This window comes from Lutra lutra, chromosome 15 (genome assembly GCF_902655055.1).
Source record: "Lutra lutra chromosome 15, mLutLut1.2, whole genome shotgun sequence".
In the NCBI taxonomy this organism is placed as follows: Eukaryota; Metazoa; Chordata; class Mammalia; order Carnivora; family Mustelidae; genus Lutra; species Lutra lutra.
In genome coordinates, this window is record NC_062292.1 from 68,706,637 (window position 1) to 68,834,934 (window position 128,298).

A 128,298-nucleotide genomic window follows, 5' to 3' on the forward strand; every position below is an offset into this window, starting at 1 on the left:
CATGTGCTGGGTATTGTCAGTCTGCTGGCTGAAACTGGTGCCCTCCAAGTTCCTGCTTCCAGTCTCCAGCCTCACAGGGACCGCGCCCCTGTGCGCCCAGAGCCTGCTGCCTCCTCCCTGCAGGCACCCGGCCCAGAGCAGCCTTCTCTCTCTGTCGCACTGGGCCTTTTCCTTCCTCAGAGATGCCACAGGTAGACCCCTAACCCCACAGAAAACTGCTCGCTTCAAGTTGTCCCCACTAGATCCTTCTCGTCCTTCCAGTTTCAGCTGAAATACTTCCCCATGTCAGAGGCCTTCCCAAATCACCTCATCTACAACACGTGTCTCTCTCCTCTCCCAGGTGGCTCTGCTGTTCTGTGCCCCGGTCAAGTCCTTAACAGCACTTACAAAGCTTGTGCTCATGGGCACACCTGGGTGGCTCAGGCCCGGGTCTCAGGGTTGTGAGATCACAGATCCCTGCTTCCAGCCCAGGCTCAGGGCTCAGCAGGGAACCGGCTTGAGATTCTCTCCCTCTGCCCCTCCCCTCACACACATACAAGAGCACTCTTTCTCTTAAAAAAAGAAAACCTTAGGGCGCCTGGGTGGCTCAGTGGGTTAAAGCCTCTGCCTTCGGCTCAGGTCATGATCCCAGGGTCCTGGGATGGAGCCCCACGTCGGGCTCTCTGCTCAGCGGGGAGCCTGCTTTCCCCTCTCTCTCTGCCTACCTGTGATCTCTCTGCTCTCTTTTCAAATAAATAAATAAAATCTTTAAAAAAGAGAGAAAAGAAAAAGAAAACCTTACAGAAACACCAAGTTTGTGGTTGTATGTTCATTATTTTGGTGCTTGCTTTATTTATTTATTTTCTAAGGTTTCTATCGGTCATCTCTTATTCCCAACTTGGGGCTTGAACTCAGGACCCTGAGATCAAGAGTCGCACGCTCTTGCTACTGAGCCGGCCGGGTGCCAGTGGTGCTTGTCCATTGTCAGTGTCCCCACACTGGAAATCCCTGAGAAGGGTCGAGGCCCTGTCTGTTTTGCTCACCATTGCGTCCTTGGGACCCAGCACAGACTAGGTGTTCAGCAAATACTGGCCAGCAAGCAAATGGCAGCCTGTGTTACAGTGGCTGTGATGCTGTCAGAGGCCTGCCAGAGAATCCCAGCACGTTGTCACAGTGCTCCCCATCCCCTTCCTTCAGGCTCCAGTCCCCACCATAACCCCCTCCTTCCTAGATTCATCTCGGACTACTGCAAAGTACAAAGGAAAGGGGGCCGTATCACCAAAATCTCTATTCAGGCTGATGACAGCATGAATGAATTGGAAACTTATCAGAAAAAAATGGATGACAGAGGGGGTGTGCCAGAAGATGGGGTGGTGAGCCAGCAAGTTGGGGGGAGGGACCCTGTGGGGACAGGGACAGCCCGCTGGGTGTGCCCCTTTTCTTTTCTCTGTCTCCCTTAGATAAGACCAGCAGATCTGTCCTCCTCTCTCCCCCTCTCTCCACAGCCTCTCGCTTTGTAAGCATGTCCAGCCAAGAGAACATACACGCCCAAGAGCTTTGCTCAAGGATCTCTAAGTCCCAAAGGGACTTAGCAAAGTCCATCCTGATCGGGGCTCCAGGAGGTAAGGAAAGGGGAAGCCAAGTGAACAGGGTAGGGAATGAGGGTGGAAATCAGGAGAGGGGTGGGGACACACATGACCAATGTCTGCTGCTGGCCAAGAGGGCCTCGGTGGTGGGGGTGGGGGTCTCTGCTCACTGGAGTGTCCCCTGTGTTCAGTTTTGGGCTCTGGTCCGAGCCTCTTTCTCAGCCTCTGTAGGCGGGGTGGGGCGGGGGCTGCCCTGCAGCCTGGGAGCCATGGGGCACTCCCGTGTTGCCTGGACTCTGGCCCCTGGTCGTGACATTTTAACCAGCATGCAGGACTGCTCCCTCAGCCCGGCGTGCCTCTCGCAGCCCGACAGCGTGCAGCAGACCCCCAGGGACAGGGGCTCAGGGCCATGGAGGGTATGGCTGGGACTGGGGCTCCTCTGGGCAGGGCCGGGCAAGCCACAGGGATCCTAGGACTGGAGAGGCATTGAAGGGACTGGGGAAACTCAGAGTAGGGGGTCGGGAAGCCAGCCAATTGGAAGGAAGAAAACGGGGAGCTTAGGAAAGGGGACAGGGCAAGCATGAGCAGCGGCTCCGGACTAGATAGAGCGAAGGGCTGAGGCTGCGGGAAGCCAGCAGCTGAAGGGCAGGGGGTCAGGGCTGGGAGGGCTCGGAGAGCTGGCTGGTCAAGAACCAGAGCCTAGAGCCGGCCAGGCCTGGATGCGAAGCCCATCTCTCGGATAATGTCTGTGTAGTGCCTGTCTTCTAGGAAGGGCTCTGTGAAACCTGGCATGGACAAAGGGGACTTGGGGTGTGCTGAGGTGAAGGGAGTGGGGTGCGGCAGCGGCCCACACAGCCCTCTTCCACTGCAGGGCCAGCGGGGTACCTGCGGCGGGCCAGCGTGGCCCAGCTGACCCAGGAGCTGGGCACGGCCTTCTTCCAGCGGCAGCAGCTGTCAGCCGCGATGGCAGACACCTTTCTCGAGCACCTTTGCCTGCTGGACATCGACTCGGAGCCCGTGACGGCCCGCAGCACGAGCATCATTGCCACCATCGGTGAGTGCCCCCAGCCCGGAATCAGAGAAACCCTCAGAGACCCCTCGAAGGTTTCTCAAGATGCTTCCCCACCTGCTGTCTCCTCTGAGACCACTCTGTGTTTGACAGAGTCATTCATTCAGCAAATACTGGCGGGGCGTCTGGTAGCCAAGGTTTGGGTCCCTGGGAGCTGATCGGTAATGTAAACAAAGATCCCCGTCCTCGAGGGGCTGACTGTCTAGCTGGGGGAGACAATAAATACCAAACATACTAACTTACAAAGAAAAAGATCGTTTAATATGTGAGAAAGTGGTAGGAACTATGGACACAAGGAACACAGCATTGCAAGGGGCAGCAGAGGCTCGAGGGCAGAAGGCCGTGGCCCCATGTGGGGGTCGGGGAACTGTTGTTCAGAAAATTACATCTGAGCAAAGGCGTGAAGGAGATGAGAGGAGGCCACGCTCAAGGTTGGGGGTTGGGTTCCAGACAAGGAAGCAGCCAGTGCAAGGGCCCCGAGTCAAAGATGCTGGAACCGTTAGAAAACACCTGGGGGAAAGAGTAGCAAAATGAAAACATTGTAGGGGAGGAGATCAGGGCTTACAAGCCATTCTTAGAGTTTGAGTTCAGTTTTCCTCTGGAGAAGTGGGAGAGGGCTGCCAGTGCTGGAAGGAGAGTGACTCGCTCTTCTGCTGTGATGGACTGCCTGGGAAGAGGTTGAGGGCGGCCCTGGGGGCCAGAGCAGGAAGGGCTGCTGTGACATTTCTGGCTCAGACCAGGTGGGGGGGGCAGTGGCAGTGGTCAGACGGGATCAGATTCTGAGAGCATTTGGAAGATGGAGTCGATGGGATTTCCAGATGGTTTGTACATGGGGACGGGGAGCAGAGAGGGGCCCAAGGCTTTCAGCGTGAGGCACTAGAAGGACACCTTATCAACGGAGCAACAAAGATCTTAGTGCAGAGGTTTTGGGGGGAGGAGATCAGGAGCTGGGTTTCGCACATGCAGTTTCAGATGTGATCAGATACACAAGTCTGGGTTTGGGGCAGAGGTCTGAGCTGCAGATATACATGTGGGAGTCATCAGCATGTCGATGGTACTTAAAGCCCTGAGACTAGGTGAGACCACCCCCGAGAGTGAAGGGAAAACGACAGAGAGGAGAATGAGGCAGCTAATGTTGGGGGCGGGGGGGGGGCAGGGCCGAGAAGCGGCGGCCTGTGGGGTGGGAGGAAACGGGAGAGGGGCATGCCCTGCGCGCCACGTGAGGAAGGTGCGGCAAGCGCGGGGTCCGGAGCTGTGGATCCGCCGGCCGGGATGCGCACTGAGAAGCGATCCCTGCATTCAGCCACGGCACAGAGGTTCTGGGCGACCCTGGCAGGAAGAGCGGCAGCAGAGAGGCCCGCGCCGCAGGGAGTGAGAGCCCGGGAGAAGCGGGGAGGAGGGAGGCCCGCAGCTGCGAGCGCGGAGGGTCCTTGCAATGAGTTTTGAGGCAGAGAAGAGCAAAGGATAGGGCTGTGGCTGGAGGGGTCCTGAGGCTCAGAGACTATGTCACGAGGAAGGAGCCGCGGGGTCCGTGCTGATGGCCGTGATCGACAGCAGGGCGCCCGCTGGTGCCACAGGCCGGCGCAGTGCCGACTCCGTCTTCAGCAGCTGAGAAAGGGGCCTCACGCGCGCTGGCTTTGGGCAGGGACTGGAGAGGCGGGTCCGGCGGGCTCCCAGCGGCCCGGCCAGCTCAGCAAAGAGCGCCTCTCCGCCGTGCGTACGGCCTCTCAGCTCTGCGGGCCCAGACGGACCCCAGATGCCCTCACCGGGCACGGTACCTCCTGCGTGCCCCTCACGCGCCGGGGGACTCCCCCTCCGCCGCGGCCACCCGCTGCCAACACGGCCCGCTCAGCCGCGCTCAGGACGCCCGCCCCGGGCACCCCGGACAAGCAGGTGCTGGCTGACCTGTGAGCGGAGGTTGCGTCCGGAGTAAAGGCCGGGCGGCGGGGCGGCCGCGGGCGGGCAGACGGCGGTCTGAGCGGCCTCCCCGCTGCAGGGCCGGCCTCGCACTCGGTGGAGCGCCTCAAGGAAATGATCAAGGCCGGGATGAACATCGCGCGCCTCAACTTCTCGCACGGCTCCCACGAGGTCCGGGGCGGGGCTGGGGGCGGGGCGGGGCTAGGGGAGGGGCGGGGCTAAGCTCGCCAGAGGCGTGGGGTGGTGGGGGTCCTGGCCGCCTTCCGCGGACATCGCTGCCCGCTCGTCCCCAGTACCACGCTCAGTCCATCGCCAACATCCGGGAGGCGGTGGAGAGCTTTGCGACTTCTCCGCTTGGCTACCGGCCGGTGGCCATCGCCCTGGACACCAAGGGACCGGAAATACGCACCGGCGTCCTGCTGGGGGTGAGAGTCGGACCCCGCGCCGCGGGCTCTCCCGGGCGCCCCCCTGCTGTGCGAGGGCGGGGCGGGGCGGGGCGGGGCGGGGCGGGGCGCGGGAGGGTGGGGCAAGAGGCGAGTCTCAAGGCCGCCCTGGCCCCGCCCCTAGGGCCCGGAGGCCGAGGTGGAGCTAGTGAAGGGCTCCCGGGTGCTGGTGACCGTGGACCCGGCGTTCCGGACGCGGGGGGACGCGAACATCGTGTGGGTGGACTACCCCAATATTGTCAAAGTCGTGTCGGTGGGGGGCCGCATCTACATAGACGACGGGCTCATCTCCCTCCAGGTCAAGAAAACCGGTGCGGATGAGCCTTTGCCCCGCCAAGCAGGGACGTGGGCATACTCCCTTCCCTGGGTCCCCGAGCCCGGTAGACCCGCTGCCCTCTCTCCTGGCCAGCACCCTTCCCCTCCCGTCCCCAGAGCTCCTGGGGTCCACACTTGTGAGCTCAACCCTGGGTGGGGCTGGCCTGCCGGGTTTATCTCTTGGACAGACGTCCACCCGGGGCCTGTTCCGTGCGCAGGCCTGGTGGAGGGTGGAGAGACACTAGGACATGGGTTCCTGATCTCCGGGGTCCCAACACCCGGGCTCCCTCTCCGGGACCATGCCCCTGGCTCACCCCTGACCTGAGCGGGCTCTTTCCATGCCTGCAGGCCCAGATGGGCTGGAGACCCAGGTGGAGAGTGGAGGACTCCTGGGCAGCCGGAAGGGTGTGAACTTGCCAGGTGCCGAGGTGGACTTGCCCGGGTTGTCTGAGCAGGATGTTCTGGACCTCCGTTTTGGAGTGCAGCATAACGTGGACATCATCTTTGCCTCCTTTGTGCGGAAAGCCAGTGATGTGGCTGCCATCCGGGCTGCTCTGGGGCCCGAAGGACGCCACATCAAGATCATTAGCAAAATCGAGAACCACGAAGGCGTGAAGAAGTGAGGCTTGGTTTTTGTCCCTAGCAGGCCCTAGCCATCCCCACCACCCTCCTCTTCTCCAGTCTTCCTCTCCCTGGAATCTCCTGGCTCTTCCCCAGCCCTGACTCCCCCAACCGCCCAGGTTTGATGAAATCCTGGAGATGAGCGATGGCATCATGGTGGCACGGGGCGACCTGGGCATCGAGATCCCAGCCGAGAAGGTTTTCCTTGCCCAGAAGATGATGATCGGACGGTGCAACTTGGCGGGCAAGCCGGTCGTCTGCGCCACACAGGTCTGGAGTGAGCCCTCGGGGCCCTGGGCCTTCTTGGGGTGTTGGGGATGCCTGAGGGCGGGTACCCACACCTCAGGTCTAAGTACGTTCTGCTGTCCCATGTTTGATCCTCAAACAACGAAAGAAGTTGGGAAGAGATTCTGTGAGCCCCATTTTCAGATAAGGAACCAGAATCACATACTTTGTGACCATGACCCTCGCTTTCGGGGCCCTCTGAGGGTGGCAGAGAAGTAGCTGGGGCAGGGTCCCAGGTCAGATGGGAGTCATCCAGCTCTGATCCCCCGATGTCGCCCAGATGCTGGAGAGCATGATCACCAAGCCGCGGCCCACCCGGGCAGAGACGAGTGACGTGGCCAACGCTGTGCTGGACGGAGCGGACTGCATCATGCTATCGGGGGAGACCGCCAAGGGCCTATTCCCAGTGGATGCAGTAAAAATGCAGCATGCGGTAGGAGCTCGGTTCCGGGGGGCCAAGCCCCTCCCAGGCCCGGGGCCCCGGCCCTGGCTGACTTCCTGGTGCCTGCAGATAGCTCGGGAGGCAGAGGCTGCTGTGTATCACCGGCAGCTGTTTGAGGAGCTGCGCCGGGCCGCACCCCTGAGCCGCGATCCCACTGAGGTCACCGCCATAGGTGCCGTGGAGGCCGCCTTCAAGTGCTGTGCGGCTGCCATCGTCGTGCTGACTACGACTGGCCGGTGAGATGGACCCTGGCAACACCAAGACACAGCTTTGGGCCAGGGGCAGGCTGGGATGGGCCCCAGGCTTGGGTTTTGTCTTGACGTAGGAGACGAAGAGCATCATTCTGTGGCAAAAGGAGAGGTAGCTGGGGGCCAGGAGAGGCAGATCTTGGAGCAGGGGGACGTGCCCCAGTGAGCTCCAGGGGGCTGGAAGGGCGCCAGGACACTTTAGGACCCTGCTTTTAACCCACAAGCCCTGCAGTGCTGAGATGTTGCAGAAGGGCCCAGAAGGCCTTAGTCCAAGTCTTTGCTCTGAAATCAGCTATGATCCCCTGCAGATCTCCGTTTTCTCATGGGGTTTCAAGGATTAACAAGAGACATTTGTGAGTTAAGTACTAGGTCTAGGTACCTTCTCAGAAGGGTTATATGCTTCTCCAGAAGCTTCTTATTATCTGCTCTGCTCTGTCCTTCATTGTCTTTGATCTGCCTTGTGTGGTGAGGAGGGCAGGCGCTCTTATGCCCATTTTACAGGTGGGAAAAGCAGGGCCCCGAGGACTATGATCGCTCACCCAGGGCTGCACAGCTTGTTTGCGACTCCTGGGGCCCAAAACCCAAACCCGTTTCCTGGTTCCACACCCTTTCCCTGTTCTGAGACCTTCTCCAACCCCTTCAGCTCAGCACAGCTGCTGTCCCGGTACCGACCTCGGGCAGTGGTCATTGCTGTCACCCGCTCTGCCCAGGCTGCCCGGCAGGCCCACCTGTGCCGGGGGGTGTTTCCCTTGCTCTACAGTGACCCTCCGGAGACCATCTGGGCGGATGATGTGGATCGCCGGGTCCAGTTTGGCATTGAAAGTGGTGAGCCGTCTACGTTTCCTTCCCTCTGCCCTCCCTGGCCCTGGACTGGCATCTTCAGTCCCCTGACCTCACCTTCCACACACACTCAAAGGGCCTTGTTTCTCTCCCCTGGTGCCAGAGTCTCTCCGAGAGGTTCACAAAGACACAGAGATGTCCTGGCCTCCGGGGGTCGGTCGGAGGCTGGGGAGGAGGCAGGGGCCAGGGGGCATGTTGGGGAGGGGAGCAGTAGAGGAGAGGTCAGCCTGGCTGCTACCCACACAGGCGGCCAGAGTAAGAGGTGAGAGTCCAAGGGGGACCCGGCCCCCCCACTCCCAGGCTGGAATGAAACTCTGATTTCCCGACTGATCATACCCCACCTCTCCTTCCAACATAGCCACAGAGGTGGACAGCGTGGCTCCTTAGCCGCACAGCCTACGCCAGCCCGGGACACGCCTGCAGCTCTAGCGTCCTGCAGGGGTTGCGGTCCCCACAGCATCACCAGGGCCCCTCGGGGCTGCCCTGGAGGAGGTGGAGGGTGGTGGCCGGTTCTCACAACAGGGCTGGTCTCCGTCCCTCAGTGTCTGACTGTCGCCTTCTCTCTGCGCCCCTGCCAGGAAAGCTCCGCGGCTTCCTGCGCGTGGGGGACCTGGTGATCGTGGTGACAGGCTGGCGACCTGGGTCTGGCTACACCAACATCATGCGAGTTCTGAGCGTACCCTGAGATGCCCCACGAGCCAGCCCCCTCCCCGCACAGACCCCCTGCCCAGGCCACACTTGCTCCCTTCCCCTTCACGCAGGCCCTGGAGGGCTGTGTCCAGAGCAGCACAGGACATCTGGCAGCACCAGCCCCTGTGCCCCACACTCTTAGCTGGGCCCTAAGATGCTCTGATCCCTAATCCTAGCTTAGCTGGTTAATTCGATTCCCCTGGGCTTCCTGTACCCGTAGGGTGTGGGGCGAGGGGCACAGGGCAGTCCCCACAAGATCACTATCGTGCATTCTGATATTCTCTGATGTGGCCCCCATGATGATCTGAGGCCCCCCCCGGGACAGCTCCCCCTTTTCCTCCATTGTGACGGACAGTGACATCGAAGCGCCACCCTTTTGGGGAAGCGAGGCTGGATGAGCGCTGGGGAGCCTGAGAACGGGGAGTGGGGTGGGGGCTCATCTTGTCACTATTTTTACAACCTCTGTGGGGTTTGCAGGCCCCTCCCTGCCCACCTCATGCCTTGCGGTCCCGATGCCCTGCGGCCTTGTCCTGCACCCAGAAACTCCTTCATGCTGTGCTCCCCCACACAAACCAGGAGCCCAAACGAGTAGCTCTATTTTCCTTTTCAACCCAGCTGTTTGGGAGCAATTATAAAACCCCAGGACACTATACTCAAAAGGAAAGATTTAGGGTCCTGGTCCCCATTTGCTGATACTGTAGAATAGGCATGGGACAGAGGAGAGGGGCAAGAGATTTCTCTTGGTACTGGCTAGCCTACCCTTCCCCAGGCTTGGATACCTCGGGTCCTCCCCTCACTCTTGCACCAGCAGTCAACTCAGAAGGGGCTAAAACCCCTAAAAGTAGCAAGAGTCCTCCTCCCCGCTCGCTGGGGTAGCTCTCCTGCCACTCCCTAGGTCGCTCCCTAGGTCGGGAGAGGGCTCAGGATTGCTGCCCGGTGTTGGAGCTGAGCCAGGACCACAAGAGCTGGCATGGGGGCCCTGCTCCTTCCTCTGTCCCTATAAGGAGAAGTGGGGAGGGATGGATACAGGAAGGCTGAATAAAATGAACTAATGATAAATGAAACTAGCAAATGAATAAATACAATTATTATGTGATTGAATAATAATAAACAAGAAAGGAAAGGAGGGAGGAAGCAAAGAAAAAATGCCATCTGGGGATTTCAGCCACTTGCCCTCTGCCTGGGGGGATCCAGGCCAGCACATTAATGAGGGAGGTGCCAACCATCCCTTAGCCTCAAGGGGGACCCCAGTGGGACAGGGGCACAGGGAGGAGGCCCCCCACACCCCGTCTACAAAAAGATAGTTCTAGCCCGGGGGCAGATAATGCAAGGGACTTGACAGGAGAGGTGTTCCCCCTTGGGGGGTAATGAGGGGGAGGGCCCGCACTTGGCAGTGAAGGCAAAGGCCCAGACTGGGGAGCCAAGATGTCTGTTGACAGTAGCAGAGGCACAGGGGGTTGACAGTGCCCAGCTGTGATGGGGACACAGAGGACAAACGCAGCCGACAGCACCTGCAGGGTCACTGGGGGGAAACAGAGACTTGTAGTTGCTTGGCAGTGATGGTGGTGGCAAGGAGTTGTGCTTGGTGAGTTGGGGGCCTGGGCCTGAGCCTGCACCGGCAGGACCATGCCCGGGGAACACCCTCCTCAGAGGCCTTAGAGTCATTGTACTTGGCAGTGAAGACCAATTCTTGAGCATGGCGGACGCTCAGTACACTTGATGAGTGGGTGAATGGGTTAGGAGGACCTCAGACAGGCTGCAGGGGGCCTGAGCTGAGGACAGAGACCATCTCCTTGGTAGCAAAGGGAGATATTTCCACAGGGCCACGTTTTAGGTCTCCTTGGCCTTCCCCAAGAGGCGTCTGCCCTTGTGTATACACCGCTGCCCCCAAGAGCTCATTCAGGGGTTTCACATGTTGGCAGAGAGCTGGGGGCCCCGAGGGGCAGCTGGCTCAGGCACTGATGGCCTGGGGGGCTGGGCTGTCCCTGGAAGCTTGGCCAGGAGCCCTGAGGAGGACAGGCGTTCACTTCCTGAGCCTTTGCGCACAGGAGAGCCGTCCCCGGCTGCTCGTTGAGGCAGAGAGGGTTGGGAGGCTGAGAGTGGGCGGCCCCGAAGTCCTAGTCGCCGTCCACCTCCTCCTGGGGGGGGACCCAGCAAGGACACCTGGGATCGTCCGGCCCGGGACAGGCTGGCATGGAGGGTTCGGGCAGGTGGGACAGGCAGGCGGGAGGTAGAGGCCCACGGACCCCGGGCCAGCAGAGGGCCACCTCGGACAGGCACTAGTGGGGAGGCTGGGGAACCTGCAGAGCGTCGAGCAGAGCGAGCAAGGAGGGCGGCTGGAGAGTCAGGGGAGAGGGGCAGAGGGCCCCGCTGGTGAGTCAGGGCGATGGCCACACTGGAGGTCACTGCGGCTGCCTGCAGGGGTGCGTGCACCAGTGGCTCCCACAGCACCGGCTTCCCGCTGAGCCGGGCTCCTGTGCCTGGGGCTAGGCCCCGAACACCCCGGGCCATGTCCCTGTCGTGTTGCACCAAGTGCTGCTCCATGGTACCCCCGCTGCTCCCTGGACTGGGCTCAGAACGCTTCCGCTGCAGCACGGAGTTCTTCTTGCCTAGACGGGGTCCCAGCGGGAGAAGGAGGAGAGGGAAGGAGTCCAAGGGGAAGGTCGGGTACCGGAGAGCAGGAGGAGAACAAGACGGAGGCAGAGGAGGGCAGCAGGGTGGGGGCGGGGATGGAGAAAGAGGGTCAGGGCCCGGTGTACAAGAGTACACATCAGAGATGGTGCGGGTCAGGGACAGGCACTCGGAGAAGGAGGACTCTCCGCATGGGGACTCCGGGCCGCATCTCCAGGGGCAGGAGACACTGAGTGACAAGGACAGTAAGACACGGTGTTGAAAGTCTCGTGGGGGCATCTGCTGAGAAAGGGTGGGCTGGGGTGTGACGCTGATGCCCTAGAGCCCGGGGCCCTGGGAGGCAGGGGCGCCTTGCCATGGGGTGGGGCGGGGGTACAGCCAGGACCCCGGGGGCAGGCAGACCAGCCTCACCGATGCGGCGCAGCCGATCCATGGCCACGGTCTCGAAGGCCCGCCGCATCATGGGGAACTCCTCCAGCACCGCGTTGAAATGGTCCACGCTGAGCGAGTAGAGGCGGCAGTAGGTGTCTGCCCGGACGCTGGCCGTGCGTCGGCCGCGTGTCAGCAGACAGATCTCTGTCCGAAGTGGGAGAAGACCCTCAGAACCGCCGGCCCCAGATTCCCTCGTGCTCCTCAGGCTCCTCCCCACCCACACCAGGGTCCCTTAAAAACCCCAAGTGTTGTCTTTCTCCACAGGCGCCGTTACAATCCCTCGCACTCTCTCCAGACTGAAGCTGACTAACGGTGGGTCTTTTCGGCTCCCACGCGCCTGGTTTTCCCGCTCCATTTAACTCATACCCACTCCCCTGCTCTGGCCCAAGGGGCAGGCCAGGGGCAGCGGATGAAGTCCAAGGGCAACCGAGGAAAGCAGTGCCCAAGGGCAAAGGGCAACACGACGGGGGCCAGAGGGCAGCAGGTGGTTTGGGGTCCAAGACAGGGCAGAGGCTCAAGCGGCCCTGGGCAGCCTCTGGTGGAACGGCCCCCAGGGCCCTGGCCTGACCCTTGCATGGTGCCGTGGGGGCATACCCCCCGGGAGCTCCCAAACCCAAGCCCCTGGACCAGCAGGGCTTTATTCCTGTCTTTCCTCCATCTCCTAGGGTCCTTGGGTTTCACTGCTTTGGGATTCTACAAGGCCCGCTGGCCCAAAATCGTGAGGCTGGCCACACACCAGACTCCCTTAGGAGGCAAGTTAGAGCCGCGGAGCCCCAGGCCCCGAGACTCTGGGTAAGCGGGCCTGGGGGTTCTGCACACAGCCAGGCAGGGACCCTGATCCAGGGGAGCAATTGCCCTCTGGCTTCTGCTCCAGTCCCCCCATCCTCCCCGAGGCCTGCTGACCCCCAAAGTAGGATCCGTCAGTGAGGCGGGTGTCCCGAGCGCCGCGCGCCAGCACACTGAGCAGCCCATGCTGGATGAAGTACATCTTCCTGCCCACGGAGCCCTCACGCACCACGAGGTCCCCCGGCTGGAAGACCTCAAAGCGCAGCTTGGTGAGCACGGCCGTGACGAAGCTGGGGTCAGCGTGGGCAAACAGCGGCATGTGGGCCACCAAGCCCCGGCACGTGAAGTTGATGATCTCCTGGACAGGGGAGGTGCCTGTCAAGCTGGTGGTGCCCCCTGCCCCGAGGATCCCCCCTTGAGCTCATGCGTTCCCAGAGGCCCCACCCCAGGGGCCATGGTCTGCCAAAGGACAGGGATGCTGCAGTCACCCTGGGACAAGCCCTAAGCTCCTGCCTTCAAAGCTCTCCCATAAGCCCCTGCAGGACCGTCCCCCGAAAACAGAGATCCCTGCGGCCCCTCCCCATAAGACCTTCCAGAAAGACCCTAGTCCCCATAAGCCCCCCACAGTCCTGGCTTCTGATGCGGTCCTCCGCAGGCCCCGCTCCCTGCAGCTGCGCCTATGGACCAGCAGCCCCTAGCACGGAGGGTGCCCCACAGGCCCCGCCCCACCTCCCGAAGCGGCTCGCTCAGCTCCCCCAGGATGCTCTCCTCGTCGAACATCTTCCCCTGGTAGCGGTGCTCGTAGTACTCGTGGATGCGCTGCCGGGTGTCGGCCGGCAGCTTGTGGAAGGACATGTACTGCTCCACCTGCTTGTACTGGAGGGCCAGCCAGAGGCCCGTGGGCGGCGGACACAGAGCCAGGAGCAGGGCAGGCCACGGGTGGGGGGGGGGGCGGATATGTGGAAGGATGACCACAGGCACCGGGCAGATCCGAAGGGGTGAAACACAGAGACACGAGGGCAGACAGCGGGTCATGGGGAAGACACACGGCACAGTCCCAGGAAAACCCAGACGTGGGCAGAGAAAGGTCCAAGGATAGGGACATAGGTCCAAACAAGGAAATAGTTACACACAGGGGCACAAAGGGACACAAGGCAGGGAAGGGACATGGAGATCCAACAGGGGCATGTGTCAGAATCAGCCTCAGGCGGGGCTGTCCCACCTCTGCCGAGCTGCCATGCCCACCCCTTCCTTCTCTTGCCCCTGCTGACCTTCTCCTGGTACTGACGTCGGGAAGAGTCCAGGGACTGGATGAGCGCTGTGGCGTGGCCAATGAACATGGCGTAGCATGTGGCACCCACGATCATGCTGAGCATGGTGAGCCAGACGTCGGGCGTGCCCACAGGCGCCTGCTGCCCGTACCCGATGCACAGCATGTGGCTCATGGCCTTGAACAGGGCGTGGGAATACTGGCGCCCCCACGAGTGGTTCTGGAGGGCAGAGCGTGTCACCCAGCTAGGCACCTCATTCTCCTCCTGCACCCCCTATCCTTCGGTCCTTCCGCCTGCCCCCCCTCTGCTCCACACTTGGCTCTGGGGGCTTCCGGGGCAGACGCGGCCTCTCCGCAGCAGGGGGAGCCCTCCATGGCTGTGCCCCACAACACGAAATCCCCTCCTCTAGGCAGCCCCCCCTTCTCACCTCCCCACCTCCTTTATCGTCTCCCGCCTCCTGACCCTGGTGTTTGGGCAGAAGAGCCCAGAGAAGGCCCAAAGCGACAGAGCTGTGGGAAGTTCTCACCACCATGTGGTTGATGGCGACCCAGCAGTCGGGAGGGAAGTCCTGCAGCATGGGGACCAGGAACTGCAGACAGCCGTCCCAGTGGCACAGCAGCAGCATCATTCCAATGAGGTTGCCAATTCGCACCACGGCACTGGCCAGGTCATAGGTCATGTGAAAGATCTGAGGAGTCCGAGCAGCGGCTGCTGTGGGCAGGCCCCCCGGCCCCGCTGGTCCTCCTCTTCTGCCGAGCCCCAGCCCCCACGAATTTCCTTAAGTGCGACTGTTATTCATGCCTAGAGAGCCTCACAGCCCAACGAAGTCAGCTGTGTTACTACGCTCATCTTATGGATACGGGAAATCGGTGCCAGTCCTATGCCCAGAATCAGTGTCACAGCAGAAACTCAAAAAACTCTACTGCACAATCTGCCCAGGCTGCGCCCTCTGGGAGAGAGAAAGAGGGTGTTTCTCAGCGCAATGCACCCAAGGCGTGCACGCAGGCGTCCACGCTGACAGCACCCTTCCCCCCCTCCCAGAACACTAGCGGAGAACTTGCTGGGCTCCAGGCACTGTGCCAGGAGCTTTACCAGCATTACTGCCTTGAATCCTTACAAACTTCTCATACGTAAGTCTAACATCTTCATTTTATAGAAGAGGAAACCGAGTCTCCTATAGTAAATAGTCAAACGGGGTTAGGATCGCAGGCAACGAGATTGCAGGGCCCACTCTCGGAGCCCCCGAACTCTGCCCCCTTGAAGCTGCAACTCCAGGCCCTTCCTCGGCCTGCTCCCCTCCCAGTTCCTCCTGCCCTGCCAGGGGCCGGCTAACCTGCAGGCCTTCCTCCGCAGCTGTGCTCCACCCTCCTCCCCTCAGGGGCGTGGGGGGCCCACCCCCCGCCCCCACCACCCCCCAAACCCTCCTTGTGCCCCGCGTCTGCCCCACCATCTGTAGAGAGCCCGCCCAGCCGCCTCCCCGCATGAAGTCACCAGGAGCCCCACCCATAGCGCTGTCCCGGTGGAGTACGCGAGCCCCCGCTTCCCACCTCCCCGCCCCACCTCCTCCCACTGGTGGATGTAGCGGATGAGTCGGGAGAGGCGGAGCAGCCGCAGCAGGCTGAGGATCTTGGTGAAGCGAACGATGCGCAGGGCGCGCGCTGTCTTGTAGACCTCGGCGTCCAGTCGCGGCTCCAGCTCCACCACCAGGAAGATGTAGTCCACCGGGATGGACGAGATGAGGTCGACCAGGAACCAGGTGCGCAGGTAGCGCGACCGGATGGCCCGCGGGGCCAGCAGGATTTCAGCGCCCTCCTCAACCACGATGCCCGTGCGGAAGTTGAGCACCAGGTCGAGCAGGAAGAAGGTGTCCGAGAGGACGTTGAAGACGATCCAAGGCGGGGAGTTCTCCTCCTTGAAGAAGGTGATGCCCACAGGCAGCACAATGAGGTTCCCCACCATCAGCAGGAGCATGGTCAGGTCCCAGTAAAACCTAAGGTGGGGGCGGGACGGGGAGTGAGACCGCGAGGTGGCCCCAGCCAGACAGACAGCAGGGAGGCCAGCGCGGCCACCGCTGGGGAACGTGATGACCCTTCACAGCTGGGGGGGCGGAAGGTGGGACCACCATCTGGGAAAACAGTCTGGAATTATCTAATAACCTTGCACATTTGCATTCCCTGCAACCCAGCGGTTCCATTCTAAGTAACTGACACTCCAGGGAAGCATGTGGTCCAGGAGAGACACATGGGGATGTCTGCAGCAGCATGAAATCTGGAATTAATCCGAAATGTTCATCGGTACAAAAATGTGGATAACCAGACTAAACAGCGTGGAGTCATAGACAGTGATATACTCTTGCCCCGGGAGGACCCATAGCCACAGCCCACAGCACCAGTGCACCGCACTGCTCTAGCGCTCAGCGAAAGAGAAAACAAAATGATACATACTGAGGGGTCCCACCTGCACAAACGTCAAACACAGGCAAGACTAAACTGCATTATTTAGAGATTCACAGAAAAGTGGTGAAACTACTAAAAAAAAAAAGTAAGGACATGGATGTCACAGAAATTAGAATAGTAGGTTAGGGCAGGGGTTGTGAGAGCAGTAAGGGAGCTTCTGGGTATGGGCAAGGTAGTCTCTCCTTGTTGGGCGGCTGTTACACGCGGGTGTGTTTTGTGGTTATGTATACATGTGTGTATGTACGTGTGTGTATATGTGCGTGCACACACATGTATTTTGAGTATATATGCAATAGAATATTCCAGCATAAACTGTACCACTATGTAGATGTCCACTGTATCTGTACCTACTGGAAAGGTATCTCTACTGTATATATCCCACTACACACACACAGATCTCTCTAATATGTATAACATATACGTAATGTCTTACTATGTACGTGCTTTATGTCACTATCGTTAAATATTTTTAAAGTTAAAAAAAGATAAAGTAGGGGCGCCTGGGTGGCTCAGTGGGTTAAACCTCTGCCTTCCGCTCAGGTTGTGATCTCAGGGCCCTGGGGTCGAGCCCCGCATCGGGCTCTCTGCTCTGCAGGGAGCCTGCTTCCCCCTCTCTCTCTGCCTGCCTCTCTGCCTGCTTGTGATCTCTCTCTGTCAAATAAATAAATAAAATCTTAAAAAAAAAAAAAGATAAAGTACCCCATGCTAACCCCACAGTGTTGTCGAAAACATACCCCCTGAGACAATGGATAAGACAGTGCTGTACAAGCACTAGCTGATTTTGTGACTCACCCACCTTTTGTTCCCAGATTTCTGAAGAGGTTGCTGCTTTTCCATCTCCAGCTCTCTGCCCATTCCTGGTCTAGGACTTCACGCCCTCCCTGCCCCAACCCTCCTTCCCAACACAGCTGGACCCATGGTTCCTGGTTCTCTGTTGGGATCTGCTCGCCTATGTTCCTGGGTGGGGTGCTCTGTTCTGCTTCCCCTCTGAACTGAGCTTTTTAGGGATGGTCCACCCCACCCCACAGCCCTTCAGACAGGGTTGCACCCAGAGAGGCTCCATAGGAGATCCCGAGGCAGCAAAGCTTAAAGCTCTGCACTCCTTTCCTTCCCTAATCCCTCCATGCCTGCTAGTGCTCTGGCTGAGCCTAGGCAAGGGCACTGGCAGGAGAGGGCCACACGGCTGCGGTGGGATTGTGGAAAGAGGAGGTCAGGAGGAAGCTAGGTGACGCCTTCATTCAGAGATCACTGGACCTTCTAGGGCCCCCATTAGCTATGGTGGTTTTATTTCCATTTTTAAAGATCTATTTACGTATTTGAGAAAGAGAGAGGCAGGGGGAGGGGCAGAGGGAGAGGAAGAGAGAGTCTTAAGCAGACTGAGTGCTTAAGGAGCCTGATGTGGAGCTCGATCTCACAACTCAGATCACGACCTGAGCCGAAACCAAGAGTTGGACGCTTAACTGGGGGCCACCCAGCACCCCAGCTATGGTGGTTTTAATTCCAGGACACACCTAATCACAGCATCAAACCAGGGCCCAGCCCCTTCCGAGTCTGACTACAAAATCAATCTCTTCAGCTTCCGAAAGAAACATGGGGGCTCCGAAATGCAGGCCTCCAGGAAGCCCCTCAGAATGTGTGCTTTCCATCAACAACAAATCCTTGAGCCCCTCCTCCTCCACCCCCTGGGCCACTGGAGAAATCCTGTACTGTGAGCTTGGGGAGGAGAGGAGAGGAGGGCTCGCCCAGCCGTGGAGAATCTTCACAGCCTGACTCACAGGCAGTCACAAGCCTAGCGGGTGATGCAGGAGAGAGGACAGGGAAGAAGCATGATAATAAGGGGGCATATAGCTTCTGGGGTTACATCTGAGGGTGACGTGGAGGAGGGGAGGGAGACCACCGGAGGCTAGAACAGGTGCCCGGGTGAGGTGGGAATAAGGCAGTCAAGAGGGGAGAGGAAGGAACAATGGGAGAAAGAGGAGCATTTAGGGAGAGTGTGTGGTTGTGGACTCGAAGTGCTGTCCAGGTCTCCTACTGTGTTCCCAGGCTCCTGATTCACGCCTCACCCTTCCTGCTCATTCTGCTCCCCACCTTACGTGCTTTGGACACATCCTTGCCTCCTCCAAAAGCTGTCCTTCATTTCCCCCAAGGACAGGACTGCTCTCCTCCCCTAGCGACCTTGATGTAGAGGTACAGCCTGCTGGGGACTATGAAATAGCCCCACCTCCACCGTCCGTCCCTACGTCTCTCTGATAGTCACCTGGGAGGGCGGCGGTGCCCCAGCGCTGCTGCCTCCATCGCTCAGAGTCGCGGCCCTGCCCCGCGGCATCCCGCCTTCAGCACCAGGGACAGCGACAAGAACGGCTGCTGCCCCCCGCCCCCCCCTTCCTCGGGGTAGCCTGTCCTGCTGACCTGTGCCGGTGCTGGGGGTGCAAGGGCGAGGTGGGAGATACGGGAGCTCGGCTTCTCCCTCAGGCTGACCCCGAGCCGTGGAACATGACATAATTTCCCAGATCCCCAGCAGACAGGACTGCAGGAGGCAGTGGTCCCTAACTCCCGTAGATCCTGTGGTCCAGGGGGAGTGCCGGGTTCCCCGGTGTCTGCTCTGGTGTCAGGGCACCGAGGGCCTCCGACTGGGAATCCCTCGCCCAAGAATTCCCAGGCTAGATCGGGGGAAGTGACTCTGTCATCCCACCCCAGGACCCCTGGGCCGGAAATGGAGTGTCCGTGGAGCGGGGGCGGACCCTGCCCCCGTGTCGCGGCCCCTGGGGGTGGGATCTGTGTCCCCCGCCCTCCTTGCCGGGCCCCCAGTACCGGAAGTCGCTGTAGGGGTGGATGATCCAGGCCCCCGCTGACTTGACCCTCTCCTGCTCGATTTCCACTGCTTTGTGGCTGCCAAACACGCGAAGGGAGAACTTGTTGACCGTGGGCTGGAGCAGCGTCCCGAGCTGCCTCCGCTTGGGCTCGGGCCCCGACGCGGGCCCGGAGAGCGGTCCTGAGGCCGCGGCCGCAGGCGCGGGGGCAGCAGAAGGCGCCGCCTCCAGCCCAGGGGTCGCCCGTTCGTCGGCCCCCGTCGTCGGCCGCTGCTCTGCCTCCATGATGCCCGTTGGCTTATAGGCTTGGACTCGTAGACCCGGCCGCGGCCATCCCGGACCCCGGCCCCTCCCGGAGTGCGGGCTCCGAGCTGCCGGCGCGCGGGGCGGAGGGGGTGTGTGCGCCAGAGTCGCCTGCCGGCTGCCGACAGGTTGCGCGGCGCCCCCTGGCGGGAGCCGCCTCCGGAGGGGGCGGGGCCAACGAAGCCCGCCTCCTGGGAAGACTCTGGCGTGGGCGTGGCCTGGCAGGTGGGGGCGCAGCTCTAAGCGCAGGAAGAAGAGGAGGCGGGGAAACGCAAGCCAAAGTCACGGAGGGGGCGTGGCCTAGCGTCGGTGGGGTTTTAGCCAATAAGCGCCAGGGAGGCGGAGTCGCCCGAGTGGCGGGAAAACCGGAAGGTAGTTGAAGGTCCCCGGGCGGGCGAGGAATTGAGGACCAGTGGAAGAGGCGGGAATGGCCGCTCTTACTCACGGACTTCGGGCATTTCACCTTCTTTCTCAACACTCCCCCAGGCATATTCCTTTCTTTCCGTCTCCTCCATCCCCCTCTCCCTAGTGTTTCATTTCCGAGGTCATCGCGCCAGCCTTCACCAAGAGTGACCCTACCCGTCACGGAGTGGACGCTGAGGACACAAAGATGAATACCCGGGTCCCAGCCACAAAGCCCGTCTCGCCCATGCCCGCATACAGACACAAGAGCTAGAAGCTCCTAAACATCTCGAATTCCTCCCCCCGCTTTGATGGCCCACCTGGGAAGCCGGGCCTCCGGTCCTGCTGAAATGCTGTGCTCTGCCTTGCCCCCAGCACTCTGCAAATACTCTTCTGCGGAACATTCCTGTCCAGCTCCTCCTGACGGCTGGCTCCCAGGGCAGCTCTTCTAGGAAACCCAGAAACACGTTGCCAAGTCTCCTTTCCCCAGCCGGGGTCTGGTCTAGGCTTCCTACAGCACGCCCGAAGGCGGCGGCCACGAGGCTTTCTCTCCCATTGCACCCGAGGGCTCTGAAGAACAGGGGTCTTGCACCCGGCACAACGCCAGACCTGCCGGACACCTGCAGGACACGCAGTCAGTGCCTGCTGCGCACACGGACGGTCTGGGAGGGTGTTGGTGGAAGAGGAAGGGACCCTCCAGTCGTCCCGTCAGCCCCCTCATTACGCTTCCTCTCTTATTTTCGGGAACCTTCCCTAAACCACTTCTGGCTAACTCATCTCATGGCCATCTGACTATCCCCCATCCCTGTCCCCTCCGATAAGTCCCGACTTGCACGTAGTCTTACTCGAGCTACGCCAGCTTTCTGTTGTAAGATTGTATTCATTCATTTGACAGAGACACAGCGAGAAAGGGAGCACAAGCAGGGGGAGTGGGAGAGGGGGAAGCAGGCTCCCGGCTGAGCAGGGAGCCGGATGGGGGGCTCGATCACAGGACCCCGGGATCACGACCTGAGCCGAAGGCAGACGCCCAACGACGGGGCCCCCCAGGCGCCCCTCGAGCTAGGCTTTCTTTTCCCTTTGGGACTGTTTCTGCGTCCAGTTTGTGTCAAGGTCTCCTTCTCTTTCCTTTTTTTCCTTTTTCAGTTCAGCTGGTTAACCACTCGCGTACCCTCGTGTGCGACCTGTGAGTTGGGGGCTAAGAGCGGTCGCGGGACTTCCCCTCCCAGCACCTGCTTCTCCGTCCCTCCGTCTCTCATCCTCTCCTCACGGCTGCACCCCGACCCTCACGGGCATACCGCTTGTCCAGGGCAAAAGCCGGGTGCCCCTGTGCTGCGGTTAGGTGGCCCGACGGCTCTGAGGACTGGGTATCTGCAGACTCGGCGGGAGAGTCAGACCTCACACCAAGCCTCAAAAAGTGTGCGGAGCGCCGGCGCCCTTTACACCACAACGTCCGGGTTCCTCTCCAGCCCGCACAGCGCGCGGAGTCAGCCGCACAGGGTCCCGACTAGGGCACGCACCCAGGACGGAGAGGGCAGCCAGGCCCCAGGACCGCCAGCCCGCAGGATCCCCCGCGCCCCGCCCCCGCGCCCCGCCCCCGCGCCCCGCCCCCGCGCCCCGCCCCCGCGCCCCGCCCCCGCGCCCCGCCCCCGCGCCCCGCCCCCGCGCTCCCACGGCCGCGCCCGCCAGCTACGCGAGGACGCGGCGGCGTGCGCGCCGCCCTGGGGGCGGGGCCCGGGGTCACTGGGAGGTGGTGCGTGCGTGCGTGCGTCCGTGCGTGCGTGCGTGCGTGCGTGCGTGCGCGCTCGCGGTGGCGGCGGCGGATCGGAGAGGCCAGAGCGGGAGACCGAGCTGGGATCGGGCCCCGGGCGGGGGCGGTGCGAGCGACGCCGAGCGGACCCTGGGGGCGGGGACGGAGCCGGGGCGGGCGGGACTGGAGCGGAGCCCGGGAACGAGGCGGGAGGTCCCCGGGTCTCGGGTCGGGGGGGTGGAGCCGCACTTCGTCGCCGCGGGGGTGCCGGGACTCCGGCCGCAGTGCCGCCGCCATCACGGACTTCCTGTGGGACAAGCGCACGGGCCTCGCCGCCAGAACGGTGAGCGCGCGGGCTTGCGGGCCGCGGGGCCGCGCGGAAAGATGGCGACCGCGGAGCGGGCGGGGGCAGAGTGGGGTTGGGGGCCCGGCCGCGGGGCGCGGGGAGAGGAGGCGGGGAGAGCCCTGCGGGGCGGCGGAGGTGAGGAGAGGGGAGGTGAGGAGCAAGACCGGCCTGCCCCGAGTGGACCCGGGAGGCCCTGTGGGAGCCCGGGAGGGGCCGGAGTCGGAGGGGGCGACGGGGTGGGGATGGGAGGGGCTCCAGAGACGGAAGGGAGCGCAGCCCCAAAGTTGGACCCAGGCTGGGGGCGCGGGGGACGCCGCTGACGTCCTGGGAGCGCAGGCAGAGTTGGACTCGAGAAGTCGGTCCTGGGTTTTCCGAGTGGGAAAGGAGGGTGGGGGGAGGCGTGGAGATGAGAAAGGTCAAGTGCAGCCGCCTCGGGGTGGGGGGCGGCTGTGAGGAACTTGGGCGCGGTGCGTTGTGCGACGAGACGGTTACGAGGCTGCGCCCCGCCAGGTGGGAGTACCTGGGGAGCCCTGCGCCCGCACCTTCGCTGCAGGCCTAGTTAGACCCGCGCCGGATCCGGTGTCCCCTCCTCGGTGTTCGGTCGGGCAGTAGCGCCCGGAATGAAAGCCAGATGTTGGAGTCATTAAGCCTTTCCACACCTCATGGCCCCCCAAGACTTGCGTCCCTGGGTGTGTGTAATTTATTTTGTTCTCATATCCTCATCTTCTGGATTGTGAGGGTGATTTGTCCGTGGTTTTTTCCTTTAAGGAAAAAAGTGCTTGTGCACCGTGGTCTTTCAGTTCCAGCAACGAGCTGGAAGGGAGCGTGATGCTAATTAAACACGGTTATTCAGTAATTCCTAAACACGAGAGGGGAGGAGCCAGATGGGAAGCCGACTGCAGCCTGGGGCCCCGGTATTACAAACTTTTAAGGGGGAGCTGGCCAGTGATGTGAGAGGTGATGAGGGCAGTTCAAGGGGTCAGACCGAAAGCCCTGGAACTTCCTTGTATTTGGTGGATGTCGCTATCTGCAGAAGCCTGGTAAACTGCGTTCTTGCCACAGAATGCCTAGTGGTCTGCTTGGGAAGACAGAGATCTGGTCCTAATAACTGTAGAACGTTTTTCACGATTGTGTATCCTAAGATGCTACTGTGTCGAGCTGTGAGGAAGCGCGGAGTGGGGCAGATGTGGTGTAGCTGCCAGCCAAGGACAAACTGGCCATCTCCATCAGTTACTCAGCCTCCCTTTCAATGAGCTGGGGCCCAGACCTGAAGTGCTTCCTGCAGCCTCGATTGAGGAGAGTCTGTGGAACAATGAGATGAAGAGGCTGGCTGGGGTGGGGGGTGGGTGCTCCTGGAGTTTCCCACCAGCATTCGCAGACGACCCATACCACACTCCGCTCAGGAGAAGTTACGAGCACGAGGAAGGCCGAGGAAGTTGTAGGTTGTGAAAGGAGTAAAAGGGCTCAAGGCAGCTCAGCGTCTCTGGAACAGCCAGGCCTCGGAGCAGAATCCTGGAAACGCAGAGCTTCTCCCCACTATTTCTGTTTTTCCTTCCCTTCCAGATGCCTCATCCCCGAAGGTACCATTCCTCAGAGCGAGGCAGCCGGGGCAGTTATCATGAGCACTATCGGAGCCGAAAACATAAGAGACGAAGAAGCCGCTCCTGGTCCAGTAGCAGCGACCGGACACGGCGGCGCCGGCGGGAAGACAGCTACCATGTCCGTTCCCGGAGGTGAGGTTTCAGGAGGGGAAACTCGGGTCTGGGGTCATTCACTCGTTTATTAAACAAAGATTTCATGGTTACACACTGAGCAGTTGGATAACGTGATATTCGAGACTGTTACTGGAGGTGGCCAGTTGTGCTGTGTGGGTTCGTGTAGAGGAAGTAGGTCGTAGGAGCTGAGGAAGCGTCCAGCGGGTTTGGTGGGAGCGCGGCAGGATGAGTAATTCAGGGAAGTTTCCTCGAGAACTTGCCATCTAAGCTCGTCTCAGGCCGAGGGAAAGGAGGCCCACACAGAAGGCGAGGGTCTAGAGGGAGCTACTGACCTAACAAAAGACAAAGTCAGGTCTGCTTGGTTTCAGTGACAGCAGCGTGTTCTGTGGGAGGGGCAGGGTAGGGGCAGTTTGGAGCAGAACCGGATGTTAGGACAGAAATGGCTCTTTGCTCCATTCGTTGTAGGGGAACGGAGGGGAGGCCCCCAGAGGCAATAGTTCTGTCGGAGTCTGTCCGCAGGCCTGGGTGACATGGCGCTGCGGGGTCCTCCTCTTCCGTCTCTGGTCCTTGGTCCTCAGAGTGGCCGAGAGCAGGTTTTCTGGTAACGCCACTTGTCCCGTCAAGGCAGGGCTTGTTCCGTCCTGTGTGAGGACCGTGGCCAGAGCCGGCGCAGCTAGTGGCTGTGTGTTGTCCCCCAGCAGTTACGACGATCGCTCGTCAGACCGGAGGCTGTACGACCGGCGCTACTACGGAAGCTATCGGCGCAACGGTTGCAGCCGGGACCGGGGAGAGGCCTACTGTGAGCCCGACTACCGGCATTCGTACGAGTACCACCGGGAGGACAGCAGCTACCGCAGCCAGCGCAGCAGCCGCAGGAAACACCGGCGGCGGAGGCGGCGCAGCCGGACTTTCAGCCACTCGTCTTCGGTGAGTGCTGGCACGGGCCCCTCCTCTCCCCACTCCTCTTCAGCCCTCTAGAACCCCGGTAAGTTCTTGGCCGAGTGTGGGGGCATGAACGCTGGCGTGGGTGCTGAGTCTGTCGCCTCTCTTGGAAGCCCTCCAGCTCTTGGAGGGCCCTGGACCTGCTCTGGCCCTGGATGGGCACCGAGCGTTTGTGAACCCCAGTGCCCTCCTTGCCATGCTGGGCTGACTGCGTGGGAGAGTGGCTCCTGTGTCCCAGAGGCTTCTGCTCTCTCGTGGGGACCTTGCTTGTGAATAGCCTTTTTCCCCACAAGCTCTGGGCTCTCTGGCCCCCTCAGTAGGTGGGCTTGGGTGGGGGCAAAGGGAGATCTGTGCCTGTCTGGAAGGGCATTGTGTAGAGCATGGGGTTGTGGGTGACCCTGGCAACGACACCACTTCTCTGCTCTGCCGGTTCCTCTCCCTGTTCCCGTTTTGGGTTTGGGGACCTGGGATTTTGCGCCGTTCTCTCTTCTCACCCCAATCCGCCTTACTGCATCTGACGTGTTCCCTTCCACTGTCCCCCATCATCGTCTGTCCCCCCTGGCTGGGCGCCTGTGACCGGTGACCCCTCCACCACCCACCCCGCCTCCCTCCGGCCCCCGCTCCGACACCTGGCTTGCTCCGACCCCCCCCGCCCCCCGACAGCAGCACAGCAGCCGGAGAGCCAAGAGTGTAGAGGACGACGCTGAGGGCCACCTCATCTACCACGTCGGGGACTGGCTACAAGAGCGATGTACAAGCCGAATCGTAACGATCCTATAGCCTGTAATGGTCCCATAGCCATCCCAACGTCCCGAGCCAACCCGTCACAGCCTCTGGCCTTTCCTCAGTGGTGTTGTTTATCTGGGTGGTTTGAGTTGCTGTTGAGAATTGACCTCTGCTGTCCACTCCCAGCTCTCATGGCCCCTGGGTTAAAGGTGGTGGGAATCACGCAGGGGTGTTCTCCCCCTGTGACCATCTGTATCTGTTCCCCTTTCCTTCATCTCCTCACCCCAGGTTGCTGTACCCCTTTTTCTTCCTACTCAGCTCATTCCCCACTTTCTCTCCCTCCCTCTCCCCGACCCTGCTCTTTTTCATTTCAGATGAAATTGTAAGCACTTTGGGAGAGGGGACCTTTGGCCGAGTTGTACAGTGTGTCGACCATCGCAGGTAGCTACAGCTCCTTTCCTCCCTGCTCCGTATCTGCGAGGCATAAAGAGGTAGTGAGGGTCATCTGGGGCTTTTTTGCTGATTAGCCAGAGGTAGGATTTCTTAATCCCCGGACGGTCCCATTCAATCTGGGATGTTTTGGCGACCCGGCAAATGCCCCTTGTGCCGTCCAACAGGGGTGGGGCTCGAGTTGCCCTGAAGATCATTAAGAATGTGGAAAAGTACAAGGAAGCAGCTCGACTTGAAATCAATGTCCTGGAGAAAATCAACGAGAAGGACCCTGACAACAAGAAGTAAGCCAGCAAAGGAGTATGTGGGGAGCCTGAGAGGCCCCACTCCTACACCAGAGTACCTTCCTGGTCTCGGTTAGGCAGGCAGGGGAGTCCTAGACCTTCTCATCCATCCATTCTTTGCTCATCATCTTAGACTAGTAGAACGGTAGGGCCGGAAGGGAGGGTCTGACATGTGTAATCCGTTCCCTTTGTTTCTGGGGCAGTCAGAGTGCTCTGCAGTTTGGGCCTAGCCCAGGATGGCCTCTGTAGGGCTGTGCCCTGGAAATGGCTCTGAGACTGGGAATTCGCATTTCCATCAAAAAATCATTTGAGCTTTCTGTGCTGATGAGGCCCCAGACATTTGTACGTACCATTTCTGTCCGTGGACTTCTGTAAGCTAAGTGTAGAATAAGGCATGAAGCAAAGACACAGGAAGACAGTATGAACATGGACCTGCTGGTGGCTGGTGGTCAATGAATTCGGGAGTGGGAGCTGGGGTCAGGGTTTAGGAATGACAGTTTGACAATTCAGGGTCTACGCTGGAGCCTGGAACCCCACTTTTCAGCCAGGGGAATCGTTTTAACTATTTAAAACGATGCGGGAAAATGGTTTGAAGTTTGGTAGGTAGTATCTCTCTCCTTGGGTCTGCCAGAAAGGCTATCCCGCCGCGGAATTGAGTTTTGTTGGTGGTGCGAGCTGGCACGTTTTCACACAAGCGGGTGGAATCAGCAGCTTTGCGGCCCCTCCTTGCCGGAGGGGTGCTGGGCGCAGGGGAGCTCAACGGACCTCCCCCTCCCCCATCTCTCTTCTCAGCCTCTGTGTGCAGATGTTTGACTGGTTTGACTACCATGGCCACATGTGCATCTCTTTCGAGCTTCTGGGCCTTAGCACCTTCGATTTCCTCAAAGACAACAACTACCTGCCCTACCCTGTCCACCAAGTGCGCCACATGGCCTTCCAGCTGTGCCAGGCCGTCAAGTGTGAGTGCGGCGGGCCGAGGTGGACTTGGGGCAGCCCCTCCCTCTGCTGGACCTCCTCTGTGTCCCTTTACACTGGCGGAGCCCTGTACCTGTCCACCCGATTACCTGTACTTCTCTTACCATTGCGTTGACCGCTCCCTCACTTGACTCGGTGACCCGTGTCCTCACCGTCCCTGAGGAGTCCTATCCCGCTCCAGTCGAACAGGAGCCGGGGAGAAAGCTTTGGAAATCAAAGCATTGAATTACATCTTTTTTTTTTTTTCTCATTTTCCTTCCTCGGGAAAGTGTTCAATCAGGCTGCGAGCACAGAGAGACAGAGACTTCCCACGCTAGAGGTTTATGCTTGTCCACACTGAGGTGCTCCGTTTCCAACAGAGCAGGTGGCAGCAGGGACGAGTGCGACCAAGGGGCCCTGTGGGGGATCCAGACAAGCACCTGGTTCCTCTGGGGTTTTCACGACTAAGCAGTTTTACAGAGTTGAATTCACAGGATGTCAGGCACGGATGTCAGAAGACGGAAACAGCGCGTGGCAGACCCATGTGCGTCAGTTGAGGGTTGCGTCCGTGTCTTAGCGGCGGAGCGCAGGGTGTCTTAGAGCAGGCATCTCACCTGGAGGTGGAGCCGAGAGCGCCGAGCAGCTCTGGGCCTGTTGGTCAGACTTGGGATCGCCGGTGCCACTCAGCCCTGGCCACCTGGACCAACCTTGACTTGGCCTTCTCCCCTGCAGTCCTCCATGACAACAAGCTGACCCATACGGACCTCAAGCCTGAAAATATTCTGTTTGTGAATTCAGACTATGAGCTCACCTACAACCTAGAGAAGGTGAGAGGGGCCGGCAGCCGTGCCACTTGTTTCTCATAGCCCCGTTCCCTCCCCTCCGCTTGCTCCCGTGTTCTCTCCCAGTCTGGCCCTGGGGAAACCAGAGTAGCAGAGTAGAAAGGGAGAAGTTGAAGAAGACTTAAGTTGGAGGAAAACTTGGGAGGAGGACCTCTGCTAACCTTCCAGTAGAGTTCAGATGCTTCTAAGATCCTTTTGTTTAGACTTTCTTCTCTGTAAGGGAAGCTCAGTTCTCTTGACCTATTTTCAGAAACCCTGTATACCAGTCACTTGGAAAAAGTCAGACGCATAGGGGCTTTCCTGCTGTGTCACGATCATCCCTTCATCCTCTCCCATTCCTAAATTACCTGCGGGACACGGGGGAAGCTGTAGGGCACGTTGTCAGTGTGTATGGGACCAAGCAGGAGGTCAAGGTGCTGCTTTCAGGTCTGAAAGCACTTTAGAGAATTGTGGTAAGAGTCTTGGTCCGAGGTGGCTGGGGTCCATCCCCTTCCTGCTGTGCTCCTAGAAGCGAGATGAGCGCAGCGTGAAGAGCACGGCGGTGCGGGTGGTGGACTTCGGCAGTGCTACCTTTGACCACGAGCACCACAGCACCATCGTCTCCACTCGCCATTACCGGGCACCAGAGGTCATCCTCGGTGAGCGGGGCGAGTGGGGGACCATGGTTGTCCAAGTATGGGAGCGTGGGTGGTGGGGTGGGGAGGGCCCCCTAATCACCCTAATACCTTGTCCCTCTTGTCCCCACCCAGAGCTGGGCTGGTCGCAGCCTTGTGACGTGTGGAGCATAGGCTGCATCATCTTCGAGTACTATGTTGGTTTCACACTGTTTCAGGTGAGTGGGGGGCACCTTCTGTAGCCCCCTGGCGTTCTTCTACCTGGTCTTGTCTGCTCCCTCCACCCCGCTTACTGTTCTGGAAGCTGGCCCTCAGCAGCCTGTTCCCAGTCCCACGCTCAGTTCTGTCTGTTTCCCAGACCCATGACAACAGAGAGCATCTAGCCATGATGGAAAGGATCTTGGGTCCCATCCCTTCCCGGATGATCCGAAAGACAAGGTGAACCTTGAGGGGGTGGGGAGGGACTTGAAACTCTTTTCCTTTTTCTCCACAAAATCGCTCTGTTTCACATCATTTTCTTCTTTCTTTGAAACCTCCCCCCTCCCCCCACCGCCCAGCTACTCAGATGGGGGATTAAGGGCAGTATCCCACTACAAAAGGAAACTCCTGACCCCTCAACCTTCCCTTCCTCTGTAGGAAGCAGAAATATTTTTACCGGGGTCACCTGGACTGGGATGAGAACACGTCAGCTGGGCGCTATGTTCGAGAAAACTGCAAACCGTTGCGGGTGAGCCACGGGGTGAGGTGGCACCTCCCCCCAGAGGCCATTCCCTTCCCAGGGGCTTTGCCTCTGGACGGCCCCTTGTGAGCAGTGTTGTTAGGAAGGAAGGGGGAAGCTGAAAGAAGACACCTTTGGTCAATAGGAGAGAGAAGAGGGAGTGGTTTTGTGAAGGGAAGGAGGTTAGACAGCCATGTCTTTCTTGAGCCAACCAGAGACCAAAGCCATGTCCTGGCTTCTTGAGGTCAGACAGGAAAGGAAACTCCCTTTGAAGAGCTTGCATGTTGGTGAGAAGCTAGAGAGCAGCACGAAGTTGACAGAGATACGCACGTAGAACTCTCCGGGAGTGTGAAGGAAGTGATTATGCATGTGGGGAGGTATGCGGAGCAGTAACGTCAGAAATGCTGGTCACGGTGTGCTCGCAGGAAGGCAGTATTCGTGACAGTGTCCTCGGAGGTTGGATGCTAGGGCCTTGAAGGGAAAGGCAGCACTTCCTTGTAGGGCACCGTGCCTCACCTTTTTCCTGCCCTCCACCACCAGCGGTATCTGACCTCAGAGGCAGAGGAACACCACCAGCTCTTCGATCTGATTGAAAGCATGCTGGAGTATGAACCTGCTAAGCGGTTGACCTTGAGCGAAGCCCTTCAGCATCCTTTCTTCGCCCGCCTTCGGGCTGAACCACCCAACACCAAGTTGTGGGACTCCAGTCGGGATATCAGTCGGTGACGATCAGGCCCTGGGCCCCCCTGCATCTCCTCCAGCAGTGGGTGTCCAGTCCAGGACACTGGTGCTTTTTTATACAAGAGAACAGAGCCGGAGCCCGCCCCTTCCTCCTGGCTCCCTGTATACCTGTGAATATGTGAAATAGTGTAAATACGTTAGGACTTGGACCTGTCGCGCCCTCCCCAGCCTTGAACAGAACGCTGTTCCGTCCCGCACACGTCCCGGCCTCCCCTGCCCCCGCACAGTGGCGTTGGATGGGGGCAAGAGGCGGTAACCAGGTGGCACCTCTCCCATGTTTTATAAGGAATTTTGTACAGTCTTTGTGAAATAAAAATGACGTGCTTCATCAGACCTCCACCCCTTGAGTTTGAGCTGTGGGGCGCTGGGCTGCAGGGATGGGAAGATTGGCAGCCCTCCCGAGTTTAGGGATGAGGGGTCCATCTCACCCTCCCGAGGGTCCCACCTCCCACCAGCCCACCGCCCGTGAGTCCCTCTCTGGTGATGCGGGGTGGGGCGGGTGCTTCTGCCAACAGGCGAGCTGAGCCGGGGAAGTTCCGGCGGCGGTGGCCACCGGGCGGGAGCCCAGCCTAGCCGGAAGCCCGCGGAAGGAGAGCCGCCCGCGTCGGACGCGGGGCCCCCGCCTGCCGTCTCGCCCGAGCGGGCCAGGAACCCGCCGCGGGGCCTGCCGGGAGCTGTAGTTCGTCGGTGGGCGGGGAGGCGGTCCCTGGCGTCACGTGGGGCGCCCCCGTCGGCGCCGTGAGCCGAGGCGCAAGCGCAGCGCGCCGCCGCTGCGGGGATCCTCGGGGCCCTTCCGGCCTTCGCGGCCAATCCGTGCGTAGCCGAGCGGGTGGACCGGGAGGAGCGGAGGGAGCGCCGGGAGCCGCCGCCGCGCAGGGGCGTGGAGGGCAGGGGCGGCCCGGGCCGCAGTTGCAAACATGGCTCAGAGCAGAGACGGCGGGAACCCCTTCGCCGGGCCCGGCGAGCTTGACAACCCCTTTCAGGTGACGCGCGGGCCTTCTCTGGCTAGCTCGGTGGACTCTGCTCGGTTCTGGACGGGCCCGCTTGTCTTACCGGTCCTGACATTTGTTTCGGGGAAGGGCCGCCACGTGGGGGTGACGGTGACTCCAGACCAGTGGGCACCCTGGGGGGCGGGCCCTGCCCCTATAAGGAGCCGGTGCTGGCAGTGCGGGGTGAAAGATTGGGGGCAGGTGTTGGGACAGCAGCTTGGCCTCCGACATGCAGTCCTCGCAGCCACAGGCGTCGGAAGAGGCCCCAGCGAGTTCCCCCAGAGGCACCAGGTGCCAGCTGAGCCCAGCTCTGCCCACAGGACCCAGCTGTGATCCAGCACCGACCCAGCCCGCAGTATGCCACCCTTGACGTCTACAACCCTTTTGAGACCCGAGAGGTGAGGCTCTGGGCGGCACAGGATGGCAGGGAAGGGGAGGGTGCGCCTGTAAGCCCGCTCTGTCGGGTACAGGGGACTTCTCTGCATGCAAACGGTCTTAGCCCCGGGAGAGAAGCCAGTCTGCCATGGCTTGCCTAACCCTTCTGGGGACACGAGGGCGAACGATCCCGTTTGAACTCTAAGCCTCCGTCCCAGGAGGGCTTGGAGACTGGCGACGCCTGGACCAAGGCTTGTGTCTGGGAGGCTTCTCTGAAGAAAATACAGAATGGGGCTGGTAGGAGTTGAGGGGAAAACCAGTTATGCTTAGGGGTGCATTTGGAGGTAAGAAATGAGGAGGACCAGACCTGTTTGTCCCACAGAATAGAAAATTCTAAGAGCTTTAAAAAGTGAAGGGGGCGGTTTGGTGGATGAGTGCCTTGAGTCCTGGTCAAGGGATGGGATGTGGGGGCTGATGAGGGCTGCCGCAGCTTAGAGAAGACCTAGTTCTCTCTCAGAGGTTCAGCTCTCTTGGCGGGGAGCCTGGGGAACGGGTTCGGGATCTCAAGGTCCTCAAGCAGGCTCTAGACACCTGCATTGGAAGGGACTAGGTGGTCCCTAAAGTCTTTTCCAAAATCAACAGCCCCCACCAGCCTATGAGCCTCCTGCCCCAGCCCCGTTGCCTCCACCCTCGGCTCCCTCGTTGCAATCCTCAAGAAAGCTCAGCCCTACAGAACCCAAAAATTACGGCTCCTACAGCACCCAGGTAAATAGGGGGCCAGGATGGCAGTGGGGGTGTGGGGAACTGGTCTGGGCCCAGGACTCACATCTCCCGCTGCGGGTCCTGGGCAGGCTTCAGCTGCAGCAGCCACCGCTGAGCTGCTGAAGAAGCAGGAGGAGCTCAACCGGAAGGCAGAGGAGTTGGACCGGAGGGAGCGGGAACTGCAGCATGCCGCACTGGGGGGCCCGGCTGGTAAGCGGGTTCTGGGGTGGGGGCACTGAGGACGACGGGGAGGCATTGGACACTCTTTTTTCCCAAAGATCTTATTTATTCATTTGACAGAGAGAGACACAGGGAGAGAGGGAACACAAGCAGGGGGAGTGGGAGAGGGAGAAGCTGATTCCCTGCTGAGCAGGGAGCCCGATGCGGGGCTCGATCACAGGACCCCGAGACCATGACCCGAGCTGAAGGCAGATGCTTAATGACTGAGCCACCCAGGCACCCCCATTTGATACTATTTATTTATTTATTTATTTATTTATTTTTAGAAATTTTTTTTTTTTTTTTTTTTAAAGATTTTATTTATTTACTTGACAGACAGAGATCACAAGTAGGCAGAGAGGCAGGCGGCGGCTGGGGGGGGGAAGCAGGCTCTTCACCGAGCAGAGAGCCCGATATGGGGCTTGATCCCAGGACCCCGAAACCATGATCTGAGCAGAAGGCAGACTCTTAATGACTGAGCCACCCAGGCGCCCCCATTTGATACTTTTTAAAAAATATTTTACTTATTTATTTGAGAGAGAGAGAACGTGAAGGGGGAGGGTCAGAGGGAGAAGCAGACTCCCTGCTGAGCAAGGAGCCCAATGCTGGACTGGATCCCCTGACTCCAGGATCATGACCTGAACTGAAGGTAGTCTCTTAACCAGCTGAGCCCCCCGGGTGCCCCGACACTTTTGAAGGAGCAAAAAAACCCTAGGAGTGTGGGCTCTGGAGCCACATTGCCGAGTGTGAATTTGGGCGCTCTTATTTACTGCGCATGAGCTCTTAGATAAGTTCCTTGATTGAGTGCTTTGGTTTCCTTACTTATAAAACAAAGGTAACATTTGTACCTTTTTGACAGGACTTTGTGGCAGTTAAATAAGGTCATTCATACAGAGTGCTGGGCATAGTGCTTAGCAGTTGTAAATAGTAGTAAACACTGTCAGCGCTGGTTTTGCTCCTCTCCCACTCCCACGTCTCCTTGGATCCCGAGTTGGAGAATGGAGAGAGAACCTGGGGTGGAAGGGAGGGGCGATTCCTTTGTGGGTCTCTGCCTCAAGTCTCGGGTCCTCCTGCTCTCTCTCTGCCTTACAGCTCGACAGAACAATTGGCCCCCTCTACCTTCTTTTTGCCCGGTCCAGCCCTGCTTTTTCCAGGACATCTCCAGGGAGATCCCCCAAGAATTTCAGAAGACCGTGTCTACCATGTACTACCTCTGGATGTGTGAGTAGTGAGAAGCCTGTTTTAGAGGACCAGTAAAGGAAGTGACCTTGACATCTTTCCTGCCCTCAAGCCCACCCGCCTAGAACTCAGATTTTCATCTCTGCTCTTTTGAGTTGAAAGCTAGTTTCTCCAGGAATTTTCCTGGGTGACTCCTTTCATAGGAGTTCTCCCATCTTCTAGAAAACATACGATCTTGTCCTTTTCCCCTTTCTCTTGTTCTCCTGCAAAAACGTTTTCTGAGTCCTTTATTTTTTTTTAAGATTTTATTTATGTATTTGACAGACAGAGATCACAAGCAGGCAGAGAGGCAGGCAGAGAGAGAGAGGGAAGCAGGCTCCTCGCTGAGCAGAGAGCCTGATGCGGTGCTCGATCCCAGGACCCTGGGATCATGACCTGAGCCAAAGGCAGAGGCTTTAACCCACTGAGCCACGCAGGCGCCCCTCTGAGTCCTTTAAATGTCTTTGCAAAGGTGATCATGTGTGATAGGGCTCTGTCTCCGCGGCTGAGTGGAGGATTCTGTGGAGGCAGAAGCTTCTCTTCTGTACTCTGCAGCGTTTGGTGAGGGTTTTGTGATTGCCGGCCATGCTCATTGTCCTGTATGTCCGTCCCTCAGGTAGCACGCTGGCTCTTCTCCTGAATTTTCTTGCCTGCCTGGCCAGCTTCTGTGTGGAGACCAGCAATGGCTCGGGCTTTGGACTCTCTATCCTCTGGGTCCTCCTTTTCACTCCCTGCTCTTTCGTGTGCTGGTACCGCCCCATGTATAAGGCTTTCCGGTAAGTTGAGGGGCGGGACTGGTGGAGAACCTGGGATGGGCCCCACAGCTCCTGCTCCTGCCCTGACTCTTCTCCCACTCTCCCTGGTTTTCCTGCCCACAGGAGTGACAGTTCATTCAATTTCTTCGTTTTCTTCTTCATTTTCTTCGTCCAGGATGTGCTCTTTGTTCTCCAGGCCATTGGCATCCCAGGTTGGGGGTTCAGGTCTGTGAGGCTGCCCTCCAGCCCCCCCCCGCCCCGCCCGCCCGCCATCCCTCCCCTCATTCCTCTAGACCGAGTCAGCACAAGGTCCTGGGGTAGGATTTGCTCAGAAGAAGGAAATGTGGTTTTGATCCCCAGAAGGTGCTTGTTGAATGCAAGAGACAGGACCTACCCAGTCAGAACTCTAGACAGCCTAGGTGTGGGGGAGGAAAAGTACCTGTGGTCAGAGCTGGCTTCCTAGAGGAAGCGCCCAAGAGTGCTTCTGAAGAGGGGGTGGGGCCTCCTCCACAGAGAGGTCTGTTTGGACTGAGGATGTCTTGGAGGGGTCTGGAGAGGTAGGAAAACTTCGGGGAAGCAGGAATTAAACTTTGAAGAGAGTGAATCAGGTGTGGGATTGTGGTACTTGGAAAGTGCCAGACTGACTGACGGCCAGGGGGTGGAGGGAGCCCTGGTGGGTTGGGTAGGATGGGGCCCGCTTGCTGACCCTGGGGAGGCTGGGAGGACAGACGTGGGGGGTTGCCCCTCTTGACGGCCGGCGCTGTCCCTTCTGGCAGTGGCTGGATCTCGGCGCTGGTGGTGCTGAACGCCAACAAGGCGGCGGCCGCGCTCATGCTGCTGGTGGCCCTGTTTTTCACCGGCGTCGCGGTGCTGGGGATCGTGATGCTCAAGCGGGTGAGGGGCTGCGCCAAGGTCATGGGCCCCGGGGGCCTGGGAGGGGCACTCTGGAGGCCCAGGAGGGCGCGGCGCCCGGGCCGGGCCCAGATCTGGGGGGGGGGGGGGGGGGGGGGGGTCATCCCTGCCCTCTCCTTGCAGATCCATTCCTTGTACCGCCGCACCGGGGCCAGCTTCCAGAAGGCCCAGCAGGAATTCGCGGCCGGGGTCTTCTCCAACCCCGCCGTGCGAACCGCCGCCGCCAACGCAGCCGCTGGGGCTGCCGAGAATGCCTTCCGAGCCCCGTGACCACCGACCCCCCGGCCGCGACGCCCCGGCCCTGCCGCTGGAGGGCGCTCCCTCCGCCTCCGCCCCCCACCCCGTCCTGGACGTCTCCGGGACTCGGTGAGACGTCACGACTTGGGGTCTCCTCTCTGGTGCCCCCAAGCCCGCAGCCACGACTGCTGACCCTGACTTCGGGGTGCGGGGAGCCCACGGGGACCCCGTCTCGCTTCCCCCGCCACCCCCCGATTAGGCCACACTACTGCCAGCCCTTACACACCCCACCCGACTCCCCTCCGCTGTGCCAAGGCTGTGCTTCGGTTATTTAAATAAAGAGAAAGAGGAACTGGAACCGAGTCCCCGTTTCCGGGATCTTTATTGGGAGCGAGGCCGCTGGAAGGGAGAAGGGAGCGTGGCGAGGACGGGAGCGGAAGCAGAACGTGACCCCGGAGGGGGCGGGCCGTGGCGGGCAGGGCTGCGGAGCCCGCAGGGGCTGCTGAAGGGCGAGGCGCGGGCCCGGGGCCCCAGAGACCGGGCGGGGCTGGGGTCGGACCCCTGACCCCGGGAGGCCCGCGGAGACCCACGCCCGCCTTAACCCGGCCCGCGGGCCCGCCCTACTCCCGCCCCACTCCCGGCCCGCGTAGCCCCGCCCTACTCCTGCCCCGCCGCCCGCCCCCCTGCACCCGGCCCGAGGGCGCACGCCGGCTCCTGGGCTGCCCCGTGCAGCCCCGCCCCACTCCTGCCCACCCCCCCCGCCCGCCCCCTTGCACCGGGCTCGCGGGCTGACGCCCCCTCCCGGGCAGTCGCGCGCAGCCCCGCCCCACTCCGGCCCCGCCGCCCGCCCCCCTGCATTGGGCCTGTGGGCCGACGCGGGCTCCCGGGGTGCACCGCGCAGTCCCGCCCCCGCCCCGCCCCCGCCGCCGGGCGGGACCTGCTGCCGCCCAGGCTGGGGAGCGCAGCGTGTTGGGGCGGAGCGGGGAGGGCGGCCCCGCAGCCGGCAGCGCCCCGGCTTCTCCCCGCCGGACTGTCTCAGACCTCAGGACCCCTCCCCTCTTCTTCCCACCCTCCTCGCCTTTACCCTCCCCGCCCTTCTCCCGGGTTCCCGACCGCGGCTTCTCCTCACGCCTGGACCTGCCCTTCTCGGCGCCCCTGTTCTCCAGGGAGATGCGATGAGCCGGCGCCCCCGCGTCCTCATCGCCGTCCCGGGCACGGTGCCCGTCCGGTGCCCGCGGTGGGGAGGGAGCCCCCCGCGACCCCTCCGCGACGCCCCTCCCTTGGGCCCCCGCCCAGCTGGAGGCCCTGGGCCATGCCCCAGGGGACCCATCCCGTTGGTGGGCTCTAGAGCAAAGAGGGTGGAGAGGAGGGAGGACGGGGCCTTGGGCGCCTCTGAGATGCTCCCAAGCGCCAGGGGAGGCCCAGCGAGGCGCCGGCAACCGGGCAGCAGGCATGATGCCCTCGCCCAGTGACTCCAGCCGTTCGCTGACCAGCCGACCCAGCACCCGCGGCCTTACCCACCTTCGCCTCCACCGACCCTGGCTGCAGGCCCTGCTCATGCTGGGGCTAGCCCAGGTGCTCCTGGGCGTCCTGGTGGTCACCTTCAGCATGGTGGCCTCCTCTGTCACAACCACTGAGAGCATCAAAAGGTCCTGCCCATCTTGGGCTGGGTTCTCGGTGAGTTGGGTGCACAGTCCTGGCGCGGGGGGTGGGGGGGTGGGGGGAGTGCAGGTTCCTGGGGCCCCTGAGATACACACTAGCGGCTGATGCAAATGCTGGCCTCTCCTCCCTCTTCTGGGTGGCTGTCTTCTTACAGGGCTGGGCACACCCTGTGGTGAGGGGCTCACTCATGTGCCTCCCCCTTGCCAGGCTGAGCCTGTGCCCACTCTGTCCCCAGCTGGCGTTCTCCGGGGTGGTTGGCGTTGTGTCTTGGAAGCGGCCATTCACTTTAGTGGTAGGTGTTAGGGTCTGGTGCCCCCCGGGGAGGCAGGTGCCCAGCTCCAGCATATGCCCCCAAGAAGGGAGGGAACTGGCCATGCAGCTCATGCCAGCCAGGCATAACTGTGTGTGAGGGGTGGTCCCATCTTCGGCACCCCCCCCAGGGCCCCAGCCCTGAGTGTGCTCCTGCTTCCCCCAGATCTCCTTCTTCTCTCTGCTTTCGGTGCTCTGTGTCATGCTCAGCATGGCCGGCTCTGTTCTCTCCTGTAAGAATGCCCAGCTAGCCCGAGACTTCCAAGACTGCTCCATGGTGAGCCTGAGGAGGGCGGGCCAGAGAGACCCGGTGGTGGGAGGTGTGCGGGACCCCTGGGTTTGTCCTGACTTCGCCCTACCCCTGCCGCTCAGGAAGGAAAGGTCTGTGTGTGCTGCCCCTCTGTCCCCCTACTCCGGCCCTGTCCAGAGTCAGGGCAGGAGTTGAAAGTCGCCCCTAACTCCACCTGTGACGAAGCCCGAGGAGCCCTCAAGGTGAGTGCGCCCTCCCCTATTCAACCATTCTTTTCTCCCCCTGACCCCATCCCTCTGGTTTTCACCTTTGCCTCCCCTTCTGGAGTCCTCATAGGTCCAGAACTTGTGGGACTCACCCCTCCCTAGGCCCCGCTCACACCCTTCCTCCTCTCTTGCTCTCAGAACCTGCTGTTCAGCGTCTGTGGGCTCACCATTTGTGGTGCCGTCATCTGTACCCTCTCCGCCATCGTCTGCTGCATCCAGATCTTCTCCCTGGACCTTGTGCACACGGTGAGAGGCGGGCCAGGGTCAAAGCCAAGCAGGTGTGATGCGGGGCAGGTGCGTGTGTGTGCTGGGACTGGGCTTGAGGGGACGGCGGCTACTGTGCTGGCTTCTGAACACTGGGGGCCATGGGTCGTTTATTAGGCATGTCTAGTGTAGGGATGTATAGGGGGGGTTCGAGGAAGGATGAGGAGGGGAAGGGCAGGGAGTGGGAGAAGTCCGTGATGCCAGGCAGCCCAGAAAGCGGACATTAGACAATGGGACTGCAGATCAGGTGGAGTCCAGAAGATCCCAGATAAGGCCAAGGCTAGAGGGTTGGTGTTCTAGTAGGGGCAGAGAACAGGTGGCGATTTTGGGGGTAGGTGGGGCCATGAAGTGGAGGACTTTCTAGATGACTGGGGCAGAGGGAGAAGGGGAGCTGGCTGTGGCGTGGGGGGGGGGGGGGGTTGGGGGCAGGCCCAGGACAATGTGGCAGCGTCTGGGAGCCTAGAAGCTGCATTCCCAGAAACCAGGCCCACTGAGCCGCTTGTGCCCCAGCAGCTGGCCCCCGAGCGCTCAGTCTCAGGCCCCCTGGGGCCCCTGGGCTGTACATCGGCGCCCGCAGCGCCTGTCCTTCACACCACGCTGGACTTGGAGGAATTCATACCACCAGTGCCCCCTCCGCCCTACTACCCCCCTGAGTATACCTGCAGCTCGGAAACAGACGCACAGAGGTGAGGCCGGGCGGAGTCCTGCCAGGGGAGCGAAGCAAGAGGGCAGGGGCTGCAGCCCGGCTAGCTGGGGGGAAGGGGCAGGGGGAGGTTTGTGCAGTAGGAGTGCTTTTCCAGGCTCTGTCCTCCCTGTCTTCCTACCAGCATCACCTACAATGGCTCCATGGACAGCCCGGTGCCTTTGTACCCTACGGATTGCCCTCCTTCTTATGAGGTCGTCATGGGGCTACGAGGAGACAGCCAGGTGAGAACAGGGCTTGGCGTGGCCTGGGGAGCTGGCGACAGAGCCTGAAAAGCTGAGGGAGCTGCTGTCCCTGACAAAGAAGACAGTAGTCCTCACGGTGTTTGTGGCACCCGCCATCTGGTTTTCTCTAGAGCCAGGACAGGGGTGTGGGCACGCAGGAACTATTATTCCTTTCTTCCAGATGTGGAAACTCAGGCCCCCATAACTGACCTGTGCAGGGTGGCAAAGCTGGCCTGAACGCTAGGTCTTCAGAGACCTGTCCTGCACACCGCGTGGGGGGTGAGGGGGATGGCCGCGCCGGCCGTAGTGCCGGCCCCCTGACCGTCGGGTTTCCTGCAGGCCACTCTGTTTGATCCCCAGCTTCTCGACAGCTCCCGCATCTGCGAGCGCGTGGCCTCCATCGTGGATGGTGAGCAAAAGCAGGGAGCGGGGGGCAAGGGCTGGGCTGCCTGGGAGGGCAGAGCTGGGTGGGGGGTGCCGGACTCTGAGGTCTCCAGAGGGCTGCGGACAGACGGCCGCCACTGCACGCCCCCCTGCCGCCCACAGTGTCCATGGACAGCGGGTCTCTGGTGCTGTCGGCCATCGGGGACCTGCCCGGGGGCTCGAGCCCGTCGGAGGACTCGTGCCTGCTGGAGCTGCAGGGCTCCGTGCGCTCGGTCGACTACGTGCTCTTCCGCTCCATCCAGCGCAGCCGAGCTGGCTACTGCCTCAGCCTGGACTGCGGCCTGCGCGGCCCCTTCGAGGACAGCCCCCTGCCCCGGCGGCCCCCGCGGGCCGCCCGCTCCTACTCCTGCTCGGCCCCCGAGGCCCCGCCCGCGCTGGGAGCCCCCACAGCCGCCCGCAGCTGCCACCGGCTGGAGGGCTGGCCGCCCTGGGTGGGACCCTGCTTCCCCGAGCTGCGGCGGCGGGTCCCCAGGGGAGGCGGCCGGCCCGCTGCAGCCCCTCCCGCCCACGCCCCTGCTCGCCGCTTCAGCGACAGCTCAGGTTCCCTCACACCGCCACCACCGCCTGGGCACCGGCCTCCCCATCTGGCTCTCCCGCCGCCCCCGCTGCTGCTGCTGCCGCGGTCCCACAGTGACCCAGGCATCACCACATCCAGCGACACCGGTGAGCACGCCCCACCCCTGCACACACAGCCCCGAGGGTCAGGAGACTGCAGGTGGGGGATTAGAGGGCCAGTGGTGCCCGCAGGGCTTAGGACAGGTGGCGGTCCCCAAGGAACAAAAAGGGGTGAGTTCACTCCCACAGGAGACACTTCTGAGCGTTCCCCTTCTAAAACCACACCGTCAGCAGCTGAGCGGCAGAAAGAGGAAGAAGCTTCCACAGCTCCCAGCCGGTCCCCATTACCCACCCTCTCCCAGGCCCCCCACCTGCTCCTTGGGCACAGGAGCAGAGCCCCTCGGCCCAGGTGCTGGAGTGACTGAGGAATGAGGGGACCCAACAGCATTTCAGCCCTGGCCTCGTGCTCCGTCCAGGGGGCCAGCGTTGGGGGAGATGCAGCTGCCATGAGACCGCCTTAGTCCCTGTCTTGTTGGGCTGCGCCATCGGGTTTCGGGCAGACATGGGCAGAGGTGACATTTTGGTTGAGGGTGGAGTGTGTGGGCTCCTCAGGGGGTTGAGTCTCTCCTGGGAGGGCCTGTCGACCCGGCATTTCCACTCTCTCCCTCCCCCCACAGCTGACTTCAGGGACCTTTATACCAAAGTGCTCGAGGAAGAGGCTGCCTCCCTTTCCTCTGCAGATACAGGTCAGGGGTGTGCTTGGCGCCCAGGGGGTGGGGGTTAAGGGAGTGCTGCCTGGCCCTCCGTGCACCTCCCTTCCCACCTTCTCTCTCTCCAGGGCTCTGCTCTGAAGCCTGCCTCTTCCGTCTAGCCCGCTGCCCTTCGCCCAAGCTGCTGCGCGCCTGCTCAGCTGAGAAACGGCGCCCTGTGCCCACCTTTCAAAAGGTCCCCCTGCCCTCCGGCCCTGCACCTGCCCACTCCTTGGGGGACCTTAAGAGCAGCTGGCCAGGCCGAGGCTTGGTCTCTCGTTTCTTCCAGATGTCCAAGAAGGCCCCAGACCCCAGTGGGAATGGGGCCCATGGGTTTAAGCAGGTAGGAGTTAGGGGAGTCTGGGAAGATACCCAGGAAAGCCGGGAGCTTTAGGCTAAGCCACACTGATGCCGGGTCCTGTGTTCCCCTCTAGGTGCCCCGGAGCCCATGGGGTCGGCCAGGCCGAGAGAGCCTCCACCTTCGAAGCTGTGGCGACCTGAGCTCCGGCTCTTCACTACGGCGCCTCCTGTCTGGCCGCCGGCTGGAGCGTGGTCCCCGCCCCCACAGCCTCAGCCTCAATGGGGGCAGCCGGGAGACTGGGCTCTGACCTGGGCTTCCTGACCCTCTGAACACATCCAGGTGAATGCTGGGGGCACAGGCACCAGCTGGTGGGACCAACAGCCCCCAGCACCCCACGCACTGGCTGACACAAAAGAAACCTGCTGAACATCCCCAGAAGTGTCCCTTTGCCGCCTACCTCTGGGAGCTCCTGCTGCTTGCCTCTGGCCCTCAGGACTGGGAGAGCTTCTGTCCTATGCTGCATGGGTATCTGGGTATTCAGGCTGTCTGGGGGAGAGGCCCCTGCTTACAGCATCTGAAGAGGAAAAAAAAGTCCTACGCCCCCAGTGTGAGAGAGCCCTCCCACTGGACAGGGGCACTCTGGCCGGGGCAAAGGCATGTCCCAGTGCTTCTGCATAGGGAGCTGTGTGCCTGTGCAATGGGGTGGTGAGGCGTGAAGAGTCCAAGAAACCTGGGTGGCTCTCAGCTCTGCCACGTCTACCTGCATGGCCTTGGGCAAATTATTTAACCTTAACTGCCTGATCCGTAAAACATCGTGAAGATGAATGTTTGTAAAGCTCTTAATACACTAAATAGGGCTTCAAGGGGCGCCTGGGTGGCTCAGTGGGTTAAAGCCTCTGCCTTCAGCTCAGGTCATGATCTCGGAGTCCTGGGATCGAGCCCCGCATCGGGCTCTCTGCTCAGCAGGGAGCCTGCTTCCTCCTCTCTCTCTGCCTGCCTCTCTGCCTACTTGTAATCTCTGTCTGTCAAATAAATAAATAAAATTTAAAAAAAAAGATTTAAATAAATAAATAAATAGGGCTTCAATAAATTTCAGTTTTCCCCTTCTCTTCTGCATCAGCCTTTGCCACCATGGGAAATTTGTTCTGGCATCTCTCATAGTTAAGTAAACATTCTCAAGACATTTATTTCCAACTATCTATATCTCTGCTCCTTTTCGGAGCAAAATGTTTTCTCTCTGCCTTTCCTCCTCTTCTCGGAACACTCCCATCAGGCTCCATCCCCATCTCTCCCTAGGCACTACCCTTGAAAAAGCCTTCAGTAACCAAAAAGGTATCAGATCCAATGGCCACTTCTCTGCCCACGTCACTTGACATCTGAGAAACATTTAAGCCAGATAATCCGCATCTTTTCTCTTCAAGTTTGCCTTTCCTGTCTTTGAAGACATCCTACCCCTACTTTTCCTCTCTACCCTTTTGGTTTCCTTTGCCAGCTCCCACAACTCAGCTGGATCGTTCAATGCTGGAGAACCCCAGGATCTTCCCCTTGGCCCTCTTCTAGTTTCCGTCTGCAAATGGCACTACCAAAACCTATGGTTTAAATACTATCTGCCATGGGGCGCTTGGGTGGCTCAGTTGTTACGCGTCTGCCTTCTGCTCGGTCATAATCCCAGGGTCCTGGGATTGAGCCCCACATCGGGCTCCCTGCTGGGCGGGAATCTGCTTCTACCTCTCCCAGTCCCCCTGCTTGTGCTCTGTGTGTGTCTCTCTGTCAAATAAATAAAATCTTTAAAAAAAATTAAATACCATCTGCCTGCCCATGTGTAACTCTTCTCCTTGATCCCTCTCCACCTCCAACTTGACATGTCTGTCTGGATGTCCAATGAACGCTTCAGACTCACAGCGGCCACAGATGAACCCTGAATCCCACCCCCGGCACCTGTCCCATCTCAATAAACAGCACCACTATTCACCCGGAGGCACGTTCCAAAAGCTTGGGAATCATCCTGGTTTTATCTTTTCCCTCCTCCAACGCAGCCAGTCCTCACCAGCTACCTAGACAGGTTCTAGCCCCCTCTCCCAGCCTTCCGACTGGTCGCCTTCCTAAACCTCTCTTTTCCGCTCCGCAGAGCGAAAGTCACGTCGCAGCAAGGTTCTGCCGCAGTCCGCCGGCTTCCCGCTGGCCCGGGAGTCCGCTGCAGGCTCCTGAGCAGACCGTGGTCAGGCACGGCCCGTCTCACGCCGCTGCAGCCACAGGGCCTCACGCCAGGGCTCGGCACCTGCTCGGCACCTGCTCGGCCCGCGGCGCCCTGCGGCTGCGCCCTCCTCGCATCCGCGCAGGGCTCCCGGTGACCGGGTCAGTGCCGCGTCGCTCCACGCCGAGCACTCGCGAGGACCAGGATTACCGCGAGCCTGTCTAGTCACTGGCGGGCTCTACCAGCAGGCTACCGGGGGCAGAGCCGGCGGGCCGGCGGGGGAGGCGCGCTGCCCGCGGACGGCGTCGGGCTGCCCGGCCTTTAATGATTCAGCAGCCGCAGGGCGGGTCAGGGCGCGGCCGGCCCACAGCACGGGGTAGGAGGAGCTGAGACGGGGGCTCCCAGCGGGGCAGCTTCCGGGCACTGAACGTCTCCCGTCCCGAGGCTCCGGGAGGGGCACGCTCGGGAACGCAGCGCGGCCCCGACGGGCGGCTCTCCCGCGGGAAACCCCCGGCCCCGCCCGTTACGGCCAGCTGGACGCCCAGGCGCATGCGCGCTCCTCGCCGTCCGCGCCCTCGTTCGCGTAGGCTCCCGACGACGCTTGCGCCGCACCTGGACTACGGCTGGTCAGCGAGAGTAGTCCGTACCCAGGACGACCAATAGGCGTGCGGAAGGGGCCGGCGTCCCGCCTCCACCCCGCCCCAGCGATTCGAGACTCCGCCCGCGGCTGCGCGTGGAGGGGCTGCGCGTGGAGGGGCTGCGCGTGGAGGGGCTGCGCGTGGAGGGGCTGCGCGTGGAGGGGCTGCGCGTGGAGGGGCTGCGCGTGGAGGGGCTGCGCGTGGAGGGGCTGCGCGTGGAGGGGCTGCGCGTGGAGGGGCTGCTCGCGGGCTGGGCTCGGGCTGGGCTGGGCGGTGTCCTCGCACGGCCTCTCCGCACTGCGGGCGGCGCGGGGCTCTCCGTTAGCCTCGGCGGTAGGCGTGGTGCGTGGTGGGTGTCGCGCGGTGAGACTCGCTTTCCCCTCTCTGCGTTTGTTGTGTTAATACTAGGAATGGCCTCTGATGCTCCGGGAGAGAGAACAGCGGGGTGGGGCAGAGGGAGGAGCGGGCCCCGCCGAGCAGGGAGCGGGTGCGGGGCTCGACCTCACAGCCCGGGGATCCGGACCTGAGCCGAAGGCGGACGCTGAACCCACTGAGCCCCGGGCGCGGGGGACGAAATCTTTAAACGCTCTCCATCGGGTGCGGAGAAAGTCTGTATCATTCGTATAAATGTATCCATTCTGTAGCCAATTCGACAAGCGCCCACTGAGCAAGGAATCGGCGCCAGCCACGGCGGGGGCCGCCAGGGATGGAACGGGGCCCGGGACCCCGCACCGCGGGGAACGCGGCGCGGTGGGGCGGGGCCGGGGACTCGGGAGGTGTCAGAGGGGGATGGGGCGCTGTGGGAGGGCGGGGCCGGGGAACCCAGAGCCTCCCGGGACGGGGCACCGGGATACAGCGGTCCCTACCTTAGTGGGCTGACCCACGGACAAAGCAACCCCTGGTACGAGTCACTGCAGCCGTGTGAACTGCACCGGCCCTGTAGGGCTGCGAGCTCATGCTACAAGCCCCAGCACTAAGGAGTCCGACGGGAGGGAGGAGTGTTGCACGCCCGAAGAGTCTGCGGAAGGGACGGAGAACGAGGGGGAGGAGGCTGGTCTCCCTCCCTTCGCAGTCTGATTTCTACACAGCAGCCAAAGTGATACTTTGAAAATATAAATCTAATCTTGGTACGTCCCTGCACCAAACTCTCCAGTGAATTTCCATCTTAGAACAAAACTTAAACTCATTGCTGTGGTCACCAAGGCCCAGAGACTCTGGCAACCGACCTTTGCCTCCAGACTACTTAGTCGCCCCCTCGCTGGTTCTGTCCAGCACACTCTGCCCTTTATTTTGCTTCGTAATTCTCATGGCCATCTGAAATTATGTTTTTTTGTGTTCCATCCCCACTTGAATATAAGCCCCCTAGGGCCAAGGACTTTATCACCCCATTCAGTACTGTATCCCCAGGACCTAGAAGAGTGTCTGGGACATAGCAGATGTTCGGATACTATTTGTTGGGTAGGTGAATTGGGGAGCACATAGCAAGGATGCCTCCTACCCAGTCAGAAGTGTCAGGAAGATGATTCTGATGGCAGGGACTCAGGCTTCCGTGGTGAAGACGAGTAGCTGTTCCTTTTTTTGTTTTTTGTTTTTCAAGAGTCGAGAAGAAGAAAGTACTCATGGCCAAAGGGAGAGCATGAAATATGAAAAGGTGAGATGAAATTTGGCCTACTGGGGGAATGTGGTTAGAGCATAAGGTGCAAATGGGCAGGTGACAAATGAGGGTGGGGCAAGGTCCCACAACCTCTCTTAAGGGTAGTGTGGAACCACTAAGGGATTTTAGGAGAGAAGAGAGAGGATCCTTCAGAATTTGTATTTTAGTTAGAACATCCAATTTGGGGGGGGGATGGATTGGAAGAGAAAATTGGAGGTTAGGAGACTGAGAGAGAGATGTTTCGGCAGTTTAGAGAAGAAATAATGGGGATTAGGGTACAGAGAGAGGATAGAGTCAAGGATGAGCCCCAGTTCTGGGAGGAAGGGATGGCATTCATGGGGAAAGAGAAACACAGGAGGAAGAGTGGATTTGGCTGGAGAAGAGAACCATCTCATGATGGTCTTGCTGACCTGTCCATGAGACACCCAGAGCACAGGTCTGGAGGGGAGAGTGCCGTCACAGAGTCAATCCCGGGAGAGATTGGGATTGGAGGTGGAGAGTTTGGAACCAACAGCAACTAGGAAGTAATTAAAGCTATGGGATTGTCTCCCGGAGAGAGCACGACACAAGAGGAGAGGTCTATGACAAACCCCAAAAGGACACCCATAGAAAGAAGTGGTAATGCCTGCAAAGGAGAAGGCACAGCTGAAGAAGAGTGTGGAGTCATAAAAACAAGAGTGTGTTTCAAGAATAGGGGAGTATCGTGTCCATTGAGGTGAAGAATCCATCAGATAAGGACTGAACATTGCCCACTGGACTCAGCAAGGCAGAGATCAATAGTGACCTTGGCAGGAGCAGTTCTAGAACAGAGAGGGTCCAGAGATGGCTTGTGGAGTACAGGCAGTGTGAGATGTGGCAACTCGGTCCCTGCTCCCTCGCATTGTGGGTATTGTTGCATTAAATCCTCGCAACGGTGCTTGAGGCAGTTTTTGGAGATGAGGAACCAAAGCTCTGAGAAGTCAAGTCACTTCCCAGTATCTCAGGTCTAGTGAGTAAAGAAGCAAGGATTTAAGGCCTGAATAGTCCCAGGGTCCTCACTAAAACACTCTTCCATCTTGTCTTGCTTTAAGGGGACGAGAGAGGAATGGTGGTAGCTGGGGGGAGCAAGGGTGGAGGGAGGGCTTTGAGGCGGAGGACTCCTGGGACTGTCCCCAGAGGCTGAGTCGCAATAAAGTACTGATTCCTCCATGAGTTTTCCATGGAACTTTCCGGTTCACGGACATTCTTATCTTCTGTGAGCCTTATCCCAGCCTTGCCCAGGAGGCTCGGAGCAGTACCGGACTTGCAGACAAGTTTGTGGGTCCTCAGTGTGTGAACCCGTCCTTCCTGTGGCCTCAAGCGCATCTCTCTGTTAGATGGTGCAGGCTGGTCAGTGTTCAGTGAGGCCCCTCCTGCCCCCAGCCCCGGGCTCCTTTGCTTCAGCCCACACCCAGGGCAGCACAAGGCACTGAGCTTCCGAGCCTGGAAGAGCCTTGAAGAAGCCTTGCTAACCTAACTCACTCATTCATTCAGCAGGCAATGAGGCCCACTGTGCACTCACCTCTGATGGAAGAGCTTTGAGGTTTCAAAGAAATAGGAACCAAGAAATTGGCTCCGCAGACTTGTACCAGCTTTCTGGGAGACTGGCGGAACAGGGCTGAGTACCTGGGAGGCTGGTGTGTGCGGGGGTGCTGCCTGGCCTTTCGAGTGGGACAGCCCTGAACCGAGGCTTGACTCTGCCGCTTACGGTGCTGGAGAGTGTCGCCTGTGCAGTTGTGGGGCGCGTGGTTGCGATGAGCACTTAGGAAAGCCTGGCTGCTGTTCTCTAGAGAACTTAGAGGATAACCCTCAGGGTACAAGTACTTTCCCACTGCCCCTAGCCTCACCAGGAAGGCTCTGGGTGTCGCTGAAGAGTCGGTTAATCAGTCTTTATTGCCGTCATCATGTTGCAGTATATACCCATGTCGGATCATCACATGGTCACCCCGAGCTCATCCACTGTGATGTGTCAGTTATATCGCAGTGAGGCTAGGGGCAAAGGGGTTGTTTCATCACGTGAACCCAAGGATGAAGCCACAGCCTAGTGAGTGTGGAATGAGAAGAGGCCTGTCTTGGACCCGACAGTGCTGGTGACCTGGGGCTGGGAACGCGTCCCCCATCTTGGGAGCTGGTCTGAGGCCTCCAGGGCAAGGAGCCTGTGGCTCGGTCCCTGCCATCTCCAGCGCCGGCGCCTGCATCCCGGACGTCCCCGGCCGCCCTCTCTGGAACTTGAGTTACGTCCTTCAAAAGTGCGGTGCAAAGGGGGCCGAGGAGTGCGTGTCTGCCGACCCCTCGCGCGCCCCCCGCCACTGCGGCCCGCAGGCGGGTGCTGGAGGGGAGCCCCGGGGGCGGTGGTCCTCCGTCGCCCCCTAGGGGACGCTCCGAAAACTGCTGTCTCTCGTGGGGCCCGCCCTCAGGAGGCCTTCTGCGGACGCGGAGGCGGGAGCGCCCCGGCCGGCGCCTCACTGTCCCGCGCGGCGAAAGCCCATCGCTTCTGCGACCTGGCTTTGGGATGTTCTGCTCAACGACATAGTCAAAGTAAAAACCAGACGTAAGCCTTTAAATTCAGGCAGGACTGTATCATATCATAATAAAAGGACGTGGGGCGCCTGGGTGGCTCAGTGGGTTAAAGCCTCTGCGTTCGGCTCAGGTCATGATCCCAGGGTCCTGGGATCGAGCCCCGCGTCAGGCTCTCTGCTCAGCGGGGAGCCTGCTTCCTTCCCTCTCTCTCCGCCTGCCTCTCTGCCTACTTGTGATCTGTCAAATACATAAATAAAATCTTTAAAAAATAATAAAAGGACGTTTTACATGAGGACTTTTGGGGGGAACCCCGTAATTTAGAAGATCATCATGGAGAAGGAAGCGCAGAGACAGTCCGTCAACCCGAAATTACTGTATCTGTGCTCTCCGCCGGTTTACCGCGCCTCCAGCTGCGTACACACTGCTTGAGAAGAGTGTCGGTGTCCTGGGGGGTCCCGCAAAAGCACTGAGCCAGCTGGGATATTCTTACGCGCTTCATTGAGGTGTAGTCTGCATACCGCAAAAGTCCCTCTTCTCCTTCTCCTTCTCCTTCTTCTACCCTAACCCTAACCCAGAACCCTGAGATCATGACCTGAGCTGAAGGCAGAGGCTTTAACCTACTGAGCCACCCAAGAACCCCCCCTTTTAAAAGATTTTATTCTTTTATTTTTATTTTTTTAAAGCCAATTCTTATTTTTTAATTTTTTAAAAGATTTTATTTATTTATTTGTCAGAGAGAGAGAGCACAAGCAGGGGGAGTGACTGAAGGAGAAGCTGGCTCCCTGCTGAGCAGGGAGCACTGTGAGGCTGGATTCCAGGACCCTGGGATCATGACCCAGGCTGAAGGTAGCTGCTTTACCGACTGAACCCCCCAGATGTCCCAAGATTTTATTTTTAAGTCGTCTCTGCACCCAACGTGGGATCTGAACTTACAACCCCAACATTAAGAGTTGCACAGTCCCCTGACTGAGCTAGCCAGGGGCCCCGTAAACACTTTGATTTAACATATGTTTTATGTTTTTTGTAGCACAATGATAATTACATATTGTGAAAATGACATATATTACATGTAAATTGTTTTTTAATAATTTAAAGATATTAATTTTTAATATTTAAATTTTAATAAATTTATTTTAATATATAATATATACTATAATAAATATAAAATTTAATATTTAAAGAATTAAGATACAGCAGGCAGAAGAGAGGTGAAAGCAGGCCCCGCCGAGCAGAGAGCCCGATGCAGGGCTCCATCCCAGGACCCCAAGATCATGACCTGAGTCGAAGCTAGAGGCTTAACCCACTGAGCCACCCAGGTGCCCCTAAAATTATTTGTTAACTTGTGCTCTGTTTTGCTTCTATTAAATCCCAATTTATTCCATTTGGTTTCTGCAAGATCTGACTACATTATGTCTTCTAGATGATGGGGCCTAAGCATTCACTTATTGAAAACATATTTTATAATAAAAATTTGCCCCCCTCAAAATTTGTCCCGTTATTCTTTCTTTTTATTCCAATTAAGGTAACTGTATTGATTCTTATAAAGTATATGTGAAAGTAAGTCCTTAAAAAAAAGATTTTATTTATTTGAGAAAGAGAGAGAGAGTATAGCACAGGGAGCTGCAGGCAGATGGGGAAGCAGAGGAGCCTAACATGGGACTCGATCCCAGGACCCTGAGATCAGGGCCGCAGCCAAAGGCAGGCATTTAACCAACCGAGCTACCCAGGTGCTGTATAAGTGAGTTCTCTTATCTTTACATTGATTCCAGCTGAGGATAGAAGCTTGTGTTAGGAAATATTTGCCAGGGGCGGGGGCGGTGGGGGGCGTTCAAGCTGCAGAGCTAAGCTGCCCCTCCCAACTGAGAGTCAGTCGTTCCAGCTGCTGGGGAATTCCCAAGGCAGGTTCATTATGCAGCCTCAGGCCTTGACCGATGCTTTTGGAGAAAAGGATCCAGAGATGATGCCACGCAGCTGGGACATCAGAAGCCAACGTGGGCTTCAACTTGGGATGACCTAAAGCAATGGCAACAATTCCGGCTTTTGAAAATAACCAGCACCTGGCACAAAGTGTGGCACACGAGAGGCACTCAGGACATACGTGCTGTGTGTTGTGGGATTCTGGACATGAATCCAGCTTCTACCACTGAGTGGCCACTGGACTTTGGGCAATTTTTTTTTAAAAGATTTTATTTATTTCTTTATTTAACAGACAGAGATCACAAGTAGGCAGAGAGACAGGCTGAGAGAGAGGAAGGGATGCAGGCTCCCTGCTGAGCAGAAGCCTGATGCGGGACTCGATCCCAGGACCCTGGGATCATGACCTGAGCCGAAGGCAGAGGCTTTAACCCACTGAGTCACCCAGGCGCCCCTGGGCAATTTTTTTTTTTTAAGATTCTATTTATTTATTTTTTTATTTTTTAAAGATTTATTTATTTATTTATTTGACAGATCACAAGTAGGCAGAGAGGCAGGCAGAGAGAGAGAGAGAGGAGGAAGCAGGCTCCCCACTGAGCAGAGCCCCATATGGGCCCGATCCCAGGACCCTGAGATCACGACCTGAGCGGAAGGCGGAGGCTTAACCCACTGCGCCACATAGGCGTCCCTACTTTGGGCAATTTATTGACCTTTCAGAGTCTTAAGTTCCTCGTCCTTAAAATGGAGGAAATGGGGGTACCTGGGTGACTCAGTCCGTTAAGTGCCCAACTCGTGATTTTGGCTCAGGTGGTGATCTCGGCGTCATGGGATCAAGCCCCGCATCAGGCTCTCTGGGCTCAGCAGGGAGCCTGCTTGCGGTGCCCCCAACTCTCTCTCTCTCTCTCTCTGTGTCTCTAAAATAATTAAGTAAATAAAATCCAATCAATAAATAACATAAGACGGGGAAGTTTTAGTATCCGCCTTGTGAGAACCAAACGACGGCGAACATGAAGTAGCACAGGGGGCGCCTGGGGACTCAGTGGGTTGAGCATCTGCCTCCTGAATCAGGTCATGATCCCGGGGTCCTGGGATCCAGCCCCACGTCCAGCTCCCTGCTCAGCCGGGGTCTGCTTCCCCCTCTCCGCGCTGCTCCCGCTGCTGGTACTCTCTGTCAAATAAGTAAAATCTTTTTTTTTTTTTTAAGATTTTATTTATTTGACAGACAGATCACAAGCAGGCAGAGAGGCAGGCAGAGAGAGGGGGAAGCAGGCTCCCCGCTGAGCAGAGAGCCCGATGGGAGGCTCGATCCCAGGACCCTGAGATCACGACCTGAGCCGAAGGCAGAGGCTCTAAGAGCCACCCAGGCGCCCCTCAAATAAGTAAAATCTTTTTAAAAATCCATAAAGTAGCACGGAATAAGTACTCCATAAATACGAACTCTTATTATAACCAATATTATTTATTTTTTATTCTTAAATATTTTATTTTATTGTATTAATTTATTTTTCTCTAGCAATCTCTTCACCGGCTTGGGGCTCGAACCCACGACCCCGAGATCGAGACTCACAGGCTCCACTGCCTGGGCCGGGCGGACACCCCCTGCGGGAGAATTTTACAAAGTGAAGGGTAAGAAGGAGAGACAGGAAACCCGCAAACTCGGCGCGGAAGGACGCGGGGCGGGGTGCGGGGTGCGGGCAGCGAGGCCCGCGCAGGGCAGCGCTTCCTGGGGGAGCAGGAAGTCCGGGGCAGGCGTGACCCGCTGCCTCGGTCCCTTCAGCGCCCCCGCCCCCGCCCCCGCCGGCTCGGGCGCCCGCGCAGGTGGCTCAGCCGGGCCTTCGCGGAGCGACGCGGGCCTCAGCGAGGCGGGGCCTGGCGCTGCGCGTGCGCGCGGGCGCTCTCCAGCCTGGGAGGGCGAGCGACCCCTCCGCCCCGTAGGTGGGAGGGCGGCCCCGCGGGGAGGGGCGCAGAGGCGCGGCCCCTGTCCCCACCGCCGCGCTCCTGCCCCCCGCACCCGGTCGCGCGGCTTCTGAAGAGTCTCTAGAAAAGCTCGCGGACTCCGCTCATCCTCGTCGGCCGGAGCCCATGCCCTCTCCGGCCTGCGAGCGGGACCGGGTCACGCCGGGTCGCTGGGCTCCAGGCAGGGAGGGGGTCAGAGAAGGGCTGCGGCCGGGCTCTCCGCACGCAGCCTCACTGCGTCTTTGGGGAGGCGGCCCTGTTCCCAGGCAAGACTGATGATGTGGGGGGACGACTGGAAAGCTCTGGGTCCAACGAGATCGTGACCGTCTCTCCCGAACCTCTCTGTGGTCAGCGGAAAGCGAGGACGCCGGCCGGCCACACAGACCACGCCGTCGGGCTTCCCACCTCGGGGAGATGGCGGGGCTCGGCCCATCCCGAGGGCAGTGGGTATAGCCCAGCGCGACTGAGATGGTGACCGAAGGTCGCACATCTAGTACTTGGCGGAGCTGGGGCTCAACCCAGCTTGCCCCCCCAGGCTGGCCTCGGTGCTCTCCGAACCTAGAAGAAGGAACCGACTGTGCCTGCAGTGTGTCTGGCAAGTCGTCCCTGAAATAATTCAAAAAGCCAAAAGACCCCACAAAGAAGCAGTTCCTGAGCAGCTCCAGGCTCCAGGCGCTGTTTGGCTTACAGATCCGGGAGTGACCCTGGGCGGGGGGACGACACTGCTCCGTCTCACAGAGGAGCAATTGGCCCCACGCTCCTGCTGTATTGTAGGCATGGTGGTCCCTGGGCACCATCGTGGACAACCCCCTGCTCACATCCACTGAGGACACAGCTGTGGACACTTTCCAGTTTCTGAACCTCACAACCTCCCTGTTCTGGAGGAAAGGAAACCAGTCGTGACAGTCCTCATCTGATGACAAAACGTGGCCCAAGAGGCCTGATGCTGGTGACTCCTGCCCTCCAGGTGTGCAGGCCCTCTGCCCAGGGCCCATCCTCCCTGCTCTTCCGCCCCTTCTCCTCCAGGAAGCCTTCCTGGGTCACTCCCACCATGAGCACCTGTCAGCTCATGTTTATCTGTAAGCATCTGCGTAGGCCTCTGACTCCCCTGCCTCTCGAACCTCTGGAGGGCAAACTGTACCTTAGCCATCTCCCAGCATCCTGGGGCTGAACCTGCTTTTATTAGTATCGCCTTTATTGGTATTACTTTACTTTTATTTTTAATTTTTTTCTTTTTTCTTCTTTTTTTCTAAGTAAGCTTGCCCAACATGGGGCTTGAACTCACAACCCCGAGACCGAGAGGTGCACACCCTGCCCACCGAGCCGGCCAGGAACCCCATCTTTGTTAGGTATTCCTTTTTTTTTCCTTAAGGATTTTTTTTAATTTTATTTCTCAAGGAAGCAGTTGCCTGCTGTGGCTCCCGTCCTCTGGGCTTCAGGCACCGTGACACCACCATGCACTCCGCTCTCTGGGCCGGATTCTTCCTGAGGTTGTCACCCACACGTGGCTCCCGCAGTTTCACAGTGAACAACCGCGGACCGCGGGAGGAAGCAAGCCACCCTTCACAAGTATGGCCGGTGTTGCCTCACTTCCTGTGTCACGTGATGCGCCCATAGTTGTCACATGACCCACTTGCTGCGTTCTGCCGAACCTAAACCTGCAGGACGAATTCCGGGTCTGTAGCTGCGGCTGGGACCTGCATCCCTGTTCTCATTTAGTGGATCCTGCATTCTTCCGAGGCTGGAACACCACAGCCCCTCACCTGCTGATGGAGTTTTCAAGTCCTCCCAGAGGAGTGAGTGGGCCCCAGCTCCCCATCGGTCTTGTCACGCCACTTCTGGAGTCCTGGCCATCCGGACCCTGGAATTCAGGGAATGATGGTCTCCTCCAACCCAGGCCATCATGGCTCTTCGATGGAGGGGCAGAGAGAGAGAGGGAGGGAGGGAGGGAGGGAGGGGTGGAGGGAGAGGCGGTGGAAAGAGGGGAAGAGAATGGTCCTGGTTGGGGTGGGCGGCAGCCAGGGGTCTGTGTTGGAGGACGGTGGGAGACTTGACCATGGGCATCCAGCCCACAGGAGAGAGCCGGGGCGTGGAGAGGGGCTTGCTTCCCAGCCGCTCCTCATTCTGTTCTCAGGAATGTTCCCGGCCTCTGGACAGGGCGGGTGTCAGGGCTGCCAGCCTCACGGGACTGCTGTTCCTTCAGGTGATATCGTGGGCATCAGGTGAGCGAGTCACGGAGATGGGAGGCAGCCCCCCAGCTCCTCCTGCCTGGTGGTCCTTGGTCGCCTTCTGGCATACCAGAGCACCAGGAGGTGTCGAGTAAACACTTCGGAGGGACTGAGACCAAGCGTGGGTGGGGGTACAGAGAGAGGACTTTTGAAACCAGCGTGTCCCTTCTCTGTCTTCGTCCTGCAGCCCTGGCCTCCGCTTGTGCTCCCTCCCCTCCAGGTGCCCGGCCCTGCAGCCCTAAAAGCTTCGGCTACAGCTCGGTGGTGTGTGTCTGCAACGCCACATACTGTGACTCTCTTGACCCCCTGACCCTGCCGGCCCCAGGCACCTTCAGCCGCTACGAGAGCACGCGCAGTGGACGCCGGATGGAGCGGAGTCTGGGGACCATCCAGGCCAACCGCACGGGCACAGGTGACCAGGACAGGCTGGGGTCCCCCCAGAGCTGTCATGCCAGTGACCGCCACGACCTTCTTCCTTGGGCACTGAGACCCTTCGTTCCCTGTGCGTGTTCTCAGGGCTTCTGCTGACCCTGCAGCCAGACCAGAAGTTCCAGAAAGTGAAGGGGTTTGGAGGGGCCATGACAGACGCTGCTGCCCTCAACATCCTCGCCCTGTCCCCCCCTGCCCGGAACTTGCTGCTCAAATCTTATTTCTCTGAAGAAGGTGAGCAGGAGGGGGACGAGATGAGAATGTGGTGGACCCTTCGACCTTTCCATTGACCACGACTTCCACCCATTCCACATGTGGGTCCTCTCTCAGTGCCCCGTGGAGTAAGTGTCCGACCTGCCTGTCCTTGAGTGTTTAGGGATTCTGAGGCTCAGAAGCCCGGGCTCCCCTGGGCCTGCCTCGGACGTCACTGAGGGCTGAGGGTAGGCCAGGTCACACACTCTCCTGCCGACCTGGACCCTCCTGTCTTGGCCTTGTCTTTGTGCAGGCATCGAGTACAACATCATCAGGGTCCCCATGGCCAGCTGTGACTTCTCCGTCCGCACCTACACGTATGATGACACCCCTGATGACTTCCAGTTACGAGACTTCAGCCTCCCCGAGGAGGACGTCAAGCTCAAGGTGGGCTCCCGGCCCTGGTGGAGTCAATGCCTGCTGGCTGCGGAGCCTCAGGCCAGAGCAGGGCACGAGAGACACAGAGCCTGGCCCCTGCTGTGCTGTGTCCTGGGGTGGGGGGGGGCAGGGCGGGGGCCCATGGCAAGGCCTGATGCACTGGTTGGGCCAGTCTGTCCATATTCCAGCTCTCACGGTCTTTCTCCTCACCTCCACCGTCTCCAGATACCCCTGATTCACCAAGCTCTGGCACTGGCCCAGCGCCCCGTGTCACTGTTTGCCAGTCCCTGGACGTCACCCACGTGGCTGAAGACCAATGGGGCCGTGAATGGGAAGGGGTCGCTCAAGGGTCAGCCTGGGGATATCTACCACCAGACCTGGGCCAGATACTTTGTGAAGTAAGGAAGCCACAAGGCCATAGGGTCTGGACCAGCTCCCCTCTTGAACACCCTCGTCTCTGCCCCACTCCTGGACCTGGGTCACCCCCAGCTTGGACTGCTCAGATGACTTTTCTACCTCCTGGGCCTTTCAGACTTGGCCTGTTTTCCCCATCTTGATGGGGCTCCTGATCCCCCAGGGTCTTGGTCCCCTTTCTTGGCCTGACTCACTCGTGCCCTTTGCCCTGCCAGGTTCCTGGATGTCTATGCAGAGCACAAGCTACACTTCTGGGCAGTAACGGCAGAAAATGAGCCTTCGGCAGGGCTGCTCAGCGGGTACCCCTTCCAGTGCCTGGGTTTCACGCCCGAGCACCAGCGAGATTTCATCGCCCGGGACCTGGGTCCTGCCCTTGCCAACAGTGCGCACCGCGACACCCGTCTGCTCATTCTGGATGACCAGCGCTTGCTCCTGCCCCACTGGGCCCAGGTGGTAAGGTCCAGCGCCCCCCGTGGTGTCCCGGTGGTCCCCAAATCTCACATCCAGGTGGCTGGCCCCGAGTGTCTTCCCTGCTCCAGCTCTCGATTCCTAGAATTCCCTGGGCTGGAGCTAGGCACCCCAGAGGCTCCCCTGGGGTGCTGACCCCCCAGATCCCAGGGTTGTCACCTGGAGCTCCTCTAGTCGCCTGCATCCCACTGCCCATTTCTCAGGTCCCCAGTGCTGCTTCCAGAACCCTCCATGCAGGGCCCAGATTCAGTGGCCGCTCTCCCCAGGAGTCTTTGCCCTTCTTGGCATAGGTGCTGGCGGACCCAGAGGCAGCTAAGTACGTGCATGGTGTGGCTGTGCACTGGTACCTGGACTTCCTGGCCCCAGCCAAGGCCACCCTGGGGGAGACACACCGCCTCTTCCCCGACATCATGCTTTTCGCCTCGGAGGCCTGTGTGGGCTCCAAGTTCTGGGAGCAGAGTGTGCGCCTGGGCTCTTGGGACCGGGGAGTACAATACAGTCACAGCATCATCACGGTGAGCCCCCAGGACCCTGCCGGGCACACACCGCAGGCCCTCTTGGTCGCATGGAGGAAAGGCCTCTGAGCTAACCATCCCCGCTGGCTTGCTCTTTGGGGCAAATTTTGGGTTCTTGTGATTCCCTGTCGTGCCTTCCCTCCCAGACATCTCCATTACCACTCCTCCTCACGCCCGGGTCTCTGGTGGTCTTATCTGCCTCAGTTTCTCAGCTTTTCATCCCATGCCTCCATCCCCAGCACCCTGCCCTCCCGAGCTGTGAGGATGCAGAGCACCCCTCCTTGGCCTGGGACACCCCCATCTGTCTTCCTCATGTGACCCTTCAGGACATGGTCTGGGGACCCCGTGTGGAACCTGTTTCTGCCCCGCTCCCACCCCAGAACCTCCTGTACCACGTGGCCGGCTGGACCGACTGGAACCTTGCCCTGAAACCCAGAAGGGGGGCCCAACTGGGTGCGCAACTTTGTGGACAGTCCCATCATCGTTGACAATCGCCAAGGACACGTTTTACAAACAGCCCATGTTCTATCATCTCGGCCACTTTAGGTGAGGGGAGGGTGGCCCCATGTCCCACGCCACCACCCAGGCAGGAAAGGAGCAGGGCGAGAAGTGAGCGCGCGGCTTCAGCCCTGGCTCTGGGGGTGTGCAGGGGAAGAGTGACTTCTCAGCAAGGGGGAGTGGCCCCACCTGACCATGCCTGCTCCCACCTCAGCAAGTTCATCCCCGAGGGCTCCCAGAGAGTGGGGCTGCTGGCCAGCCAGAAGAACAGCCTGGATGTAGTGGCGCTGACCCGTCCCGATGGCTCTGCGGTTGTGGTGGTGCTGAACCGGTGAGAGCAGTGGGGCCAGGGGCAGGGGGCCAGACGGTGGCCTTGGCAGGCTGAGTGCTCAGCTTCTCTGCCCTTTCTTTGCCAGCTCCCCGAAGGACGTGCCTCTCACCATCGAGGACCCTGGTGTGGGCTTTGTGGAGACGCTGTCCCCGGGCCACTCCATCCACACCTACCTGTGGAGCCGCCCATGATGGAGCCTGGGTGTGGGCATTAAAGGGGTACAGCCAGCTCACACACTGTCGGTGGCTGAGAACTTAGGCGGGCTGGGCTGAGCATAGGTGACGTAAGCCCGGAGCAGTGGTTTGGGTGACTCACTCTCCCCCTGGCCGATGCCTGGGGGGGCCCCTCGGGGAGGACAGGGAAGCCCCAGCGCCCTCCACCCCCGCCATGCACTGTGTGCCGGCTCCACGGAAACTGGGCCGGGGCCCAGAGTGAGCTCACCGTCTGTGCAAACACAGGCTGGGACTAGGTGGGTGGCTGGGGAGGGGAGGAGGTGAGGAGGGCCGGGCCCCACGCCACCGCCTACACGCCAGCTAGGGAAGACGATGGCCCCGTCACCAAGAGAGGGTCTGATTCCGGTCAGTGTGGTTTATTGTGGGAGGGGCACCCCCACTTCTAGCCCTGCGAGGATGGGGGCCTCTGGAATGTACGACAGTAGAAAAGTCAGTCCCGGGGTCGGGGGGCAGGTGTGAGGACAGGTCACTCCTCCTCATCCTCCTCAGCCATGCTCAGGGACCGCGTGCCCGGGGCCCGAGCAGGTGTCGCCCGCTGGATGGAGACGATGCCACTGAGCAGGGCGTAGCCTGCCATGGCCGCCAGGCCCGCCAGCACGGACAGGATCTGATTCCGCCGCCGGTTGGGCTCCTCCTCCGTGTCCGGGCCCGCGGGCGTCGGGCGGGGGGGCGGCACCTCAGCTGAGGACCGGGGAAGGAAGATGGGCACGGGGGCTCGTCCTGGACCCCTGCCCACCTTCCCGGGGAGGCCGCTGCACGCCCCTCACCTCCATCCCAGGGGAAGTAGAGGCTGAGGATGTGGGTGCAGTAGGCACAGAGGTTCTGCAGCCCCCGCAGGTGGGCCTGCAGCTTTCCACTGGGCAGCTTAGCCTGGAGCAGCAGCGCCAAGTAGCCGAACACAAAGGCGTCCAGGGAGGCAGGGCTGGAGCCGAGAGAAGGGCCGGAGGAGAGAGACTGAGGCAGAAGGGGCGGGGACAGAGGGGGAGGGACAGCAGGCCCCCGGACTTGGGCTCTGGTAGCAGAGGGCCCCCAGGGGAGGAGCGGACACCCGGTTCTGGGGCTGGCTCCAGACCTGGCTGGGGGAGGGCTCCCCGGGTGGCGCCAGCCGGGCCCTGAATGGGACTCTATCCCGGGGCTGCATAAAGGGCACATTGAGCGCCCCGCAGCTCGGCGGCCCCCTACCCCCCAGGCCTGGCAGCCCTCCCACCTCACACACAGCCCCACTGTCATCAGGCCCAGTGTCTGTCCCTAGGACCTCCTGTCGGGCGCCTGAGCCACCCCAGTCCCTGTGGCGACATCGGAACCCGTATCCCCTCCCAAACCCTCTCCCTTCCCCCCGGGACAGACTCACGCGTCTCCGAAGAAGAACTTCTGGGAGCCCAGGCGTTGCGAGAGCAGGGTCAGGCACTCCCGGGCCTCGTGGTACAGCTGTGGGGGGGCACACGGGCGGGCTCGTGGCCGCGGGACGGAGCCGCCACCCGTGCTGGGCGGCCCCCCACCTTCTTGACCATCGTCTTTGGGGCTCCTGGCCGGCAGCAGCCCCCCGCCCCAGACGTACCTCCTTCTCCAGCTCTTCCTCGTTCTCGGGCCGGTGCTCCCCGCACAGCAGCTGCAGCCGCTCCACGAACTGCCGCTGCATGCGGCCGGGAAGGAAGAAGTTCAGGGGAAAGGGCGTGGCCTCCGCGTACCACTTCCGGGTCACCTCCACGTAGTTCTTGGTGTCCACCCAGAAAGTGTGTATCTGGATTGGGGAGGCAGAAGGATGGCGCTGGTCTGAGCCAGTGCAGCTGCCTGACTTAGGGTGGGCTCTGGGCTGCCCCCGGGCTCCGTGTGCCTGCGTGCGTGTCCCTGACACCCCCCCAGCCCCCCCCACGTTCCTGGCCACAGATGCTGGGAGGTCTGGGCGCACTCACCAGCACAGGGAGCAGCTTCTCCTCCAGCAGAGACATGAAGGCCAAGGTGTCCGCCCCTTGCCGGGCCGACAGGTCATAATCAGCGTTGTACTTCTGCGGATGAGATGCCCGTGAGCTGGACACCAGGAGGCTCCAGGGCACGTCCCCAAGGAGTGAGGCATCCTGCCTGGGACCACCCTCACGGCCTCTGAGTGGAGCAGAGCTAGAGCAAGCAGCTTTTCCCGCTGAGGCCCCCTTGCCCGGCCTGGCCAGGAGCCTGTTGCTGTTGGCGGAAAGCCTGGGCCTCAAAGCCTGCTGGCCATCAAGGTCGGACGCCCACTGCCGGGAGAAAGGCAGGCCCAGCCACAAACCAGGAGCAGCTCCCGGAGCCTGCATGGAAAGCTGGCAGCTCGCCTGCTGACGGCAGCTTTCGGACAGGAACTTCCGCAGTCCAGGCACCGCAGGACTGGCACAGCAGAGCTCAGAGGCCATGTGGGCCTCCGTCCATGCCTCAGGAACGAGGGGACGCTATCTTCAGCCCCAGACCCCCAGCTTGTTCTCTCAGTGCCTGGGGCTATTTCTTCTATCTCATTCTGTGGCCCGGACGCCACCACAAATGTCTAACAACACCCCACGTGTGCTCAGCCTGCCACACACTGCTGCAGGCTCCAGTGTCTGGTCCTCAGCAACACTTTCCACATCCTGAGCAAGTTTTGTCCCCACATAACCTCTGGAACATGATCCTCAAAAAAATGCCCCCAAACTTCTCTGAACCTCAGTTTTCTCCCTTGTAGACCTCTTCTCTCAATGTGGCTGTGTTAGGAGAACACTCTGGAAACCGGAAAAGCTGTGTTCATTCATAAGGACTCAGGGTGGTGGTCCAGTCCCTGCCCGGAACTTTGCCTTCTACCTGGTTCCCCTCTCTCCATGCCTCCCAAGCCTCCACGGAATTCCCCAGCTCCTTCACCTTTGGGAAAGCAGAAATGAAGAGGAGGGCGCTACTTCGCGCTACTTCTGACAAGTGTAGAGGAGCCACTGGAAAACATTCTGCCTAAGCCCCCTCCTTTATGAACAAAGAACTTATAGACCTGAAAGAGGAAGGAACTTGCCCAAGGTCACACAGTCAAGGACAGAGGGAAGAACACACTCAAGGTATCTCTATTCCTCTTGTAATACTCCCTCAACTTCCTCGTGCTGGCTTGAAGTCTTGTCCATCCCAAGCCCCATATCCAGCCCAACCTGGTCCTGTGAGGAGGACAGGAGCCACCTCTCAGGGCCTCATCTGAGCCACCCGCCTTTCTCTTCCCTGTGTCATCAGCCTGTTTGCCTCTCCCTCCCTGCCCAGCAGGCAAAAGGCACTGTGCCTTCGGATGTATCCCTGGCGCCCCTGCTTCATGCCCGGCCTAGCGCTTTACTGCACTCAGCAGCTCTGGGTGTGTCTCCCCCATTGGACAACGTGCTCCTTGAAGCTTTGGGTCCCCTACCTCTAGCCTGGCACTTATCAATAAAGGTGTGTTGCACTGAAATGACTGAGCTGCTCTCACTGGCAGCCCCCCTACCTGAGCCACCTACCTCTTTCCGAAGGTGGGTGATGATCTTGTGTGGTACCGAGATGACCTCTCCATGACTGGTCCGGAGGGCAGGCAGAGTTCCTGACGTTGAGAAAAAAGGACGCCCACCAAACCCTTAGCTGCCTTTCCATACGGACTTGCACCACATTCCTGTCCGGCTCCTGGTCCACCCTTCCTCACCCCCAGGAACACGGGGTACCTGAAGGGCTCTGCCAGGGGTTGGTGATCTTGTGCACCTTGAGTGGGGCACCCGTGAATCTGGCATAGGTCTGCAGGGAAGGAAGCAGAAGGCAGAGAGGCCCCAACAGGGGAATCAGGAAGACAGAGAACATTTATTGAGTTCCTTTCCTGCTAGGCTTTGTACTTGCCTCACAAAAGAAGAGGTGGACATTACAGCTGCCCCTTTCACAATGGGCAACACAGGGCTGAGAGAGATGGTGAACAGGTCTGCCAGTCAAAGCCTTCCCCGTCTCCTCTCCTGCCATCTGCTTGATGTACACAGAGCCTCCTAAGTTCTTCCTAACCGTGTATTCCTTTCCTTGGAAGCACTGACCATGTCCTTCTCTAGGAGTCTCTGTGGCCTGCTCCTCCTTAAGCCTTAGTACCTGAACACGTTGGCTTTACTTGCGAACGTGTCTGCCTTTCTCTGAACAACCACACCACACGGGAGGAACCAAGTCGTATTCGTCTTTGCATGCCAATTGGGTGGTTTGGAAGCGGGCCTGATCCTGCTTATTAAAGGAAGGGGTGAATGAATGAGGCGAACGAGTCTTTCTGACCGGAAAGCTCTTTCCACAGAGCCTGGCGGCATACATAAACCAGGAAATGCTGTTTAGTGAGCAGGAGGGGGAGGGGGAGGGGACAGGAATGCCGAGCCTGAGAGCCCTGAGGTCGTCCAGGCTCAGTAAACCTCCCGATGAAGAAACAGCGCTCAGAGACGAGAAGGGATCGCCCCAGGTCACACAGCCAGTAAATGGGCGTGCAAGGACTAACACCCATTTCCTGAACCCCCGACCAAGCCTCTTGCTGTGGCTGCACAAAACCTAGGCTGTCAGGCCATAGGGCACTGAGCCCATGTGCGCCAGGCACACACACACACACACACACACACACACACATCTTAAATTGCCTCAGTTTCCCCCAGTGCTCCCGGGCGGAGGCGCCCTAGCGAAATTCGGACGACCGGCCAGTTCGGCTCCCGCCCCAGTGCTCCAGAGCGCAACAGAGAGCAATGGCGCCACCTCTCACCAGCACGGCCAGGCTGTCCAGGTCCACTGACGGCAGCCCCCAGCCCCCCGACCAGCAGAACAGCTCCATGGGCGCCGCCATCTTGCCCGCCCTCTGTCCCGGAAGCACCACCCCCGCGCTTCCGCCCTCCCTTCCCCTCGGGCCGCCCGAGGCGGGGGCCGGAGCTAGCTGCGCGGCGAGGCGGGGCGGGGCGAGGCGGGGCGGGGCGGGGCCGGGCGGGGCCGAGGGCTTCGGGGGAGGGCGGCCGCCGCCGGCTCCAGAGACGGGTCCCGAAGGGGGGAAGGGTTCTCGGCGGGCCCGCGCGGAGGCTGGGCGGCCTGGCTGCGGGGAGCCCCGGACCTCCGACGGCGCGACGGGTCCTGGAGGCGCGGGTCTTGGGCGCCTGCTCCGGGCTTTCTCGCAGCCGTGCACGCGGCCCGGGCTGTGCCAGGCCCCGCGGGGCTCGGCCCGGAGCAGGGGCCGCGGGGGGGGGGGGGTCCCCCCGAGCCGCATGTTTTCCACAGCGCGTTATGTTTGGAGCCGGCCCCGCGCCGCCTGTCGCCATGGAAACAAAACAGGGGCGGCGGCGGCGGGAGCCGGGTCGGGCTGGGGCCTGGGTGGGGGAGGGGGTGGGGCTCGCGGGCCGTTGCCGTGGTAACGGGAACGGAGGCGCCCCTCCGCTTCGTCCGGGTCACGGCCTGCCCACCAGTACCCGTCCCCCCCCCCCCCCAGTCTTCCCAGTCTGGCCCCGGCCCCTGGCCTGTCCCCTGGTTTACTCCTGGCCCCGCTGGCTCTTTGCTCGTTCCTGATTCCTTCCCTCCGACCCGTTCGCTGACCGCTGTGTCGGACGGGCCCTCCAGCTCCCAGCGGAGGCCTTCACGTTTTCCCAGGACGGAGGCACGTGTCAGGGGACCCCCACCAGTAAAGAGCACTTGCTTCGTCGGGGCAGCAAAGTTCAGGCCATGTGGGCATCCCCTGGGCACAACAGCGAGCTAGTTTCCACCACTCCCTTGGCATCCCTTCCTGCCAAGCTGTGGGATAATGCGCACTGCCTGGCACTGCCCCTGCCAGGGGTTCCTGCCTTCTGCGACCGCGACGTACAGAAAACAGTAGCATTCGGTAGTGGCCCCCCTCAGCGAGAGGGCAGGAGGGAGGGAGGCACCTGGGAGAGAGGACCGTTAGGGAGAGGCAGGAGGCAGGAAGGCCTTCAGACTCTTCCCCAGCGCCCTGGATCACGGAGCTGGGGATGCCTCCAGGCTGATTAGCGGCTCTTTGTTTCAGCCCCCCCTCACCCGCCTGCTGGCCCCCCTCTTCAACTCCCCCTTCCAGTCCCTCCGCCCCCCGCTCCTGCTCTCTCCGCCTAGCCTTTTCCCCTCCCAGCCGCCTGCCTGCCAGGGGTAGTGAGCCAGCTGAGCGGCATGGAGACGCAGAAACTTCGGGGGGCCCTGGCTCTTCTCCTCCTCTGCACTTTGGCATCTGCCAGTCAGGACCTGCAGGGTAAGCCTGTCTCCATCTTCTTCCACCCCTCTTGGCCTCCCCTTGTTTGCCCTCAGCTTAGTAGCAGGGAAACATGTGGGCAAGGGGAGAGTCCCGAAATGGAACAGGAGGGAAGAGTCCGTGAAATTGTGGCCATCAGGGAAGCAGTGAACACCAGAGGGTAGTGGGTGAGCAGGAACTGGCCAGAGTCAGCCTGAGGCCAGGTCAGAGAGCTCAGGAGCTGCATGCTAGGGCTGCCCGGGCTGGGTTGGTGTCTGAGCTTCCGCAGGGACCCCAGGGTCCAGGAGACCAGGGCAAAGGTGGGCTTCTCCATCCCCGGGGCTGCCGGCTGCCCCAAGACAGGGTGGGGGTGGGGACCGAGAGGTCTGGGCTCTCCCGGAGGTCTGGCTGTGGGATGGGCCTGCGGGTGTGGGAGAGGTAGCTGAGCAGATGACAGAGGCACAGATTCATTACTGGCTGGAAGGGAAACCACAGATTGGCCAGGACACAGGAGGCAGAGGAGCCGGGTCCCACATTCCCGTGGGAGAGAGGCAGACAGCAGGAGGGTCAGAGCCCTCAGTGGGCAGCTCTCCTCGTCCAGCGTGCGTGCACGGAGCCCGGGGGCGGGGAGGAGGGGCGTTTGGGTGTGGGATGAGCCAAACCCAGCCGCCTAAAGAGAAACTGCTTTTCCATTTCTGCGCTGTGGGCACCAGGTGCTGCTTCTGCGTGCGATCCCCACAGTGGCTCCCTTGCGCCACCTGGTGGGGGCATCTCAAGTGGGCCGGGCGCTGGTTCTGTTTCCAAGAGAGCCTCAGGCCCTTCGGGTTCCCAGAGGGTGGCCTTCAGCAGTGTTGAGGGAAAGGAAGCACAGCGCCTGGTCTTCTGATAGCGACCAGGGTTGAATTTCAGGAAGGTGACTAACGCTGCCCCCTGGGGGCGGGGGTGGGGGAAGTGATGAAGGATGCTCCCCCCCCCACGGCCACGCCCCAGGGCTCAGGGGAAAGGGCAGACTGAGCATTTGACCCCGCTCTCTGACCTTGATAATCCTCGCCTGGCCAGTGATTGACCTGCTGACTGTGGGCGAGTCTCGGCAGATGACCGCTGTGGCGGAGAAGATCCGGGCAGCCCTGCTCACTGCTGCTGACATCTACCTCTTGTCCACCTTCCGCCTGCCCCCCAAGCAGGGTGGTGTCCTCTTTGGCCTCTACTCTCGCCAGGACAACACACGATGGCTGGAGGTCTCAGTTGTGGGCAAAATTAACAAAGGTGACTGGTGGGCATCTCCTTTCCTGCACTGATGACCCCCTGAGCACTCTCCCTCGTTCCCACTCCCATATCTCTCTTAATTCTCCTCGGCCTCTGTGGGGGCTCATGGGCCCATCCAGCTGTGCACAGGCACTAGGGGCACCCAGAATGGGGTGCTTAGGACGTGCACCGGGAGGCCAAACCATAGAGCAAGGCCTAATACTTGCAGGGAGAGGGTGTTGTACTTGGGGGTGCCTGAGGGAGGGGGAGGGAGGTCTCCGTGTCCCAGTGAGGGTGTACGGCAGTCCCTCAGTTCCCTGGCACAGTCCAGTGGGTACAGAACCAGCTGGCACTCTAGCAAGGGACAGAGTGATGGAAGACTAAGGACATCCTAGTCTCCGAAGCAGTTTGAAAAGTATTTGTTGTGTGCCTGTCACATACAAGGTGGGGAGAGATACACCGCAGGCAAGGGGCCAACGGGAGTGCGGTCCAGAAGGGTTGATCCGAACCCTAGTTGGGAGACGGGATGGGCGACAGGACCCATACTGACCTCCCCTCCTGGGCAGTGCTGGTGCGGTACCAGCGGGAGGACGGCAGAGTCCACGCCGTGCACCTACAGCAGGCGGGCCTGGCCGACGGGCGCACGCACACGGCTCTCCTGCGGCTCCGCGGTCCCGCCCGACCCAGCCCTGCCCTGCAGCTCTACGTGGACTGCAAACTGGGAGACCAGCACTCTGGGCTCCCTGCATTGGCCCCCATTCCTCCTGCCGAGGTTGACGGGCTGGAGGTTCGGACTGGACAGAAGGCATATTTGAGGATGCAGGTGAGCCGGGAGGACGGGCCCCTGAGTTCCGCGCACGGCCTTCACAGCAGTGGGAGGAGGACCCGGCGGGTTTTCCCACCCCACTCTGCTCCTGTCCGCCCTCCCCCCACCAGGGCTTCGTGGAATCTATGAAAATGATTCTGGGCGGGTCCATGGCCCGGGTGGGGGCCCTGAGTGAGTGTCCATTCCAGGGGGACGAGTCCATCCACAGTGCAGGTAACACAGAGCTGGCATTCTAGACCCCAGAATCACTTCCTGTGGCCTTTGTTGACCCTCATCTCCTTGGCTTCCCCCTTAACATTCATTCCTTCAGCTCACTGATTCCTGGGGCTTCAGACGCTGTTACCCCCAATCTCCTTCGCCTGTGGTTACAGGCCATCCCAGGAGGCCTGGGTCAGAAAAGTCTCCCTGTTCAGGGGCCCCCGCCTCCCCGGGTAGCTGGGAAAGTAGAGCGACTGGAGAAGGAAGGAACTCCCGAGCGCTCTGTGTGGGGGCCAGACAGTTCACTGCTTGCTCTTGGCGACCCAGAGAAGGGTCTTTGGGTCTTTCTTAGCTGTCATCCGCGACTGTCACCTACCAGCAGCCTCTCTGAGCATGGTCCGTGTGCCTGGTGTCTCTGACAGGGATGCTCAGAGGTCCTTACCAACAGAAGACGTCCACTTCTCCCAGAAGCTGGGTGGGGGAGGGGGGCGCAGAAATGGAGCAGACAGACTTGGATCACTTCTGCTGCTCCCAGGCCTGGGAACCAGGGGGATCTGGCTTCTGATTGTGAGGCAACCCTCTTTCAGGGTCGGTCACCCGTGGGGAGAGCTGTTCTGCCTGCCTGTTGCCTCTGCCCTCCCACCATCCAACTGCCTGTCCCTCTTCCAAGACTCCTCTAGGCCTTTGTTCCTGCTTCTCTTTTCCTTCCTCCTCCTCACCGGCCTGGTCCTCTTCACATCTCTACCCTCTGTGTTTTCTCCTCTCCAGTGGCCAGCGCACTCCACTCCATCCTAGGTGAGCAGGCCCCCGGGAGGCGGGTGGGGAGGAGCCCGGGGCAGCTGCTGCTGGGCTTGGGCTGGAGCCGGCAGGAAACAGAGGCCCCTTTAGCCAGGAGAGGGGTGGGGTTTGTTTAAAGGCCGGGTGGGGAGCATGGGCAGGAGCTGACTTATTACCCCAAGAAGGGACGAGAGCTGTGGCCCAGTTCTGAGCCTCTCTGCACCTGGGGCTCTGACAGGGGAGCAGACCAAGGCGCTGGTCACCCAGCTCACCCTCTTCAACCAGATCCTGGTGGAGCTGCGCGATGATATCCGAGACCAGGTTTGAGCTCGCCAGTGGGGGGTGGCATGGGGCTTGGGGTGGGGTGGTGCGAGGAGCCGACCGCCCCTATCTGTCTATCCGCCAGGTGAAGGAGATGTCTCTGATCCGAAACGCCATCATGGAGTGTCAGGTGTGCGGTGAGTGGGCGTGTGGGGTGGGCTCCGGATGGCACCCCGTGCTCCCCACCTCATGGCTTTGGCCTCCCCTTCTGCGGATGGGCACGTCCCCCTGTGGCTGGCTCTGACCATGCCCACCCCTCAGGCTTCCACGAGCAGCGTTCCCACTGCAGCCCCAACCCCTGCTTCCGAGGCGTGGACTGCATGGAAGTGTACGAGTACCCCGGCTACCGCTGTGGGCCCTGCCCCCCAGGCCTGCAGGGCAACGGCACTCACTGTGTGGACATCGATGAGGTGGGGGAGGGCCGCCTGGAAGGGCGCAGAGAGTTGAGAGAGGCCCGAGGATGTGGGGCGGATGCTTGGAGACAGGGAAAGAAATGAGGAGGGGGGCACAAAGCCCGTGCAAAGAGCAGGGGGCCGCATGGGGAGGGCCACTTGGGGGGGCAGGGGGGCCCGGGGTGGGGGTCAGAGCGCAGTGAGGCTAGGCGGTGGGAGCATGGACAGGGTCCTGAGCGCCCCCTTGTCTCTCCCACAGTGTGCTCACGCTGACCCCTGCTTCCCTGGGGCCAGCTGCATCAACACTGTGCCTGGCTTCCACTGTGAAGCCTGTCCTCGCGGCTATAAGGGCACTCGGGTGTCCGGTGTGGGCATCGACTACGCCCGCGCCAGCAAACAGGTTAGCTCGGCCAGAGGGTAAAGACGAGGTCTGGGGCTTGCGGGGACCAGGGGCTTCTGGGCTGGGTACGGGGTCCTTGTGAGAAACGGGACGGGGCTACCAGCTGGTGCGCTGGCTTTGCGGGAGGGGCCCGGCTGTGGGTCCGGTTTCACCCAGAGTCTGCCCCGTCAGGTCTGCAATGATGTGGACGAATGCAACGACGGGAACAACGGTGGCTGTGACCCAAACTCCATCTGCACCAACACCGTGGTGAGCCATGTGCCTGGAGTGTGTCCGGAGAGTGGGGCGTGCGGCCACACGCACACACGCGCACGCGCCACTGCAGAGTTCCTGCCACACCTCCTTCGTCCCCAGGGCAGGCCACCCTGACGTGGCTCATACTGGCTCCGAACCTGGGTTCTGCTTCTTACGGTGGCTGGTAGCAGGTCTCCTGGGGCTTAGTGTCACCACCTGGAAGCTGGGGCTATGAGACACCCGCGAGGCTGCCAGGAGAGGCCAGGGGCCATGACTGTCCTAGTGGGCATCAGGCCAGGAGCGCCCATCCCACACCCCTTGGGCGGGACAGCCCCGGGTCCTGAGTACCCAGCAGGCTGACCCTCCTCCCTGACATGCCGCTTCCTGGTTCTCAGGGCTCTTTCAAGTGTGGCCCCTGTCGCCTGGGCTTCCTGGGGAACCAGAGCCAGGGCTGCCTCCCAGCCCGCACCTGCCACAGCCCAGCCCACAGCCCCTGCCACGTCCACGCGCACTGTCTCTTTGAGCGCAACGGAGCAGTGTCCTGCGTGGTGAGCTGGGCCTGGGGCTTGGGAGGGAGAGGGAAGGTTTGGAAAACGGGGGTCGGGCCGTGAGCCTGCATGGGGCCTGGGATGGGGGCCTGCGTGGGAAGGGGCCCAGGAACCACTTGGGGAAAACAAGGGCTGGAGCAGGAAAAGGCCGGTGTGAGGAGATAGGCCTGGCCCTCATTCCTACTCTTCCCGTGGCCCAGTGTAACGTGGGCTGGGCTGGGAACGGGAATGTATGTGGGACCGACACGGACATCGATGGCTACCCGGACCAGGCCCTGCCGTGCATGGACAACAACAAGCACTGCAAGCAGGTGTGCGGCCAGTGGGTAGGGGTGGGGCTGGTGGGCAGGCAGGTGTGGGCAGGCTGGGGCAGGGGTGGAGCACGCAGGCAGGGGTGGGTGTCCAGGCTGGGGCAGGGGTGGAGCAGACGGGCAGAGTTGAGCCGGCCAGGCTGGGCCAGGCCACAATCCCATCTGGGTTCCTCCTCGACCTTTAGGACAATTGCCTTTTGACACCCAACTCTGGGCAGGAAGACGCCGACAACGACGGTGTGGGGGACCAGTGTGATGACGACGCTGATGGGGATGGGATCAAGAACGTGGAGGTGGCTCCTGGCGGCCCTGTCCCTTGCGGCTCCTCTGCTCCTCTCTATGCCTTGTCCCATAACCCTGTCCCCTCTTGGTCTCTGGCGGCGCTGCAGAAAGGGCCCCAGGGCTCCCATTCGGGCGTAGACCCTGTGCCAAGATGAGATGGATTCTGTGGAGGGTGGGTGGGCGCAGCATGACTACAGACATGGGCACGGGGACGGGGTGTGGGTAGGTTCCCAGGGGTGTAAGGGCGGCCTGACTCTTCCTCTCACCCCAGGACAACTGCCGACTGTTCCCCAACAAGGACCAGCAAAACTCTGACACAGACTCTTTTGGGGATGCTTGTGACAACTGCCCCAACGTCCCCAACAATGACCAGAAGGACACAGACAGCAACGGGGAAGGGGACGCATGTGACAATGATGTGGATGGAGATGGTGCCACTGGGGCTGGGGGACTGGGAGGCCCTAGCAGTGGGAAGGAGGCATGGCTGGGCGGTCTAAGCACCACAGGGGTGGCCTGGGTGGGCGAAGCGCCCTGGGAATGGGAAGAAGGGGGGCAGGGCGAGGCAGGAGAGGGCTAGGGGGTGTCCTCTGCATGGGACGCCAGCTCCAGAAGACAGCATGACCTGTTGTAGTGACAGGCTTGTGTCCCTGCATGTCTCCTAGGCATCCCCAACGGACTGGACAATTGCCCTAAGGTCCCTAACCCACTGCAGACAGACAGGGATGAGGACGGGGTGGGAGATGCCTGTGACAGCTGCCCTGAAATGAGCAATCCTACTCAGGTACTGGGGCTGGGGAGGGGAGGGCCCTGGGGTGAGGCCATGGCCCTTCCCATGGGAAGTGGTCCGGCCCCGGTCTGCGGAGTTATCAGGAGGTGGAGAGAATGGGCATCTCTCTCTCTCAGACAGATGCCGACAGTGACCTGGTGGGGGATGTCTGTGACACCAACGAGGACAGGTAGGGCAGGCCAAGACACAGACGGTCCTCCCCGGGTTCCTTTACTTTCTTGTGGTACATTGTTTCCCGCGTGGTTTAGCCTTGATTCTCCACTCCTGTTGAGCAGGAGCCCCTCCCCCAAGTCTAGCCTCCACTCCTGCTGCCGGACATTCGCCTCACCTGGCTGGCTGTGGGGCACACCCCTGACTTCTGAGCAGAAGATGGGGGATGGACGTGGTACTTTTAGAGCCTTTATTTGGTGCCTGTTCTGGGCAGCGATGGGGATGGACATCAGGACACCAAGGACAACTGCCCAGAACTGCCAAACAGCTCCCAGCTGGACTCAGACAATGATGGACTCGGAGACGAGTGTGATGGGGATGACGACAATGACGGGGTCCCAGACTACATGCCTCCAGGTCCTGACAACTGTCGCCTTGTACCCAACCCCAATCAGAAGGACTCAGACGGTGAGGCCGGGGTCCCACAGAGGCCTGCACTGGTGGGGGCCCTGCACAGGGCGGGGTGGCAGGTGCCACTGGGGCCAAGCCAGGAAGGCGAGGCCCGATGGGCGGTGTGGTGGTGTCCAGAGCCCACTGCCAGGCCTTCCTGAGCCCTTGGCCTCACTCTGCCCAGGCAATGGCGTTGGCGATGTGTGTGAGGATGACTTCGACAATGACGCAGTAGCCGACCCCCTGGACGTGTGCCCTGAGAGTGCAGAGGTGACCTTAACGGATTTCCGGGCCTATCAGACCGTCGTCTTGGACCCTGAGGGAGATGCTCAGATTGACCCAAACTGGGTTGTGCTCAACCAGGTACTGCAGCCATGGGCTGGGCAGGGGCTGTTAGGCCAGGCCACCAGGTGGGGCCCTGGTGGGGCTGTGTCCCCGGAACAGGGTTTTCTTCTTTCCTGAACTCCATCAGGGCATGGAAATCGTTCAGACCATGAACAGTGACCCTGGCTTGGCGGTCGGTATGTACGGAGCACCCGGTTCCAACACTTCCACCTGGAGGAACCCTACAGGGGCAGGGGGCAGGGGCCAAGCTGAGCACACATCTCACAGGCATTGTTTCCCACCCCGAGTGCCCCATGGGCCACTAGTGGCTTGGCCACCCCTGACCCAGATCCCACCCCCCCCCAGGCTACACGGCCTTCAACGGTGTGGACTTTGAAGGCACCTTTCACGTGAACACGGTGACTGATGACGACTACGCAGGCTTCCTTTTCAGCTATCAGGACAGCGGCCGCTTCTACGTGGTCATGTGGAAGCAGACGGAGCAGACCTACTGGCAGGCCACACCCTTCCGGGCTGTCGCGCAGCCAGGGCTGCAGCTCAAGGTGGGCAGCTGCCCGGAGCCCCCAGCCCAGGGCCCTCACCCCAAGCCTCCCCGAGCTTCCCCCACTGCCTGAGTGGGAACCCTCTTTCTCAGACATCTGGCCTGGAGGTTGGCTTCCAGGGGACTCCAGAACGTGCTCCCGCCCCCCTTGACTTCCTTTTCCATCTGTGCTTACCAGTCTGCTGATTGGGTCCCACGGTTGACCCCCTGTCTTTGCCAATATTCTCCAGGCGGTGACATCTGTGTCAGGCCCGGGTGAGCACCTCCGGAATGCCCTGTGGCATACTGGCCACACCCCCGATCAGGTCCGGCTGCTGTGGACTGACCCCCGAAACGTGGGCTGGCGGGACAAGACTTCCTACCGCTGGCAGCTGCTGCACCGGCCTCAAGTGGGCTACATCCGGTGAGGGGAGGGGCTGAGCCCTGCAGGGTGGGGGGACCCACAGGCCCGGCCTGGCTTGCTTTGGCCTGGCTTGGCCTTCAGCTGGGACTCCCCACGGGCTGCCCCTGCACTCTGCTCCTCAGTGCCCTGGGCCCTGGACTGGGACTGGGGCCACTTCCCTCTCTGCCCTCCACCACGGATGTCCCGCCTCAGCCCTGCTCTGGGCCCTAGGGCTCGTGCTCCCCAGGACCCACAGGCTGTGTGGGGCCGTTTTCCCTTCTGTAAGGTGAGGGCGTGTTTGGGAGCCTGCAAACCACAGGACAGGCCGTGGAGAGGCCCTCCGCTCCGGCCCCTTCCGTGGTACATCCCAGAAGCCACCCCATCACCACGTCTGACCCGGAAGGGGTCATCATTTGCCCAAGAGTAAACCAAGGCCCAGACTGCACACCTCTGAGCAGCAGGGCTAGGACTTCTCAGTCGGGCGCTGTGGTCACCCCTGCGCGCTTCCTAGTCAGCAGGGATGACGGAAGGGAGGGGAAATGGCAAGAGCCCGCGGTCCAGGGACTTGGGCTGGTTTCCCTTTAAGGTGCCTGGGGCTGCAGGGTGCCAGGGCAGGGGGTGAGGGAGGGGGGACTAGAGCCTGGGAAGCGGGTGACTTCACCCCCCAGCCCATTGTGCTCATTGTCATGGCAACCCAATCCTCGCCTGGAATGCGGCTGGTGCTTTGAGATGCAAAGGGGGCTGACAAAGAGGCAGGGGCCCCAGGCCTGAGAAAGCACCCCGTCCCTCCCCTTCCCTTCCTCCCTCTCCCTCCTTCCGTTCTCTCTCTGGCCCAGTGAGCTTCAGGGGGGTTGGGGATGAGTAGGGGCCTGGGCTTGATGGCCCAGTGCCCATTGGCCTCCTAGCACCCACGGACGCCCCTGTCCTGGGCAGGGTGAAGCTCTATGAGGGTCCTCAGCTGGTGGCGGACTCTGGGGTGGTCATTGACACAGCCATGCGGGGAGGCCGTCTGGGCGTATTCTGCTTCTCTCAAGAAAACATCATTTGGTCCAATCTCCAGTATCGATGCAATGGTGAGGCTCCAGACCCCATCGGCCTGACCTTCCATACGCCCTGGTGGGAGGGTCCTATCTTCTGACCTCAGTCATTTCTCCACCTCAGACACGGTGCCCGAGGACTTTGAGCCATTCCGGAGGCAGCTGCTCCAGGGAAGGGTGTGAAGAGGCGGCCCCCGAGGGATTCCGAATCCCGATTTTAGACCCTCTGGCCTTGGGATCCATCCTGGAGACCCTGGGGTCTAACTTACAGCCACTCAAGCAAACACAGACCCTTCTCCAGCACCCACAGGAGTTCCGCCCCAGAAGGGTGGTGACCCCACGGTTCAGGAGTTGGGACATTTTCAAGGGCTGCTATTCTCAGGCACTAACCCCAGGAAAGAGAACAGCACGTTGCCATAAAGGTCCGGTGGTTTTCTAAGCTAGTGCTTGTTGTTTCTTTTAGGGGTTTTCCACAGCAGGGTGGGGAGCAGGAAGGAACCGAGCGGGTGAGAAAGGGGGCTGGTAGGATGAAAGCTGGAGCTCTACCGAAGTTTGGCTGCGCGCGGGCGGGTGGAGGAGGAAGGCGCTGGACTGGGGCAGGTGAAGGATGAGGGGCCGGCCCGGAAAATGGCTAAGTCCTCCCAGACCCACTTACTCACTCACGGCGGCGGCGGCGGCACTCCAGTCCATCTTAGGTCGTCCGGATCGACAGCCAGGAGGGCTGGAGCTGGCCCGCTCGGGGCGAGAGGGAGGCCGGGGGGCCGGGGGGGCCGGGGGGGCCGGAGGCCGGGACGAGTGCAATATTGGCGGGGGAAAGAACAACACTGCACCGCGTCCCGTCCCTCCCGCCCGCCCGGGGCCCGGGATCCCGCTCCGCACCGCCTGCTGCCGGGTCAGCCCCAGAACCGGGGTCGCGCCGGGGAGCTGGGTCCAGCTGGAGGCCAGAGACTTGGCGCCTGGTCGAGGGGGGAGGGGACGGCGGGGAGGGTGGTGGCCGGAGGGGAGGCCGCGCTGGCCCGGAAAGCCGCTTTCCGACCCCAGCCGCTGCGCGCGCTTGCTCTTTAAATACTCGGAGCGCGCGGCGCGGAGCCGTCGCCATGGTGACGCGTGTCCCAGCAACGCGACTGAATGGCTGTTGCCTGGCAACGCCGGGGCCGAAGTTTTGGGGCCGCCCACTTCGATGCTCGCGCTTTCTCCCGCGGGCGGGTGGGGGGCTTCGGCGCCCCTCGGACCCGCGCGCCCCGCTCGAAGCCGCGCCCCCTCGCCTCCGCCCGGCCGCCCTCCAGCCCCGCGGCTCCGAGGCGTCCTGAACGCCCCTTGTCCTGTCTGCTCTCGCCGCGACCGAGAACCGTTCCCAAGGCGGACGCAAGTCGGGGGAAAGGGCCTCCAGAGGGGCCGGACCCCCAGCCCCCACGTGCGCTGTGCCCCAAACGTTTCTGCCCTTCGTACTTCTCCCCCCCAGCACGCCCCCTCACATACAGTCCCCTGGTCGCCACCATGTGCCTACCCAACCCCAGCTGCCCTCTGCTCCCCATGACAGCTCGGGGCCCCCAAATCCCATTCCGTCGCCCCACCTAGTCGCTGCTGCCCAAGTGCGTCATTGCCGCGGCCCACAGCCCCTCCCACATTCCGCCGCCCTCTCCGACATACCTCCGCGCCCCTGGCACGTACCTCCCGCCCCCGCCCGCACGCGCCCCGGGGTCCCCCCAGCGTGGCCAACTCCTCCGCCGACCGAGCGGCGCTTCCCTGCGCTCTGCGTCCGAGCCCCTGAGCTGCGCACGGGGGCTCCGCGGCCCGCAAGCCCCCCCGGCCCCGCCCCTCCGGCCGCACTGGGGCGCTCGGCTCCCCCCCGCGACCCGGGCGCCCCCAGTGTTCGCGCGCGGCCGCCCGGCTCCCGGGGGCCGCCAGGGGGCGGGAGAGCCCGGCCCGGGGCCCCGCGGAGGAGCAGGAAAGACCCCGGGGTCCCGCGGCGCGTGAAGTGGAACTTTCTTCCCCTAACCCTTCCTTGGGACAAGCCCGGGCGGGAACGCGGCCGCTGGAAAGTGCGACAGCGGAGGGGACCGTTGGTTTCGGTGCTCTGCCTGCGGAACGGGACAGGGAGCGGCTGGGGCCGCGCGAGGAGCGGCGATTCCGGGAAGTGGCGGGGGGAGGTGGTCCGAAAGGGGCACCCGGTCCACCCTTTCTCAAGGCTTCCCGCTCCTCCCCACTCCGCACGGCGGGGCTTAAAGGGGCGCAGTGAGAATGGGGAGCGGGGCGAGGGACGTGAGGGGGCGCTTCCTTGGTCTGCTGCCCGGGACCCTGACCTGGCCCCTTCCTCTGTCCCTTTTCTCACCTTGGTTGTCGCCCTGAGGCTAAAACTAGAGCCCGGGAGACCCAGGGCCTTCTGGAGCCAGGGAGTGGTTGGGGAAAGGAGGAGACCGTTTGGAGAGCAAACAGATGGCCGGAGGGTTGAGTGATTGGAGCCCAGGTACCCCACCAGAGGGGTCACGAATGGGTGGGGAGGAGGAGGAAGAAGTTGGAGGTAGGGAAAGGGGGAGGGGGCGGGGTTTTGTCACCTGTCACCTGCTTTGGCTGAGCCTGGGGCGGGCCAGGGACCGGTATAAAGCAGCGGGTGCCTGCGACTGCCGCACCTCCGGCATAGCTCCTTCCCGGGACTGTTCCGCGCCCTCCCCATCCTGCTGGCCTCCACCATGACACCCGGCTTCCAGGCCCCTCTCCTCCTCCTGCTCCTGGCATCCCTGCAGCTTCCAGGTGAGGGGCACAAGGTGGGGAGGGGGCTACCATGCTCATGGGCTCTTCCCAGCCTCCCTGTGGGTTTCCTTTGCTAGCAGACGGTACCCCAAGGGGCACATTGCAGCCAGGGGTGACCTCGTCTGTGCCAGAAGAGAGGAGAGAGGCTGAGGACATTCGGGGAGGCAGCCCCTCAGGAAAGCTGGTGTCCCGGGCAGCACAGTGACCTGCAGCAAAGCCTTCGGGGACTGGGTTGGGGGGGCGGGAGAGGTTAGGTTTCAGGAGCGGAGAGATGGACAGCTAGGAGCAGAGAGCTGTGGGAAGAGACCAGGAGGCCGTCAGTCAGGAAGGAGGAGGATGGCCTACCCAGGGTTTGGCCCACTGTCCAGATCTTCAAGCCCATTACTGCTCAAAAAGCCAGACGGTGGATTTTCTCCTTGTTCTGGTTTGTCACCTACCCAACCCTGTGACCTCGACTTCTTACAGCTGGCACTGCACAGTCTACTGATATCTCATCCTCGACCCCCAGCTCGGCCTCGAGCTCGACCACCGCCCCCAGACACCACAGCAGCTCGACCTCGACCACCACCCCTGGACACCACAGCAGCTCGACCTCGACCACCACCCCCGGACACCATGGGGTCCCGACCTCGACCCCCAGCTCAGCCTCGAGCTCGACCACCACCCCTGGACACCACAGCAGCTCGACCTCGACCACCACCCCTGGACACCACAGCAGCTCGACCTCGACCACCACCCCCGGACACCATGGGGTCCCGACCTCGACCCCCAGCTCAGCCTCGAGCTCGACCACCACCCCTGGACACCACAGCAGCTCGACCTCGACCACCACCCCCGGACACCATGGGGACCTGACCTCAACCCCCAGCTCAGCCTCGAGCTCGACCACCACCCCTGGACACCACAGCAGCTCGACCTCGACCACCACCCCCGGACACCACAGCAGCTCGACTTCGACCACCGCCCCCGGACACCATGGGGGCCCGACCTCGACCCCCAGCTCAGCCTCGAGCTCGACCACCACCCCTGGACACCACAGCAGCTCGACCTCGACCACCACCCCCGGACACCATGGGGACCTGACCTCAACCCCCAGATCAGCCTCGAGCTTGACCACCGCCCCCGGACACCATGGGGGCACGACCTCGACCCCCAGCTCGGCCTTGAGCTCGACCACCACCCCTGGACACCACAGCAGCTCGACCTCGACCACCACCCCTGGACACCACAGCAGCTCGACCTCGACCACCACCCCCGGACACCATGGGGACCTGACCTCAACCCCCAGATCAGCCTCGAGCTTGACCACCGCCCCCGGACACCATGGGGGCCCGACCTCGACCCCCAGCTCGGCCTCGAGCTCGACCACCACCCCCGGACACCACAGCAGCTCGACCTCGACCACCGCCCCCGGACACCATGGGGGCCCGACCTCGACCCCCAGCTCAGCCTCGAGCTCAACCACTGCCCCCGGACACCACAGCAGCTCGACCTCGACCACCACCCCCGGACACCATGGGGGCCCGACCTCGACCCCCAGCTCGGCCTCGAGCTCGACCACCACCCCTGGACACCACAGCAGCTCGACCTCGACCACCACCCCCGGACACCATGGGGACCTGACCTCAACCCCCAGATCAGCCTCGAGCTTGACCACCGCCCCCGGACACCATGGGGGCACGACCTCGACCCCCAGCTCGGCCTTGAGCTCGACCACCACCCCTGGACACCACAGCAGCTCGACCTCGACCACCACCCCTGGACACCACAGCAGCTCGACCTCGACCACCACCCCCGGACACCATGGGGACCTGACCTCAACCCCCAGATCAGCCTCGAGCTTGACCACCGCCCCCGGACACCATGGGGGCCCGACCTCGACCCCCAGCTCGGCCTCGAGCTCGACCACCACCCCCGGACACCACAGCAGCTCGACCTCGACCACCGCCCCCGGACACCATGGGGGCCCGACCTCGACCCCCAGCTCAGCCTCGAGCTCAACCACTGCCCCCGGACACCACAGCAGCTCGACCTCGACCACCACCCCCGGACACCATGGGGGCCCGACCTCGACCCCCAGCTCGGCCTCGAGCTCGACCACCACCCCCAGACACCATGGGGACCTGACCTCAACCCCCAGCTCAGCCTCGAGCTCGACCACCACCCCTGGACACCATAGCAGCTCGACCTCGACCACCACCCCCGGACACCATGGGGGCCCGACCTCGACCCCCAGCTCGGCCTTGAGCTCGACCACCACCCCTGGACACCACAGCAGCTCGACCTCGACCACCACCCCTGGACACCACAGCAGCTCGACCTCGACCACCACCCCCGGACACCATGGGGACCTGACCTCGACCCCCAGCTCAGCCTCGAGCTCAACCACCGCCCCCGGACACCACAGCAGCTCGACCTCGACCACCGCCCCCGGACACCATGGGGGCCCGACCTCGACCCCCAGCTCGGCCTCGAGCTCGACCACCGCCCCCGGACACCACAGCAGCTCGTCCTCGACTACCACCCCCGGACACCATGGGGACCTGACCTCAACCCCCAGATCAGCCTCGAGCTTGACCACCACCCCCAGACACCATGGGGGCCCGACCTCGACCCCCAGCTCGGCCTCGAGCTCGACCACCGCCCGCGGACACCACAGCAGCTCGTCCTTGACCACCACCACCGGACACCATGGTGGCACATCCCCAACACATGTCCCGCCTGGCCACAGCGCCAGCACCGCTGCCAGCACCACTCACCGTGGCCCGGAACCTCCCACGTCCTCCAATCGCAGCACTTCTCCCCAATCTCTCAGGATCTCCATCTTTTTGCTGTCCTTTTCCATTGAGAACCGTCAGTTTAACTCTTCTCTGGAAGATCCCGGCTCTGGCTACTACCAGGAGCTGCAGAGGAACATTTCTGAGTTGGTGAGTGGGTGCGCTTTCTTTCCTAGGCTCCGTGCTCTTCCGGGCAGCAGCCTCCAGGCTGCCCGACCTGTTTGTCTCAAGCCTAATTCTTTCTCTTCTCACCACAGTTTTGGCAGATTTATAAAAAGGAAGGTTTTCTGGGCCTCTCTAATATCAAATTCAGGTACTGTTCTGGGTGTGGAGCGTGTGGAGGGAGGCCGTGGGGAGGACTGGGCCGTGGGGGGCGGCCGGCCGGAAGCTGGGACCTGCGGCTGAGTCACCCGTTTCCCACCAGAGCAGGATCGGTGGTGGTCGAATCGAACCTGGCCTTCCGAAAGGGCGCCACTGATGCCCGCAGCGTGCAGACACAGTTGGAAGAGAACAAAAAAGAATTTGCCGCATATCACCTGTCCATCTCGAATGTCAGGGGTGAGGCCACTGTCCCTAGCTGCCGCCCAGCACCCATGCCTGCAGGGCCCTTCTCTCCAGCACCTGGGTTCCTGCTCTCCCCCGGGGTGCTGGGAGGGGGTACCCTCCTTCGGAAGAGTATTCTGACCACTGTGTTTCCGTTTAGCACAAGACGTGTCGCTCCTTTCCTCCGGCCAGTCCGGGTCTGGGGTACCTGGTTGGGGCATTGCTCTGCTGGTGCTGGTCTGTGTCCTGGTGGCACTTGCCATCATCTGTGTCATTGCTCTGGTAAGTGTTGGGTCTCCAGGCCTGTGCAGAGGCCCCTTGCTGGAGACAACCCCGTGGCTCCCTCTGTTACCTCTCGTTTTCTCAGACGGTGTGTCAGTGCCGCCCAAAGAACTGTGGGCAGCTGGACATCTTTCCGGCCCGCGACGCCTATCACCCTATGAGCGAGTACCCCACCTACCACACCCATGGGCGCTATGTGCCTCCGGGCAGCAGACCCAGCCCCTATGAGGAGGTGAGGAGGGGCTGCACTCCATGGGGAGCCCGAGGCTGGGACTGGGAGTGGAGAAGGGGGAGAAGAGGTGAGAGGCTGGGGAGGACCGGACAAGGGGGTGGGGTCAGAGGGGCCGGGGTGGGGGAGGCCTGGGGGAGGGACCTTGGGAGGAAGGGGATCTCAAGAGAGTGTCCCCACCACCAGCATTTCCAGAACCAAACTGCAGCTGCTGGCTGGGACGGGGGTGCGGCAGGTGGGGCGCTGGGCACAGGGAGGCCCTTCATGCAGGACTCCCGAGGGGATGAGCACTTGGGCCCCCACTGAGCTTGCCGGAGTGGAGGGTTGATTTAGAAAGGCCAGCAGGAAGGGGGGGGGGGGTTGTCTCATGGGGAGGAAGCCTCACCCTGCCGGGTGAGCTTGGTGCCGGGGGCTGTTTGGGAGTCTCAAGGAAGCAAGGAGCCTCCTCCCTTCCTCACCTGGCCTTTCTCTCCAGGACCTAGTAAATAATTACTTGGGCCACCAGGGGCTGGAGCGCCACTCTGGTGGGGGAGGGGAGTTTCCTTTTCTTGACCCCGTTTTCCTTCGCCCAGGGACTTCCTGCTCCCAGCTCTGTAGAGACAGGCACACTCCTGCTCCGGCTGGAGGAGCAGAGCGTGGTAGGAGAAAGGGGGGGGGGGGGGGGGACAAGGAGGCTGATGAGAGCCAAGAGGAGGAGGAAAGGGGAGCAGGGGGGAGCTGCAGCCCTGGGCCCTGTTTAGTCACCTGGCTGCCAAGGTGTGGTGTGGTGCCCAGCAGGTGCTCTCTGAATTAACTCTTTGAGAGTTAGACTCCCCGAGTTACTCCAGGCTGCGGTCTGATCTGGGTCTGGTCTCCCCACCTAGGTCTCTGCAGGCAACGGGGGCAGTGGCTTCTCGTATGTGAACCCGAGCACATCAGCCACTTCCGCCAACCTGTAGGAACGCGTTGCCACCGAATGTCCAGATGCCAGTGCCACGTGCCTCCCCCAGGCTCCTCACTGCCAGAGTCCTCTCCACTCAGGTCTGTGCCTCACTGGTGAGCTGGGAGTTCAGGCGGGCTGCTCACAGGCCCCACCAGGTCCCCTAACCCATGTCAGCCCCGATGAAGCCCATGTGAGCCCCTTGGGGACAGGCAGGGGCTCCCAGGAGGACCGGCCCAGAAAGCTCCGGGATGGAAATGTGAACGGGACTGGGGCTGAATAAAAGGGGAACCTCTTCTGTGCTGACTGCCACCTTCAGATCTGTCCCTGTGACCCCTAGACTGGGCGGGGAGAGCAAATGTGTGTGTATGGGACTTCAGAGGGCTCTTTGCGGGAGATGGAGGGAAAGGCAAGAGTAGGGTTTGTTTGGAAAGCAGGAGACGTGGAGAGGAGATGACATTGGGGCACAGGTCACTTCTTCCTGTCCCTGGCGGCACAAGCGGAAGGAGGAAGCGAAACCGAGTCGGCTTGGAGGCCTGTGACCCGTGACCCGAGGCCAGTGTGACACAGCTCCACCTGCCCAGGAGGGAGGGCCCCCACTCTCGGGGCTAGGGGCGGCCATGCCCTCACCTCTCCTTGGCCCAGTGCCCCCAGCGGCTCTATTCTTAGCTGCCGGGGTGTGAAGTAAGCGTGGGCAGTGATAACAGAGTCAACACCGTCGTGATAAGCACAGTGTCAAGATCCGGACGCTGGCGCCCGGCCCGGCCCCCTCCATGGCTGGCGGGGTCTGGTCTAGGCACCCTGGGAATGGGGAAGTGGTTCCGGTTCCCTGACCCTTTTGGGCCCAGGCACAGTGCCCGCCCTGCTTACCACATGCCCTGGGGGCTTGGGCCCTGGCACGGCCAGCAGCCACTGGCGTGGTGCGTCCCCAGTAGGCCCCCTGTTGGTTGGCTGGGACTTGAGCCAGAGGCTCTGGGGCACCTGCTTGGGATCTCCTTCCCTCAAGCACCCCTGCTCTGAGCAGCAGCGGGGCCCCCTGGATCCTTCGCACCTGTCGCGCCCGGGGCAGAAATGCAAAGGGACGGTCGGGTTCAGGGAAGGCACAGATGTGCCTGGAAACCTAGTTTATTGTTCATAAACCATGAAAATACCAGCTGTTGCTCGGCTCAGGCCTGGCAGTGCCCACTGCAGGGGACAGCAGCGGGGCCCCAGAGGCCTTGCCTCGCCCAACCCATCGGGGACACCTGCCCTCCGCTGGGGCCCCGGGAGACTCGGCACGTTGGCGTGGGGACACAGGACAGGTGAAGCATGCAGAAGGAGGGAGGAGAGGTATAGGCATGCGGCCGAGGGCTGTGGGGGCCCCAACAACTCAAGCGGGATGGCAGGGCCCTCTTCTCCTCACCAGGGAGGGCCTGGGCAGTGTCCGGCCAAAAAGCCCGCCCTGACTGTGGTTCCGCATCGGTGGGGCGGGGAGCTTGGCAGGGCGGAGAGCAGAGCGCAGAGCTGGGGTCATGCCCTGTGTTCCAGGTGCCTTCCCTCCCAATCAGCCTGAGGGGGGGCATGGGACAGCGATGGGGAAGGGGCTCTCTCCGTGACTCGGGTGGGATGCCAAAGGCGGGACATGGGCGAGACTTGATGGGGGCTGGGGCCTGCCTTAACAGGCAATGAAGAGAATGGGGACGTTTAGAAAGGTGAGCAGAGGAGAGTCCCTCGGTCAAGAGAAGGCCCAGGAATACAAAGACATAGGGGAAGGGACAGGACGACATGGCAGGAAGAGTCTAGGGAGGAGCCGTCGAAAGACTAACCCGCTCCAGCAGGCCTGGAGGGCGCAGGGCCAGAAAGGGTCAGTCCAGCTTGGCAAAGCCCCCGATGGTGACCTTCCTCTCAGGCTTAGTGCCCACAGGCTCCTGGAGCTGCACCGCCCCGCCCCCAATGAAGCAGAAGGCAGGGCACACGGGCCCCGAGCAGTCCAGGGGGCACTCCAGGAGCCCGCGGAAGGACACGGCGTCCAGGAAGGACACGCGGCCCCGCTCATAGTCCAGGCAGATGCCCAGGCGGGGTGGCAGCGGCACGGTGCAGCTCGCCGCGGGGCCGTCCCGGCCTGTCAGCCCTGCGTTGGAGCTGGCCCCGGACCCCAGAAGGATCTTGCCCATGCCGATGGTCAGGAAGGCGAAGGGCGGGGACGCCTCCACTGTGGCATCCTCAGCGCCGCTGTCGTGCCCGCTGTCCGGATCATACCTGCAGGGATGGAGTTGGGGGGGGGTGTTGGGAAAGGAGCATGGGAGTGGGGCTCAGCGGGGGTCAGGGGCAGAAGGCTGAGATGCTAGGAGCAAGGGATGTTGGGGAGCAAGCGTTTGCAAGGGGTCCATTTGGGGTATGGAGAGGACGTGTCGCCGACCCGAGGGTTAGAGCATCCGGGCTCTGAGAGCCATGGGAGAAGGGTGTTGAGAGCAGGCACATTGGCAGGAGAGGTGGGGGAGAAGGAGGGACGGAGGTGAGCTGGAGTGCTAGGAGGAGACAGGAGACGAGGTGGGGAGGAGAACTACGTGGGGACATGGTGCTGGGGAGGGTCTTGGGAAGGGTTCGAGACTGTTGAGGGTGGGGGCTTGGTCACTGAGGGACTGGGGAGGGAAGGCTGCTGGGCAGGCGGGTGTTGGGAGGGAGGGGTTGGGGTGGGGGACAGCATGGGGTGGGGGCACTGGTGTTGGCGGGAGAGCACTAAGAAATGGGGTGTTCAGGGATAGAATGCCGGGAGGGAAGGTCCAGGGAGGCACGTATGTTGGGGCTGTTGGACAGCACAGGGCAATGGAGGGATGCAAGTGGACACTGAGAGGGAAGGGTCTCAGGATGTTGAGGCCAGATGTGGTGATGCGGGGAAAGCGCCCTGGAAGCGAGGGGTTGGGAGATGCAGAGGCTCTTGGAGAGGTGGTGTGGTTGTCCTGAGGACAGGTGGGAGCAGGTGGATGCCCCCCCCCCCACAGCCCCCTCCCCAGCTGCTTGCCCCTCTGAAAACCAGTTCTTCAAGCCCTTGGGCTAAGCCCAAGGTTGCCCTGGCCATAGGCTCCTGCCTGGCTTCCATGCTCCAGAACTCCCCTGCTCCACCCCAAGCAGCGTGAGCATCCCCTGCCACCCCCATCCAGTCCCCAGCTCCCCCACCCGGGACCCCCATGCCCCATCCCCTCCAGAGAAGCCTCACCTGGGGCTGATCACATCTGGGGCACCCTGGAAGCTTTCCTGCAGCTTGCTCTCCAGCCCGACGCCCACCTTGACCAAGTAGGAGGCTGGGTCGACGGCACAGGCCCAGTAGCTGCGGCCCTGGGTCACGGCCACGTCTCCCAGCACCACGTCCACGCTCAGGTGGCAGCCGGTGAGGAGCCGCTCGGCAGCCAGCAGCAGGGGCAGCCCTGGGACGCTCCGCACCGCCCTCTGGTCCTTGCTGATGGCCAGCCGCTCTCGGCTTGTGCCCCAGCGGCCATCGAGGAAGAAGTGCAGGACTGCCGTGGGGTAAGGGACAGAGGAAGAACTTGAGGGACAAACATCAGGCCGTAGAGGCCATGAGGCGTCAGCCAAGGACGCTGGCAGATTCAAGAATGTGAAATGAGTTGCAAGGGATGGGGGGGCCTCCAGGGACCAGGGCCTGGGGAACTGCAGGGGGGCGTGAGGAGAAAAGGGGACCCCCCCAAACGGCACGGGACCCCAGGGAGAGTTTTAGCGGGGATTAGTGAGCCCAGACCAGCTGACCAGCTGCGCGTCCTCCCACCCCTCTCCGATGGCTGGTCTCCCAGAGAGTCCTTGCTGGGGCCCTGTCCCAACTGGGGACGTCCCCCACCACTGACCTACACCTTCCAGCGCACACTCTGGCCCTCGCACGGCCGGCACACCCCACTTGGGCAGTGACGCTCTAGTATTCTGCCTGCGTCCCTGAGGCCAGACTACTTTCTGGAGAGTCCCCATCCTGATCCTGACGGAGTCCTTACTATGAGCTGGGAACTCACTGGCTTCACTCTCACCGCAATGACATTGTTATTACCGCTACGGAAGAGGGACTTGGGGCTCAGAGAGGGCAAATGACTTGCCCAGAGCCACGGCGGAAGCAGAGTGGGGATTTGATCCTAAGTGTCTAGCTCGGGGGCTGGTGAGTGCGGCCCACTGTGTTCCTCCGCGGGGCCCGCGCAGCCCCGGCTGTTAGCGCGGTGAGCCGGTCCCCTGGTCCCTGCCCGCTCACCGGGTGGGGGGGTGGCTTGGGGGGTGTCCCTGCCTGCCCGTGCCCGCCCGCCCGCTCACCGGGTGCCGGGGGCGTGTGCAGGTGCACGTCTTCGCTGTACTCGCCGTAGCCGGCCTTGTTGCAGCCCCGGACGCGCAGCACGTACACGGAGCCGGTGTCCGGGTTCTCCAGCAGGGCGCTGGTGCCCCTCACCTCCTCTCGCCGCTGCCAGCGTGCGGGGCCCGGCTGGGCGGGCGCGTCGGTGCGCCGGAACTCCACGGTGTAGTGCCAGGCAGGTGGCGAGTGGGGCGGCAGCCGCCAGCACAGGAATATCTGGTCGTAGGCGAAGGTGCGCTGCGTGTCGATGACGGGCGCCTCGGGCACTGTGGGAAGAGACAGCGGCGTCAGTCAGGGCCTGGCCGCGGGCCTAGCACGGAGGGCAGGCAGGAAGAGGGAAAGCAGCGGGGGCCGGGGGGGTGAGTGTGGGTGAGAGGGAGCTGGGGGCGAGGCCATCGGGGTGCCCGGCGGGGAGCGGCAGGGCAGAGCCCGAGGGAGCAGGGGAGCCGCAGGAGCGCGGGGGGCAGGAAGCCTTGCGAGGGTCCTGGCCTGCCATTCTCCCACCTCCAGCCTTAGGGCCGTTGCTTCCAAAGTCTGGGCCTCAGTTTCCTCCTCTGTCAAAAATGGTCTTAGACCAGATGGGGACGCTTCTTTCTAGGATCTTTTTAATTCTATGAATAAAGAGGAGCCCCAGGGAAAGGCAGGCAGAGACCAGTGGAACCCCGGGGGAAGGGCACTGGACAGGAAGGAGGGGCCGAGTGGGAGGGAGACAGATGCGAGAGCCAGCAAGGCAGAAAACGGGGGACAACAGGGGACAAGCAAAGCTTGACAATGGGAGGAGACGAAGGTCAATGGGAAGAGAAGGCAAGTCCGGAGGGCAAGAAGCCCAAGGACAAAAGGTGAGAAGGGCAAGAATTAGGAGCTTAGGGCAGGCCGAGAGAGACAGAGGGCACTGGTGGGGGGCGGGGGGGTGGGCGAGGGAGGACCAAGAGTTTGGTGAAGGCAGGACAGAAAGAAGCAGTGAATGGGGGGGGCCGAGCTGTGTGGGGGCGGCAGGGCAGGGCCCCCGGGGCAGGGCCGCTGACTTGCCTGGGGTGCTCCTGAGCAGAGTCCGCGGTGGCCACAGCCTACAAACAAAGAGAGGGAGAAGCAGCGCTGAGCGCGGTGGGGCGGTGTGGCCGGGTGGGCGAGGTGGGAGGGGCGGCTGGCCAGGCTGGGCAGGAGGCCAGGGAGGTCCCTGGTGGGCGCTGCCCCCCGGGCCCGCTGCTGGGGAAGAAGGGAGGGAGGCTGTAATTGGGTGCGGGGCCACCCCGGCCACCTCCTTACCTTGCAGGAAGTTAAGCTCCGTCAGCAGCTTCATCTCACGCCCTACGTCCAGCTGACAGTGGCGGAAGGAGGAGCTGGCAGCTGGCCGAAATGTCTGGAGGGCCTCCGTAGCTCGGGAGATCCTGGCATGGGTGCAGGCAAGGGTCAGGCACCCCCAGCTGGACAGCCGCCCTTCCCCGTGATGCTGCTTTGCCTGTCCCTAGAGCCTGGGCACCTGCTTTGGGTCACCTCCTGGTCCCTCCAACAAGCTGGCTATCAGCGTGGCCTGGTGATGGTCCTCAGGACCCGTCTCCATGGGGCAGCGGTGCAGACACCAGCTTAGCCGCCGGCTGCACCTGTGACACCCGGGCCCCCTGGAGCCTGTGCCCCTGCCTACCTGTTGTGCAGCTGCTTGGCTGCTTGCACAAAGCAAGGCTGGTCTGTTTCCTTAAGGACCTCCTGGGCATAGCCCACCAGACCTGAGCCGTCCAGCAGGCTCCGGTGCTCCTGGATCTGGGCGCTGAGACGGGCCAGGCGCTCCTGCTGGCACTCCTCAATGGCCTGGAGCAGGGACACCCGCTTCTCCTCCAGCACAGCCCCCAGTCCCCGCACCAGCTGGGACACCTCCTCCTTGGCCTGCTGACCGCTCACCTGCCCAGAGAGCAACACTCACTATCTTCTTCAGGCAGCACTCATGCCAGCCTCCCTCGGATCACCAAAGATCCAGGGAAATCCTTCCCAGCCAGGCCGCCAGGGCCAGGCCCACAACTTCAAAGGCACCTGTCCACCCAGAGGGGCTCAACGCCTGACACTTTGTGCCACCCTTCCTGGAGCCCCACACCACCATCCTGACCCCATAAGGACTCCCCCAAACAAAAGAGAATGTGACTGCACTAACGCCCACTCAAACCACACCGATGTCCCCTGCCTCCGGGCCATCCTTCCTGTCTATCCCTTGTCAGCAAATTCAAGCAAACTGGCAGAAGGGTACCAGAGACGGAGCCTCGCCCTAGCTCCAAGGATGTATGGTGTCCTAAGTGGCCAGCTGAGCCCGAGGGCATCCGAGCCATGTCCCTGAGGGCTTTCCAAACTGTCCTGGTCCTGGTTGACAGCCACACTGTTCCCATCGTAACCCCAGGGACAGCCTGGTCTGGGGCACTGATGTTCCTGCCAGCCTGGTTTAACCAGAACCTCGACACACCCACGGACTCTGAGCTGCCAAGCAGGGGACTGGGCTGTGCCCCCCCACATGCCTTCCTGCTTCCAGTCGTGGGCGGGGCCCAGAGCCCACAGCCATGCCCTCCCTCACCTCGGTGTGCCTCGCGGCCTCCTCCAGCTCACAGATCTGGGTCTGCACTGTGTCCTGGTTTCCCAGGATGTATGTCACGCTCTTTGTCAGCTTGTCCTGAGGGGGAAGAGAGAGGTGGGCATTGTGCCTCGCTTGGTGGAAGCCAGCAGTCAGGAGGAGGTGGGAGAGGGTGTGAGTGCGGGTTGGTGCACGGTGGAGTGAGGCAGGGTCCTCACCTTGAGGGCCTGGTAGGCGCTGAGAACAGGTGTGATCTTGTGGCCACCGTGGGTACGCCTCACCCGGCAGAGTTGGCACACCAGCCGTTGGCATGTCTTGCAGTAATGGGTCACCTCTTCCTTGTGGTCCGGGCACATCAGGCCCTAGGGACAGAAGGAGCAATGACATCATCAGCAAACGGTGGTTTTAAGGCTGCTGACCTGGGGCAGAAGCAGTGTGCAGCCTGGGCAGCGGGCCTGAGAGGGGAGAAGGTAAGAGGCTTGAGTCCAGCGGGGGGTGCTCCGCAGTGCCACCTGGTGGCTCGCGGCGGCATCGCCGGGAGCGTCGCTGGCATCCTTGCTCCCTCCCACCTCCACATGTGCGGTAACAGCAAGAGTAATGATTATTAATCTCCACCTTGTGGCTAATAATTAACCTCGTCCACCTTGCTCGCTGCCTATTCCCAATGTGGAGAATAGCCCCAGGCACATGGATGCTGGATAAATATTTGCTCAGTGAATGAATGAATGCGGACAGACCTTTTTAGCCTAGGGGTGACTCTCACAAACCACCTCCTGGGACCCCCCCAACGACCCCCAGGGCGTGGGTACTGCAGTGCAGGTCTTATCCTCACTCAGCAGACAAGATGGGGCTCCGAGAAGTTTAAAGATTGACCCAGTCCCTTTCTGTCCTTGTTACGGAAAATGGAGCCTGGCAGGGGCCACCTCTGCCCGCCTCCCTTGGGAAGTCCACCAAGCCAGCTCCCCCAGCCACCGAGCACCGCCAGACCCCTCTCCCCGCTGGCTCACCTTGGGGCGGAAGGAGAGGGTGGGCAGGGTGGGCTCGTGCTGGGCCTTCTGGGTGCCCCAGGGGTGGAAGAGCTTGAAACACTCATTGCAGAAGGTGGCCCGGCACTCGGTGCAGCCCTTGGTGGCCTCTAGCGGCGGTGGCTTGCACAGCTGGCACAGGATGGCGCCACCCACACTCACGCTCTGGCGGTAGCGCTCCACCACGCGCTCCAGGGTCAGGTTCCGGAACAGCCCCGCCAGGCCCCGCTCCCCCAGTTCCACATCGCCCTGGCAGGCCGGGCACGGGAACATGACCACCTGGGGGTGCAGAGCCCCTCGCTTCCGCCCAGGATACGTCCCAAAGCCTGTGGCAGGGCCAGAGAGGGAGGGTGCTGAAAGTTACAGCTGGCTGGGGGGAGGGGGAGATCTGTTCAATTAAAACACTAATTTTGTCGTGCCAGAGCTCGGCTCTGGGTCTTCAGAGGCCCCCGACCCTCGCGGATGTCCCAGCATCCCCGCCCGCGGCCCACAGGAACCAGGCCCACCTGACTTAAGCAGCCGATCCAGGCGGTCTGGCTTGGGGAGAGTACGGCGGGAGAGGCGGGGGCTTCGGGTGGAAGGGGTGGAGGCGGGGGAGGTGGGCTCGGAGCTGGGGTCCCCGCCGTGGCCCATGTAGCCTTGCTGGCCCAGCACCTCCCGGGCACAGGCCTGGCACACATTGTGGGTACAGGGCAGCACCAGAGGCTGCTTGTACATCTCTTGACACACTGGGCACAGCAGCTCCTTCTCCATGTTCTTCATGCTCGTCTGTGGAGGGAGCAGGAGGTCGGGTGGGAGCAAGGAACCCCCGGGGCACACCGCAGCCGGCCTCTCAGGTGCCCTGAGAAACCCAAGCGGTCTCAGGTGGGGGCAGGGCAAGCTACCTGGGGCTCTTCCCCAGAACCCGCCCGGGGCCTGATTCACAGACCTTCCCGGCTCCGGCTGCTGCCGGTCTCCCTTCCGCGGAGAGCCAGAGCCTCCGAGGGGCGGTCGGGGCTCGCGGCCCGAGCACCTGGCTCCCCTGGCCTCAAGCCCCACCCCTTCCACTCCCGGGGCGGGCGCAGGGCCTGCAGCCCCTCTCGCCTGGCCGTTGCTCCCACCCCCCATCTCCGGGCCACCAGCTTCTCTCAAGGACGCCGCCCGTTCTGCAGCTGGGTGCAGACCCCCGCCCCCTTTCCCGGCGTGACTCCTCCCTACAGCCAGCGCCGCGCGCTCTCCGTCCTCCTGCTCACCGCGTCCGTCATCCTGCCGCGGCTCGGCCGGCGGCCGCTCCAGCCTCCATTCTCCATCCCTCACTTCCCCGGACGTCTCCTCGGGGCCCCAGCACGAACCCATTCCCGTTTGCACCCCCCACCGTCCGGCCCTCCCGCTCCTTCACCCGGCACGACCCGACTAGCCAGAATCCCCTCCCCAAGCGAGGGGGAAAAGAGCGCCCGCCTACTTACCCCCTCCCCACCGGAAGTACCCCTCCCTTTTTTGGTGGAGGGGGTCCTCAAGCTATGCCCCACCCCCACACCTCACCTTGGTCCCTCTCTTCGCAGCCATCCCGGTCAGGGGCGCAGCTGACACAAAGGAGGGAGGGACAGGCAGGGAGGGGGAAGGAAGTGGTGGGGGGGAGCAGGGTTGGCACCGCCCCTGGGAGAGCCAGGCACGGGTTGCCATGACAACCCCGGGCTCGGAGGCAGCCCCGAGTGGGGGCGCGGTGGGGTGGGGTCTCGCGTAGGGTCCAAATTTGGAACTGCACCCTGGGGGCGGCTCCTTCATCGCCCCTCACCTATCCTCAGTTTTCTTGGAAAATATCCAAGCTCACGCATGCCCCCTCCTCAGAGCATAGCCCCCTGGCCCTGCAGCCCCAGCCCTGGTGCACTGCTGGCGGCCACCCCAGCCCACCCGCTGCATCCGGGCAGCTCCCGGTTCCTTGCACCCCAGCAGCTGGACGCCTCCACGGGGGCTCACCTCCAGGCTGCCCCGGGATTACCCTCTCCAACCTGCACCCCGAACCCCTCCCCCAGTCCTTTCTGCCATCCCCAGCCCCCTGACTACATCCCAGCATCTTGCCTCATGTTCACCTGTCCGAGGTCCCGGCCTGCCCTGGACCCCTCTACTCCCCCCCTCTTCCCCTCGACCCCACCTTAACTCACACTGATGCGGACCAGTGCGTCCATGATGGAAGTGAAGGTCTGCATATCCTCACCCTCAGCCATGGCCCTACCATGCCCGCCCGCCCCCGGGTGCCTGATCCGGGCTGCGGCTGCGAACCCCCGGCTTAATGCAGGAGCCCGTGGGGGTGTGCGGAGGGGTGGGGGTGAGATGTCACTGCGCATGCTCCAGGGACAGCCTCGCACAGCGCCCGTCGAGGTAGGAGGTGGGAAATAGTTCTCCCCACGTGGTTTTCGGAAGACGGTGGCGGGGGGGGGGAGCCGGGGGGAGCGGGGGGGGGCGGGGGGGGCGGGGGGGTTGGGTAACATGGAACGGTATGGGGGGAGCCATTTCTAATGTTCGCATCCTTCATTGGCTCCCTAGTCTTACTGCGATGAAACGGGAGGATAGTTTCGGAGAAGGATGGGCTCCAGAATGCGAGGACTAGGTTTTGGCTTGGGCAAGAGTCCACGGGAGATGCGAGGCAGGGCTCATGCGGGAGGGACGTGTGAAGAACAGGCACTAGAGATGACACGTACGGCGAAGGAGACAGGGCTGGGCTAGAGGCAACGGGCCGTGGGCCCAGCGGCTTGCGCTGAGGGCAGCAGACGCTCGGGGAGCGGGGAAGGGCAGGGGACCAGGGCGGTGGCCAAGGCAGCTCTCGGACGCAGTGTCTCCTCCCTGCCGGCAGGGGCCGCTGCGGCCAGGCGCCTAGAGGGAGCGCGAGCAGCCCCGGGGGAAGCGAGTCCGCGAGTGGGGCTGACGCGTGCGCACGGCCGACCGCCCGGCTTCGGTTCCCCTGTTTCTTGGCCTGCGGCGCCGACTGAGCCGGGGCAGCACGCGATGGGTAACGGGACTGGCGGGATTCCCCGACGGACAAGTGGGGTGGGGTGCGGTTGGGGCGGACGGGCTGTCCCGGTCCTCTGCCCGCAGAGCTGACGTGTCCGAGACCCCGGGGGACGGCAGGGAGCGGGCGCCCGGGGCAGCGGGGGGTCGCGGCGGGGGTCGCGGCGGGGTTGCGCAGCCCGGGGGACGCGGGGGGCCGGCTCGGCCTGCGGCGCTGGCGGGAGGGAGGGCCCGGCCCGACCGCGCGGCCCGCGTCCTCGCCTCCCCTGCAGCCGTGGGCACGGGTACCTCGCTGGCGCTGTCCTCCCTCCTGTCGCTGCTGCTCTTCGCCGGGATGCAGACGTACAGCCGGCAGCTGGCGTCCACCGAGTGGCTCACCATCCAGGGGGGCCTGCTGGGCTCCGGCCTGTTCGTCTTCTCGCTCACCGTATCCTTCCTGCGCTGCGGGGCTGGGGGGGGGCTGGGGGGGCGGGGGGCGCGGCCCCGTCGCTCGGCCTGCCCTTAACTCCCTCGACCAGGCCTTCAATAATCTGGAGAATCTGGTTTTTGGCAAAGGATTCCAAGCAAAGATCTTCCCCGAGAGTAAGTGAAGATGGGGGTCGGGCGCTTCAGCCTTCCGCCCTAGCCGCTCCCACCACGGTCCGGAGTGGTCAAGTGCCGGGTCGGTCGGGGAAAGTGGCTCAGAAGGGAACAGGCTTCCTAAGACCGCGCGGAGGCGCGCCGGCGCCGGCCTCGGATGCACCTCGGATGCACCTCTCGGAGCTCTGAGGCCTTGGAGCCGGAAGCCTAGTTCCCAGGGGGCTCTGAGGAGACCTGGCCCTGCAGGCTGGCTTTGCCCAGTCCTTGGGAGGTGTGGGGAGGAAACAGGACTGAGTTCATTGAGGGATTCTGATGTGAGGTTGAGCCAGTGTTAGTGGGTTCTATTTTTCTGAGAGGATCGTGAAGGGCTTCAGTATTAGATTTTTTAGAAGATTTTATTTATTTATGGGGCGCCTGGTGGGCTCAGTGTTAAGTGGCTGCCTTCCTCTCAGGTCATGATCCCAGGGTTCTGGGTTGGAATTCCACATCAGGCTCTCTGCTCATGGGGAAGCCTGCTTCTCCCTCTCCCTCTGCCACTCCCCTTGCTTGTATTTCCTCTCTTGATGTGTCTCTCTCTGTCAAATAAATAAATTTTTTTAAAGATTTTATTTATTTATTTGACAGAGAGAGATCACAAGCAGAAGGAGAGGCAGGCAGAGAGAGAGAGAGAGGGAAGCAGGCTTCTTGCTGAGCAGAGAGCCCGATGTGGGACTCGATCCCAGGACCCTGAGATCATGACCTGAGCTGAAGGCAGCGGCTCAACCCACTGAGCCACCCAGGCGCCCAAAATAAATAAATTTTTTAAAGAAAGATTTTATTTGTTCATTAGAGCAGAAGCAGGGGAGAAGGGTAGAGGGAGAAGCAGGGATGTGGGGCTCGATCCCAGGACCCCAGGATCCTGACCTGAGCTGAAGGCAGACACCCACCTGAGCCCCCCAGGCGCCTGGGCTTCAGCATTGGAGACACCGGATTTCTATGTCAGCAGGAACCCTTACCAAGTTAGAATAAATGTTAGGTTCTTTTCTCTTTGACACGATGCTCGTTGTTGCTCACGTAATGGAGAATAGATGATTTAGTTATTTATGCAGAATTAAGTTCATAAAACAGCTGAGGCATCAAGGCCGGCTCGCCCAAGGAATGTCACAAGCTTACAGAGAGCAGCGAACGCTACCTCGTGAGGAGCCTTCATCGGGTAGAACGTAGGCCTGCCCTGCCCTCGTGGCCCTCGTGGCCCTCGTGTCTTTGCACTCCTGGCTCCTGTAGGTCTGCAGGTCTGCACCCTCCACCTAGCGCTGGGGCAGCTTTCCAGAGCTCCTCCCAGCCGGCAGCCTCCAGACCTCTGAGATTTTGTTTCCCCATGTGTTGTCTTCCTGTGCTACGGAAAGAAACCTTTGTTGTGGGGCCAGGTTCTTGACCCCCTTCACCCTCCCCAGCTGGGCAGGTGGTGTCTGCCCTGCCGACCACCTCCCACTTTCTCTCCCGTCCTCTGCAGGATACCCGGAGACCCTTTCCTGCCTCCATGGGCATGTGCTTGCAGACACCCAGCCCTCCAGCCTGCATCCAGGGAGCGAGGCCCTCAGCTTCCGCCCCTGGCCAGGCAGTTTCACGAGTTGGTCCTTAGTGGCTGGTTTTTGTCGGAAAGGCCTTGCCTCCCTTCCCAATGGGAGCAAACCTTGCCTTTCAGACTCTGTATCACTATCTTTTTCCTTTATGTTGGAAGAGAGCCAGGATAGGGAGGTGATATTTGGGACAGAGCTGGTAGCGAGCACATGTCCCCCCCGCCATGTCCTGGCCATCGTTCAGGGCATCTGCAGTCCTCCTGCTGATGTCGTGCCACATTCCCCGACACAGGTTCCCCCAGCTTCAGAGGCCCCCGATGTCCCCTAGCCTCCACATGTGAGTGCCTGTTACCACTTCTGACCCCCATCCCCTTGTCCCCTCTTGCTTTCCCAGCTCTTCTCTGCCTCCTGCTGGCTCTCCTTGCATCTGGCCTCATTCACCGAGTCTGCGTCACCACCTGGTAAGGGCCTCACAGCTGGGGAAGGGGTTTCCTCAGCCCGAGCCGGCTGCCTCCCCGGCCGCTGCCGTGTGCCGAGAGGGTGCCGGGCTGGCGATGTGCCGGTGCCGTGACTTTTCTGTCTTCACGGTGTAGCTTCATCTTCTCCATGGTCGGCCTGTACTACATCAACAAGATCTCCTCCACCCTGTACCAGGCAGCGGCTCCTGTCCTCACCCCAGCCAGGGTCACGGGGAAGGGCAAGAAGAGAAATTGACCCTGAATGTCTAATAAGTTGATCTTTGTAGTCCCGGGAGTTGTGATGTGCTATCTTTTGCCCAGGCCTGCAGGGGTGTGCGGAGGTTGTGGCAGTCGGATACCTGCTGGTTTCAGACCTCGGGGATGGGGGGCTTGCCTTCCTCCTAGGTTCATTTCTAGTAGATGTTTATGGACGGCTATCCGTGCCATAAGTGTGAAAGTCTCAAGGTGGAAGAAAAGCGCGTGGGTGACCTGCTGTCTTGACCTTTCAGAAAAGGGGTCAAGGCTGTAGTGCAGAAAGCCTGCCTTTACCATCAGAGGGGAGTAGATCCTGGAGCAGAACTGTCACCCCTGCAGCTCCCCCTGGGAGTTCCTTTACACCTCTGGGGCCTTGTTACTCTGACTTCCCACCCGGAGCAAACAAGCCTCCTGCCCCTTCTGCTCCAAGGCCTTGTGGGGGGTCGGGGAGTGCCCACTGATGTTGCCCTCCTGGACCCATCCGTTCATCTCCAGCACAGACAGATGGTTGTGTTTTGGAAGACTCCAAGGTTGATCACTGCCCCATCTTTGTTCAGGTGCCTCCGTTTCTCTTCTCTGTCTTGTAGCCAAGAGATCAGGGACTTGCTACACTTTAGCAAAGTGTATAAAATGATAGGGACCAAGCCATCGGCCTGGGAGCCAACCATGATGGGAATAAGGATGTGGCTTCTCAGATCCAGCTCTGTGCTCTGCCCTGAGGGGTGCCTCTCCGTCCAGAGTGCCTGTCCTCTGAGGCCACGGCGCAGCGCCTCCCCTGCTGGATGACATGGGCTTCAGTGTCCACAGCTTCGTGTCCTGCGCAGTGCTTGGTCGTGGGTAGTGAAGACATGGGTTGGTTGGCAGAAGCTGCCCTTCTGGCAAGAAAACATTGTAAATGAGATGTGTCTGAGTAGGGATGGAGTCCCAATGGAGGCGAAGAAGTGAATGGAGGGGGTCCTGGTCAAGGATTAGAGCCCTGCCCTCTAATGAGAGGTCACCCCACTGTCGCCATGCTCCTCAGTATCTGGGTTGGGGGAGTGGCATGCAGTGTGCCCAGGGTCCCTGCAGAGGGCGCCATGAGCTGGCACCTGCCGGTCAAGCCTGCCCCGAGGGCAGGGGAAGGTTGTGGCTGGGTCTCAGGGTTCTGGCCCAAGTCTGTCCAGCCTCCCAGGCAGGCCCTGAAGCACTGGCGTCTTGGAGGCTGGAGTCTGATGGCCATCAGACTGATGGCCCCTGAAGCACTTGTCCCTGGGAGCAGAGGCAAAGAGCATTCAAGGGCCAGCAGAGCCTCCATGCAAGGGAATGGCAGCTCCAGGCTCTTAACTGACCTAGTGATGGTTAGGGGGCTGTGGTATGTGGCACCTTCTTGGGGAGGATGACAGGTTGTCAAAAACAGACCCTGGATCTAAGGGGAAGCTGAGTTGGTTCTAGGGCGCCCTCTGTCAAACCCTGACGTCCTCCTAATGGACGGGCAGAGGGCTAGATCTCAGCCAAGGGAACATAGACATGGGGGGCAGGGATCTGGCCACCTGAGGGCACCCTGACTCCAAGATGAGAGTTTGGGTATAGGGCCAGACTCAGGAAGGGTGGGGAAGAGTCAGAGAGCAGGGCCGGGAACATGCCAAGCGATTGGGGCACCTGCTGCCACCCACTGTGTAGGCACCAGGGCCAACAAGTGGCTCAGGGATAATGATCCCCTTCAGCGAACAGGTGCATTTACAAGGCCGATTGGGGACAGCCTCAGCCCTCCACCCAGCCTATCTTGGGGTTCCTAGTTGTAGGTTACAGGCTTAACCTGCCAATTAACCCTGACAGGGGTATCCTACCCACTAATAAGCATCATTAAGTAAGGGGCGTGAGGTCGTCATGGCTTCTGGAGGCCTGAAGGTGGGAAGGGCAAAGGCGCTAACCACTTGGCCCCTGCTCTCCTGGGCTCCACTCCACCCTGGCGGCTGGAGGCCCTGGGGACAGGGAGGCAGCGGGCCCCTGGAGGACAGGGGGAAGCCAGATGCTTCCTCCTGCTCCCTCACACGTGGCCCTGACACCTGCCTGCCCGCCAGCACCGCCACCAGCTCCGGAAACAGGAGTAAATAATACAGGGGGACGGGGCCTTGGGTGTGTGAGGAGCCCGGGCAGAGGAGGCCACTCCAGCTGCTCCTGGCCCGGAGGCACGGGTCTGGGGGCTGGAGGTGGTGCCACCAGAGAGAAGGGCAGTGGGAAGAGGAGGTAAGAGAGCTCCCTAATCCCTGGCAGAGGCTGGACCCCTTCTGGACTGGCACTGGAGGGATGGGACACCGCAGAGTCGGACAGGGGGTGGGGGGTGCCCAGGACAGGCGGGGAGCGACAGAGTCTGCGCCAGACCTTGGCTCCAGCCCTTTCCGGCCCTTATTGTCCTTGGTGAGAACAGGACACAGTCTGGTTCCCACTGCCTGGCCCCCAAGCTCTGCTCCCCAGGGGCTCGGGAAGGATGTTGGGAAACAAGGCCAGAGACTAATAGAGACAGAGATGCTGAGAGACGCAGAGACAGATACAAAGGGAAAAGGTTCAGTCAAAAGCCAGCACTGAAGTTCTTTGTGAGCTGAGAAGGCCTGGGCGCTGTGGGAACCACAGAAGAATGGGAAGCCAGCTGGAGGCCCTGCCCCCTCGGGGGCCTCCAGGAGGGCCTGCCCCGACACTCCTTCTTGACTTAGGGTCAGTCACAGAGCCGCCTCTTAGGTGGACAATGGCCGGAACCCTGGTACAGACGCCAGTTGGTGGCACTTAACTGTTCGGCTCCAGGTAGCTTTCTTCGCCTCTCCCAGCCGGGTGGAAGTTCCTCAGGGGCAGGCCAGTATCCTGCTCCCTGACCTTGCCTCCCCAGGCCCCTGGGGCTGCGAGCAAGCTGGCCACACAGGGCTTGTGCAGAATATTTGCTCCAGTTCCTAGAGAGACAGGGAGGGAGGCCCCTGGTGGCCCCGGAGGGAGGCCCTGACATCACCTGCAGTGACAGCCAGAGGCTGGCAGGAAGTGCCCCAGGCCCTCCCCCAGCCCCTCTCCCCAGCCCCTCTCCCCTGCCCCCTCCCCTCAGCCCCCTCTGCCCTGTCCCTCCCCCCAGCCTTTGCAACCCATTGCTTGGGGTGGGGTGGGCGCCCTTCCCTCCAACCGAGTCTCTTCTACCTGGGCTACACAGCTGCCCCCTGCACACGGTCCTGGTGTCTGGTGAGGCTCCAGATAAGCCTCAGGATGAACAATGGAAACATGTTTGAAGTGTTCACGTTTAACGACCAAATGCTTCTACTTTTTCTTTAACTTTTAGTTTTCTGTTTATTTTTTTTTTTTAATTTTATTTATTTGTCAGAGAGGGAGAGAGCGAGAGTGTGAGCCCGAGCAGGTGCAGGGGGAGCAGCGGCCAAGGGAGAGGCCGGCTCCCCGCCCAGCAGGGAGCTTGTGTGGACTGGATTCTGGGACCCTGGAATCATGACCTGAGCTAAAGGCAGACCGTTCACCGACTGAGCCACCCAGACGTCCCAAATGAACACTTTCTGACACAAATTACAATAGCATACAATCATGCTAGTACAAGATTATTACAGGATTTTTAGGAAGTTTTCCTTCACGGGGAGCTGCAAGCCCTCTTTTTACAATATAGGTCCTGTGATCATGGGCATCTCAGGTTCATGTGATTTCTGTCTATATGTATTTGGAGATCCCGAAACAGCAGGTCGGGTCCCTCGTATGGGGGCTCCTTCTGTCCCGTCAGAGGGCTGTGGTATGCTGGGTGCAGGCAGAGAGAACAGGCCTCAGACCAATGGCCCTCGGGTGTGAGGAGCTCTTCTCTGAAAACGGCCCTGCCCTCAGGCTGGAAGAGCAGGGGCCCTGCCCATTTTAGGGTGAACCTGCACCGCAGGAGTAGGGGAGCAGGAACAGCCCTGCCCCTCTACTGGGCTTTGCTGGGCCCCCGGGGCTGCTGGGGCTGACCTCAGGCTGCTTCGCGGTCGTTCGTAGGACAGAGGCCCTCGCTGGTGTGTGAGGGTCTAGGGGAGCCTACCCCGAGCCCCTCCTCTTCCTGCCTCAGCCTCCAGCCCCCACTTCCAGCCTCTGTAGAGAGTTCCAGGTTCCAGACAGGACTCCGGACGGTGGGACTTGGGGCTTGAACTCGGGAGGACCTGCCTTATGGTTTTGTCTTTGAACGCTTAGCCGGTGGAGGTCCTACAGCAAGCTGGGTGAGCTCAGACTGAACCCCCACCAGAGCGAGTTCAGTTCCCTCACTGCCGTGCGGATGGCGAGCATTGGCAGCAAAGAGAGTCAGGCCTGGGAGGAAGGGCTGAGCGGTGCCAGGCATCGGACAAGCGTTCCCACGAGGACGTACCCCTGCCCCGCAGCAGCGGATGGCCTTCAGACTTGACCCCCAGCCCTGGTGCTGCCCGGGGTCTCCAGTCTGCAGGGTGCCTGGGGGCATCCGTGCTCACCCCTGCAACCTGGCCCTCTGCCCCCTGCTCCCCACCAAGGTCAGGAGGAAGTCAAGGGTTTTGGTTTTTGTTTTTAAAGATTGTCTTTATCTATTTGAGAGAGGAAGAGAGAGAGAGAGTCTGGAGCAGACTCAGCCCTGAGCGTGGAGCCCAACGAGGGTCTTGATCCCATGACCCTGAGATCATGGTCTGAGCCAAAACCAAGAGCCAGAGCCTCCACCGACTGAGCCCCCCTGCACCCTGGAAGTCAAGTTTTGACAGAGTGAGACCCTGTGGGCTTTGGATTTGCCAGTCACTGCAATTGCATGAGCCGGTTCCTTAAAATAAATTTCTTTCTGCATACCATGTCCATCCCATGAGCTCTGTTTCTCTAGGGAACCTGACGGATATACCGTTTTCGTGAAATGACATGCGGGAAGGTGAAGGAGAAGTTAAGATAAGCTGCTCAAGATTATAATGAAGGCGTGTCTGGCTGGCTCAATTAGGAGACCCTTGATCTTGGGGTTATGGGTTCAAGCCCCACATTGGGTGTAAAGATTATCTGAAAGTTAAAAAAAAGAAAGAAAGAAAGAAAGAAAAAACAATTTGGTATGTGAAGGAAGGGCTGCGGCTGAACTTCAGACCCTCAAGTTTCTTGAGCCAGTGTGGGTGCTCGCTCGGCCCAGCCCCCCGGCCCAAGCTCCCCCCACGTCCTATGCTCGCCCATCCCAGCTTGGCCTCTGTTGCTCCCGGTGCCTGGGCCGCGCTGTGTGCACGGCACCCTCCATCCCCCCTCTGCCCCTTACCTGGCTCTCCTTCCCCTCCTAACACCACTCATTACTTGGCACATTAAATACTGATCTGTTTGTCTGTCTGCCACCACTTACTTCACCGAAGCAGGAAAACGTCGGTTTTTCACCGAATGCCTCACTGAAAGCCGGTGCTTTGTCTGGTCCGTTCCCTGGAACACGGCTCCAGGGAGGACAGGTGCTTGGCACACATGTGTTAAATAGACTCAGGGTTCTTCGAGCAGCACAGCACGGTCAGGCCACATTGTGACCTCTTCACGGGAACTCACCTTCCCCCTGCATCAGTTTCCAAATGGGCCCAAAGACTAGAATCAGCCAGTCTGCCTCTGTGCGGCCAGGCCTATGACAGGGGCCTTCCTCCCTCAGGCTAGCATCTCCTCCAGCTCACCTCTGGGAAGCCCTGATTCACCCAGCCCCTCTGCCCCACCCAAGCAGCAGTGGCCATCTCTGATCTCCCCTGGCCCCTCCAGCCTGGCTATAATGTGGGGAGTGTCCCTTTTAAATTACACGTGTGTCTGTCCTGTGTCTCTGTGGAGCTATGGGAGCCCTTGGGGACAGGGTTGGAGGCCATGCAGCTGACTAACTTGGGGCCTCCCCCAAGGACTCAGTAATCAGCTTGGGCCCCTGTGGGTGCCCAGAACGCTCAACCACCTCCCATCAGACACTCAGGCACACATGGGGTCATGTACTCTTCTAGGGCTGAAGGTGCCAGACCTCAAGGACCAACACCCCGCCCCACAACACACATCCTTTCAAGGGGCCTCTAGCAGCCCACCCCGTCTGCCTTTCCAGCCCCATCTCCTGCCACTCCCCCTTGAAGCAGTCTTCGTCCAAGAGACAGCCACAGAGAATTACACCCCGAATCTGGGCTGTGTTCAGGGTTCTCTGGGCCATGCGTGCCCTCCCCACATGAACAACTCTCACTCATCTTCCAGTATCAGCCGGGGCTTCTGGGCCTCTGGAAGTCAGCCCCTCCTCTGCATGGGTCTCATTTTGCATAGCTCCCCCCCGGTAACTGTGGACTAAGGGCTCCCAGATTTTGGAGCATGTCTTTCTCTTACCAAAGCTAACAAAAGCCGAAAACCCACACAACCAGCTGAGCGATCCACAGGAGTACTTACCTCTGAAGATGGAAGGGAGTCTGGGAGGGGCGCCCTCATCCCCTGAAAGGGGACCAGCTCCCAATGCAGACTTCCTGCGTGCACACGCTGTCATTCAGCATCCTACCTACATCAGCTCCTTTCCTCTCCAGGGGCAACCCCAGGAGGGAGGACCCAACTATCAGGCTCTACTATTTAGGCGGAAAAACTGAGGCTCAGGTTCATACGGCTAAAGAAAAGAAAGAGCAAAGACCCAGCCTCAGGACAACCAAGACTCTAAACCCCACAAGGCCCAAAATATATACATGTATGTATTTTTTTTTAATAGGCTCCACACCCAACATGGAGCCCGATTTGGGGCTTACACTCATGACACTGAGATCAGGAACTGAGTTGAGATCAAGCGTCAGAGCTTAACCAACTGGGCCCCCCAGGCATCCCTAAAAGCCCAGACTTTTATCTACTGAGCCATAGTGCCTCTCATACGCTACTATAATCACGTGTAGCATGTCCTACGGCTCCAGAGGAGGGATGGTTTGCAAAAAGACTGAAGGGGAAGGAGTTGGACGGTAAGAGTCTGTCGGCTTCTGCTGGGCACTATCCATGGCCAAGGACGCTGTGTGCAACAGGTGGGAGTCTCTGGAGTGGTTCTAGTTCCTGGGACCAGGAGAGCTGGGCCGGTCTCCCTGGAGACCATGAGATGGGAACCTGTCCTTCCCTCTTTCCCTTCGGCTTACTTTTAGAGAAGCGTTGTTAGGTTTCTCACACTGTGCTGGGTCCTGGAGCCACACTGTCCCTGGGCGAGCCGCGCAGGGAAGAAAAGCTGATCACGCTTAGTGCGAGCTGTGGAAAGAGCCCGGGTGCTCCGAGGAGGAAGATGGTGGCCAACCCTGCAACCTTGAAGGACATGAAGCTTGAGTGGAACACAGAGAAATAGGGACCCCACATTTTTCTTTTTTTTTTTTTTAAGATTTTATTTATTTATTTGACAGACGGAGATCGCAAGTGGGCAGAGAGGCAGGCAGAGAGAGAGGAAGGGAAGCAAGCTATGTGGGGCTCAATCCCAGGACCCTGAGATCATGACCTGAGTGGAAGGCAGAGGCTTAACCCACTGAGCCACCCAGGAGCCCCATTAACTTTCTTTTTCAAATGGTAAGCTAGTTGCAAATGGTTTTTAAATCCTTAGTCTTCCCTTACTGCTAGAGCTGCCATCTCTATTATATGCAAATTGGTACATTTTCAAAATCTATTTCTTCACTTTTTATTGTGATGCACTGATCTAGGGAGAGAAGCACTATACTGGGGTAGCAGAGTCGGCAAGCTCAGAGGTCACATTATGTGGGGTTTGTGTCATGGTCTCATTTGTGACATGGAGATACAGTCCCCACTCCATATGGGCCTGTGAAAACTGAATGAGACAATGCATGACAGCACTCAGTCAGTGAATGTCAGTTGCAGTGATGACCCCTCTCTTTCCCCTCCTGGACCAGGAACCAGGAGGTTGAAACCACTAAGCACCGAGCCTCGAGAAGGATGGAATGGTTCTTCTACTCACTATCTGCCGGACCTTGGGCAAGTTACCATTCACCATCTGTCTGTTTCAGCTTCTTCATTTATATATGATATGGTCATAGAAAGGATCTACTGCAACATTCTGTGAAAATTAAACATGACAATGTCCCATAGGGCACAGCATATCATAGCCCTTCAATGAATGTTTATTTTTCTGATTATTATTATAATGCTGTAATTTATTATCTGTCTTTATGTGTTGTAGGGCAAACTCCTCATTATCTTTCCCAAAAAACTGTTCTTGGGAGTGGCAGTCTTTCTGGGCAGGTCTACTGGGGATGGACAGACAGAATTTCTGGATCTACAGAGCTGACAGCTCACCACTGAACGGCTCTGGAAGGGATTATGACCAGGGAGGTCTTGAGTGAACAACCAGGAGCATTTCAGATGGAAAGGGAAGTGGGTGGAGGGGGGCTTTTAAGTTCATATAGCAAAAAAAAATTTTTTTTTAAAGATTTTATTTACTTTTTTGACAGAGAAAGCGCACAAACAAGGGGAGCTGCAGACAGAGGGAGAGGTGAGGAGAGGGACTCCAACGAGGGGCTCGATCCCAGCACCCAGAGATCATGACCTGAGCAGAAGGCAGACCCTTAGCAGATGCTCAACCCACTGAGACACCCTGGTGCCCCTCTTATAACAAAAAAAAATTTTTTAATCTGAAAGGTTTTTTTTTAAGATTTTATTTATTTGACAGAGAGAGATCACAAGCAGGCAGAGAGAGAGCGGGAAGCAGGCTGCCCGCTGAGCAGAGGGCCCAATGCGGGGCTCGATCCCAGGACCCTGAGATCATGACCTGAGCCACCCAGGAGCCCCTCTTATAGCAAAATTTTAGAAAGGTTTTTGTCTTTTTGCTTTAACAACAGAATTTGCATAGTGTAAAAAGCAAACTCGTTTTCCAAAGGCACTTAATGAAAAACCCGCCCCCCCCCCTTTCTCCAGTTCTCCTGCGCACTGCTCCGTAAGCCCCGCCCGGGGTTCTTGGCGGCCTCCTGGGGTACACATCATATTTCTTAGTCAAGTGCTCATTCGTTTATTTCCTCTCTTCCATTTTAGACATAACTGACCGCCTGCCATGGAAGGTGAGGTTATGGGTCTCTTTACCCATGACCCCCTCATACCTTCCCCTCCCCCACCCACTCAATTCAAATACATCCCCGAGTTTCCTCCCTCCATGCTCGGCGCTTGCATTATCAGGGCCGGGGAAGCAGTCCTCCAGCGGAGCTACCCCGCCCCTACCGAGACTGCGCCTCCGTACAAACGGCTTTTGTCAGTTCACATCAGGTGCGGGCGGCTGAGAGGCGCGGGTCTCCGAAATCTGGAGCCCCCAGGGCGGCCAGCTCTGAGCGGCGGGTCGCTGGGCCGGGGGCGGCCTCCGTCTCCTCCCTCCGCGCAAAGCTTCAAGTGGGGGCGTCTGGACGCGACGCTCTGTGTTTATCTTAATTACGTAGTTATCTATTACATAATTCTCTAAATTAATTACCTTAATTTCGTAGTTACCAGGTGGACCCTCGGCCCCGGCTCGGCCCAGGCTTGCGGATGCCGTCGCCGAACTCACGCTCGGCTTGAACCCGCCTTTAACTCTGCGCTGAGCTCGGTCCTTCCCCACACCCGGTTCTGGCCGGTTCCCCCGTCTGCTGAGCGGCCCGCGCCCCCCGGGTGTGCTCCGGTCAGCCGCAGGGGCGGCGGCCCGGGGCGGGGGGGGGGGGGTCCTCCGTGGGCAGCTGTCGTCGGTGCCCTTCCCCTGAGGCCCAGCGTCGCCGGGCCCTGCCCGCGCGCCCGCCGCGAACCCACCCGGAACACCGCTGGGTCCACACCCGCGACTCCGCAGGTGGCCCCCGGCCCCAGCGCGTCTTTCCTGGGAGCCCCCCCACCCCGGGCTGCGGGCGGCACCGCGGCTCCCCGCGTCTCTTCACAAGTGCGACGACCCCGTCCTAACAGCGCTCTCGAGGCGCCGCGGTCAGTGGTCCAGGCCTCTGCTCCGGGCCGGGGGCGCGCGCGGCCCCGTTTCTCCGAGGTCCAGCCCGGTGACCACGGAACGTCCCCCGAAGGGAAGGAGACGTGCACCGGATTACATGCCCATCTCCTTGCAGAGTTTGAGGCTGTCCTCGGCAGGACGCCAGCCAGCGGGAGGCGGGGCCCCGAGGGACAGAAGCGCCACCGGAGACCCCGGGCCCTCGGGCCGCAATCGGCCGCTCGCCCAACGCAGCGGCCACTCACGCGGCGGCCGCCCCTCCCCCAGGAAACACCGCACAGACTACAGCTCCCAGAAGGCCGCGCCCAGGCGGCGCGAGAGCCGCCTCCGCGCGGACTACAACTCCCAGAAGGCCGCGCGAGCCGAGAGGACTTCCGGACGCTGACGTCGGAGCCGCGCCGGGTTGGGAGGATCGCGGCGGAGGTGAGTGCGGGTTGAGGCCCGAAAGCGGGGTGCGAGCTGGGCGCGAGCAGCAGCGGAGCGGTCCTGGGGTCAGCTGTTACGGAGGGTGGGTGAAGGGGACGGAGAACTGATCTCAGGCAGAGAGGGGGTGGCGGGGCGGAAGGGACCGCGAGCCCCGCTTTCTCTCCCCGCAGTGCCCATGACGAAGTTAGCGCAGTGGCTTTGGGGACTGGCGCTCCTGGGCTCCACCTGGGCGGCTCTGACCACGGGAGCCCTGGGCCTGGAGCTGCCCTCGTCATGCCGGGAGGTGCTGTGGCCGCTGCCGGCCTACTTGCTGGTGTCCGCCGGCTGCTACGCCCTGGGCACTGTGGGCTACCGCGTGGCCACTTTCCATGACTGTGAGGACGCCGCTCGCGAGCTGCAGAGCCAGATCCAGGAGGCTCGGGCCGACTTGGCGCGCAGGGGCTTGCGCTTCTGACACCCCGGCCTTGTTCCCCCGCAGCCTCTCTCCCGCCTCCCATTAAAGAGCAGCTTATTTTCTAACTCCGTCTCGTTTATGGGGAGCGGGAGCTGGGGATTCCGTGTCCCAGCCGTGGGGGAGGGGGCGCCTTCTTGGGGTCACCTCCGCTTTTATCTAAGCATCCTTGTCTGTGTCCCGCCTCCTTCCTTGTTCCGAAGGAGGCAAAGGCTCCGACTCAAGACCTCTCGAGAGGGAACTGTCACCTCACTTTCTTGGTCCTTTTGACCCCGACAGGAAGGACTTCTGGAAGTCCTAATTCTGTTCATTATGCCCAGGCTCCGATCTCTGAAGGCCTTCCTAGGGCTCTTCGCCGTCCTGGTTCCTTCAGATTCGTCTTCTGAGCCGACCCCAGCCCGTGGAACAACTGTGGATCGGGCAGTGCACCTTCTGCCCGTCACCAGAGCAGACAGGTTGAGAATCACCAAACAGAGACTACGCTTTGATGGGCAGGGGTGGGAATGATTTATTTTAAGGCACATTCTAAGGATTTCACCTCAAGGTCCACAATTTAAAAATATAATCTATAAAAAATAAGTGATTCATCTCCCAAGTCCCAGCCAACCTTCCAAGCAAAACACTTTCTTTGGTCCCTCGGTTCTCAGAGCCGTCTTTTTCCTTTCCACAACCCGCTGTGCTCACGGAGCCAGTCAGCAGAAACAGCTGCAACAAGGAGCTCTCTTTGGTAGCAGTTGGCCTTAAGGTGCCCAGGGGTCGGGTGAACTCCCTCAGGTCTGCAGGAGCGGGTGGCACCTGTCCTGCTCCCGGGAATACTTCCAGAAAAGCCAGAGGCGAATGACGCTGGTGAGGACCCCTGGTAGGTTGGGCACCTGAAGTCACAAGGGCTGCTGTGAGGAGAGGGGCTGATTCTCCACGGTGCACACCTGTCACCCATCCCGCTCTGCTCAGCTTACCATGATGTAGGGATCGCCTAGCCGAAACCCGTAGAGGGTCCAGGAGGCAGAGGTGAGGAGGGTAGCAATGGTGAGTGGGAAGGAGAGACGCTGGGTTGATCTTGTCTGAATGATCTTGGCCTGCGGAACGAGGTTGGAAGACCCCTATTCCAAACACCGCAGAGCTCCCACTTGTCTACGAATTTCCTCAGTAAAAGGGTCAAACTCCTCTCTGATCTTCTGCTACCTAGCCTTTCCCTCTTGCCTCCCACTCACCTACCACTACTGCCCTGTCTTCCAGGGTCTTCCCTCCTTCAGAGGGTAAGCTACAGCCTCTGGCTAAGGGACCCTGACCCTCTTCATTGCCCCCACTTCCTTGGACAGCGCCCACTCACCAAGTCAGCCAGTGGTGAGAGATACATGCTGATGGTGAAGACGCTGCAGAAAAGGCCAAGCTGCCGGAGCCGGGCCTCCAGGTTGGGCACCAGGAGCCCAAAGTACCCAAAACCCAGGAGAAGGACCCCCAGCAGGGTCGCAGTCTGGAGGAGCACCGGACGCTGCAGGGGAGAGAGTAGCCTTCCTTCTAAATGTTTCCAGCAGCCCTCTTGGACCCACTGACCTTGGGCTAAGCCTCTTTCCCACCAGTGACAAACACATGTCCCATCCCCCACAGCACTAGCGGCTTCTAGGAGAGAAGGGGTTTGTTTTTGTTTTCCGTGTGAATTTGGTACACACAGTAGTAACTTAATAAATGCTGGTATGATTGGGGAAGCATAGCTAATCAGCTCATTTCTCAGCCACTGGCCCTGACTGAAGGAACTATCAGAGACCTGCCCAGTCCCTCAGCTAGCTGGGCGGCAAGGCACCATCAGGCCGGGCAGAGCTACCAGCCTGCCAGAAACGCGGGGCGCGGTGCTCTGTGTCAGACGGCGGCTCCACGGAGGAAGGAGGACTGCGAGGCTGCAGGGCCTTCCAGGAAAAGGTGGCAGTGCCGGCCTCTCCTACCATTCTGGGAAGCCCGGCAGGGCGCGTGGCAGAGAGGCGGGTCCGCGGGAGGGCTCTACCTTCCGAGGGCAGTAGTGCAGGTACACCAAGATATATGCGGTCTGAAGCACGGCGCCCGTGGCGTTGACGAAGATTAGGGTTCCGTCACCCTTCAAGGCCCCGTAACTCATCCAGCTCAGGTTGCTGCAGGGGGGACAGGAGGGTCGTTCGCCACGGGGATGAGGATGGGAGGGGGACCCCAAGGGGCCTCTTCAGCGTTCCTCCCCCCTCCCAACCTTTCCCGCCGCAAACGTCGCCCGTCTCACTTGATGTCCGTGGTGAGAAAGGGCAGGAACTGGACACTGTCCACGCTCCGGGTCGTCCGCATTTGCCTGAGGTCCGAGCTGTAACGGGCCCCGAAAGCAGAGGTGAGAGATGGGAAGGGAGAACCGAGCTGCTGGGGAGTCGAGATCCCCGATGCCTGTGGTCGTCCTCGGACAACTGCAGGTCCCGCCCCCGCCCGCAGCTCTCTGGCTTCTCCCTCAAGTGCCCAGCCTCGCCCATGTGCCCTGGATCCCTCGACCCGAAGCCACTTCGACCCAGGTTTCGGATGCAGCCCGGAGCTGCGGCCACCTCTCTGTCCCCGCTCTCCCTTCCTGACTTCCAGTCCTGCCCAGCCTCGCCCGGCCGCGCTCTCACAGGCCGGTGGAGTACATGGCGAGGGTGAAGAGCACGCAGGCTCCGGAGAGGATCGAGTCGGCCGCGCCGCCCGCCTCCATCTCCCCCTGCGTCGGATCCTGGGCCCCGCGGCCGCGTCCGCTTACTGGGCCGGAGCCCGCGCCGCCGGAGGGGCCCCGCCCCTGCGTCGGGGCCCCTCCCCCCGCGCGCCGCCGTCCGCCGGAAATGGACCCGCAGCCCCGCCCACAGGACGTCCCGCCGGAACCAGGCCCCGCCCCCGCCGCCAGGCCCCGCCCCTGGGGTCCGCGCCCTCGAGAGGACGGGCACCCGCCGCCCCTCGCTCTCCGCTCACCCCCTGACTCACCCGGACCCCATCCTCAAGTCTCTGGCGCGTGAGCCGTCGTGGCCGACCTCAGTTGCCGGACCTGTCCCGCCCGGAGCCCGGACGGCAACCTCACCTGCCCTGGTTTGTTGAAGCCTCTTCCCAGCGTCTCCCCTAAATAAGGGGGCTTGCTGGGAATCACAGTCTGTCAGGCCCTCTGCCTTCCGCACACTGCCAACTTCGGGTGACTGGGCCGGTGGGCTGGAGCACTGCCGCTGACCCCCCAGTCCAGCCGGCAGGACCCGCTGCTGACAGCTCTCCCTGCGGCCGCCCACGGCCCACTCGCCCCGGTTGCTGCGGCTGTAGGACCAGGCGGCCGGCCGTGCCTCAGCCGGCGTTCCCCTGGCGCATTCAACAGCAGGAGCCCCTAACAGTTTGCCAAAGCCCAGCGCTGCCGGACTGGGGTGCAGCCTGGAGCCCCAGAGACTGCCGCGTGGCGCACAGAGGAGGAAGCACCCCAGCCTTCGGTGCTGGCCAGGGACATGTATTATTTCCAGAGGGAAGGAAGAAAATTGAAGCCGAGTTGCTACCTGGTGTCCCACAGAGCCTAGCACATGGCGGGGACTCAGTGGTCCTAAATTAGGAGGGGTGGGGGAGCAGACCTGCATGTCCAAATAAAGAAACAAGATTGCTTTATTTTTCTGTATAAAAAAAACTCCAGTTGTAGAAATCACAGACACATATTAAGTTTATGTACAGATGCTGTATGCGTGGGCCCTGCCCTTGCAGCTACACTCTAGGCCCGGGGTGGCACAGCCCCCCTGCGGGCACCGCTCTGGGCAGTGCTGCCCCCAGCTGGGACTGGATGCAGTGCCTGGTTACAGACCTCTCCATAGCAGCTCCAAAGACTTCCTGAAGCCTCGGGAGAGATGCTGGGTCAGCCCAAGCACGCTGCCTCTCTGCTCTCTGGCTCCCAAGCATGGAACTGTCTCGTGCTTTTCCGTCGGTCAGTTCATCTGGGCATCCCGGCTCTCTCTGGCGGGGCATCTCTGCCAAGTTCAGTGTCCGCCTTCGTGGCCCCAGGCCCCTTCCAGCTCGGCCCCTACAGTGCTCTTCTTAAGAGGCCATGTCCGCACGGCTCGTTTCTTTGGCTTGAGGTCAGGAATGGTGGGGAAAGGACTGTCCCCACTTCTTTGTCTGTCCCTGGGGGAGCCAGGGAAGGCACTGGCAGCTTTGATGAGCTCCTTTGGGTCAAACCCTTAATACCCATTTTGAGGCTGCTGAGTGGCAGCTTGTGCTTGTGGCGGGAACGGTTCCCAGGACAGGTGAGGGACGCCTCTGTCCTGCCTCCTAGCTCCGTTCCGATCATCAGGTCAGATGTGGCACACCCCCTCACGGGGCCTGCAGCAGCAGCAGTGGCAGAAGCAGCACAGCCCAGGCCAGTGGGAAGAGGCGGGGAGCAGCACTGTGACCGATGCTGTGGAGAACCTGTGCATCTGGATCATCTGCAAGGTGAGCGGCCAGTGCCCCCAAGGTGAGCGGCCCTACTGCAGCCCTGGCCCCCAGCTCCACGTGGTTCCCCCAGCCCCCGCCTGGCAAGGGAGCCGCCTTCTATACCTCCGTGAGCAGACCCCAGGCCCAGTCTGCTCCAGCTACCTACCTGCCAGAAGTCTCTTCTCCTGGGGGTTGACGTGGGCCTGAGGACTGTGAGCTGAAAGGAAGAGTGGTGGCTGATCAGGGCCTGTCCCGGGGAGGTGAGTGGGCGGGACTTCCCCGCCGTCCCAGGTCACTAGCCCAGGCCCCGCACACAGCTGGAGGAAGGAGGTGCACAGGGCTCTGACACTCACTGATTTTGCCATTGACGGTCACCTTCAGCCTCAAGCACTGGTCTTCCTGGAGGTGGATGGGTTTGGCTGCAAGACAGACCCGGGCAGAGCATTAAGGGAGGAAACGTCTTTGGGAGAAAACACAAGTGCAAATGCCCCCTCTTCCCGCTCATCTGTGAGTCTCACCTTCCTTGTTTGCCCCCTTTCTGCCTCCTGTTCAAGCTCCCACTCTTTGCAATGACTCTTGGCTTTGGAGGTGGCGCTAAAAAGCACACAGACCCTGTCCTCTTGCCACAGTCCATCCTTCACTCGCCCCAGCCTGAAGTTGGTGGATGCCTTCACACGATGCTCCCCCTAGCCAGGCCCCACTGAGCAGATCTTCTAACTCCTGAAGCCACCAGGGCCTCTCCACTGGTCTTAGGATGGAGTCCAAACTCCTCCGCACTTCCCAGACCCCCGTGATGAGCCCTGTCCACTTCTCCCCACTGCCAGGGTCCCTCCTGCTGCAGCCAGACCAAGCCATATGGAGTTCCCTGAAGACGTCATGGTCCCTCTGCACATGTCCCCTCATGCCTAGCCAGAGTCTCTGCTTGTTCTAAGCTCTTGGGTCATCTGCCCCAGGAACACGTCCCTGAGCCTCCAGAGCCCAGCAGGACCCACGTCACTTCCCCAAGGCTATGAATCCTCATAGCCCGCTGTTCTAATGGTCAGTGCCCCGTGTGTGTCACTTTCCAGCTTTCTGGAGGACAGGGACCCTACAGTGTTTCATCTCTGTGCCTGCTGTGCAGAGTGGAGCGCCTCATACACAGCAGCTCATGCCACGCTGTCACACGAATGCATGAAAACAGTTCGGGATGGGAAGGAGCCATGTGCGGCTCTGTACTGAGCATGTGCCTCCCACTGGCCTGGCCCCAGGCGGCTGGCACGCGAACCAAGGACTCACAGATATAGTAGTAGCTGTGTCCCTCCTTGAACTCCTTGCCCAGGGTGAAGGGCGTGAAGCGCTGGAATTTCTCCGACAGCTTCTCTGGGCCGTGCCTGGCACTGGGCTGGTCGCACTGCCAGCGGACCTGGTCTTTGGACAGGGGCTGGCACAGCCGGTACTGCTCGAGCTCCACCAGGTACAGGGTGTACTGCTCCATGGCGACCTCAGCCACCGTGTGGTCCTCGTAATGCGGGCAGATGATGTCCAGGTAGTCATTTAGCTGCACGTGGACTGTGTAGTCCTCGCTCCGGAACCTGCGCAGGCGCGGCGAGAGAGAGCCGGTGGTCACTCGGGGGCCTGGCTGGGGCTGCGAGCTTCCAAATGTTCACTGGGCCCCACGAAGATTTTTCCAGAATCCCAGCTCTCCTTATTTATGGCTCTTGACCTCTTCGGGATCTTTACACCATCTTCAAACACGCCTGCCCCCCAGCACTACCTCTTGCTCACCCTCTAAATAGTGTCTGCTTTAGTGCCCTTTGGGTACCAAAGCACTTCGCGTGGCCTCCACATCATCACCCACGGAAGGGCCCCTGGCGGTGTCCTGCTCTTCTCCGGGAAGCACTTCCCCAAAACTGTTCTCCCAGTGGCTCTTTAAAATGCTGTCAGCCCTCAGTCTGAGACCCTTCCCGGCAATCGGGGCCAAGGAACCCCAGCTCTCTCGCAGCACCTGCGGCTTTGGGGTCCCCCACTCCTGGCCATTGCCCCCCCCCACCCCAGCCCCAGCCCCTGGGTGCATTCACAAGGGTCAACTGAACCGCCATCCCCAGCACGCCGGGCCCACAGCAAATCCCCTGCCTGCTCCTCGGCTTTGGGCTCAGGCCTTCTTGTCCGCTTCTTTCAAAGCACCCCAGACCTCCCAGTCCCCTTACTTCCAGAGCCACGCTGCCCCCTCCGAGGAAGAGCGCCTGGAGGCCTCGCTGGGAGGCCTCCTCTTCCACCCGCCAGCCCTGGGGCAGCCAGCTCCCTCCCGCAGGCCCCTCGGGCTCTAGCCGGGCAGCCCCGACACCTGGCTCCAGCCCGGCCGGCCGGGCGGGATCCTGGCGGGCGAGGGGCCTCCCCCGCCCCCCTCTGAGCGGGTCAGCGGCTCTGAACTCCCCGGCGCTGCCAGCGGGACTCAGCACTGTTGGCTGCCAACCGACGCGGCGGCCCGGCTAGGGGGAGGGCAGGAGTTCGGCGGGAGGCCTCTGGGGTGGGCACCCCTTGACCCTGCCTCGGCCCCCCCTTCCCCCACCGCGGCCGGGCCTGGGGGCAGCGTGCCAGCGCTCGCCCGGCTACCCCGGGCTCCTCCCCCACGGGGACGCGGCGAGGGGGGAGTCGCGGTGGCGGAGGGGGAGGAGAGGAGGCGCGCGAGTGAGGGAGAGGCTTTTAAAATTCCTCTCTGGAGAGATAAACAGAGAAGCCATTTCAGAACAGGTATTTCAGCTCTGGGCCTGGCGTCTTTCCCCCATTCCCGTGACGGGCACTGACTCATTCCTCATCCACCCCTGCCACCCGCCCCAGCACTCATGAGAACCTGCGAGCATCTACCTTGCCCAGCGTGCATGCCCCCACCCCCCCGACCCCGGGGCCACGACCTGCCCCGTGCCCGGTCTGATCCTGCAGGCCCCAGAAGCTGGCGGGTCTGAGTGGGCGGGGCACCGAGGAGCCCGAGGCTCTGCTCCCGGCAGCCCTGCCCTCCTGCCCCAGCTGCGCACCACCCCCCACCCCACTCCCCCGCCCCGGCCTGGGGCCTGGGGCCTGGGGCCTGGGGCCTGGAGATCCCGCTGATGCCCACGGCCCTGAGTCACCCTGGCCGGCCTCACCCCCAACCAGCTCCTCGCCCCCTCATCAGTGCTGCAAGCTGACCCCGCCTGGCCGCCTGTGCGCTGCACTCTGCCTGGCTTCTCTTCAGTCCTGGGGCTGGAGGAGTGTGTGTGTGTGTGTGTGCACGTGAGGCCAGATGGACAGGGCAGAAGCTGTGCTTGCTGGGGGCACCCATGACTGCCCTCTTGGGAGTACAATCTGTTCCACTCAGCACTCCTCTGACTCTGGCTCCCGGTCTGGGAAAGGGGGGCAGCGGCGGCGTCAGGGAAGGCCGGGAGGGGGGCAAGGAAGAGGCTCCTTCCTGAAAGAGAGGAAATCTGGGAGCTTGGGAACGGAAAAGGCCAGGTTCCCCCCTCCCTACTCAGGGCTTCCTGCCCCTCCTCCTCCTCCAGCCAGCACCTGGCATGGGCATAAACAGGGACTTCGCTCTCTCCCACTAGGACAAGATCGGAGCGAGGAGCTGAAGAACAGGAAGCCGACGGTGGAGAGGGCTGACCTGGCTGCCCCTGTGGCCAGTGGGCAAAAGGGCACTGGCCTCTGGGGTTGGCAGCTGGCTGTTCCCTCCCAGACCCACAAGCCCCAGCCCACAGACCCCCACCAGGCAGTGTGGCCGCAGGTCAGAGGAGCCGGCACAACATTTTTCTCAAGGCGGGGGCAGGCGAGCTAGGGGCTGGGGTGGCCAAGCTGAGTGGAGTGTTTTTTCCTGACCCCAAGCAGCCCAGCCCCCTCCCCTGCTCCACCCTGCCCCCCTCTCCCCTCTTCCCACAAATATTGTTCCCTTAACTTCAGAAAACTCAAGGGCAAGAACAAAGGGTCCAGAGGGGCTTCTTCCTCCCAAGACCACTTGCCTCCCAGCTCTAAACCTGCCTGGGAGAAATTAACTCCTTCCTGCCCAGAGCCCTCTGTCACCCTTTTAACCCATTCCACTTCTTCTGAGCCTTTCCCCTGCCCTCCCTCTGCCCCCCCATCTCATAAACAGGTGACTCCCTCAGCCTATGTACACACCGCATGTGCCCCTGTTATGCCGATTGGGAAGACGCCTTGTGTGTGGAGGGGGTGCTCCCCAGGGTCATCTCAAACACAGAACACAGACGCTAAAAGTGGGAAGGCCAGGTCCTGAGGGGCCCTGAGGGGGCCTGGCTGAGGGGTCCTTCCAGGATTGCAGTGACCCATTCTGCTTACGCCTGATGTCACATCAGGTACCTGTCCATGTGGGCAAATGTCCAAGTGACACACAGAAGCTTGTGGCAGAAGGGCCTAGAACAAGAGCCCTGGCCGGCAGGAATTGTTCAGCCAGCGCCCCTCACTTCAGGGTAACAGAGGTGCCCGAGAGAAGGAAGGAAGGGCAGAAAGATCCTTGTGCAAGTAGTCACGGGAAGGTTCCTGCCCAGGGGTGGGGTACTCCCCCCGGGGGAAGGGAGAGGAAAAAAGTCTACGGAATCCCTCCCGCCTCTGGTCAGGGTCTGGCCGGGACAGTTACCGGGGCCAGGGGGGCTCGGAGTGGGCAGTGCCACCCGGGCTGCCGGCCGGAGACTCGGGGCTACTTGGGGTTTGAACTGTTCCAGAAGACGGTGTGGCGGTCAGCAGCGGCCAGACTGCAGCACAGACCCAAGAGCGGGACCCAGAGGAACTCCATAGCGCTGGGCCCTGGCCCGGCCGGGCGAGGACGAGGGGATCCTCCCGGTCCGGGTTCCCGCGGGCTGTCTCGGCGGCGCCCTCTGCACGGCGCACGGCTCTGGCCCCTCCGCCGGGCGACTCCGCCTTTTGGGCCGGCGCCGCCCGCCACCCCGGCCCGCCCCCGGCCCCGCCCCACCCCGCCCGGAGCGCGGCGGCCGCCGGGCTTGGGGGCTGGGAGGTGGAGGAGGTGGAGGAGGTGGGGGAGGGGAGGGCCGCGGAGCCGGGCTGGCTCTGAGCGCCGGCCGCGACCAAGGTGCTCGGCGCCGCGACTTCGCTCTCTTGCGTCTCTGCAGGCGACCCCGTGGGCCTGTGCGGGGCGCTGGGTCTGTGTCCCCCGGCTCCGTGGCGTGCGGGAGAAGGGAACGAGCTGCACGTGCAGGTCTGCGAACGCGCGGTGCGGGACCCGGTGGTGCTGCGCCGCGCGCGGGTCTGGCGGGCTGCAAGGTCGTCCACAGGCCGCGCGCACCTTTCCCGAGCCTGGCACGCCCAGGCTCCGGCGCCCGCGTGCCCACTCTCCTCCCACCCGCCTTTCCCGGACTCCGCTCGGCTGCCCTTCCCCACACGCGCTGTTTGTTTTTGTTGGGTTTGTCACTGTTGTCTTTGTTCGGGAGATGGTGTCATCGCCTGGATGCCGGGAATAAAGTGCGACCCTGTGTGATCGAGTGTGTCACGCGTGCGGCTGGAGCTAAGGGCGCCTCTGCCCGTCATTAACAGCGCGAGCGAGGGACATTCGGGCTCCTGGGCGTTCTCTCTCGTTTCCAGTGCGCCAAAGGGCGCTAGTGACGTGCCTGAGTGTGCGCGCGTGTGCGCCGACACACGTGGGTACCGAGCGAAGGGGCTTTGAAAACGGAGTGTGAGAGTCCGGGCCTTCACCGAAGGTGACTAACTGGGACCACGCCTGTGCTCGTGTTAGTGAACGGCGTGTCTACACAGGGGAAACGTGCACCGGCCAGCGGGGCCTGTGGGGAGCGGCGGGGACTCGCACGGCGGCCCCCGGGCCGGGCGGCGGAGGCTCCGGGCCGGCGGGACCCTCCCCCTCGCCAGGCGCTCCCACCCGTTGGCCTTGGCCTCCTCGAGCCCGCTCCCCGCCGGGATCTGCTGGCGTCTGGAGCAGGGTCGGCGCGAGGGAGGACAGGTGTTGGCCGAGGCTCGCGTGTGCGTCTGGAGCGGGAGGCCCGAGGCCGTGTGCCTGCGTGCGGTTCGGTGGCTCGTGTGTGTCACTGCGTGGCTGTCCGCGCGCCCGGCTGGCGTGGCGAGCGTGTGCGCCTTCCTGGCGGGCCCTTCCCCGCCGCTGCACCTCGCCGGAAGCTGCATACCCGGGGCTCCCGGCCGGCTCGGGCCCAGCTCCCTGCAGCCCAGGCCGTTTCATCCTCTTCTTTTACGGCCGGGCCTGGCGACAGCGCCTGTAATTACATGCGGCCGCGACGCCGCTGCCAGTCGGGCGCGGAGGTCCCTCGGGGGAGGAGCCCGGGGCGAGGAGGGCCGGGGGCTGGCCTCCGAGGGCCGCGGGCTGCGGGAGGCGAGACCGGCCCCGCGGACTGTAAACATCTCCGAGCGTAACCGAGTGTCTGAGTCCCGCCTGGCTCCGCGCTGCCGTCTCCGCACCCGCCCCCCGTGGCGCGCCCCGCCCGGCGGTTGCAGACGTGCGACGCGAGGCTCCCGCGGGTCCGAAGTCCAGCCGCCCACCACCCCAGGGCGGCGCCTCGCGCGCGCCAGGCTCACCTGGGAGGACACCTGGGTGTGGGCTTCCTACGTACCCCTGGCGAGATCACCCGATCCCTGCTCGGGTGTCCGGGGATCGCCGCTCCGCGAGCGCAGGGTCTCTTAGTCCACGGCGGCGCCTGCCCGGCACCTGGCGCACGTGGTAGTTGGTCGGTCCGTGTTCGTGGAGGGAGGGAAATCCCTGCAGACAGAAGGGGCCCAGCTCCTGCGGGACTCACTGCTCTGAAATGAAGCCGGGAGAGGGTTACGGAGGGGAGGGCTGGTGGCAGCTCTTCAGAGGGGGTGGCCCTGGGTTGCCCGCCGCCGCAGGAGACGGCTTGGGGCACATCCCCCGTTTCCCGACCGCCCGGCCTGGAGGCGGGAACGTGTGGGGTCCCTGGGCTGCGCCGCTCGGCCGGGCAGGTTTGGGCGCGCTCCGCCCAGCCCGGCGGGGCCATGTCGGTTCCTGCTCTGCCTGCGTCTAGGCCTGGGGCAGGGCTGGGGCCGGTCGGGTGGGGAGGAGGTAGGGGGGCCTCTCCCAGCTTGGCGCTGTCCCCAGTTTTCTCGCTTGAGGCTTTGGTCCCTTTTTGGTCCCCTCGATCCCTGTATTCGTGCATTGGGGTAGTTTGTCGGACTCGATAGGGCACCTCAGGTGCAGGTGTTAAGGGCACCGGGGGTAAAGGGGAGTCTAAGGTAAAATTCCTGCCCTTGGGAAGACCCCAGGCCAGTAGGGGACAGGAGAGACAGCCACTGGCTTGGGTGTTGTCCACCGCGCCCCTGGCTCGCCCTGCTGCGCCTAGAGCCTCGGCGACGCCTGCTGGACCTAGAGGAGGGCTGCAGGCACCCCGGGATCCAGAAGGAGACCTCACGGGGCACTTCCGGTCTGACGCTGGGCCACCCCCCTCCTTTCCCTTCCTGTCCCAGCCCCTGCCTGCCCAGGCCTCTCTTGTCTGGCTCTCAAGCAGAAGCAGACGGCCTGTCCCTGCTGAGTGGTGCACGGTAGTTCACTCTCAGCTCTGCTACCCCCAGGCAAACATCTGTGCTCAGTGACGGGACCTGTCTGAGGTGGCTGTCTGTCTGTCTGCCTGTCTGGGAAATTCCCTTGTGAGTCCTTCTTGGGAATTCCTGAGGTACAGGATTAGCCCTCTGAGTGCTCCAGGGCAAGCCTGGCCTCTGCAGAGAGGGGGCTGTCCACCTGGGGGGGCGGGGGCACTCCCTCCTGGAGGGCCCTTTCCAGTCTGGAATAGACAGAGCTGCTTGATTGCCACTTCCTTGCTGAGTGCTCTGTGGTTTGAGGTGGGGAAGGCCAGGGCCACCTTGTCCCAGGGCGCCCTGAGGGCATCTCTGGGCGATGGGGTGAGGCGGGGAGGCAGGACAGGCACTGTCAGGGTGAGTCCTGAGCCTGGAGCTCTGTCCCTGTTCTTCTGAAAAATAAAGGCTGTTTCCCACCTTATTAGTAATGTGTGTATGTTTCTCAAAAGTTGGAAAAAAGAGAACAGGAGAATGAGGGGCAGGGAAGGGCCAGTCACTGTTAGCATTTTGTTTCTTCCCGGCCAGCCCTTGCTTGAAACTTTGCTTGATTTTAGATAGTGTGATAAATATGACTCATTTCTATTGTTACTTCTTTGTTTCCCTCTTAGCTTTGCAACAGAAGACAGTTTCCATGTTATAAACCCTTTGTAAACAATATTGTTAATGGCAACATAACATTTCATGAGGCTTCGTGGACATAAATCAGAGCCCCCCACACACTCCGGCTCTCCTCCGCTGCTGAGCACAGCTGATTGCCTCTTAGTTCTTAACAGGGGCGCCCGGTGGGGGGGGGGGGGGCTCAGATGGTTGGGTCTGCCTTCTGCTCAGGTCATGATCTCCAGGTCCTGGGATCGAGTCCTGTGTCTGGCTCCCAGCTCAACAGGGAGTCTGCTTCTCCCTCTGCCTCTACTTGTGCTCTCTCTCTCTCTCAAATGAATAAGTAAAATCTTAAAAAAAGAAAGAAAAGAACTTACAGATGACCCTGAGATTGACTCCCATTCAACAAGCGTTTATGGTGTGCCCACTCCAGACGGGGGCTCTGGGTGGGGCCCGGGGGGCTTGATGGAGGACAACAGGTAAGGGCCCTGCTCTCGTGGAGCTTACATTTTACATGAAACCTGGACATCTGCTTTCTTAGATTTTGGAGGATCTCACAGATGTGAGAAAATGTTTTTGATGTTGCCAAACGGAAGTCAGATTCCTTTGACTACAGGTCCAGTTCTCTCACTGAGGGCCAAGGTGACCAGAACCTCATGGATCTGTCCCTCCCTCAAATCTGACTCCAGAGTTGGAGGGGGTGGGGCAGACTCAGAGAGAAGGGAGAGAAGTCGGAGGTCTTCCCCCCACCTCCGACCTCCGCCCCAGCCCACTGTAGTGTTGGGGAGGAGGCTGGGCAGGATGGGGAGTGGGAGGGAGATGGAACAGGAAGTGTTGAGGAGGATGGGACTGTGGCTTCTGCACAGAAAGCACCAGAAGGTGTTTTGCGCTGCTGCCTTTTCCACTGAGAACTGACTAATCACTCATGCGGAACACTGTGCTGGGAGGCGCGCTGGGGGCTCTGAAGTACGTCTTTGCCCTCAAGGAATTGAGTCCTCCTGGCAAATACGTGGTTAGAATATAGGCTAAGAATGTAATAGAGACATAAGTGAGACAATAGTCTGTGGGCTCACAGAGGAAGGAATGTTTATTTGGGTGAGGAGGGCTTCATGGAGGAGGGGATATTTGAAATGGGTTTTGGAGGATAAGTAGGCCTTCACATTCTGAGATGAGTGTGGGAGGGCTGGGAGTCTGTGCCCCATTCCTCTGGGGAGCCACCAGTATAGAATGGGTCTGGGGGAGGAGATGAGAGCAGAAGGAGGTTGGCAAGGGTCATGTTGCCAATGGCCTTGAGCCCATGCTCAGGATCTCACACATTGTTCTGTAGCTCCCAGATCCTTGAGCAGGAAACGAGCAGACTGGTGTGTAGAAAAATCACTTGGGCAATTAGAATGTGGGTCAAGAAGGGAGCTCAGAGGTAGGGGGGCTGGCCAGTTCCACTGGAGGGTAGGAGCGGGGTGGGGGAGGGGCAGAGCTCAGAGGGAGAGAGAGAAGCAGACTCCCCAGGGAGCAGAGAGCACCCCCCCCCCATGCAGGACTCGATCCCAGGACCCTGAGATCATGACCTGAGCCTGAGCCAAAGGCATATACTTCGCCAATCCCAGAAATAGTGGTTTAAACAAGAGGTTTTGTTTCCCGCCATGACAAAGCACTCTGGAAGCATCTGAAAGCTGCTCATTGGTGTCGTCAAGGAGCCAGTCCCTCCTGCTTGTCCCCTCTTTGCTGCCCTCACAATACTGGTCAGAAGATGGTGGCTTCACCCACAGAGCGACGTCCCTGCTATGGGAGCTGCAGGAGAAAGGGGTGGGAGCAGAAGGTCTTGTCCTTGTAAAGATCTCTTTTTATCTGGTAAGGAAATCTTTCCTAGCAGCTGCCTAGACAATCTACTCTCTGGGGAAAGACCTGGCCCAGTGTCCACGGCTACACCTGCATGTTGGAAGGAGAAGGGGATGCTTGGACTTAGCCTGGGGCCCACATCCCCCAGCTGGGACCTTCTCTGCTCCCTGGAGAAACTGAGTCTCTTAGCTGGGGAGAAGGGTGGGCACTGAGCTGCGCCCACTGGAGGTGGGTGGCATGTAAAGGGCCAGTGTGACTCCGGGGGCAGTGCCCCGGGGGGGCAGCCGGAGGTGGGCGCCTGGAGCTCAGGAGGGTGGGGAGCTCAGAGTACTTGGGGTCCGTGCCGAGCCTTGAGTCTCCAGGTGGGGAAGGAAAGCCCGCTGGATGGAGGGCTGGGAATTCCTTGGAGCTAAGGGGACCCCACAAAAAAACACTTCTTTTCTTGCTTCTATTCGCTAGGACCTACACCCCCGCCTTACACACGCCTTCTAGAACAGATAGTACAGTTGTACTTGAGAAGGTCAAGGAGTTAGTGACTTCTTTGCAGTCTTCCAAAGATACCTTCCCGCAAATAACTACGGAGGGAAGGGGCAGGTCATCACCAGGTTTCCCAAGACAACTGAGTCATCGAGAGCCCAGGCTCCAGGGTACCGGCGACTGATGGGGGACAGCTAGACACCGGTTTTTGTTCTTGGGTCACTGGGAACACATGTGCTCTACCACCCCCAATAAACACCCCAGGTCCCAAGCAAAGATAAAGCTCGCTGTCCTCTCCTTTCCTTTCTGAGGCTCTCTTCCTATCTACTCGGTCCATGTCCTTGGTGACCTCTGCTGGCTTCTCCTCATCGCTCCTGTTTGATTTCCATTCAGCATGAAGCCAAGGGGCCTCTCGCTGGGTCCCGTGTCCGCAGACCCAGTCGGCCCGAGTTGTCTGCCCGTTGCTCCCCCCTTTTCAGCTCCCAGCTCCAGGTCTCCCTGGGGGGAAAGCCTATGAAAGCAGGCAGGAGAAAGGCCACTCTCAGTGCTGCCTATAAACCTCTTTTCCACCACTGGCTAGAATCTTCCCGGTGACATGGTATAAGACCAAGAGTTTAGATACTTATTTCAGAAGTATTCCCTTTTTTTTTTTAATTAAAAAAAATTTTTTTTAATTTTATGGGGCGCCTGGGTGACTCAGTGGGTTAAAGCCTCTGCCTTCGGCTCGGGTCATGATCCCAGGACCCTGGGATCGAGTCCCGCATCAGGCTCTCTGCTCAGCGGGGAGCCTGCTCCCCACCCCCACCACCTCTCTGCCTACTTGTGATCTCTCTCTCTGTCAAATAAATAAATAAAATCTTTAAAAAAATTTTTTTTATTTTAAAATATTTTATTTGTTTATTTGACAGATACCACAAGTAGGCAGAGAGATGGTGGGGGTGGGGAGCAGGCTCCCTGCTGAGCAGAGAGCCTGATGCGGGGCTCGATCCCAGGACCCTGGGATCATGACCCGAGCCGAAGGCAGAGGCTTTAACCCACTGAGTCACCCAGGCGCCCCTATAACCTTTTTTTCTGATGACGGAAGGAGTATATGATCCATGCAGAACACGCGGTGAAGAGGAGGTCACGCACAGAAGCAGCAGAAATCCCAGGACCCCCCGTCCTGACCCCCGGGCCCTCCTCGAGGCTCTGGAGGGTGTATAGTGACCATCTTGGCGAGGCCCCGGTTTAGTGCCCATGTGACGGCTGGTTTGGAACCCCTCACATTTGTGTAACACTTTACGACCTCCCAGCATGTTCAGCTGTGCATTTTATCGCGTACTATTTCATCTTTACAGACTCCCACACATTGCGAGGTGGGCAAAGGCAGGAACTGGACCCCCCTGCCCCCAACTAGGCCAGGAAACAGAGGCTGGAGGGCGGAGGTCTCCAGAATTCAGATGGCTGCTGTGTGTGGGGCTTGGATCTGGGCTGCGCTCCTCCGTCCACACGGCCGCCTTACTGGCCTGGGTGGACAGCAGAGGCCTGGGCCTGAGGCCGGCTGATCAGCTGTGGGCAGATGGGGGCTGCTGGGGGGTGGGGGAGGAGGGAGTGTTTATAGACCATGGGAGGGAGGGGGAGAAGGGGGACACGGAGGCAGGAGGTTCTGGAAGGGACCGGAGGGGGTGTGTGGGACGGGTCAATGAGGTGCAGACCTCCAGGGCTTCCGCCCACCCTGGCCTGCTCCTGCAGCCAGTAGGTGTCCTCCAGGAGCTCAGGTCGGTTCGCGCATCAGGCACTGTGCCAGTGCCACAGGGCAAGCCAGATGAGGTGCACTGGGAGCAGGGATGGAGCTAACAGAGGTGGTTGTGCCCCCACAGAGGGGACTCCAGAAAACCCGTTACCCTCTCTGAGCCCGCAGTGACTGTCCCGGGAGCCCCAGGAGTGCCAGCGTTGCTTCCACTGGGCGGAACCGGATAAACGTGGCCACCCAGAGCCCTGAGGTTCAGTGGGGTAGAGCTGGGGGGCCGGGAAGGACTTGGGCGGGGTCTGTCCCTCGGAGCCTACTCTTCTCCCCTGGGTTCCTAACTGCCCCCAGCTCCTCCCTCACCCCCTACCCTGGTCTTGGCGCCATCACTAGCCCAGGGGTCTTGGGAAGCTGGGTCTGACCCAGGCGTGGGGGTGGGGTGGCGGTGATGAGGAGGTGGGAGAGGGGTGCACACGTGTGGAAGGAGGGGCAGGAGTGTACAAACAGCTGGAGGGCAAGGCGGGTGTGCGGAGTGTGTGAGACTCCTCTGGAAAAGCTCCTCTCGGGCTCGAGTCCCATGTCCTGTCCCCGTGTCCTGGAGGGAGAACGGCTTTGGATGGGCCAAGGCCATTCAGATTGGGCCTCAGAGACAAACCAAGTGGGCTGTGTGTCACTGGGGAACCATCAGCTGTGGGAAGGCAGAGTGCGAGAGAAGCTTTGGCGACTCCAGTGTGGACGGTGGGCAAGGTGGCCCTGGAGTCATAGCTTGCATCACAGAACCTTCCGGGCCCCAGGCTCCTCAGAAGCACTCAGTGTACATGAGGGTCCTCATCGGCACAGCCACCATCCAGGACAGGCAGTTCCAGTGGCCTCGTTTCACAGATGGGCAAACTCCAAGTACAGAGATGTTCCTAATTTCCCTGAGGCCACACAGCTGGTCAGTGGTGATGCCAGCTTCGGAAACAAGGTGGCCTGGCAGCCCATCGGGGCACTGCACTGGCCAGCGGTCTGCCAGCCGCTCCTGGAAAGGGGCAGTGAGAACAGGCCTCAGTGCAGGCCCCTGGGGACACGGAGATGGAAGGCCATCCTAGAAATCACCTCTACAGGCGCAGCAACGGTTCGAATGTGGGGTGCGGCGGGGCTGTCCCTTCAGCCTTAGAAGCCCGGGCAGGAGCGAGAGCTTCGGAAGCCTACAGATAAAGTCCTCCCTTCCCCAGGCCTTTCCCGCCGAAGCTCAGAGCACAGCCAGTGAGGTGCTCCCCTGGGGCTCCTAAGGCACAAGAGGGATTCAGAGACGGGGGGACTCCAGTGCTCATTTCCTACCAGGATGATCCTGTGGTCTTGGCTCTAGCTCTGTGGCCCATGCACCTGATCCCTGCTTGTCCCCCTGTTCCTGGCCTTTCCACCTATTGTGAGAAATACTGAATTTCCTTCCAATAAGCCCTTTTCTGTTTCAAGTGGCTCAGAGTCAGTTTCTGTCACTGGAGGCCAGGGACTCGCCAGCAGAGGGGTCAGTAACGGTGGGAAGGTCCAGACCCAGGAGGCTGGAAGTGTCAGTTGCAGACGTGTCCCCAGGGAAGGACAGGAGCTCTCCTTGAGCAGGTTAAGGTTAGTTGTGAAGTGCTCAGGGAATGGGTTGAGATGTTGCATATTTGGGACTGGGCCTGGGACAGTGCTCTGAGCGAGCAGCGGGCAGATGGAGCAGGGAAAGGGGTTTGAGGCCCTGGAACCCACTTGAGAGACGGCAGCTGGCAACCAGTGCCCGCGAGGACCAGGCAGGGATCGGAAGAGGAATCTGGATGGAGAGACGTGGGCCCCGATGTAGATGAAGAACAAGAGCTGGTGCAGGGAGCCTGGAGATGCAGAGGGGCTTGAGGAAGTTGGTCCCAGGAGGAAAGTGTGAGGGTGGGAGTCCAGGTTGGTTAGGGGCACAGCTGGGTTTCAGAGTGGAGGTGGGACGGGGCTGGGAGGGAGGGGTTGGCAGGAGGCACCTGTTCCCGGATCAGCTGCTCCCAGGCCTCCCCAGGCTGGAGAAGGGGCTTTGCTTCACTAGGTCACTGCCTGGGATGTGACCCTGGGCAAAGCACATTGGGCTTCAGTTTTCTCCTTTATGACACCTCCAGAGGATCACGGTCGGAGGTGAGCAAGACGATGCAGGCGCGGCACTCAGAAGGCAGGTGGGTCTGCAGTGTGAGAAGACCATGGGGTTAGCGATTATGATAGGAATTCTGGGGGCTTTTATTGCACAGTGACAGTCACGGATTCCAGTCCCAGGCTCCTGCTCTTATTTCCTGACCCAGGACCTCATGCTACCGCTACACCCCTGCCAAGTCCCCCTCAAACATTGCTGATGGTTCCCCGGGCAGGTCACATGGGCTCCTCTGGGGTCCCAGCTATCGCTGCCTGCCAGGTGGGGAGCGGGCAGCAGGGAGCTCCCTGTTCTCTCCCCTGTTGCCTCTGCGGGGTCCTCTGGCGGGTCTGGGCTGCACACAGCTGCTCTGCGGCTGGACCGACGATGGGCTTGCACCTCGGTTGCCAAGCTGTCCCGCCAGGTCTTCCGGTCCTCTCTCAGGTGAGGGCTTTGCCGTGGAGCCCTGGGGGAGCTCCCTCAGCCCCTCCAGCAAGGACTCTCCTGTGAGGAGTGGTCCCCTCCTGGCTGCTTGGAGATTTCCCACCCTGGCACACACTTGCCCAACAGGACTGTGTCCTGCCACAGTCTGTCCTGGGACAGTGGCCCAGCCAAGGCTCTTGGCAGAAAGCATGAGGCTGGCCCTGACCCAGGTGCGGTTGGCCAAGGGCACAACCAGGGCAGGGGGCGGAGCCAAGAGCACCAGGTGGGGGACAGGTCACCTGCCCATACTCTATCACAAAGGCCCAGAATGGCCGTGAGGCCCCAAGGCCCTTGTCATCACTGATCTGCCTCCTGTCCCCACCCTGTAGGAGGCTGAGGACATTCCCGAGACCTCCCCCTCCTGGGCCCACCCCTCCCCAGGGGCCTGTGTTGGCACAACTCTCTTGACGTAGAGGGCAGCTGCACAACACCGTGGGTCAGTGGATGAACCTGGGTGCCCTGCGGGGGTCGGAGGAGGCGAGGGCTGGCAGGCAGTAGTGTCTGACCCTACTGCGGACCCCTGTGCCCTTCTAGAACAGGCAAATCGAATGGACGGTGACCGGTAGCAGTTGAGCGGTTGACTGGGAGAGGGGGTGGGCGGGAGGGGCTGGGGGTCTGACTGGAGGGCGGAGGCAGCTCTCTTGGGAGATGGAAATGTCTTCATCTTCACGGGGTGGTGGGTGTCGTGTGAATACACTTGCTGAGGGTCATCAGCACCCACACGCTTGGAAACGTGTCAATACGGGGCGCCTGAGGGGCTCTGTTGGTGAAGCGTCTGCCTTCAGCTCAGGTCACGATCTCGGGGTCCTGGGACTGAGTCCCACGTCGGGCCCCCTGCTCGGCAGGGAGTCTGCTTCTCCCTCTCCCTCTGCTGCTCCCCCTGCTTGTGCTCTCTCACTCTCAAATAAATAAAATAAAATAAAATGTGTGAATAGTACCACACACAAGTTCCACTTCACTGAAGGTGACAGAAAACAAAGAACACCACCGCCACAGCCCTGGTCGCCTGGAGACTCGTGTTTGTGAGTGGAGGAGAGGCTGGCGAGAAGCAAGACGCTGTGAACGGGGCTGGAGTCCTGAGAAAGGCCCCTCTCCCCCGGCTCCCTCCGGGTGGGCGGCCCCAGCCCCTGCTGGGAGGAGAGGGGCCTTTTCTCTCTGCCCACAGCCGCCCTGACTCTAGGGACCACCGGCCTCCGACCAGGAGGCTCTTGGCTTTGAGGAACTCCTGCTCGCAGCTGCCCAGAGCCAGCTAGAGTCTGTCCTCTTCCGCCCTCACTAGAGCACCTATAAAATAAATATGACCTAGAGGGCCAGTGACTGTAGAAGACACAGATGAAATGAAAATAAATAAATAAATAAATAAATAAACACACACACCCCCAACTCACCCCAAGCCTCACACCGAAAAACCAGCCAAGCTGGGTGGGATGTAGAGCGGGTGATATTCACATAAGGTGCTCGGTTCCTCCCTCGGGCAAGTAAAGCAAGTTGTAAAATTTGAAGGCACATTTTAAAATTGTTTAAAATCCTCCAAATGTGTTTCCTGTCTGGCACTGTGTATGGGGAGCTGGGAACACGCGCGTGTGTGGCCCGGAGCTCGGGTTAACGAGGGAGTTTGGAGGTGGTGATGTGGAGGGGCTGGCGGGCCGCAGGGCCGAGAGAAGGAGCCCGTTGTTGGTCAGGGTGTGTGTTCTTAGTGTTGGAATGTGCGGGAAGGGCCTCAGGACTGGGGAGGGTGGTTTCTTCTGGGAAATTAGCATCTTTTAAAAAATGACTATACTTATAAATCATTAGTTAAAGGCCTGTAGGGGCAATAATGCAGGTGTGTGATTTTTACTTCTGAAGCGAGTGGGCGTGATAGGATTTGACAAGACGTCATCGTTAGAAAGCAGCGGCTACATTTGGATACATTAGATGATGAGGTGGATCACGTCCCTCCCCCACCACCTTCCTGGCTTCTTCCTTCCTTCTGGGGCCTTCACCATGCATCTGTCCCTCCCTCTTCTGGGGCCCCGCGACTTCTGTATTTTACAAAGTTTACTTGGTCCCTTCCCTTTCGAAGTTCCGCTGAATGTGTCTGAGTTTGTGTGGGCTCCTGGAGCACGCGCTTTGGGGACCAGAGCCCGGTGCCGGCCGTCAGCGCCACCTCGACTGCTCTGTGCTCAGAGCGGGCTCCTGCTCAGCTTCGTGGGACTAAACCAGTGGGCTTTCTAAGAGCACGACTGTGCAGACAATCCTGAGTGAGCAGGCAGCCCCCGCACCGGCTCAGTGCACTGGCGCGCACCTAACTGGGAGGTCCTCACACTTCAGAATTTTATTTCATTGTCCGAACCCTCGCTGGAAGGTACCTATCATTGTGCTGAATTTAGAATTAGTGGACTTCGAGATGTAATTTGAAGAAAATGTAGTTTTATTTTATTATAGTTTTGACCTCTGTAGTTCTAATGTCTCTCTTGTTAGGAACTCCTCTGTTGGGGGACAGCACTCGTGGGGGGGCAAGATGACCCATGGCGAGTCTGTCTTCTCTAGGACTTCTGCTGCTGCCTGACGGCGGAGGATGGAACGTTCTGGCTTCGGAGCACTATTCTTTGGGGGATGGATCTCGTGGAACCCAAAACCCAGAGCGGAAGGAACATTCGCAGGACCTCAAGCTGCAGCCTGGTCAGGCGCCGAGGTTGAAGGCAGCGGCGATCTGGACGTCTAGGTTTGTTCCGCTCCCCGGAAGGAAGGACAACAACGACAGTTGTTAGCTCCCTGGCGTGCAGTGGTGAGGCCGCCTTGGGGCAGAGCTGGGGCGGAGGCCTGGCGTGGACCTTTACAGGGCGGCGGTCCTCATGCCCTTTCCCTGGCTTCCCCGCTGCCCTGGGGAGGGCCTGGCGCCTGGGAAGAAACAGGGGCTGAGGAGCCAGGAGGGCTGGGAGCTAAAATGCTAAGGAGCAGCGGTCTGGAGTCTCCGTGTTCTCACCTGTGAGAAGTGAGGAAGATATTTTAGTAAAAGGCCGGGCAGCCGTAAGTGCGCGTGCGGGCGGGTGTAAAGGGCACGTGCGCGGGCGGGTGTAAAGGGCACGTGCGCGGGCAGGTGTAAAGGGCGCATGCGCCTTGCCCCCCAACCCCACCTGGCAGGCCCCCTCGTTCCCGCGCCTGCCCGCGCATGGAGGCTACACTCCCCTCCCGCTGAGGCTTAGGACTTCGCGGATGAGCTTGGGGCACCCCCAGTGACACTGCCCCTCGGACAAGCAGTGATGACTCGCTCAGTGCGGGTACGTCCGCCGCCGCGACACACGGAAGGTTCCCGTCCGCTGGGAGTGCGGTCCTCGGCTGCGGAGTCCCACCCTGCGCGGGCCTCGCCGGCGGACGGGGGTGGCTCTGCTCTCCCGCCGCCCTTCAGGACCCGGGCCCCTGCCTGTCGGCCTCTGCGCGGAGTGACCTGGGCCCCGGGGAGCTGCTGGGCGGAGCGGTCGTGCACAGCCCTGCACCGAACCCCTCAGGAGCCCTGGACCCGGGAATCGCGTCCTCGTGGGGACCCGGGGCTGGTCAGTGCCCCCCAGCTGGCAGCCGGGAGCACCAGGCTTCGGGCCACCGCCGCCGCGGCTCCCCGTGGGCAGTTTCGGTCAGGGCCCGGCTGACTGTGGCATTTGCTCACGTTTTTGTTAAGAGAGAGATGTTCTTCTTTTCCTAAGATTTTATTTATTTGTTTGAGAGAGAGAGAGAGCAAGCAGGAGCAGAGGGAGAGGGGGAAGCAGCCCTCCGCCCCCACTCCGCTGAACAGGGAGCCTCCTGCAGGACTGGATCCCAGGACCCTGAGATCATGACCTGAGCCGCAGGACGGAGCACCCAGGCGCCCCAAGAAGAGTGATGTTTGGAAGGAGTAGTACAGGATTGATTTGGGGCTGAGTTTCGTTTCCTGAGCCCTAGACGACATGGCAAAGACTGGTGCTTTGGGACCAGAACAGTGAAGTTTCTAAACTTCTAGAAACGTCTAAAATGCTGTTTGCTTTAATGTGTGGATAATTCTGGCACTGCTGTTGGAAGTGTTGTGAAACTCGTCCCTGAGCAAAGTCCTCTCTGACGCGGCCTGAGAGAGGGTGTGGGACACCCAGGTGGACGTGGCCGGAGGCAGGGAGCTGGGGCCACCTGGACTTTGGTCTTCCCAGGGTTTGCGAAGCACCTGAAGGAAGCTGTAGCCCTTTTTCGGGGAAGGTGTCAGTCACTAAGCAGTGGTATCTGATAGGTCGTCTCCGGGCTGTTCCTCAGGCAGACACCGTGGCTCCAGGCCTGGTGGGGGA

General features: G+C 60.9%; 14 protein-coding genes and 2 long non-coding RNA genes across 39 annotated transcripts; 9 read left to right on the top strand and 7 right to left on the bottom strand.

Annotated features, from left to right (window-relative positions):
• The first annotated feature begins 1,459 nt into the window (after positions 1 to 1,459).
• PKLR (pyruvate kinase L/R) lies at positions 1,460 to 9,502 on the top strand. 2 transcript variants are annotated; one of them, XM_047705382.1, is made up of 11 exons: positions 1,460 to 1,601; positions 2,437 to 2,619; positions 4,631 to 4,722; positions 4,845 to 4,976; positions 5,119 to 5,305; positions 5,658 to 5,928; positions 6,050 to 6,200; positions 6,496 to 6,648; positions 6,727 to 6,893; positions 7,549 to 7,730; positions 8,324 to 9,502. In XM_047705382.1, the coding sequence occupies exons 1-11, from the start codon at positions 1,502 to 1,504 to the stop codon at positions 8,428 to 8,430; spliced, it is 1,725 nt and encodes a 574-aa protein (XP_047561338.1). In that variant the 5' UTR covers positions 1,460 to 1,501; the 3' UTR covers positions 8,431 to 9,502. The 2 variants fall into 2 exon arrangements, with proteins under 2 accessions (XP_047561338.1, XP_047561339.1); XM_047705383.1 differs by lacking the exon at positions 1,460 to 1,601 and adding an exon at positions 1,886 to 1,981.
• Positions 9,503 to 9,814: 312 nt separating this feature from the next.
• Positions 9,815 to 20,313, bottom strand: HCN3 (hyperpolarization activated cyclic nucleotide gated potassium channel 3). 5 transcript variants are annotated; one of them, XM_047705378.1, is made up of 9 exons: positions 19,847 to 20,313; positions 18,823 to 19,699; positions 15,116 to 15,545; positions 14,082 to 14,243; positions 13,556 to 13,774; positions 13,014 to 13,160; positions 12,402 to 12,642; positions 11,478 to 11,642; positions 9,815 to 11,044 (listed from the first exon to the last, which is right to left on the bottom strand). In XM_047705378.1, the coding sequence occupies exons 2-9, from the start codon at positions 19,104 to 19,106 to the stop codon at positions 10,344 to 10,346; spliced, it is 2,349 nt and encodes a 782-aa protein (XP_047561334.1). In that variant the 5' UTR covers positions 19,107 to 19,699; positions 19,847 to 20,313; the 3' UTR covers positions 9,815 to 10,343. The 5 variants fall into 5 exon arrangements, with proteins under 5 accessions (XP_047561334.1, XP_047561333.1, XP_047561335.1 ...); XM_047705377.1 differs by having other exon boundaries at positions 18,823 to 19,720; XM_047705379.1 differs by having other exon boundaries at positions 18,823 to 19,682; positions 19,847 to 19,912.
• Positions 20,314 to 21,318: 1,005 nt separating this feature from the next.
• On the top strand, positions 21,319 to 29,938 carry CLK2 (CDC like kinase 2). 4 transcript variants are annotated; one of them, XM_047705160.1, is made up of 13 exons: positions 21,319 to 21,616; positions 23,183 to 23,352; positions 24,033 to 24,261; positions 24,940 to 25,027; positions 25,377 to 25,443; positions 25,620 to 25,736; positions 26,529 to 26,695; positions 27,423 to 27,517; positions 28,041 to 28,170; positions 28,282 to 28,364; positions 28,505 to 28,584; positions 28,783 to 28,873; positions 29,405 to 29,938. In XM_047705160.1, exons 2-13 carry the CDS (start codon positions 23,183 to 23,185, stop codon positions 29,588 to 29,590), a joined length of 1,503 nt encoding a protein of 500 aa, XP_047561116.1. In that variant the 5' UTR covers positions 21,319 to 21,616; the 3' UTR covers positions 29,591 to 29,938. The 4 variants fall into 4 exon arrangements, with proteins under 4 accessions (XP_047561116.1, XP_047561117.1, XP_047561118.1 ...); XM_047705161.1 differs by having other exon boundaries at positions 24,943 to 25,027; XM_047705162.1 differs by having other exon boundaries at positions 24,036 to 24,261.
• Positions 29,939 to 30,373: 435 nt separating this feature from the next.
• Positions 30,374 to 35,434, top strand: SCAMP3 (secretory carrier membrane protein 3). The gene is made up of 9 exons (XM_047704997.1): positions 30,374 to 30,588; positions 30,915 to 30,992; positions 31,612 to 31,734; positions 31,821 to 31,941; positions 33,043 to 33,171; positions 33,785 to 33,944; positions 34,047 to 34,148; positions 34,700 to 34,817; positions 34,959 to 35,434. Exons 1-9 carry the CDS (start codon positions 30,523 to 30,525, stop codon positions 35,103 to 35,105), a joined length of 1,044 nt encoding a protein of 347 aa, XP_047560953.1. The 5' UTR covers positions 30,374 to 30,522; the 3' UTR covers positions 35,106 to 35,434.
• A 511-nt stretch (positions 35,435 to 35,945) lies between these two features.
• On the top strand, positions 35,946 to 41,659 carry ENTREP3 (endosomal transmembrane epsin interactor 3). Its single transcript, XM_047704996.1, has 12 exons — positions 35,946 to 36,749; positions 36,970 to 37,026; positions 37,210 to 37,320; positions 37,416 to 37,535; positions 37,698 to 37,805; positions 38,337 to 38,509; positions 38,651 to 38,750; positions 39,090 to 39,159; positions 39,297 to 39,857; positions 40,427 to 40,495; positions 40,588 to 40,841; positions 40,933 to 41,659. Exons 1-12 carry the CDS (start codon positions 36,525 to 36,527, stop codon positions 41,104 to 41,106), a joined length of 2,022 nt encoding a protein of 673 aa, XP_047560952.1. The 5' UTR covers positions 35,946 to 36,524; the 3' UTR covers positions 41,107 to 41,659.
• Positions 41,660 to 51,680: 10,021 nt separating this feature from the next.
• Positions 51,681 to 57,438, top strand: GBA1 (glucosylceramidase beta 1). The gene is given in 15 exon segments (XM_047704663.1): positions 51,681 to 52,660; positions 53,092 to 53,262; positions 53,358 to 53,489; positions 53,828 to 53,915; positions 54,142 to 54,333; positions 54,438 to 54,584; positions 54,856 to 54,989; positions 55,206 to 55,378; positions 55,610 to 55,847; positions 56,153 to 56,377; positions 56,758 to 56,805; positions 56,807 to 56,866; positions 56,868 to 56,923; positions 57,090 to 57,206; positions 57,292 to 57,438. Coding segments are annotated over 15 exon segments (1,938 nt in total). The 5' UTR covers positions 51,681 to 52,609; the 3' UTR covers positions 57,398 to 57,438.
• Positions 57,439 to 57,779: 341 nt separating this feature from the next.
• Positions 57,780 to 62,657, bottom strand: MTX1 (metaxin 1). Its single transcript, XM_047704664.1, has 8 exons — positions 62,151 to 62,657; positions 61,102 to 61,171; positions 60,904 to 60,983; positions 59,353 to 59,445; positions 58,998 to 59,180; positions 58,791 to 58,867; positions 58,207 to 58,361; positions 57,780 to 58,120 (listed from the first exon to the last, which is right to left on the bottom strand). The coding sequence occupies exons 1-8, from the start codon at positions 62,640 to 62,642 to the stop codon at positions 57,906 to 57,908; spliced, it is 1,365 nt and encodes a 454-aa protein (XP_047560620.1). The 5' UTR covers positions 62,643 to 62,657; the 3' UTR covers positions 57,780 to 57,905.
• A 72-nt stretch (positions 62,658 to 62,729) lies between these two features.
• Positions 62,730 to 73,274, top strand: THBS3 (thrombospondin 3). Of its 4 annotated transcripts, none has more exons than XR_007123019.1 (23): positions 62,730 to 63,626; positions 64,665 to 64,871; positions 65,417 to 65,673; positions 65,787 to 65,889; positions 66,643 to 66,669; positions 66,890 to 66,972; positions 67,058 to 67,109; positions 67,234 to 67,382; positions 67,624 to 67,764; positions 67,936 to 68,013; positions 68,394 to 68,546; positions 68,747 to 68,857; positions 69,043 to 69,150; positions 69,411 to 69,570; positions 69,802 to 69,920; positions 70,043 to 70,095; positions 70,351 to 70,544; positions 70,711 to 70,889; positions 70,999 to 71,047; positions 71,217 to 71,413; positions 71,643 to 71,815; positions 72,700 to 72,867; positions 72,956 to 73,274. XR_007123019.1 is itself a non-coding variant. In XM_047704660.1 (23 exons), the coding sequence occupies exons 1-23, from the start codon at positions 63,548 to 63,550 to the stop codon at positions 73,012 to 73,014; spliced, it is 2,871 nt and encodes a 956-aa protein (XP_047560616.1). In that variant the 5' UTR covers positions 62,730 to 63,547; the 3' UTR covers positions 73,015 to 73,274. The 4 variants fall into 4 exon arrangements, 3 of the variants coding, with proteins under 3 accessions (XP_047560616.1, XP_047560617.1, XP_047560618.1); XM_047704660.1 differs by having other exon boundaries at positions 72,728 to 72,867; XM_047704661.1 differs by lacking the exons at positions 65,787 to 65,889; positions 66,643 to 66,669; positions 66,890 to 66,972 and having other exon boundaries at positions 72,728 to 72,867.
• A 2,102-nt stretch (positions 73,275 to 75,376) lies between these two features.
• MUC1 (mucin 1, cell surface associated) lies at positions 75,377 to 80,644 on the top strand. Of its 2 annotated transcripts, XM_047705485.1 has the most exons (9): positions 75,385 to 75,582; positions 76,048 to 76,102; positions 76,307 to 76,597; positions 78,254 to 78,509; positions 78,617 to 78,672; positions 78,784 to 78,917; positions 79,063 to 79,184; positions 79,270 to 79,416; positions 80,277 to 80,644. In XM_047705485.1, the coding sequence occupies exons 1-9, from the start codon at positions 75,522 to 75,524 to the stop codon at positions 80,349 to 80,351; spliced, it is 1,197 nt and encodes a 398-aa protein (XP_047561441.1). In that variant the 5' UTR covers positions 75,385 to 75,521; the 3' UTR covers positions 80,352 to 80,644. The 2 variants fall into 2 exon arrangements, with proteins under 2 accessions (XP_047561440.1, XP_047561441.1); XM_047705484.1 differs by having other exon boundaries at positions 75,377 to 75,582; positions 76,048 to 76,597.
• Positions 76,864 to 77,209, bottom strand: LOC125086272 (uncharacterized). Of its 2 annotated transcripts, none has more exons than XR_007123137.1 (3): positions 77,171 to 77,209; positions 76,979 to 77,134; positions 76,864 to 76,942 (listed from the first exon to the last, which is right to left on the bottom strand). It is a non-coding gene; the product is annotated as an uncharacterized LOC125086272 (long non-coding RNA). The 2 variants fall into 2 exon arrangements; XR_007123138.1 differs by having other exon boundaries at positions 76,979 to 77,038; positions 77,075 to 77,186.
• LOC125086271 (uncharacterized) lies at positions 77,393 to 78,111 on the bottom strand. Its single transcript, XR_007123135.1, has 5 exons — positions 77,999 to 78,111; positions 77,903 to 77,962; positions 77,771 to 77,830; positions 77,519 to 77,710; positions 77,393 to 77,482 (listed from the first exon to the last, which is right to left on the bottom strand). It is a non-coding gene; the product is annotated as an uncharacterized LOC125086271 (long non-coding RNA).
• A 781-nt stretch (positions 80,645 to 81,425) lies between the features above and the next one.
• On the bottom strand, positions 81,426 to 90,546 carry TRIM46 (tripartite motif containing 46). Of its 8 annotated transcripts, none has more exons than XM_047704395.1 (10): positions 90,371 to 90,546; positions 88,736 to 88,997; positions 88,212 to 88,555; positions 87,423 to 87,566; positions 87,208 to 87,303; positions 86,296 to 86,549; positions 85,920 to 86,041; positions 84,617 to 84,919; positions 83,529 to 83,826; positions 81,426 to 82,570 (listed from the first exon to the last, which is right to left on the bottom strand). In XM_047704395.1, the coding sequence occupies exons 1-10, from the start codon at positions 90,431 to 90,433 to the stop codon at positions 82,177 to 82,179; spliced, it is 2,280 nt and encodes a 759-aa protein (XP_047560351.1). In that variant the 5' UTR covers positions 90,434 to 90,546; the 3' UTR covers positions 81,426 to 82,176. The 8 variants fall into 8 exon arrangements, with proteins under 8 accessions (XP_047560351.1, XP_047560352.1, XP_047560350.1 ...); XM_047704396.1 differs by having other exon boundaries at positions 88,736 to 89,070; positions 90,371 to 90,525; XM_047704394.1 differs by lacking the exon at positions 90,371 to 90,546 and adding an exon at positions 89,751 to 90,249.
• Positions 90,547 to 90,881: 335 nt separating this feature from the next.
• Positions 90,882 to 94,105, top strand: KRTCAP2 (keratinocyte associated protein 2). The gene is made up of 6 exons (XM_047704402.1): positions 90,882 to 90,903; positions 91,060 to 91,215; positions 91,487 to 91,641; positions 91,733 to 91,796; positions 93,747 to 93,813; positions 93,946 to 94,105. The coding sequence occupies exons 1-6, from the start codon at positions 90,897 to 90,899 to the stop codon at positions 94,064 to 94,066; spliced, it is 570 nt and encodes a 189-aa protein (XP_047560358.1). The 5' UTR covers positions 90,882 to 90,896; the 3' UTR covers positions 94,067 to 94,105.
• A 10,102-nt stretch (positions 94,106 to 104,207) lies between these two features.
• Positions 104,208 to 104,890, top strand: DPM3 (dolichyl-phosphate mannosyltransferase subunit 3, regulatory). Its single transcript, XM_047704406.1, has 2 exons — positions 104,208 to 104,368; positions 104,542 to 104,890. Exon 2 carries the CDS (start codon positions 104,547 to 104,549, stop codon positions 104,823 to 104,825), a length of 279 nt encoding a protein of 92 aa, XP_047560362.1. The 5' UTR covers positions 104,208 to 104,368; positions 104,542 to 104,546; the 3' UTR covers positions 104,826 to 104,890.
• Positions 104,891 to 105,305: 415 nt separating this feature from the next.
• SLC50A1 (solute carrier family 50 member 1) lies at positions 105,306 to 107,584 on the bottom strand. Of its 3 annotated transcripts, none has more exons than XM_047704405.1 (6): positions 107,566 to 107,584; positions 107,068 to 107,145; positions 106,822 to 106,945; positions 106,153 to 106,314; positions 105,779 to 105,898; positions 105,306 to 105,694 (listed from the first exon to the last, which is right to left on the bottom strand). In XM_047704405.1, exons 2-6 carry the CDS (start codon positions 107,127 to 107,129, stop codon positions 105,593 to 105,595), a joined length of 570 nt encoding a protein of 189 aa, XP_047560361.1. In that variant the 5' UTR covers positions 107,130 to 107,145; positions 107,566 to 107,584; the 3' UTR covers positions 105,306 to 105,592. The 3 variants fall into 3 exon arrangements, with proteins under 3 accessions (XP_047560361.1, XP_047560359.1, XP_047560360.1); XM_047704403.1 differs by having other exon boundaries at positions 107,441 to 107,577; XM_047704404.1 differs by lacking the exon at positions 107,566 to 107,584 and adding an exon at positions 107,375 to 107,501.
• Positions 107,585 to 108,410: 826 nt separating this feature from the next.
• On the bottom strand, positions 108,411 to 114,032 carry EFNA1 (ephrin A1). Of its 2 annotated transcripts, none has more exons than XM_047704408.1 (5): positions 113,900 to 114,032; positions 110,511 to 110,806; positions 109,589 to 109,654; positions 109,402 to 109,452; positions 108,411 to 109,246 (listed from the first exon to the last, which is right to left on the bottom strand). In XM_047704408.1, the coding sequence occupies exons 1-5, from the start codon at positions 113,989 to 113,991 to the stop codon at positions 109,134 to 109,136; spliced, it is 618 nt and encodes a 205-aa protein (XP_047560364.1). In that variant the 5' UTR covers positions 113,992 to 114,032; the 3' UTR covers positions 108,411 to 109,133. The 2 variants fall into 2 exon arrangements, with proteins under 2 accessions (XP_047560364.1, XP_047560363.1); XM_047704407.1 differs by having other exon boundaries at positions 109,583 to 109,654.
• Positions 114,033 to 128,298: the final 14,266 nt, after the last annotated feature.

Coding starts and splice junctions, on each gene's coding strand:
- DPM3 (XM_047704406.1), top strand. CDS start 104,547: ATGACGAAGTTAGCGCAGTGGCTTTGGGGACTGGCGCTCCTGGGCTCC.
- MUC1 (XM_047705484.1), top strand. CDS start 75,522: ATGACACCCGGCTTCCAGGCCCCTCTCCTCCTCCTGCTCCTGGCATCC. Junction 78,918..79,062: donor GTCCATCTCGAATGTCAGGG/GTGAGGCCACTG, acceptor GTTTCCGTTTAG/CACAAGACGTGTCGCTCCTT. Junction 79,185..79,269: donor TCATCTGTGTCATTGCTCTG/GTAAGTGTTGGG, acceptor TCGTTTTCTCAG/ACGGTGTGTCAGTGCCGCCC.
- THBS3 (XM_047704660.1), top strand. CDS start 63,548: ATGGAGACGCAGAAACTTCGGGGGGCCCTGGCTCTTCTCCTCCTCTGC. Junction 69,151..69,410: donor ATGGGATCAAGAACGTGGAG/GTGGCTCCTGGC, acceptor CTCTCACCCCAG/GACAACTGCCGACTGTTCCC. Junction 71,048..71,216: donor TGACCCTGGCTTGGCGGTCG/GTATGTACGGAG, acceptor ACCCCCCCCCAG/GCTACACGGCCTTCAACGGT.
- CLK2 (XM_047705160.1), top strand. CDS start 23,183: ATGCCTCATCCCCGAAGGTACCATTCCTCAGAGCGAGGCAGCCGGGGC. Junction 25,444..25,619: donor CAGTGTGTCGACCATCGCAG/GTAGCTACAGCT, acceptor GCCGTCCAACAG/GGGTGGGGCTCGAGTTGCCC. Junction 25,737..26,528: donor AAGGACCCTGACAACAAGAA/GTAAGCCAGCAA, acceptor CTCTCTTCTCAG/CCTCTGTGTGCAGATGTTTG.
- HCN3 (XM_047705378.1), bottom strand. CDS start 19,106: ATGGAGGCAGAGCAGCGGCCGACGACGGGGGCCGACGAACGGGCGACC. Junction 13,161..13,555: donor GACGTCAGTACCAGGAGAAG/GTCAGCAGGGGC, acceptor CTGGCCCTCCAG/TACAAGCAGGTGGAGCAGTA. Junction 11,643..12,401: donor TGACGGATCCTACTTTGGGG/GTCAGCAGGCCT, acceptor CACTTCGGACAG/AGATCTGTCTGCTGACACGC.
- KRTCAP2 (XM_047704402.1), top strand. Junction 91,797..93,746: donor AGCAAAGATCTTCCCCGAGA/GTAAGTGAAGAT, acceptor TTGCTTTCCCAG/CTCTTCTCTGCCTCCTGCTG. Junction 93,814..93,945: donor CGAGTCTGCGTCACCACCTG/GTAAGGGCCTCA, acceptor TTCACGGTGTAG/CTTCATCTTCTCCATGGTCG.
- SCAMP3 (XM_047704997.1), top strand. CDS start 30,523: ATGGCTCAGAGCAGAGACGGCGGGAACCCCTTCGCCGGGCCCGGCGAG. Junction 31,942..33,042: donor CGCACTGGGGGGCCCGGCTG/GTAAGCGGGTTC, acceptor TCTGCCTTACAG/CTCGACAGAACAATTGGCCC. Junction 33,945..34,046: donor CCCATGTATAAGGCTTTCCG/GTAAGTTGAGGG, acceptor TCCTGCCCACAG/GAGTGACAGTTCATTCAATT.
- ENTREP3 (XM_047704996.1), top strand. CDS start 36,525: ATGATGCCCTCGCCCAGTGACTCCAGCCGTTCGCTGACCAGCCGACCC. Junction 36,750..36,969: donor CATCTTGGGCTGGGTTCTCG/GTGAGTTGGGTG, acceptor CTCTGTCCCCAG/CTGGCGTTCTCCGGGGTGGT. Junction 39,858..40,426: donor CACCACATCCAGCGACACCG/GTGAGCACGCCC, acceptor CTCCCCCCACAG/CTGACTTCAGGGACCTTTAT.
- EFNA1 (XM_047704407.1), bottom strand. CDS start 113,991: ATGGAGTTCCTCTGGGTCCCGCTCTTGGGTCTGTGCTGCAGTCTGGCC. Junction 110,807..113,899: donor TGGAACAGTTCAAACCCCAA/GTAGCCCCGAGT, acceptor GCGCCTGCGCAG/GTTCCGGAGCGAGGACTACA. Junction 109,655..110,510: donor ACACAGCTACTACTATATCT/GTGAGTCCTTGG, acceptor TCTGTCTTGCAG/CCAAACCCATCCACCTCCAG.
- TRIM46 (XM_047704393.1), bottom strand. CDS start 89,564: ATGGGTTCGTGCTGGGGCCCCGAGGAGACGTCCGGGGAAGTGAGGGAT. Junction 88,556..88,735: donor GGATCGGCTGCTTAAGTCAG/GTGGGCCTGGTT, acceptor GCCCTGCCACAG/GCTTTGGGACGTATCCTGGG. Junction 86,042..86,295: donor GCCAAGCAGCTGCACAACAG/GTAGGCAGGGGC, acceptor CACCCATGCCAG/GATCTCCCGAGCTACGGAGG.
- MTX1 (XM_047704664.1), bottom strand. CDS start 62,642: ATGCGGCTCGGGGGGACCCCCCCCCCCCCGCGGCCCCTGCTCCGGGCC. Junction 60,984..61,101: donor CCCCTGGCAGAGCCCTTCAG/GTACCCCGTGTT, acceptor TCTCAACGTCAG/GAACTCTGCCTGCCCTCCGG. Junction 58,362..58,790: donor AAGTTCTTCTTCGGAGACGC/GTGAGTCTGTCC, acceptor TCTCGGCTCCAG/CCCTGCCTCCCTGGACGCCT.
- PKLR (XM_047705382.1), top strand. CDS start 1,502: ATGTCCAGCCAAGAGAACATACACGCCCAAGAGCTTTGCTCAAGGATC. Junction 2,620..4,630: donor GAGCATCATTGCCACCATCG/GTGAGTGCCCCC, acceptor TCCCCGCTGCAG/GGCCGGCCTCGCACTCGGTG. Junction 5,306..5,657: donor CCTCCAGGTCAAGAAAACCG/GTGCGGATGAGC, acceptor CCATGCCTGCAG/GCCCAGATGGGCTGGAGACC.
- SLC50A1 (XM_047704403.1), bottom strand. CDS start 107,520: ATGGAGGCGGGCGGCGCGGCCGACTCGATCCTCTCCGGAGCCTGCGTG. Junction 107,146..107,440: donor GCCATGTACTCCACCGGCCT/GTGAGAGCGCGG, acceptor GGCCCGTTACAG/CTCGGACCTCAGGCAAATGC. Junction 106,315..106,821: donor TGCACTACTGCCCTCGGAAG/GTAGAGCCCTCC, acceptor TCTCCCCTGCAG/CGTCCGGTGCTCCTCCAGAC.